Genomic DNA, 144,179 nt, shown 5'->3' with positions numbered 1-144,179 from the left:
GAAATCTAACATAAGTTTTTCTTTGATAATATTGTTGCTTTCTAATTCTAAAACAACATAAAAAATTACTAAGTCCTTACCTTTCCTGTGGGACAACAAAATTAGCGCCAAACACACGACGAAGTGCTCACCACGATTACTATAAACGCAACTTCAAGAGCTTCTAAACATTCCTTTTTTCCTTCCACTTGCAATGTCTCGAGGAGTTCTTGCCATCTGTTGTTCTTTCTTGGTACTCTCCACTCAAACCCAACAAGCTCTGTCAGTTCACAACACCAGTCAACACACACAGGAGAAATAATGTATGAGTGAAGAAAATGGGACCTGAAAGTCCCGACAGTCGGAAAAGGGTTAAACAAAGTTAAGTTTTTGCAAAGCAAAGGATCATGTCACAATGCTTTTTAATTGTCCATTTTTAAATATTGATGGTTTCAATCTTAATTTAAAACCAAGCACAGGGATGTAAAATATCTATAGCAGCGTTTCCCAAACGGTGTGCCGTGAATGGGCCTCTGGTGTGCCGCGAGTAAATCGAAACAAAATTATTAATTCTATAGCAATTAAATTGCAGGACATAGGGGAAAATGTATATTTGTATTTCACATTACTATGAATCTCTAATATGAATCTACAGTTTTAAGTTTCATACCGCGTTACTTTTCTATACATTTGTAATATTGAAAAAGGTATTTGTTATCATTTTTATGATGTTATGGCCATTATTGCTTTTTTATTGTTGTAGACTATTTCGTAACTTTAAATTTTAAAATATTCAATCCTTTCGACAAAACAAACATGTATATGAATTACCTACATTTGTGTTTTAAAACTAAAAGAGATTTGTTTGTTCGTTCGTTATTTAGTGATCTTCCTTGCTAGTGAAAGTTTGGATGCAGTTTTCGAAAAAGAAAGCGTATTTTTAAAACACTAAGTCCAATATTTCGTTGCAATTGTTTTCTATTTTTAAATTAGAATGAAAAATAAGCATAATGATTTACCACTGGGAAAAACCAGTGATAGAACTTTCTTCTCTGTGAGAAGATCAGTAATCACAGAAGAAGATACCATGGTATTTTATATTTAAATATAATAAAATCTAAGAGTGTGCCGCGAGAATTCAAGTTACACCCACAGTGTGCCGCAAGTTGAAAAAGGTTGGGAAACGCTGATCTATAGATTTGAAAAGTTATATACTGAGGAGCCAATAGTCATGGAATAGCGGTAGTTAATTAGTTGACGTCGCGAGAACATCGCGGAAAACCAGTTAAACGTCGCGAAGGAACGTCAGTGCTGTCAGTTAAACTTTCGTGAATTCAGTGAAACGTCGTGTAGGTGATTTTAATTAGACGGAAGTCATCAGCTTTTGAGCAATAGATGATAGCTGTGGCATTCCGTGGGAAATTCCATTTTGGAAGTCGTCAGAACATCGAATCTCTCGCTCCACAGTGTCAATGGTGGACAGAGTCTACCGCATTACAACCATTACGATCAATAGGTCAACGCACAATGGCTGCCTAAGTATTGTGATTTACCTGTAACAAACATTGGTAGAGTTTGCAACACTGCTTAAAATAACGATTTTGTAAGGAATGTTTAAATTGATCATTGCTTTCTTTTCTATTAATGTATAACATTACAACGATAGTATTTGGTAGTAGCAATTATAACACTTTTAAGCAGTGTTGCTAGTACTACCTACGTTCATCACATCGCAGGAACAGTTTGAAATATCAAATTGCTGTAAACGGCATTTTTTATTAGTTTGTCAGTTGGAAACCATGTAACTCCTTAGGTACGATACTTATCTGAGCCTGTATAAAAAATTAAATTTTCCATTCCTTGTGGCTTTGTTCGTCTTTGTCCAAAATGCATCATATCATGGTCTTAGTATTCCACACTAAGTTACTTTAGATATGCACCGTCTCGTTTATCCCAGTAGCTTTATTACTGTTGTAGAGCCCTCCGAAATTTGGATATTTTTGATATTGTAGCATACTCAGTTCGCAACACTGAATAAAAATTTGTGGCACTTTAGAGTTTTGTTTTACATATAGGTTTGAAATATGTAATAATCTTATGTAGTAGCATTTGAAAAGATAGAACTTTATATTGAGACGGCAATTTTTTAGTCTGGTGATATTGCCGTGTGTGTGAAACTTTTCCCCCTTTCCGATATTTGGTTGGTACAAAATTTCAGCTGCTTCTGTCAATTAGTTTAGAAGTTACAAGAAGGGGCCATTTTAAGTGGTTCATTCTGTATATATGAAAAGCTCATGATAGCGCCTCACGTGTTTCTAGATTAAAGTTATTATAAACTATAAAAAAGCACTATACAGCTAACTTTAGAACCTTAAAGTAGAACAGTCTTGTAGGAAGTTCCAGAAACCATTTAAAGGTACAGGGTGTCCCACAAAAATGTACTCACATTTTAACTGCCTATTACACGCATATTTAACTTTGATTAAGATATTGACATGTTTACAAGTCTAGTAGAATAAATTAACAAAAGATAATAACATTATGGAGTAGATTGATCTTTTCCGCAATTTACACTTTTTGTAACAAAACAAAAAAGTATGTGAGTGATAGGTCAACACAGACTGAGCACATTTTTATGGGACACCCCCAAGTGGCTATGTTGGTCAATGCAATTCTGATCTAGTATTTGCTGTCGCTATCGTGATTACTCATTTTTTTTTTCAGAATTGGGAATATTATCAGTGAATGATGAATTCGATCTCTAGATAACATTTGCAAATGTAGTTAAAACCTGGCTTAAGTCGCGTGCTTAATGCAGTTTATGTTCTCAGAGTTCAGACAACGCACTTCCGACCTTCAATACTTTTTGGATCTGAAATTCTCTGTTTGGAAATGTAGTGAAATCAATAGGCCTCTGGACTTGTAATTTTTCAACTCAAGTTCGAACCTTATTCAAGATTATCGTATTCTTTTCTCTTTCTCTCAGTCTCTGTTTGCAAATGTAGTAAAATCAATAGGCCTCTGAACTTGTAATTTATCAACTCAAGTTCAAACCTTATTCAAGATTATCGTATTCTTTTCTCTTTCTCTCAGTCTCTGTTTGGAAATGTAGTAAAATCAATAGGCCTCTGGACTTGTAATTTATCAACTCAAGTTCAAACCTTATTCAAGATTATCGTATTCTTTTCTCTTTCTCTCAGTCTCTGTTTGGAAATGTAGTGAAATCAATAGGACCTTGGACTTGTAATTTATCAACTTAAGTTCAAACCTTATTCAAGATTATCGTATTCTTTTCTCTTTCTCTCAGTCTCTGTTTGTAAATGTAGTAAAATCAATAGGCCTCTGGACTTGTAATTTATCAACTCAAGTTCAAACCTTATTCAAGATTATCGTATTCTTTTCTCTTTCTCTCAGTCTCTGTTTGGAAATGTAGTAAAATCAATAGGCCTCTGGACTTGTAATTTATCAACTCAAGTTCAAACCTTATTCAAGATTATCGTATTCTTTTCTCTTTCTCTCAGTTTCTGTTTGGAAATGTAGTAAAATCAATAGGCCTCTGGACTTGTAATTTATCAACTCAAGTTCAAACCTTATTCAAGATTATCGTATTCTTTTCTCTTTCTCTCAGTCTCTGTTTGGAAATGTAGTAAAATCAATAGGCCTCTGGACTTGTAATTTATCAACTCAAGTTCAAACCTTATTCAAGATTATCGTATTCCTTTCTCTTTCTCTCAGTCTCTGTTTGGAAATGTAGTAAAATCAATAGGCCTCTGGACTTGTAATTTATCAACTTAAGTTCAAACCTTATTCAAGATTATCGTATTCTTTTCTCTTTCTCTCAGTCTCTGTTTGGAAATGTAGTAAAATCAATAGGCCTCTGGACTTGTAATTTATCAACTCAAGTTCAAACCTTATTCAAGATTATCGTATTCTTTTCTCTTTCTCTCAGTCTCTGTTTGGAAATGTAGTAAAATCAATAGGCCTCTGAACTTGTAATTTATCAACTCAAGTTCAAACCTTATTCAAGATTATCGTATTCTTTTCTCTTTCTCTCAGTCTCTGTTTGGAAATGTATTAAAATCAATAGGACCTTGGACTTGTAATTTATCAACTCAAGTTCAAACCTTATTCAAGATTATCGTATTCTTTTCTCTTTCTCTCAGTAATTTTGAAAACTAAATGGTGGCTGTATTTTACTAGCCAAGTTACCAGAAATGCCCAGAAAGCAATGGTTGCTTTGCATTTTACAGGCAAGTTTTAGAAGATTTTTAAGAGTGGTGTCCTGTACCAACCATGCAGTATCTACTTTCATGACCTACGAATTTACTTGCCAGTGCGTTTCGCGGGATTCTATTTAGAAAATTAAGAATCCTAGGACTTTTCATCATTAACCCACTTTTGAGTACTTTGCGACCCATCGTCCAAAACCCAACAGAACTGAGCACAACAGTATGTTCATATATTTCCGTGCAGAACAATTTTCAGTGAAAACTGTAGGATACCAATTGCAAAATCAAATTGGGTCCCTATGGAGCCATGCAAAGCATTATTCATTTTGATTGACTCACCCATCTGATACTTTTCTTGATTTTCTGCAAGTTTCGTATTTATTCCACCGTTACGGAAATGTTCACACCTCTCATCGTGATACAGTTTCCGGCTCTGTAGGGAGTGGGACTAGCTTTGATCAGTACATATTCTGATTTAGTTTCTTCCATAGATACCGAATTTAGAATTAAAATGGGAACCTCATTAAAAATATCTCTGATTTAGTTGACCCCTTCCTCAATATCTCCACCTTGCCGCGTTGGGGGCCTTGCGTGTTCTAATGATCCCAAGAGCTATGCCGGAGATAGCTTTGCTATCAAAGGAGTTCCCATGCCGGACAGGTCTTTAGGTGTAGGAGAAAAACGAAGAGATATATTATGACAGTGGGCAGCAGCTCTACCATTACCACAAGGAGTCTGAAGATGATTGACATCGGCAAGGCTGAGATGTGGACAGAAACAGGCAGAGATAGGATGTCCTCTATGGCTGTTTTACTACAAGGTGGAAGGACCTGGGACATCACAACTTTACTCAGTCCCTAGAAAACAACATGGAAAGAGAAAGAAGAAAATGTAATACTAGGAAATGCAACACTATTGTTTCACAGAGGGTCGTCCCCGACAGTGGAGGGAAACAAAGCAGGGCTTCCTTGAACGTCATCAAACGAAACCCCTGCAGGATAGGAACCTGGAATGTGTGATCGCTGTTACAGGGTGGAAAACTGGAAAACGTGAATAAAGAAATCGAACGCATGAAGATAGATAACCTGGGAATCAGCGAAGTTAGGTGGTCTAATGGAGGAGACATGTGGAGCGAGGTCTTCAGAATGATTTACTTAGGAGCTGCTAACGTACAGCGGAAGTCGTTTTTGTCTTGGATAAGAAGATAAAACAGAAAATTATAGGTAGCTGGAAATACAATGAAAGGATAGTAATGTTGAAGATAGCAACCGAACCAAGGAATATGAGAATAATTCAAGTATATATCCCTTCATCAGGCAACACAGATGAGGAAGTAGAAGAAACTATTAACAAATTCAAGTATTGATGAAAGTTCAAGACCAGAACAATTTAATCATCATGGGTGGCTGGAACGCAGTAATCGGCGAAGGCAAAGAAATGAATGTAACTGGAAATTTCGGCATAGGAGAAAGGAATGCGAGAGGCCCACAACTAGTCGAGTTCTGCAAAAGCCATAATCTGACTGTAACAAACATTCTCTTCGAACAACCAATAAGAAGAAGATACACATGGACAAGACCAGTAGACAAAGAAAGATACCAAATAGACTATATACTGATCCCACAATCATTTAGAAATCAAGTGAAGAACAGTAAAAGTTACCCAGGTGCAGACGTTGACTCAGACCATAATTTAGTTTTGATGAAGAGCGAACTTCGACCAAAGAAGAAAAGAGTGGTAACACTAAATAAATGATGGAACACAATCAAGTTAAGAAGAGATGAAAACACAAAAAGGAAATTTGCAACTGCGACAGACAATGAGATGTCTAAGGTAGCTTCAGCGGGTGATGACATCAACTCAAAATGGGAAGCCATGAAAGCAGGAATTACAAAAGCAGCCGACAAGCATATAGGAAGAGAAACAAGAACCCAATATAAGCCTGGATAACAGCAGAAATATTGGAAATGATGTAGAAAAGAAGACAGTTCAAGATAACAAACAACGAAGAGGAAGATAGAAGGTGCAGAAATCACATCAACAGAGAAGTAAAGAAGGCCAGAGAAAATTGGATAAACAATTTATGCAAAGAAATTAAGGAAAATATAGTCAAAGGCAATAGAGAAATGACATATACAAAGGTTAGAAAACAGTTCGGTGAGAAAAAGAAACTCACAGACATTATCATAGATAAGGACGGGACAGCACTAATAGAAGAGGAGCAGATAACAAGAAGATGGAAGGAGTACATTGAAGGACTCTATAAAGGAGACAGAGTGAACGAAGTAGAGATAGAGAAGGGAGAAGACGTCGATGAAAATGAATTAGGACTATCAATTTTACAGTGCGAATTTGACAATGCTTTAAAGAAAATGCAACATGGTAAAGCCCCAGAAATAGACCAAATACCAACGGAAGTGATTAAGAATCTCGGAATAGCAACAAAGAAGAAACTATTTAATCTTATTAACGAAATGTAAATTTAGGGAAAAATACCAAGAGACTTCGAGAAAAGCATATTGGTTCCTATCCGGAAGAGAAAAGGAGTATGGAAATGCGAAGAACATAGAACGTTATGTTTACTTTCCCCTGCATCAAAAATACTGTGCAAAATTATCACACAACGAATAGAAGGGAAAATCGAAGAACGGCTATCGGAGGACCAGTTTGGACTCAGGAGAAAAAGGGGAACAAGGGAAACAATACTGTGAGCCTGCAATATATCGTGGAACTGCACATTAGAATAAACAAACCAATTGTGATAGCATTTGTAGATATAGAAAAAAACTTGGACAGTGTAGATTGGAATATAATGTTCAAACCAACTTTACAGGAACCAGACAGCCATGGGCGTCCCTGGCGGGGGGACAAGGGGGACGCGTACCCCCAATATTTTGAAGTACAAAATATTCAATATTCTCTTCTACTTTAATTTATTTACTAACGACAGAATGACATGTAAATAGTAGTCTAATAATTGAGGAGTTCGATGTAATAAGGGCGTAAGCGAGTTTACGCCTTTTTTTTTTTTTTGCATCAAACGCATTTGTGGCTTTTGCATGCTTGTTTAGCCTCCTGGCAACATTTCAATTCAATATCGGAATAAAATGCTGCATATTACATTGTTTTATGTAAGAAAAAACACTACTTAAATTTTCAAGATAATTTTTTCCCCAACTGCATGTTTCAGAGTTACTCCCTTATTGCATCGAACTCCTCAATTATATTTATTTGTAATATAACATTCAGGCTATGAAACGATTATAACAAAGTTCCTGATATGCCTTAGGGAGTCTGTGAAGGTAAGCAGAAAAGTAACAAATGGAATCGAAGATAATAAACAGATTGGGCTAGGTAGTACCATTTAAATCACTTTCTCTTATGCCCCCCCCACCCTCAAATTTTACATGCCAGAGACGCCAGTGCAGACAGATGTTATAGGAAGAGGTCATAAGGAAGCAAGAATAAGTAAAGGAGTGAGGCAAGGATGTGGACTTTCACCTCTCCTGTTCAACGTCTATATAGAAGAGGCTATGAAAGAATTCTCTGATAAAAACGAGAAAGACGTAAAAGTAAATGGCCAGATTTTCAGCACAATAAGGTTTGATCATGATATAGCACTGATAGCAGAGAACGAAAAGGACTTGCAGGCAACAGTTTCAAAATTGAACGACCAACTGGAAAAAAACATGCAAAATGAACATAAATAAGAAAACCAAAGTGATAAAGTGCACAAGAGCAGGACAGGAAGGGACAAACGTATGGCTAGATGGAGAGAAAATCGAAGATGTTAAGATGTACCCCTATTTAAGAAATCTAATATCCTCGGACGAAAGAAGTGAAAAAGACGTAAGTTCAAGAATAGCACAGGCTAAACAAGCATTCAATAGGAAAAGAGGACTGGTAACATCAAGAAATGTGTCGTTGGACGTTCGTAAACGATTTATTAAGACCCTGGTATGGAGTGTCGCGTTACGGATCAGAAACATGGACATTGAGAAAAGCTGAAATATCTCAGCTAGAAGCATTTGAAAAATGGTGTTGCGCAGAATGCTGCACATATCACGGACAGAAAGGAAAATGAATGAAGACGTACTAAAGGAAGCTAATGACGAACGACAGATTATGTTGATAATAGGAAAAAGAAGAAACAGCATGCTTGGTCATCTTATTCGGCACTCTGATTGGATCACTGTTCTGATAGAGGGAAAAGACAGAAGGAAAACCAGGAAGAGGAAGACCAAGGATAGAATAATTAGATGGAATTACGAAGAAGAGACCTTATCAAAGTATAAAACAGCTCTCCCAACGGAGAGAAAAGTTTTAAAATTTCCATATTGCCCACAAACCTATGGTTGAGGAGAACAAGAAGACATTTAAAAATCACAGTTGGGCCCCATGGGGCACACACAGGGCCGCACATATTTTTACAGATACGGACTTCCGATAGGTATGTTGGTATCCTGCAACTTTTGTATCTTTCACGTTTTCAGAAAAACACATTCTAATCGAGGTATTTAGCCGTTTCGGGCTTACCTTTATGGTCTTTCCGGCCCTGTAGGGCCTGGTACACACATCCTACAGCTTTGAGCAGTACATATTCTGATTTAGTTTGTTCGGTAGATACTGAATTTGGAATAAAATATGGGGGCTGTCATTTGAAAAATCACAGGGCTGCACACATTTTGAAAGGCACGGGTTTCCCATAGTTCTATTGATATACTGCACCTTTTGTATCTTTTAAATTTTCAGAAAAACGCATTCCAACGAAGATATTTAGTAGCCGTTCCGGAACGCTTGACAAGCACTATATATATATCAGGGTGTCCCTTATTTAGGGTAATTTCATTTTGTGATACGCACACCCGCTAAGTGTATTCTATGTGACCGTAAACACGCATTAGTGAAATAGCAACTCCCTATGAAAACGTTAACCTGTGCTGACTTGACGACAAAGTCATGAAATGACGTTTTCACATTATAATATAATTTAGAATGTCCAAAAATGATAACGGAGAAACCTAAAGAGACAGAGTAACGAAACTTTGCACGAAGCAACTAGAGAAATCAGGACATCTACTTGTGTATTGTCGAACATCACCGGATGAACAGTATTACCGACCCAAGAGAAAGTTATGTTTTTGTAAATCGAATGATCTAAATAAATTTGATAATTGATTGATAAATAAATAAATTTGTACAATAAATTGGAAGCAACAATGAAAATAAAGACAAAAGGGATGGTAAACGCAGATCAGTGTTACAAACGTTTCGAGAAATAAGGTGAAAGATGCGTTAAATGCAAACGTCGTTGAAGTACGCAGCGTTTCCATCTTTTAGAAACCGTACAACAGCTTCTCAGCTTCAGCAAGATATCGAATATCTCGGTCAGTACGTGACTTATCGATCTCACATAACCACGGTACTACTCCTCACGCTCTACCGCCTTGCATTATAGGTTTTAAACTATACTGCACTAGTGACATTTTCCGAGTTATTGTGCCTTTTCCAAACTCAACTTTTCTCTTTTGTTGATGGCAACGCTGTTCAATTGATCCTTCTATTATAGATTGGAGTCAATGTAAATAGTTCTTGTCAATTTTTAATTAAAGATGTACAAAACGTTAATACCTCACTCCCTGTGTGCGATACTGATCTGCGTTTACCATCTTTTAACCTTTGTTTTCATTGTTGTTTCCAATTATGATATCCAATTTACATCATTAGATTTACAAAAACATAATTTTCTCTTGGGTTGGCAACACTGTTCATCTGGTGATGTTCGTCAATACACGGGCAGATGTCCTCCTTTCTCTAGTTGCTTCGTGCAAAGTTTCGTTTCTCTGTATCTTTTTGTTTCTCCGTTATCACAGTTGGACGTTCTAAATTATGTTATAATGTGGAAACGTCATTTTATGACTTTGTCGTCAAGTCGGTACGGGTTAACATTCTCGTAGGGAGCTGATATTTCATTAATGTGTGTTTACGGTCACATAGAATACATTTAGCGGGTGTGCGTATCGCAACACGAAATCACTCTAAATAAATAAGGGACACCCTAATATATATACTATTTGGATGGTCCTTAAATTTCGATATATATACAGGGTGTATCTTTAATGATGGGTCAAACTTCAAACTTCAAGGGATGATGCAGAATGACAAAAGAAGTGGTCCACATATACGGTGGTCCTCAGCTAGTCTCTTCGTTTTGACGTAGCAATTTTCTGTTTTAATACCTTCCTTCAACTACAGTCTCCTTTGCCCCCTCCCTCTCCTTCCTTCCACCACATTCTCTAGCATGTCCCTCATAATAAAGTCCCTCCTCAGGCAATGTCCCTACTAGTTAACTTTCCTTCTCTTAATTACATCTAAAAAAATTCTCCTCTACTGCTACTATTTCTAACACCTTCTCATTCGTTTTCCCTTCAACCCAGCTAATTCTCTCCTTTTATCGAAAGCCTCCAATATTTTTTTCATCGCTTTTGCGTAATGTCCACGTTTCTGTTCCATAGAGTATATATTGGAATAAGTAAAATAAATTCTCAATATTTAATTAGAAGTTTGTTCAATTCAAAGATTAGCTAATCTTGGTTGAAAATTAAAAGAAAAAAATCTCTGACGCCTTTAGAGTGTAAAAATAATTTAGCAATTTATTGTATTTCAGTAACATGTGCCGTTTTGATTTTCTTTCGTATGTTTCCCCAATTTGGGAACCAGTAGAGTACTGAATCTGTTAAAACATATAAAAAGATTACGAAACGTTGTAATTTATCTTATAAGTAGTGAAGCTTGGGGACCCATTAAAAAATGGCTATCACCTATGTTGTATAATATCATCATCTTACACGAAGGTAAACTATATTTCATTTAGAAACATACATTGTATTTTCGGTGTAAAATTTACGTACGAAAGTTATAATAAGATTTCTTAAAAGCAAGACTTCCAAGACCCTTGCAGCAAGACCAAGATTGGGTGTGCAAGACCGAGACCAAGATCAAGACTAAAGGTTCCAGTTCAAGACCAAGACCAAGATTGGGTCTGCAAAACCAAGACCAAGACCAAGACCAAAGATTCCAGTTCAAGACCAAGACCAAGACTGGATGTGCAAAACCAAGACCAAGATCAAGACCAAGACCAAAAGTTCCAGTTCAAGACCAAGACAAAGATTGGGTATGCAAGAACAAGACCAAGACCAAGACCAAAGGTTCCAGTTCAATACCAAGACCAAGACTGGATGTGCAAAACTAAGACCAAGACCAAGACCAAGATCAAAAGTTCCAGTTCAATACCAAGACCAAGATTGGGTGTGCAAGACCAAGACCAAGACCAAGACTGGATGTGCAAAACCAAGACCAGGACCAAGACCAAAGGTTCCAGTTCAAGACCAAGACCAAGACTGGATGTGCAAAACCAAGACCAAGACCAAAGGTTCCAGTTCAAGACCAAGACCAAGACTGGATGTGCAAAACCAAGACCAAAGGTTCCAGTTCAAGACCAAGACCAAGACTGAATGTGCAATACCAAGACCAAGACCAAGACCAAAGGTTTCAGTTCAAGACCAGAACCAAGACTGGATGTGCAATACCAAGACCAAGACCAAAACCAAAGGTTTCAGTTCAAGACCAAGACCAAGACCGGATGTGCAAAACCAAGACCAAGACCAAGACCAAGACCAAAAGTTCCAGTTCAAGACCAAGACCAAGATTGTGTATGCAAGACCAAGACCAAGACCAAGACCAGAGGTTCCAGTTCAAGACCAAGGCCAAGACTGCATATGCAAAACTAAGACCAAGACCAAGACCAAAGGTTTCAGTTCAAGACCAAGACTGGATGTGCAAGATCAAGACCAAGACCATGACCAAAGGTTCCAGTTCAAGACCAAAACCAAGACTGGATATGCAAACCCAAGATCAAGACCAAAGGTTCCAGTTCAAGACCAAGATTGGGTGTGCAAGATCAAGACCAAAGGTTCCAGTTCAAGACCAAGACCAAGATTGGGTGTGCAAAACCAAGACCAAGACCAAGACAAAATATTCCAGTTCAAGACCAAGACCAAGACTGGATGTGCAAAACCAAGACCAAGACCAAGACCAAAGGTTTCAGTTCAAGACCAAGACCAAGATTAGGTGTGCAAGACCAAGACCAAATGTTCCAGTTCAAGTCCAAGACCAAGACTGCATATGCAAAACCAAGACCAAGACCAAAGGTTCCAGTTCAAGACCAAGACCAAGACTGGATGAGCAAGACCAAGACCAAGATCAAGTCGAAAGGTTCCAGTTCAAGATCAAGATCAAGACTGGATGTGCAAAACCAAGACCTAGACCAAGACCAAAAGTTCCAGTTCAAGACCAAGACCAAGATTGGGTGTGCAAGACCAAGCCGAAGACCAACGATTCCTGTTCAAGACTAAGACCAAGACTGGATGTACAAAACCAAGACCAAGATCAAAAGTTCTAGTTCAAGACCAAGACCAAGACGGGATGTGCAAAACCAAGACCAAGACCAAAGGTTCCAGTTCAAGACCAAGACCAAGATTGGGTGTGCAAAACCAAGACCAAGACCAAGACCAAACATTCCAGTTCAAGACCAAGACCAAGACTTCATGTGTAAAACCAAGACCAAAGGCTCCAGTTCAAGACCAAGACCAAGACTGGATGTGCAAAACCAAGACCAAGACCAAAGGTTCCAGTTCAAGACCAAGACCAAGACTGGATGTGCAAGACCAAGACCAAGACCAAGACCAAAGGTTCCAGTTCAAGACCAAGACCAATATTGGGTGTGCAAGTCCAAGACCAAAGGTTCCAGTTCAAGACCAAGACCAAGACTGGATATGCAAAACCAAGATCAAGACCAAAGGTTCCAGTTCAAGACCAAGACCAAGATTGGATGTGCAAGACCAAGACCAAGATCAAGACGAAAGGTTCCAGTTCAAGATCAAGATCAAGACTGGATGTGCAAAACCAAGACCAAGACCAAGACCAAAAGTTCCAGTTCAAGACCAAGACCAAGATGGGTATGCAAGACCAAGACGAAGAAAAAAAGTTTCCAGTTCAAGACCAAGACCAAGACTGGATGTGCAAAACCAAGACCAAGACCAAGACCAAAGGTTTCAGTTCAAGACCAAGACCAAGACTGGATGTGCAAGACCAAGACCAAAGGTTCCAATTCAAGACCAAGATCAAGATTGGGTGTACAATACCAAGACCAAGACCAAAGGTTCCAGTTCAAGACCAAGACCAAGACTGGATGTGCAAGACCAAGACCAAGACCAAAGGTTCCAATTCAAGACCAAGACCAAGACTGGATGTACAAAACCAAGACCAAAGGTTTCAGTTCAAGACGAAGACTAAGACTGGATGTGCAAGACCAAGACCAAGACCAAGACCAAAGGTTCCAGTTCAAGACCAAGACCAAGACCAAAGGTTCCAGTTCAAGACCAAGACCAAAGGTTCCAGTTCAAGACCAAGACCAAGACTGGATGTGCAAGACCAAGACCAAGACCAAAGGTTCCAGTTCAAGACCAAGACCAAGATTGGGTGTGCAAGACCAAGACCAAGACCAAAGGTTCCAGTTCAAGACCAAGACCAAGACTGGATATGCAAAACCAAGACCAAGACCAAAGGTTCCAGTTCAAGACCAAGACCAAGACTGAATGAGCAAGACCAAGACTAAGATCAAGACGAAAGGTTCCAGTTCAAGATCAAGATCAAGACTGGATGTGCAAAACCAAGACCAAGACCAAGACCAAAATTTGCAGTTCAAGACCAAGACCAAGATTGGGTATGCAAGACCAAGACCAAGAAAAAAGGTTCCAGTTCAAAACCAAGACCAAGACCAAAGGTTTCAGTTCAAGGCCAAGACCAAGACTCCATATGCAAGACCAAGACCAAGACCAAGACTGGATGTGCAAGACCAAGACCAAGACCAAAGGTTCAGTTCAAGACCAAGACCAAGATTGGGTGTGCAAAACCAAGACCAAGACCAAGACCAAACATTCCAGTTCAAGACCAAGACCAAGACTTCATGTGTAAAACCAAGACCAAAGGCTCCAGTTCAAGACCAAGACCAAGACTGGATGTGCAAAACCAAGACCAAGACCTAAGGTTCCAGTTCAAGACCAAGACCAAGACTGGATGTGCAAGACCAAGACCAAGACCAAGACCAAAGGTTCCAGTTCAAGACCAAGACCAATATTGGGTGTGCAAGTCCAAGACCAAAGGTTCCAGTTCAAGACCAAGACCAAGATTGTATGTGCAAGACCAAGACCAAGATCAAGACGAAAGGTTCCAGTTCAAGATCAAGATCAAGACTGGATGTGCAAAACCAAGACCAAGACCAAGACCAAATGTTCCAGTTTAAGACAAAGACCAAGACTGGATGTGCAAAACCAAGACCAAGACCAAGCCCAAAGGTTTCAGTTCAAGACCAATACCAAGACTGGATGTGCAAGACCAAGACCAAGACCAAGACCAAAGGTTCCAGTTCAAGACCAAGACCAAGACCAAAGGTTCCAGTTCAAGACCAAGACCAAGACTGGATGTGCAAGACCAAGACCAAGACCAAAGGTTCCAATTCAAGACCAAGACCAAGACTGGATGTACAAAACCAAGACCAAAGGTTTCAGTTCAAGACGAAGACTAAGACTGGATGTGCAAGACCAAGACCACGACCAAGACCAAAGGTTCCAGTTCAAGACCAAGACCAAGACTGGATGTGCAAAACCAAGACCAAGACCAAAAGTTCCAGTTCAAGACCAAGACCAAGATTGGGTATGCAAGACCAAGACCAAGACCAAGATCAAAGGTTCCAGTTCAAGACCAAGACCAAGATTGGATGTGCAAAACCAAGACCAAGACCAAGCCCAAAGGTTTCAGTTCAAGACCAATACCAAGACTGGATGTGCAAGACCAAGACCAAGACCAAGACCAAAGGTTCCAGTTCAAGACCAAGACCAAGACCAAAGGTTCCAGTTCAAGACCAAGACCAAGACTGGATGTGCAAGACCAAGACCAAGACCAAAGGTTCCAATTCAAGACCAAGACCAAGACTGGATGTACAAAACCAAGACCAAAGGTTTCAGTTCAAGACGAAGACTAAGACTGGATGTGCAAGACCAAGACCACGACCAAGACCAAAGGTTCCAGTTCAAGACCAAGACCAAGACTGGATGTGCAAAACCAAGACCAAGACCAAAAGTTCCAGTTCAAGACCAAGACCAAGATTGGGTATGCAAGACCAAGACCAAGACCAAGATCAAAGGTTCCAGTTCAAGACCAAGACCAAGATTGGGTATGCAAGACCAAGACCAAGACCAAGACCAAAGGTTCCACTTCAAGACCAATACCAAGATTGGGTGTACAAAACCAAGACCAAAGGTTCCAGTTGAAGACCAAGACCAAGACCAAAGGTTTCGGTTCAAGACCAAGACCAAGATTGGATGTGCAAAACCAAGACCAAGACCACCCAGGTTTTGATCTTGGTCTTGCATTTGCTCATCACTAGTTTCGACTATAGCTCAGGATTTCTGCATTTCCGAAATAGGGATTCGTCTCTCGAATTCTTTCTGTGTCATTTCTATACTCCCGGGAATTTTTACCCAATGTTTCCGAACCCAACCAGTGGTGTCATATGAGGCTCCCTTTGCGCCGCCATTGTTTCTCGTTAATTTGTACATGAATGGATCTCCAGGTCAAATAATGCACTATTTCCCTTGACCCGCCTTTCTCCGACAATTCGTTCTCTAGTTCTATTAATCTTAGTGATATTTTGGTACATTTTCGGCGGCTATAGGTCACTAGGGAAGTACATGAGGTGAATGGTGTCTGTAGGGGGCGTGGCGACCATTGAAGATCAGAATAAGGCATGCTCTGAAACACCAGAAAACATGGACAAAATAAGAAGCTATGCCGGAATTGTTTTGAAACGCGGTATGTATAGGTTTAAAAGGTAGCTGAATACGAATATGACATCAAATGTTTACAAATCAAAATGGCGTATCCAAAATGGCGGACACATATTACAAAGAAACATGCTATGGATCTGATATTAGGTATATAGAGGTATTCGACGTCACTATGTATGAATTGGATACCAAAAAGGTAAAATTCAAAATGGCGGACAAAATGGAAAACGCTGCTATGGATCTGGAAGCCAGTAGGTAGAGCTTTTCGCGGTCTCTGAAAACGAATTCAATATGACGGATAAAATGTGGCGGACAAAAAATGCAAAAAAAAATGTACATAACGGGAATATGTTATTCTTACACATGTAGTAGAAAAATACCAATAGTACATAAGGAGGCAAGTAGAAGCAGGTGATGTTTTACGATAAACAAGGAACGTGTTTTACTATACAATCTTGCCAAAATTGAGGCACAGAATGCAGGGCAGGTTTTGTAGTGCACATAAAAGGTTTATGATACGAACAGATTGCAATCATAGACAATAATTATTTTACTACCAACTTTCTATCCTGCCCCCGAACAGATACGCGGGAATCGGCATGTGTTACTTGTCGCTGAAAAGCTCCATCGACTACACTTTACATCTGTAATATCTCGCTTGAATTGCGTCTGTAGAATAAGTTGCTATTATTTGCAGATACTATCTGAAGACCCGAACAATGACAGTGAAAAGTGCGCGTTTAAAACATTGTTATGCTTCCATAATTGTCTTTCCGGTTTCACAATATATCGTGTAAACTTGTGAGCAATATGTCCACTCTCCGTAGTAGGGATGGTGTTTCGATCCTGTTTCGGTCTAGTCCCTAATGTGCTTTTCCAAATCGAGACGAGATCAAGACGGAGAACAGGCTCGTCTCGATACACATACGTCCATTATGTACTTTTGCACCTTTTGTTCACCATATTGGATGCGTCATCTTGTATTTTGCACTTTTATATTGAATTCGTACACCTCGACCACGAAATCTCTACCTACCTGCTTTCAGTTCCTGCAGTGTTTTGCATTTTATCCGCTATATTGGATCCGCCATTTTCAATTTAACAGTTTGGTATCCGATTCATACATAGAAACGTCGAGTGTCTCTATTTATCCAATTTCAGATCCATAGCTTTTTTTTTTTGTAATTTGTGTCGGCCATGTTGGATCCACCATTTTGATTTGTAAATATTTGATGTCAGATTCGTACCTTTTAAACCTATGTATACTACGTCTCAAAACAATTTCATCATAGCTTCTTATTTTGACCACGTTTTCTGGTGTTTCCGAGCATGCTTTGTTCTGCTCTTAAATTGGTCGCCACGCCCCCTACAGGTCCCATTCAAGCGAGATGTTTCACATGTGAGATATACAAGGTGTGACCTTTCCAATGATATATAACACATGCCGAGATCTGGGAGACCATCAAGTGCTACCACCACGGAAAACATTGGCCTGGTACTTGATATGATCATGGAAGATCGCAGATAGCAGATCAACTCACAGATAGCAGATAGGCTGGCATATCGCAGGAGTAAGCAGATCATATTCTGAAGAATGAGCTTGGTGTATCAAATGTTTCTGCTCGATGGGTCCCACGTCTTCTGACTTCAGGACAAAAGCGCATTCGGTACCTCTTATCCGTGGACAATTTGAAACTGTTAGAACGTGATGCGGACGATTTTCTAAGTCGATTCGTCATTATGAACGAGTGTTGGGTACACCATTACCAGCCAGAAACAAAACAACAATACAAACAGTTCAAGCACCCCACCTCACCTATTCGAAAGAAGGCAAAGATGATCCCCTCCGCCGGCAAAGTCAGGGCCTCTGTTTTTTGGGATTCCCAAGCTGTGATATTCATTGATTACCTGCAAAGAGGTCATACCATCCCAGGACAATAGTATAATGATTTTAAAAAAAAAAATCGAGTGTAAATTGAAGAGAAAAGGCCACAAATGATGTCTAGAGACGTTCTATACCATCTAGACAATGCTCCCGGGCACACATCAGCAGTTGTCATGGCTACTATAAACGGATGAGGCTCTGAACTCGTTCCACATCCACCCTATTCTTCAGATGTAGCACCTCAAATTTCCACTTGTTTCCTAATCTAAAAGGTCTCTAGCAGGACGACGTTTTGCAAGCAATAATGACGTCATGACAGCTGTGGAGAAGTTTCTGTGGTCACAACCTAAGGAATTTTCTCTACTGGGATAAGAGCATTGCAGCACTGTTGAAGCAACTGTGTTGCTGTCCAAGGGAATTATCTTGAAAAACAAAGTAATTACAAAATCTTTATTTTTTATAGTTTCCTCAAGAATCAAAACTTTTCAGTCACTCCTCGGATATATATATATATATATATATATATATATATATATATATATATATATATATATATATATATATATATATATATATATAAATATATATATATATATATATATATATATATATATATATATATATATATATATATATATATATATATATATATATATATATATATATATATATATATAAAGAGAGAGAGAAAGAGAGAGAGTATGTATTAATAATATATCAAAGAATAAAACAAATTTTCAAAATAAAACGAAATGTACAACTCTCTGCTTCATTTATTAATGAGCCAAATGTAAATATACAACGAATTACGACCATGGACCTTTGTTCGAAGTAGCTTCCAACCATAATAATCCATTTGAGTAGACATCGAAGAAAACTCAATTGGTACTCGCTTAAATGTTTTAACCATGCGAGCAAATTTTCAAGTCGATCCAGCTAATTGTTGTTTCTTTACGTAAAGAATCCGAGAGAAATGTTTAGTCGCACATTATCCAAAGCGACCATGTTATTTTGTTCCAAGCAGCTTCTAAACATAATAATCCATTTGAGTAGACATCGAAGAAAACTCAATTGGTACTCGCTTAAATGTCTTATCCATGCGAGCAAATTTTCAAGTCCATTCAGCTATAAGTTATTTCTTTACGTAAAGAATCCGAGAGAACTGTTTAGTCGCACATTATCCAAAGCGACCATGTTATTTTGTTCCAAGCAGCTTCCAACCATAATAATCCATTTGAGTAGACATCGAAGAAAACTCAATTGGTACTCGCTTAAATGTCTTATCCATGCGAGCAAATTTTGAAGTCGATCCAGCTAATTGTTATTTCTTTACGTAAAGAATCCGAGAGAAATGTTTAGTCGCACATTATCCAAAGCGACCATGTTATTTTGTTCCAAGCAGCTTCCAACCATAATAATCCATTTGAGTAGACATCGAAGAAAACTCAATTGGTACTCGCTTAAATGTCTTATCCATGCGAGCAAATTTTCAAGTCGATTCAGCTATAAGTTATTTCTTTACGTAAAGAATCCGAGAGAAATGTTTAGTCGCACATTATCCAAAGCGACCATGTTATTTTGTTCCAAGCAGCTTCTAAACATAATAATCCATTTGAGTAGACATCGAAGAAAACTCAATTGGTACTCGCTTAAATGTCTTATCCATGCGAGCAAATTTTCAAGTCGATTCAGCTATAAGTTATTTCTTTACGTAAAGAATCCGAGAGAAATGTTTAGTCGCACATTATCCAAAGCGACCATGTTATTTTGTTCCAAGCAGCTTCTAAACATAATAATCCATTTGAGTAGACATCGAAGAAAACTCAATTGGTACTCGCTTAAATGTCTTATCCATGCGAGCAAATTTTCAAGTCGATTCAGATATAAGTTATTTCTTTACGTAAAGAATCCGAGAGAAATGTTTAGTCGCACATTATCCAAAGCGACCATGTTATTTTGTTCCAAGCAGCTTCTAAACATAATAATCCATTTGAGTAGACATCGAAGAAAACTCAATTGGTACTCGCTTAAATGTCTTATCCATGCGAGCAAATTTTCAAGTCGATTCAGATATAAGTTATTTCTTTACGTAAAGAATCCGAGAGAAATGTTTAGTCGCACATTATCCAAAGCGACCATGTTATTTTGTTCCAAGCAGCTTCTAAACATAATAATCCATTTAAGTAGACATCGAAGAAAACTCAATTGGCACTCGCTTAAATGTTTTAACCATGCGAGCAAATTTTCAAGTCGATCCAGCTAATTGTTATTTCTTTACGTAAAGAATCCGAGAGAAATGTTTAGTCGCACATTATCCAAAGCGACCATGTTATTTTGTTCCAAGCAGCTTCCAACCATAATAATCCATTTGAGTAGACATCGAAGAAAACTCAATTGGTACTCGCTTAAATGTCTTATCCATGCGAGCAAATTTTCAAGTCGATTCAGCTATAAGTTATTTCTTTACGTAAAGAATCCGAGAGAAATGTTTAGTCGCACATTATCCAAAGCGACCATGTTATTTTGTTCCAAGCAGCTTCTAAACATAATAATCCATTTGAGTAGACATCGAAGAAAACTCAATTGGTACTCGCTTAAATGTCTTATCCATGCGAGCAAATTTTCAAGTCGATTCAGCTATAAGTTATTTCTTTACGTAAAGAATCCGAGAGAAATGTTTAGTCGCACATTATCCAAAGCGACCATGTTATTTTGTTCCAAGCAGCTTCCAACCATAATAATCCATTTGAGTAGACATCGAAGAAAACTCAATTGGTACTCGCTTAAATGTCTTATCCATGCGAGCAAATTTTCAAGTCGATTCAGCTATAAGTTATTTCTTTACGTAAAGAATCCGAGAGAAATGTTTAGTCGCACATTATCCAAAGCGACCATGTTATTTTGTTCCAAGCAGCTTCTAAACATAATAATCCATTTGAGTAGACATCGAAGAAAACTCAATTGGTACTCGCTTAAATGTCTTATCCATGCGAGCAAATTTTCAAGTCGATTCAGCTATAAGTTATTTCTTTACGTAAAGAATCCGAGAGAAATGTTTAGTCGCACATTATCCAAAGCGACCATGTTATTTTGTTCCAAGCAGCTTCTAAACATAATAATCCATTTAAGCAGACATCGAAGAAAACTCAATTGGCACTCGCTTAAATGTTTTAACCATGCGAGCAAATTTTCAAGTCGATCCAGCTAATTGTTATTTCTTTACGTAAAGAATCCGAGAGAAATGTTTAGTCACACATTATCTAAAGCGACCATGTTATTTTGTTCCAAGCAGCTTCCAACCATAATAATCCATTTGAGTAGACATCGAAGAAAACTCAATTGGTACTCGCTTAAATTTCTTATCCATGCGAGCAAATTTTCAAGTCGATTCAGCTATAAGTTATTTCTTTACGTAAAGAATCCGAGAGAAATGTTTAGTCGCACATTATCCAAAGCGACCATGTTATTTTGTTCCAAGCAGCTTCTAAACATAATAATCCATTTGAGTAGACATCGAAGAAAACTCAATTGGTACTCGCTTAAATGTCTTATCCATGCGAGCAAATTTTCAAGTCGATTCAGCTATAAGTTATTTCTTTACGTAAAGAATCCGAGAGAAATGTTTAGTCGCACATTATCCAAAGCGACCATGTTATTTTGTTCCAAGCAGCTTCTAAACATAATAATCCATTTGAGTAGACATCGAAGAAAACTCAATTGGTACTCGCTTAAATGTCTTATCCATGCGAGCAAATTTTCAAGTCGATTCAGATATAAGTTATTTCTTTACGTAAAGAATCCGAGAGAAATGTTTAGTCGCACATTATCCAAAGCGACCATGTTATTTTGTTCCAAGCAGCTTCTAAACATAATAATCCATTTAAGTAGACATCGAAGAAAACTCAATTGGCACTCGCTTAAATGTTTTAACCATGCGAGCAAATTTTCAAGTCGATCCAGCTAATTGTTATTTCTTTACGTAAAGAATCCGAGAGAAATGTTTAGTCGCACATTATCCAAAGCGACCATGTTATTTTGTTCCAAGCAGCTTCCAACCATAATAATCCATTTGAGTAGACATCGAAGAAAACTCAATTGGTACTCGCTTAAATGTCTTATCCATGCGAGCAAATTTTCAAGTCGATTCAGCTATAAGTTATTTCTTTACGTAAAGAATCCGAGAGAAATGTTTAGTCGCACATTATCCAAAGCGACCATGTTATTTTGTTCCAAGCAGCTTCTAAACATAATAATCCATTTGAGTAGACATCGAAGAAAACTCAATTGGTACTCGCTTAAATGTCTTATCCATGCGAGCAAATTTTCAAGTCGATTCAGCTATAAGTTATTTCTTTACGTAAAGAATCCGAGAGAAATGTTTAGTCGCACATTATCCAAAGCGACCATGTTATTTTGTTCCAAGCAGCTTCCAACCATAATAATCCATTTGAGTAGACATCGAAGAAAACTCAATTGGTACTCGCTTAAATGTCTTATCCATGCGAGCAAATTTTCAAGTCGATTCAGCTATAAGTTATTTCTTTACGTAAAGAATCCGAGAGAAATGTTTAGTCGCACATTATCCAAAGCGACCATGTTATTTTGTTCCAAGCAGCTTCTAAACATAATAATCCATTTGAGTAGACATCGAAGAAAACTCAATTGGTACTCGCTTAAATGTCTTATCCATGCGAGCAAATTTTCAAGTCGATTCAGCTATAAGTTATTTCTTTACGTAAAGAATCCGAGAGAAATGTTTAGTCGCACATTATCCAAAGCGACCATGTTATTTTGTTCCAAGCAGCTTCTAAACATAATAATCCATTTAAGCAGACATCGAAGAAAACTCAATTGGCACTCGCTTAAATGTTTTAACCATGCGAGCAAATTTTCAAGTCGATCCAGCTAATTGTTATTTCTTTACGTAAAGAATCCGAGAGAAATGTTTAGTCACACATTATCTAAAGCGACCATGTTATTTTGTTCCAAGCAGCTTCCAACCATAATAATCCATTTGAGTAGACATCGAAGAAAACTCAATTGGTACTCGCTTAAATTTCTTATCCATGCGAGCAAATTTTCAAGTCGATTCAGCTATAAGTTATTTCTTTACGTAAAGAATCCGAGAGAAATGTTTAGTCGCACATTATCCAAAGCGACCATGTTATTTTGTTCCAAGCAGCTTCTAAACATAATAATCCATTTGAGTAGACATCGAAGAAAACTCAATTGGTACTCGCTTAAATGTCTTATCCATGCGAGCAAATTTTCAAGTCGATTCAGCTATAAGTTATTTCTTTACGTAAAGAATCCGAGAGAAATGTTTAGTCGCACATTATCCAAAGCGACCATGTTATTTTGTTCCAAGCAGCTTCTAAACATAATAATCCATTTGAGTAGACATCGAAGAAAACTCAATTGGTACTCGCTTAAATGTCTTATCCATGCGAGCAAATTTTCAAGTCGATTCAGCTATAAGTTATTTCTTTACGTAAAGAATCCGAGAGAAATGTTTAGTCGCACATTATCCAAAGCGACCATGTTATTTTGTTCCAAGCAGCTTCCAACCATAATAATCCATTTGAGTAGACATCGAAGAAAACTCAATTGGTACTCGCTTAAATGTCTTATCCATGCGAGCAAATTTTCAAGTCGATTCAGCTATAAGTTATTTCTTTACGTAAAGAATCCGAGAGAAATGTTTAGTCGCACATTATCCAAAGCGACCATGTTATTTTGTTCCAAGCAGCTTCTAAACATAATAATCCATTTGAGTAGACATCGAAGAAAACTCAATTGGTACTCGCTTAAATTTCTTATCCATGCGAGCAAATTTTCAAGTCGATTCAGCTATAAGTTATTTCTTTACGTAAAGAATCCGAGAGAAATGTTTAGTCGCACATTATCCAAAGCGACCATGTTATTTTGTTCCAAGCAGCTTCCAACCATAATAATCCACTTGAGTAGACTTCGAAGGAAACTCAATTGGTACTCACTTAAATGAATTTTCTGTGGAAACAAGTTGGAATTCCGTTAATTATTTTTAAAAAGAAAGTTTTTTATTATACGTAATTTGGAAATTTGTCTACATAGAAGCTGAATTTTATGTTTCACGTAAGGAGTATTGTTCATTCTGAGTGTTTCGATGAATAATACATAGAAGTTGGAAATTACATGTGTGGTTTGTCTGTGTTATCTGCTGAAGCAATTTGTCGACTGAAATTTTACCTTTTGTAAGAATTATCTGTGAAATGGAATGTGATTTATTTGAAGATCTGTTGTATTTGATATAGGTCAAGTTACAGCTTTCCAAGATGAACCTCCTCTCGGTAAACACTAGTCATTTGTGTCAGATGATTATCACTAAGACCTTTTATCAGTTAGTCTTCCATATCGAAAATTTCAGAGTAGTTCATTGAGGAATTGCGTTTAGCATGAATCTTATGACAGTCTTTTTTTTTAATTTTGGTCATTTATTACCGCATTACAGATATTATTTTATTTATTTGTATGAGTCCCTCAGATTACTCATGATTCAACATACTCATGGTACGTATAGAGATTACTCATGGTTCAACATCGTTATTCTAATAGAAAATTTTTAATGACTTCTGAGTGTTAATAAATGGTACATACATTGGCGAAGGGTCGTAAGAGGCTCTGAGGCCCGGCCTACCCATTTACTTTCAGAAATTAAAATTTATAATTAATTTATTTTCCTTACACAAAATGTATGATAGTTTTATAAGTTGAACAAAAAATATTTTTCGATAAAGAAATCGTGGTTAGCACCACTGCTGGGCGGGCTCACCGAGCAGTGTTTCAGGCGGCAGTTCTTCTGCCGCCAAGCTACTTAGAAATTCCCGCGAGAGAACGTGTTGGTAATAACTTGCGAAAGAGACTGGCCTCAGCGCTTATCGACTTTCGTTTCTACATAAAGCGTTTCTCTCTAGACCTTCGATTTCGATTCGATATGTTAAACAAATAAAGAGCAAGACAACGTGGGGCCCTATTCCGTACCAATTTTGCTTAATTTTGCGGACTCTAACGCAAAGGAAAAGCTGGAACAAGGAATTCTAAAGGTGCTACGCCTATTATCGCAAATTCCGTTACGTTGACGCAAACCTGTACGAAATAAGACTTATTGAGTTCATTAGAATTGAGTAGTGTGTGTGTGTTTTTGAGATACTGCGAGTGACTTTTTTTCTTACATTTGCAAAAATGAATGATAGAAAATTCCGGTAAGTGGAGATTATGAACATAATATAATCAGTGTTGAATTCAGACATTTTTACCCGAGGGGGAATGTGAACTCCTCGGGGGGGAGGGTTGTTTTTCTGTATTTTTGCAAGAAAGCAGCATATTTAACAATTCCATTCACATGCACATCTCAGCTAATATTGAGACTAATTGCTTTTAAATACTCAATGTGAGATTATGATTTTTAAAAAATCGTTTAATTTTATCTAAAACATTAAATAAAGACTGGCAAAAATATTTTACACTAAACTTTAACTGCTATTTACAGTAGTAATTCTAGTTATTTTTTCCTATATTCAGTAGTTACTGTTTGTTACTAATGTAGAAGTTTTTTAAAATATTTAAATTAACTCAAATATTTTTTTGGCCTAAAACAAACATACATAGGAATATCTTAACAAAAAGTAATCATTCTTTCTCACACTTCTGATTCTAAATCAAGTATATTAGCCTTGGTTTCTTTACTGCATACACATCAATAGTTTAGTTTACGAAATCTTCAGTAGGATTAGTGGCGAGTCGTGGAAAATCAGCGCTTGGGGCGAGTATACGACGGCACCCCCGTACATATTAGTGAAGTCGACAGACCAGCTGCGAAAGGTGAGAAAATTTTAAAAAGTAAACCCTGCTTTTCCTTGATTTTGAGCATTTTTTAGTACTTTTTCCTTTCAATTTATATATGTGCACATGCCCACATGTGCACATGTGTTTCATTTTTCTCTTTTTCTTTCATTCTTTTCTTTTCTTTTTCCCTCCCGATTCGTGCGTCTCTTACTTCGGTGCCCGGGGCCGTCGCCCCGTTTGCCCCTCCTTCGTCACCTTCAGTAGCGATCTTTCACTTATATACTACTATTATATTGATAAATTCTATATAAATCTCTAACCCAGGAGGGATAACTGTTCCTCCCTGATCCCTCTAAATGACGCCCTCTGAATCTCACCCTTTAATTGACATATTTTTAGTTAAAGAAAGATGTGTTTACTTCAACAATCGTAAAACACATTTACGTCTGTTACTTCCGATGTGAGAAATGAGATTTAGGCGCTCTATTTCAAATAATGCATGAACTATATATTTTCAAAAACTGAAGTCTGCTGACATCAGAGATCATATGGAATGATCGAAAGATCTTCCCTATCTTTCCTTTCCTACCTCAATCTGTGCTAGTGCTACGTACTAATATATAATATAGAGCGAGAGTATAGTATCTATTAAAATACAAACCTTTCTTCAACAGTTGACAATTTCATGTTCTGCCAAACTCGGTCATAGCATTAAGAAATACAGGTTTTATTGACTATTTTGGTATTCTATCTTAGATGTTACATGTTTAATATTTATATAAAATGGGTCTGCGTCATTTATATGTATATTGAGAGATCGGATTTCGTCTGCACGTGCACGGAAAGAAAAACAAATAATTGGGTGAAGTAATTTATGCATTTTGTGATTGAAATTTTGGGAGCTTCTCCGGGGGGGAATGAATTTTCTTCGGGAGGAGATTCCCCCGGGCTACCCCCTGAATTCATCCCTGAATATAATTCCTATTAGAGAATCCTTTATGTCAGTGGTCTTTTGAAAATTAATGGATTATTAAGGAACGAAGATCAACACCTGTGTTGAAAATAGAACAAACAGAGGTGTTGACATAAAGAGCAGCGTATGAAAAAAATATTTAAGTCTTATTCTGTTTTAAAGGAGAATTAAGTGAAATACAAAGTGACTTGATTGGATGCTTATTGTGTTTCGAACAATATAATTAAAGACGAAATTTTACAAACAGAGTTTGTTTTAGTACAAGTAGACAAAACAGCATATATTTCTTGTGAAGCACAGAGAATGCGATAGTCCATCGTTCCCGCCCGATCACGCCCAATTAAAACAATTAATTGCATTGCGGCGAATTAGATCAGATCAGATTGAATAAGTGCTGTCGATAGTCTACAATTACGTGAAATTCATGTGAATTTGTCTTCTTGTGTTTCTGTAGTAAAATATTTATGTTCAGTGGCATATTTACGATTTTGTTTCGGGGGAATCTTGGCTAACTTGGTACCTCGAAATGTGAAAATTTTGCAAGATATTTCATTTACTTTAATATATTAAATACAATTTCGGAGGTCTTAAGCCCAGGATCCCCCCTTAAATACGCTTATGTTTATGTCTATCGATAATTTGCTTATTATTATTATTATTATTATTATTATTATTATTATTATTATTATTATTATTATTATTATTTTATTACATTGGGCCTACCCTATTTATACTATTACCCTTCACCACTGGATACATAGTGGTTTATAATACACAGTACAGCTCCATATATCTTATAATTAGTTAGCTCGAAAATTGACTTTTTACTAGATATTTGGTGAAAGTGCAGGGCCTTTCGTGTGGGGCCTATTTTAAGACAAAATTTTCTTACTCCATATAGAAATACGATACAAACATAAAATTATAAATGAAGCATCAAACAGGTTCACTACTTTACATAAACAAAACAGAAAAGAAAAGATAAATTAAAAAAAAAATGAGTCGTGGGCCCATTTCAGTAAGAAATGTCTACTATTAGAGACCCTAGAAACAGGGGTGGATCCACGATTGACCTCTGGGGAGGTCATACTGCTACTTTTAAGGGCTCCAAACTTTGGGATGGGTTTTATTTATATATTTATATAATAAGAAAGTTTCCTCTTCTGGGGAGACGATCGCCCTGATCGCCCTCCCTGGATCCGCCTCTGCCTAGAAATAATATTATTCATATGGCTTTGAGATTTGTCAATAATGTTCCCTTAATTAATTTGTTATTTATGGAACGGGCACAGGGGCGTAACTAACGGCCCCTGAGACCTTGTCGTGCGGGAGGGCCCACAGGCTCTAGGGGGCCATAAAAAGTAAGAAAAAGATGGAAAGAATGGGCCCAAGAATTAGAAAAACAACTTTTTCTAGGGGGCCCAAATACGCATATTAATGCTTGCCTGCCCAGAAAAAAGTCTATTTCTAAGTGTTGGCCCTGTGAAAGTGTATATGCACTGTGACATTTTTTAAGTATATACAGTAAATCGTAGAGCAAGGAAATACGATGGGAAAAGATAGAACCGGATTAAAACCAGTTGTTCACTGAAATGTTTGGGTTGTTTGCGATGATGCCAACTTGGAACCTTTTAAAATCCCATTTTGAAAGGCAGAAATTCCCGTTTTGCTCTTAAATTTCCCACGTGCTATACTAGTTACAAAAGTTATAAAATAAGAACATACGTGACTTACTTTTTCGATATTTCAGTTAATTATTTGTAAATTCCGATCTTCTAAATCCCTAATAAGTATTTTCCTTAATTAAAAGAGACTATTGAATTTGTTGATGGAAACAAGCACATTTTGTTGTCAGAATTTAGTATCTTCATCACGCTTTTGTGGCAAATATTCTATTGAAGTAATGAAATTAGGCAAACTTCATTCTGCAGTTCTGTCGTGTGGGACATTTTAGAAGTTGGTTGTTTCTCATGTAGTAATTTACTTTCTTCCGTTCATGATTTGTTATTATTATTATTTTTTTAAATTTAACTCCAGGGTACAATTTACGTTTCTTGTCGATTGGTTTATGAGATTCAGAAGTTTCTGTATAAATCACTTTCACACTAACATGCACTTTCAAATAACAATATTTAACAATTAACACTAATTTCACATTTATTCGAGCGTCGTTAGCCCACTTCCTGCTCATACAGAATTTTGTTGGCGTTGATGAAATAAACATGAGATAAATCCCAATTTTGACAAAAAAAATCCCTATATCCCTATTCGAAAAATTAATGTCAAAAAATTCTATAAAATGGGATTTTTTACATGGGTTGGTATCACTGCTCACCTGCAAATTGCCGGCACGCTAGCGACATCTCTTGATGAAATAGGAAACAGCCCAACTGTGACATCTATTACCCTGACTGCGAACTGTTGTTAATTAGCCAGATACACTGATGGACAATTTTGCAAGAGATGAAACACATTTTCAGCCATAATGGTTTGTAACATAGAGTGCAGTAAGTACAGGCCCAGGTGGCTAGGGGGCGATCGCCGCCCAGGCAGGGGCCAAATCAAAACGGGGGCCAAATGAAAATTTTAATAAAGAGGTCAGAAGGAAGAGGGCAAAATGGGGAAAACGTGTACGACAACTAATATTCTTGTGAACAGTCTCGGCGGTAATCTGCATACATTGTCTTTGAGCGTTTCATTAAAATTTTGTTGCGACTCACGTTCCCTTAAAGTAAGAATGGGCCATGTCAGCTTCAGTCATGTTTGTGCAAGCAAAATTAATAGTGAAATCTAACACCCTTCCTATCGAGAAATTTAAAAGGAGGCCGAAGGTGTAGTAGCCTGACAATACAATTCTTGAGGGTTTAGTTTCCTAGCCCAGGAAAAATAACAACTTGAAACCCAACCGAAGGAGTTCTGAGATCACTTTCATGATTTATACTACGGCGTAGCGCCCATAGACATGCGCAACGTGGGTACCATGGGTGCCTTGGCACCCCCATTAGACAAACTTTTTTTTATGTAGAATTATTACAAACTGAGAAGAGATTACCTGTAAATTATTTCCCGTCTGCATGTGTGCCGTGCGACGCCGATGCAGCGTCGGGTGCAATGACGCTATCTTTTTTAGGGGAAAGGGGAGGGGGAGGACGATATTCTATATGGTGGTACTTTAGATCTGGCACCCACATTCCCAATGCCCTGTGCACGCTAGTGGTAGCGCCGTCCCCTCTCTAACAAAATTCCATGATTTTGGCATTGTTGAGTCACTCATGAGTGGGGTTTCATCTTTCAGTAGCTGCCAATTTCTTCAGCCAAGTCGAGCCAGTTATTCAAAATTAAACTTTAAGGTAGTGTATGTCCTTATCGTGTCGTTTTGAGAACGACTGTGGGGACTGAGGTTAGTGCTTTTGTAACGTGTGGATTATAAATTTGGACTTCTTGAATCTACAGCATTGATAAGTGAAAAATTAGCGAATTCTTTGTACGTAGGTGTTTCTTTGAAATAAAACTGTGGCTACTGTTGAATCTGGCTTCACGGTTGTCGTTGCTTATTCATACCGGTATACTACAATTGCTATTACAGAAAGAACCCGATATATACATAAAGGAATAAAATTAAGTAAATCGAAATGAAAATTCATTATACCATCTTCTGGTAGCAATATTAAGATTTACAATTGATAATTTCTTTCCTGATCTTTGTCACTTCGCAACCATAGTAGGTAATTCCATTACGACCAACCTGTAGGCCTATATGTGAGCACGATTTGCATAAATACACCCAATCTAGTTACTTGACATAGTTCGTGGACCACAAGTGCTGATATTCATATACTTAAGAGAAGATTTTGTCGTACTTGCTCCGGAAGGTATACCCCCCCCCCCAATTTTTTTTTTTTTTTTTTTTTTTTTGGCTACGTGCAGCGGGCGCTGTTTTGCAGCTTATCGTATCTCTTGTTCAGGAATACTGAAACCGCCAGAGTTGACTTTAAATTAATTTGTCCGTGTAACTTGGGTTCCTGTCACCACGGCATGGCGCGTCCTCAGATTGCGGATCGAGGAGAAGGCCTCTAGATATAGAGGTTAGCTGCGAATATACAGAATAACCAGTCGCGGACAGGCAACAAGGAATGGTCCTCCATCTTGGGGGTTTGGGTAAGGCTAAGAACCTCATCCTGTAAAGAAGGCACTTGTTCAGAAAAATTCACAGAAGCCTCGGAAAAGGACTGATAACTTGGCACGACCTCCGCAAAAGAAAATGTGGAACATGGAATATTAGAAGTCTCTATAGGGCAGGCACGTTAAAAATCCGTAACGAGTGAGTTAGAGAAATTCAGGATGGACCTAGTTGGAGTTCAGGAACTTAGGTGGGAACGAAATAGAACTGTGAATTCCGAAAATCTTACGTTTTTTTTTTTACGGGGAAGGAAATAAAAATCACCAATTAGGAACAGGGTTTTCGTTCACAAACGAATATCAGCAGTTAAGCGGGTTGAATTTGTTACTGACAGACTTTCTTTTATTACTCTTAAGGGACGGTGGTGTGATATTATTGTTTTAAATGTACGTGCCCCAACAGAAGATAATGATGACGATGTAAAAGACAGTTTTTACGAAGAAGTGGAACAAATATTTGACCAACTCCCACGGTACCATATGAAAATTCTATTAGGGGATTTCAATGCGAAGGTAGGACGAGAGAATATTTTCAAACCGATTATAGGGAACGAAAATCTGCATAAGGAAAGTAATAACCAAAGTGTTAGACTCGTGACGAGTACAAAATTCCCACATCGCAACGTTCATAAATACACTTGGACCTCACCAAACGGAAAAACACATAATCAAATTGATCACAATTTAGTAGATAGAAGAAGACAATCTAGCATAATTGATGTTCGGTCGTTTAGAGGGGCTGATTCTGGTATTGATCATTAACTGGTAGCAGGGATAATAAGAGAGAGGAAATATTCAATGTTTGAAAACGGAGAGATTTAATTTAAAGAAATTAGAAGAGAGCCAGGTAAGAGAGGAATACCAGATTGAAGTTTCGAATAGATTTTCGGCTTTAGAAGATACGGAGTGCACTAGTATTGAGAATACTTGGGTTGAAATTAGAGATATCATTAAAATTTCAGCAAAAGAAAAATTGGGACAAGTGGAAATATGTAGGAACAAATCATGGTTCGACCAGGAATGCATTAAACTAGCAGAGAAGATAAAACATGCAAAATTACGTTGACTAAAAAATCCGAATGAAATAACTAAACAAAATTTCATAGATATCAGGCGAGTCACTTTCAAAACTTTTAGAACAAAGAAAGTTAAAATTAAGGAACTTGAAGATAATAGTAAAAATAAAAACATTCGGGACATGTATAAAGGGATCAACGAATTCAAAAAAGGCTATCAACCTTGTGTTTATATATTAAAGAAAGCTGACGGAACAGTTCTCACTGATACAGATAGCACCTTAAATAGCTGGAAAGATTTTTTTGACGATTTGCTTAACGCACAGCCAGAAACTAATGTGTGTGGAGAAAGGGAAATACACACCGCAGAACCGTATATTCCAGAACTCATATAAAGAAATTAAAGAAACACACATCTCCGGGTGTAGACGAACTTCCGGTTGAGTTAATTTTAGCGGGAGGCGAAAAGTTGTGGAACAAGACACACAAACTCATTCTTCTTTATCTTCAACAAGGAAGAATTGCCACAAGAGAGGAAATAATTAATAATTGTTCCAATTCATAAGAAAGGTGGCAAAATTGATTCTAATGATTATTGAGGCACTTCTCTTCTGCCAACATCATATAAAGTTCTTTCAAACATTCTATTAGCAAGATTTACCCCATACGCAGATGAAATTATTGGAGATTATCAGTGTGCATTTAGACGAAATAGGTCAACTATTGACCAAATATTTACCATTCGGCAAATATTCGAAAAGAAGTTGGAATACAATACCCCGGTACATCAACTATTTATTGATTTTAGACAGGCTTACGACTCGGTTAGGAAAGAAACATTGTACAACGTACTTACAGATTTTGGAATACCGAAAAAGCTAATTAGATTAATTAAGGATGTTAAAAAGTCCCAAAGTAAAGTCCGACTGAGAACATTTTTGTCCACGAGCTTTCACGAGGAGAATGGCCTGAAACAAGAAGATGCGTTGTCGCCATTATTATTCAACTTTGTCCTGGGATACGCTATAAGAAAATTTAAATATAGCAACCAGGGCGTAGAGTTGAACGGTGTTGACCAGGTTATGGCGTATGCTGATGATATAAGTTTTATAGGGAATGATAGGAGAACTATAAAAAGAAATGCAGAGGCCTTATTAAACATTTGCAGCGACATTGTTTTAGAAGTAAATGCAGAGAAAACTAAATACATGGAAGTGCTTCGGGACCGTAATACGGTAAATTATGGATGCGTTAAAATATTAAGTAATGCTTTTGATAAAGTGGATACTTTAAAATATTTAAGATCAATATTAACACACGAAAAGCGTATTGAGAAGAAATTAAATGAGTAAAAGCACGGAATTCGTGTTATTATTCAGTTCAAAATCTCTTGTCGTCGCGAATTCTGTCAAGGAATTTGAAGCTTAAAATATGTAAAACGATAATCATGCCTGTTGTTTTGTATGGTTGCGAAACAGGGTCGCTTACTCTGAGGGAAGAACATAGACTGAAAGTATTTGAGAACAAAATCCTGAGACGAATATTCGGAACAAAGAGGAACAAGAATGAGTTATGGCGGAAACTTCATAACGAGGAACTACATAAATTATACGGTTTACCCAACATTGTTAGGGTCGTGAAGTCTAGGAGGCTTAGGTGGGCGGGTCATGTAGCTAGAATGGAAGAAAGTAGAAACGCTTTCAAAGTCTTAACTGGAAGACCAATCGGAAAACGACCATTAGGAAGACCTAGGCGCAGATGGGAGGACAATATTAAGATGGATTCCGCAGAAATAGGAATACAAAGTAGAAACTGGATCCAATTGGCTAATAATGGAAGTCAGTGGAGAGCTTTTGTGAACGTGGCATTGAACCTCCGGGTTCCATAGGCCATAGAGTTAGTTAGGTAGTTGTCTAGTTCTTTATCAACGAATTACAAATCTCAGCCATCCCTAGTCAAGATGAAAATATATGCCAATGATTATTGTCTGTGTTGTTCTCATAAATATTTTTACATAACATATACCCTGATTCTATAGTATAATCTTTATGGTATCATGTACGGTGTAGCTAGAAAAGAAATGTGTGCTTTACCTAAGATAATAGTGTATTTTTATCGTGGTAAAACAGTGGGTAATTGGAGTAGTGGTGGATGGGGGGATTGAGAATTCGGGACCAAACCAATATGTCAGCCGCCGGGGCCAACTGGTAGCCAGTCCGGGCCTGAGTAAGTAACCCATATATGAGTGCAGATATTGTGTAAGGTTTATTACCAAAATATGCCAGGAATTTCTCTATCATGAAAAGGAACAGAATGTGAAAAACCAAACACATGGAGAGCGCTATGGGATAATGTCAGGTGTCATGAATAGAAAGGAGTTCGGAGCAAATTAGTAAGGCGTATGAATACCTCGGACACCAATGCATACTGTATATCTGTTTGCCATGTTGTTTACGAGAGAGTTCATGAGTTCTACGGATATGTTGTTCTACTTTTCCTTTCGAATATTTTTCTTGTCCTAAAGAGACAAAGGTGGTGGATTCCTCTATGTAACTCGTAGTCGAAGGGCATGCCAAGCATGCTTAATGGAATTGAAATCAGGAGGATACGGTGGCCAGTCCATGCGGTAGATATTCTCATGCTCCAAAGCCTCTTCAACTTGGGAAGTTCTGTGTAGACGTGCGTTGTCATCCATGAACACGAACTCTGGACCAACTGCACCACGAAAAAGACAAACATATCATATCAGTATCTCATTACAATACCATTCCTCAGTTACGGATCATCCTGCACAATTATACAGTTGAGTTCATCCATTTTTCATGATGCCCACTCATACCATAATATCAGTGGCACGATATATGCACCATTCAAGGATGTTCAGTGAATGGTAAAGTGTTTCTCGTTCTTGCTACACCAATTCATGGCCAGAATCACTCATCTGAAATTATGAGTTACCTCAGTCTCATCAGGTAACTCATCTCAGAACATAACATTTGCCCAGTTCCCTTAGTCCCAATCAAGATATGCCATACACCTGGCACGACGGTGGGTAGGGGATTTTGGAACACGCTTAATGGGCTTCCGCGCATACAACGCGACACCATTGTTCGGGAGGACACATGAACATCTGATACCCCGGCAAACTCACCAGCAAGTTCCGCAGGAGCGGCACGTCTATTCCAGGTCAATTGGCCAATGCAGCGAACCTGTCGAGCTATTGTACTCTTCCTACAATCTCCACCATGAACGCATACAGTCGTTCTTCTGGTCACAACATATTTCTTCAGTCATGAAATAACGCATTGTGCTACTCCCATCACACGTGCAACCTCTGTAACACTTTGACCTGTCTCAAGACGACCAACAGCTCTTCCACAATCATAATCAGAGATGAACCTTCTGCGCCATTTTCCAACAGACAAATTACCTTGCCCTACAGTAATGTTCTCATAACAGCGCTGTCTTTTCCTTGTAACCTTCTGACTCAGTCTGACGTTTGTTCGTGAGCAGAAACCTCGCATAGGCCTGTTGCCTCTCCTCTTAGATGCAATGGCTCACTAGTACCCTCTACTGATATATCTATGCCACTACATAGCCACGAATCTGCCTTCTCAAACCTTATGACAGAAAGTGTGTTTCATCCCTTATTTCCGTATATATATATATATATACCGAACGTACGACTAAGGAAACAGAGGAACATTGTGACCGAAAGGGAAGTGTACAGCAGTAACTGCAACATGAAGGCGCGTATTACTCTGCTGGAATGTAGTCCCCGGCAGGCCACTAAAGAAATTACAATCGAGTCCCTTTAGTACAGGTAATGCCGAGGACTAAATTCCAGCAGAATAACGCGAGCTCAATTGTTGCATGTACTGTCCTACATTTCCTGCCTGAGCAGAATGTTTCTTTTTCTTTTTCGGCTGCGCAATAACCCGATCTCTTGCCGATTGAATACGTGTGGTTGCAAACGTTTCGCATAGCTGCACGGCTTATCATTCTCTAACAGGACATCCAAGGGCTCATCTCGAAGCTGTGTCATGTTGCAGTCATCCTGATCGCCATGGTGGGACCACAGGCTACTGACCATCGCTTGTTTTATTCCGCTGTCGTGAATTGTCACGAGTCGTACAGAGCGTTAAGTCTAATAATTTGGTACTTGTACGACAAGTCTCTGCTTCCAACGTTGGCGATGTTATCTCCTTGATGTTTTATTTTTAATGGCAAGCAGTGTATATAAATCTTACCAAAGTAAATGTTCATGTTCCATAATATCTCGAACAAAAAAAGAATTATATTCCAAAACCCCTCCTTGCATATGGCATGATCTGCTTGTATCATATTGCCTACTTTTTACTTAAAGTATATTCAATTGCCGTACGTTTTAAGGTTATATTGAGATAAAAATGTAGAAAGTTATGCCAGATTTAAAAACTAGACAACCGGGATATACTCCGAAAGAAACACGAAGTATATTAGGTGACTATAACGTGTTGCTCTTATGATTGTCGTGGATTAAGGCTTGGGCGGTAAACCAATTTCATTTCTCAGTGATTTCCGTTTTGCGCTATCCCCGTTTATGTGTACCCGCCTTCACTGAAGCGCCTTCTCCCTACAGACGCATCGGGGCGCGGTGGCTCAGTGGTAGAGCGTTCACCTTCAGTGCTTGGGGTCCCTGGTTCGATCCCAGCACGCGCCGTGTGGACTTTGTGGTGAATAAACACCGTGCTTGTGGGTTTACTCGGGGTTCTCCCGTTTCCTCCCACTGTCCTCATTCCACCATTTCACTCATTTCTCATTATCACAGTCTCCTTTAGTCTAACCGGCATAACTGTGGGACGTTAAACTTAAAGGGCCTTACACGGAGCTCTTTTGAAGTCTGATTAACGTCATACTATGGGGTTGACTAACGGATGATTATGAAAATTGTATTCAGAGTCTCCGATTAGGACGTAGTATTTGATTAAGTTAATCACATGTGACTAATTAATCTAGAGCAAAGCCTAACCTTTTACCCACGGTTTAGCGTGAGACACAACATTTCGTATTTCATATATTTTCATTTTTACAGACTATGCGTGCGCTCATCTACTTTTCCGTAGTTGCCACATTTATTTTTCTCGCCCGATGCATTGCGGTTATATAAGTTAATCATACCCAAATCAACTTTTTAGTTGTACTCAAAGTACACTCTGAATACCAAAAAGGTAACCTTCCTCAGTAAAGAGCTAGTACGCCACTGACTTGTCTGTGACGAACCTTCGATTAATGAATTCTCTCTGAATACCGCCCAAAGATTTCACTGCCGCTAGCCGCCACCTGTTATGCTCCTGCCCTGACTTGGTTAGATAGCATTTGTGGTTTTTAGTGGTCATGTAGCGGAATTTAGTGTCTTTTGCAAAATAGTTCTTATAATGTACACTCAGTGGTGGATCTAGCCTGGGGCCGGTGGTGTTTAGGCCTCTGCCAGTTTTTTGAGTACTTAATGTAATTTAAGGCATAGTATATACTTTCAAAGTTTATAGTAAACTCTTGGTACACCTATCACAGTCTGGGTTCTGGCTGCCCCCCCCCCCAGTATTTATCTTCTAGATCTGCCTCTGCGTACACTGAAGCAATCCTAAAGCGAATCTGTACAAAGGAATGCAAGTCACCCCCCCCCAAATATGATTGCTTAAGATACAGAGATTCGATTTACTGAGAAAGAAGTACGTATGCAATGAATTTATGTATGGATGCGTACAATAAATCTGCACCAAACTTAAAGCCATCGTGTTTTGAGGAGAGTTGGATATTTTTTAACATTGTTTTAGTAGAAATCAGTGATACTATTGGTGAAAGATGAATTGGTACTATTAATTTTATTTCTAACACCTACATGGAATACCAGATTAATTCAAACAGGTTTCAAATGTTATGGCAATACAAAGAATGCTCAGAGACCATTAATACTGAGTAGCCTAAATAAAAATTTGCTGTGGTTAGTTTTTTCCGGTCTGGAGGTTGTTCACAAGCGTGTGTATTTATGGAATTTAAACTTGTGGTTTATAAACAGATTAATCAGTCAGTATTATCATTGAGATTAACGATTTAGAAACGTCTCTTTTGATGTGGTATTGCATTTGATTCAGAATAACCCGTCATTAAGATTGTAATTTCACGGTTAAAATGAGTGAGTGCATATCAAAGAGGATTGTGTAGAATATTACATACATTCCAGTGACGAAGGTATTTTCCATAATGTAAGAAACTAGTATTTCATGTTTATAAGTATAATGTTACAAGTGTGAAAGTATTACAAAGGCTATCCTAGGATTAAAACGAATAAGTGTGTATCAAAGACGACTGTGTAACACACTCACTAATTTGTACCGTGGATTATTTCTGTACGATGCAGGAAAATATAAATTTAATGTTTATAAATAGGGTATAGAGTTACAGGTGTGAAACCATTAGAAGGTTTAGATGAGAGTTTATACGGTATTAATTGTTTCTGGCACTATCCTCGTTTTTGCGCACATCCTATGTCGCTGACACGTTTGGTCAATGTGGACGCAACACCGTGCCCTGACTCGGTGTTCCTGGCTATCTACCAAAAATTGGTTTGTGTGTTTTGCAAAATTATTTATAAGGCGTACGTTCGAACGCGTATTTATGCCCTTAAGGGGAAGTCTTCGTAAAGTGAGTCTGCAGTCATAAATACAAACTCCTATTCTAAGAAATAACTCCCAAGACACTGAAAGTGAATTTCCTGATTAAATAATTGGATATAATAGGATAGCAGGTACACTCGAAGAAATATATACATTTTCCCTTTGGCTCAAGCATATCTCCTCAGAACAGTAAATCTATTGATAACATCGGTTGGCCGGAACTGGTCTTTCTTTCCCTTCGAACTCTTGCCCATCACATGAACTATGTACAACCTCCGAAAGTAGACAAACAAAACGTGAAGAAGTAAAAAATGTCTTAAACCACAGACTATGTTTAAGACAGTCACAGCCTGAGAAGGTAACTTGAAAGTGGTAGGCAAGGTGAAGTGCGAAGGGAAGAAAAGACAGCTTTTGTTATTTTTAAAGAACGATTTAAGCGGCATCAGAAGTGTCACTCTTTATCTAAGCAACCCCGAAAACTATGGATGTGACACTAATATCGGTCGTTTTCAATATATATCCCCCTTTTTTTCCTCCAAATTGAATGTTTAAAGTGAAATGATAAAAACAATCACAGACTCGAACCTCATCTATGTTTGAAAATTTTATCGAGATCGCTCTGTTGGTTCAAGAGTTGTTAAGTTACAAACATAATCACTTTCATTTTTATGTAATTTGTCGCACTAGAAAACAGGTATTTGCCTACATACAAAATGTCGTACATAAAGTTTATATAAAAGCCTATATTAGAATATTAAATAATAGTAATTATATGTTTTAGTGCATGAGTATTAGTGAAATTTACCTACTGATCTCTCTCTTAAGAAGTAATTTAATTAAAGTTAACAAAATTTCACGAGATCAGAGAGCACATTAAGAACTCAGTTTCATTCAAGAGCCCTATTTTTTGAAAAAGAAACGTTTTATGATGATAGATGTGTATGCAATTGTAAAAGTTCTGTAAATACGAGGGTCACTACGAAAAGTTTTGAGATGTGAAATAACTTACATACTTAAAATCAATTTAACACTTACATTTTCTCAAAGTATTCACCATTACACTGTACACACTTTTGCATCCTCGAAAACCACTTTTGCAAGCATTGTTGCTAGTATTTTTCTTCCAGTGTTGAAAGTTCATTCTCGTAAGCCACTACAGCTTCTTCAGGGCTGCTAAATCTCTTCCCACGCATGCGATCCTTGATCCTGGGAACAGAAAAAAAATCACACGGGGCCAGGTCAGGGCTATACGGCGAATGAGTCATAAGTTTGACCTCCGTAGATTCTAAAAACTGAATTGTGATGTTGGCCGTGTGTGCGGATGATGAAGCAGGTTCCACGCAATCCAGTTCTTGGACACCGTTCCCGAAGCTTCTCAAACACTTTTGTTAGGCAAACAGTGGTGTGCCACTGAACAGTAACAGTCCTTTGTTCTTCAAGTGGAACAGTTGCAATATGGCCCGATTTGGAGAAGAAAGTTGCGATCATCTTCTTCCCCACACTTCGCGGTCGCTTCACTTTTGTGGGTGGATTTTCGTCTGGAAAGATCCAAACTGTAGATTGGCATTTATTTTCAGGGTCAAATTGATAGATCCAAGTCTCATCACCAGTAACAATGTCAGAGACACGTCTAGAATTGCCTCCATCAAATCTTGCAAGCATTTCTTCACACCATTCCACACGCATGCGCTTCTGTTGATCAGTCAAAGTGTGAGGCACCAAACGAAATGAAACCTTCCTGAGCCGAAGATGATCACGAAGACTTTTTGTTACCGCTGGCGATCCAATGTACACTGTAGATTCAATGTCCTTGAAAGTTGTTCGAGGATTTTCTCGAATCATTTGTTCTACAGCGGCAATGTTTTCATCTGACACAGCTGTTGCCGGACGTCCAGCTCTCTCTTCATCTTTAAGCGGCCTCTTCTGAATTCACCAAACCACCGAAAAATTGTAGCACGGGAAGGAGCAAGATTGCCAAATGCTCCCTGCAAATGGTCAAGGCTTTGTGTCTCGTTCAAACCACTTTTGAAATCGTAAAGGATCATTGCCCGAAAATGTTCCCTTTCGAGCTCCATTTTAGACACCTGAATACTACTCACATCAACAAACAAGTGAAGGCGATACGGCCACGCCCGTAAGCGAGGCTTCTCTCTGGATACCACTACTGAACGCAATTGTTGGAATTCAAATACTGTGCCACAACAATGCGTCTCAAAACTTTCGTAGTGAGCCTCGTAATGCACAACCACGAATAAACGACTAAAAATCACATAAAGGTAATGAGTGCAGACTATTAATTTTCAAGAATAATTACAAGTTTTATTTTCGAATGCTTCTTTTTTAAATATTCGCAATATTTAAATTTTTACATTTTTCACGCGTTCGAAAAAAAAACAGTAAAATTAACCTAATACAAATATTTTTGTTATTTTCCCAAATTTTCCGAAAAGAAACAGGAAAAAACGATTTTTTACCAACAGGTTTAAAATTTCCAGAAATTTTACAACACTAGGTTAGAAGTGTAATATTTTTTAAATTGCATTACTTGTAATCTTAATTAAACAAAATACAGAATCGAAATTAAAAAGAAAAGAAGGAGACAATAAATAAATAAGAAAGAAAGCAAGGAAAAGAACTTACGTGAAGCAGAGTGTAGTCATAAAGACCTGTGTGGTCATGAAGACCTGAAAACAAAGCAAATAAATTAGAATTTTCCAGGAAGTAGGTTTAACATTGTGGAGTACAACTATTGTACTGAATGTAAATATAAAATAATGTTATACCTTTCGAACATTTTTACTAAAATGAAAAATTACAATTTTTGGTAAATTTCCGTATAGTTTCAACAGCAAATTCTGAAGTATTGTCAAGCTTCTTATTTGAAATTTCTGGATAAAGTTAGGAAAACCATAGGCGTCTATCCCTGAGGGCCGAGTCCCTCCCCCTTATTGCCTGAAGTTTATTTAGACATATAGATTTCCATTAAAATACTCATTTTTTCTGTCAAAACTGAATGACTCCACCCAAGAAAAAAGTTATACAGAAATCGGGTCCACTACTGAAGGTGAAGAAGATAAAAACTACTGCTTTTGTAGTTTTAGGAATAGAAAACATGATACATTTACCTATATCTAATGTGACCCGTACGAGACGAAACGAGACAATTTTGGTATCGAGATACGATACGAGGCGAGATAGAACTTTTCCAATAGAAAAATACATCCTTTTCGAGAAGAGACTGCACTTTCAAAATACTTTTTTTTTTCGAGACAAGACAGTAGTAATAGCTTCTTAATAGATCATACAGCATACACAGATAAAAATATGTTCTCCGGACAGCGGTATATTGTACAAATATACGGTATCCTCTTGCTTACTATAGAAATCAGTACGGAGCATACGTTATCCGTATGCTACATAGGCACTGCCCTTAGATAATACATCATGCCGTTGCAGGATGACTGACATCTAACAGTTTTCCGTATATCACATGCATATACTTATGTTACCTTCGTCAGCTATATGTTATATACGTCCATTTGTATATGAGATACTGACCGCCTACATTGTTTCATACGGAAAGAAAGTATAGATGGAACACTTATACAGAAAGTATTATAAAACATGCGTTTTCAGTTATACGTCTGCTGTACGTTAAGTCTAAAAACTGCAGGAATTACGCATGTAACCTATCTTTTTAAGTACGCCACCTACAATTTTTTTCTCAGTGTACATCTTATAATGCACAGGGATGAAAGTAGATTTGAAAAGGTAGGAGAACGCATGACGTCACAAAGTCTCCCCTTCCTATCCTTGTCCATTGTAAACTATCGGCACTTTGCATACTACTATGTTAAACGACATAATTTTACCTGAATTTCGTCTTGTTCATTTCACGCAAATGTCAAACTAAGATATAGAAGAGACCCGTAAAGAAGTTCCATGCGAGTAAAAACTACTACTACTACTACTACTATTATTATTATTATTATTATATTACGAGCACAGTGGCTCAGAGGTATGAGGGATTCCTGGTTCGATTCTCCCCCAGGGGACCTTGTGATGGGCGGCATGAAACTCGTGAGGTTTTGTCGTTTCCTTTCTCTTTCCACCAATTATTTCGTAAGCACTTACTTCCATTAATCTCCATCTCCTTTAGCCTAAATGACATAAACGTGGAACACATAATTAGAAATGTCATTTCATTTTGGATTTTTGTCGCTTTGCTCTTTAACCGATTTGAATTCCAGCCAATGAAATTAATTTTTAATTCTCAAAGAACACATACATTTAAACTAATTCATTTTGTTTAGTGAATGTTATACTGAAAGATTTGCTTGAAGTCAGGCTTAACTCTAGTAGCAAGGAAGCGTTCGGCCACTCATCGCGTGCTTACCTTTTTGGCCTTCTACGCTTGCACTTGAAAAGCATGCTTTCATAGAATCTGCAAACAATGCTTTAGATCCTTCGCAGAGCATCATAGCATCACTGGCCGTTCATTGGTATTGACTTAACTTGTAAAACGCTTGCGTCAAGCTTGAATGGAACACTGAATGCAAGCTTGCCCCCATGTAACTTCGTTACTGGAATCCAACTTGCGGCATGCTTGCACATTTTCCAATCAAGCTACATGCAAGCTTAGCTGACTTGCAATTCAAGCTTACAGCAAGTTGTTTGCGACTTGTCTCTGCTACTAGGAAATCTTTAAGTTTGGTTGTAAGCAACAGATCCCGTTGGAAATTTACCAAAGAAAGAGAAGTATATGTTTCGTGGGAATTTTTAAAAAGAAAATTTATTGTTAAATATGATTTTAAGATGGATTAATTCTTCCCTTACTGATTTCAATCCCCATTGGGAAGCTTCAAGAAACACTTAGAGATTTATCTTTCAGTTTAACGTTCCACGATTATATCCATTAGGCTAAGGGAGACGATGATTAAAGCAAGTGAATGATTATGGAAGAATTAGTGGAATGAGAAAGTGGGAGGAAACGGGAGTACCCTGAGAAAGTCCACGGACACGATGTTGTACGCCAGAAACTTACTTAGCCGGGGATCGAATCAGGGAACCCTTAGCACGAGAGGTAAGCGCTCAACCACTGAGCCACCGTCCCACCCACACTCACATATTTAGTAAAAATATTCTCAATATATTTTTTGTCAACTAAAGATGAATGTGCTTCCCTACTCTCATTAATCTCAACTTCATACACGTTTTGTTTCACGAAAGTCAAATTTGTTTTATAAAATTACATAGAACTTGTTTTAAAATCGGAAAAAAAATCATCCCTTATTCTTGTCAGATTCGAACTTTAAGTAATGGGTTTCATTTTATTGCATTAAAATTGAAGAAAATGAGTTATTTTGGATTTTTTTAATGCACTATGTATACGGGTAAACTTTCCAAAGTCTTTCGTGGCTAAACGATTAGCGTACGCGCTTTTGGCGTGGGAGACCAGGATTCAATTCCCGGCAGCTTCTCATGTGATTCGGATTCCACGTTAAGCTATAGGACCACGTCTCATATTGCCTCGCTGCTGAAAGAGACGCTAAACTGAAAATCAAAGCAAATCAAATCAATTTACAATTGATTGATTCACCCTCTTTCACTCTTCTAAACTTGCAGATTTCAGCTCCAAGCAATTACTAATACTAATACTAATAAATCCTTCGACTATTGTTACAATAACTCACCTGAGGCGCCTCTTCTTTATGTGAGAGAAGGTTCCAAGTGTCTGCAAGGTTAAAAGATAAAAAATAAATAATACCTATGAATTCATAATTATAATAAAGGTAAGATGAACGAAGCTGTTTACAACACGTGATTAAGAAACTGATTAAACTAAAAGCTATTTCATGATAGATATTATCATAGGAGTCTATGGCATGTTAAAAGATTAGAAGACAGATGCTTATAGGCTCCAACAAAATTTATATGAAAATCGTGAGGTAATTGGGGAGCTACTTCAATTAAAACCTAGTGGGTTCCGGTTTCCATTTCTACCATTGAAATTCATCATAAATGTATTTCATCGCTCTTATATCAATTCATATTAATTGACTCATTAGATAACTTCATCACTAAGTTGGAATTATACTTTTTTTCTACTCCAATTAATTTATTCTTTTTCTGCCTTCCTTGTTTCCTCCATAAAGGCGCGTAGTTTATCCAAATACTCAGGAAAGGATTGTGTTTCCAGGGCCGGATTTAACACTAACTCCACTACAGGATCTAGGGGGGCAAACAGAGGCGAATCTATCGCTGGGCCGGGGCGCTAGCCCCCTCCCAGTATTTTGAGTGACGAAAATAATTCAAGCTATTATTTATATATTTTTCAGAGTTTATAGTAAACTCATGATATAGCGTCGATGCATAAAACAAGAATCTGAAAAAAACCAGAGCGGTCAGATGCATCGTTCCTGCGTTATCCCGTTCCAAAGTGTGGGATGCCACGAGATGGCGCCAGTATCGAGGCGCAGCTAGGAGATCACCTCTTAACGCCTCGAAGATATTTGTATAAACTGTAAAGCTGTCATGTTATAATGGTCACAGATATAACTCCGTATCGTATTAAAGTCGTCGACCAGCTCGTTCTTGCGACTCTGGAGCACGTACAGTAGGATGTTGTTCACACATGGCCACCATTATTTGATACTTCTCTTACGGCCACAACTATGACTTTGTTGTACCCGGTCATCGATTGTCCAACGTTTCTCTTCGCATTGAAATAACTTCCGATGATGAGGATTTTTCTGATTGAGTTTCATAAACTAAAGTGCCACCATCTGATGGCATCCCACACTTTTGAAACGTGATATCTGAAGAACGGTGCATCTGTCAACTCTGGTTCCTTCACATCACAGTCGAGTTCTACGCATCCGAAGCTATCGGTTGCAATCACATTCGGGCAAATCCATGCGGAGACGAATTGGGGCTAAAACTGAACGCACTCTTTAAGTAATCAAAACGACTATTCTATTCGCTTTAGTGATATTTCCGGTGTTTGAATATTCATACTATTAGAGACAAAAATTCGTAACGAATTTCTTCTATTAACGTGCGAGTGCATATTTCAAAAATAAAACTAGTCATTCTCCGCAACTTTATTTGTAAATATTTAAATCTTTCTTTATCCCTTGCGTTCCAGTTACATCCAGGTGGATGCCATAAAATAGTCTGTTGCAAAATACCAGTGGCAATCTTAAGGATGTCATGAAAACGTATCCTATATTAAGGAGTATTAATCCTGGAGATGATGAATTTTTTTAGTGGCGACAAGGCGTAAGTTAGTTCTACTGTTTCTCCTTGGGTTAAGTGCTGTATCGCTGGACCAATTGTAGGAAATTTACCGGGTCAATTGGAGAATTTATTTAAGTTTGTGAGAAAGAATAAGTGAAAGTCAGGTAAGGGAAATAGTAATAGTTAAGAAAGAGGTTGTATTTGTTGGTTGTTTTTGATGTTGTAAGCGGCACTGTGTATGGAGGCGGATGGACTATTACGCGGAGGTACACTTGTTATTATAGTGGCGCGAAAGACAGCGTCGAAATACAGAAAAATTTGGGCAAGTCTTTAATTGCACATTTCATTTCGAGAACAGAATCAAACCAACCCCTGCGGGGCTTCTAACCCGTTCCTAATACTACTACTACTATTTATAGTATGGATCCATATAGTAAAACTGCACGCCTAATGGAACGTAATCTAATGTAACTTAATCTAGTACAACCAAATATAATCGAATGCAGTACATTTTTATAGTTTTTTTTCTATTTTTAAATTGTTCCGGCGATACACCACTAATGCCTTCTTCTTAGATGGCAGCACCTTACTCATCTCCGGTCAGTGTTGCCAACATGAAGTAGCATAAAATCCCTTCAGAACATCAAAATTTCCCTTGTTTCAGCCCATATGTTGAACAATGCAAATATTTTTTTTAAAATCACTATTCTGAATGCTCTCCTCGCGCATGCATATATATATATATATATATATATATATATATATATATATGGGGAGGTTGTATTTGTATGTGTGTGTGCGAGCGCGTGCGATTGTATATATATTCACTGAACTTTATACAGTAATTCTGCCTTATATAACGGTGTAGACCGTCTTTTAACAGTAAATGAAAACCTGGTATTACAGCACGCACATAGGAAAATCACATCTGGAACTCTAGGAATTACAGCAGATTCAAGATGAGAATTCATTAAAATTTATACTAAAATTTTGAAACAAAGATACGACTAAATAAGTTTATTTTATATTTTCTATTGTGTTACAATATTGTAAGTCGGTGTAAGGGACAACTTTCAGCCTAGGGGCAACGATACATTAAATCCGGCCCTGTCTGTTTCTCTTTATGTTGACATGCAATCGCAAAGGGGTAGAAAATATTTATTTCATTCATTTTTTTTCTGGATAATGATACTGTTCCAAATATTCTTGTATATCGAGAGTCGTCGTTAGCTTGAAGATAACGTGGAAAAAAGTTATTTTCAAATGATATTAGAAATTGAAGAGAACAATGCAGCATGGTAAGAAGATAACTTACTTTCTTGTAAATACTAGTGAGCCTATGAACTACTGCTCCTTAATATTTTAAAGTCTTGTCACTATGTAGGCTATAGCTCAGTTCTTAGGGGAACATGTGCCCCTGAACCCAGTTCTTTCGTAAACGACGTAGATTATAGCTCAGTTCTTAGGGGAACATGTGCCCCTGAACCCAGTTCTTTCGTAAACGACGTAGATTATAGCTCAGTTCTTAGGGAAACACGTGCCCCTGGACCCAGTTCTTTCGTAAACGACGTAGATTATAGCTCAGTTCTTAGGGAAACACGTGCCCCTGGACCCAGTTCTTTCGTAAACGACGTAGATTATAGCTCAGTTCTTAGGGAAACATGTGCCCGTGGACCCAGTTCTTTCGTAAACGACGTAGATTATTATACGAGGGTCACCGAGAAAGTAAAGGACGTTTTGGCATGGTTAAATAAAAACAAAAGATATCAGCACTAAACTATATTTACACGTCCACAGGACGTTACTCTACTTTTCTATGTAATCGTCATAGTTGTCAAGACATTTGTTATAACGTGGGGTCAGTTTTTCAATGCCGATATTATACTCATCTCATAAAGTAAAGATTTGAGCCAGGCGGTCACTGCTTGCTTGACTTCCTTATCGTTTGCTAATTGTTTTCCACGAGAGTAAGTGAAAATCAGTTGATTCCAAGTCGGTTTTCCTGAATTTTTCTTCGACTTTTTCCTTTAGTTCTTCCGTAACAAGTGATGGCCTCCCATTCATATCTTCATCATGCAAACTGGTCCTTCCTTGACTAAACATAATGCGCCATTTCCTGACTCATGACCCGTTCATTGCACTGTCACCAGAAACATTCTTTATTTGCCTATAAATTTCAACAGCCATTCAGCAAACGAATGGCACTCCGTACTCTACATTTGGCGGGATTATCGATTGGCGCCACCATTTTGAATCACCGCAAAAACAAGTAGCGTGACCGCGCAACATTGAAACTCGGCTCACACTGAGGTGAAGGAAGGAACTAGCTGCCCCGCAGGCGATCTCAGTGGTGGGGGTCGGCAACACGCGCAATACGCAATAGTTCTTTACTTTCTGGGTGTCCCTCATATATTAATTGTTGATTGGTTGTAGTAATTCTATTCGGGTCAAACTAATGGGATTATGAGTGTGTAACGTTAGTACGTACTCCCCACACGATAACCCTTGAACGAAAGTTAATGTTTGAATTGTGTATATTTATTTTTTATTTATTATTTTGATTTTATTTTTTCAATAGAAAACTAGAGCTATTATCTCAGTAGAGTTTCTTAACCTTTTGTGTATCAGTGCTATCCATGTGGATGTCATAAAAAACTTTATTATAAAATACCAGTGACATCTGTGTGGATGTCATGAGAATGTATCCTATATTAAGCGTTGTATTAATCCTGGAGATGATGAAATTTCTTAGTGGATGCGAGGCACGAGTTAGTTCTACTATTTCTCCCTAGGTGACAGCACCTTACTTACAGAAAAGATAAAAGATGTTTTGTCTCAGTAGATGGCAGGCCTAAAGGAGCATTCAATTACGACACACATGTATTTGTTTTAACGATAAACAACTAGCAAATTCGAAAAAGCTTTCAAAGAAAGAAAATAAATCTTACAGTTTTACGTCCCATGCTTATGCCGGTTAGACAAAAGGAGACGGTGATTATGAGAAATGAATGAAACGGTAGAATGAAGAAAGTGGGAGGAAACGGGAGAACCTCGAGGAAACCCACGAGCACGGTGTTTGTCCACTACAAAGTCCACACGGCGCGAGCTGGAATCGAACCAGGGACCCCCAAGCACCGAAGGTGAAGGCTCTACCACTGAGCCACCGCGGCCCCTTAGCAACCCACCCAACACAAGTACATACTGATCATGTGTAAAGAATGTTCCTCGAGGTACATTGGAATGTACATGATAGGTACGTGAATAGAGCAATCATGTGAAATACACATGTAAGGAATAAGGTTACTTCCGCCCAAAAGTACGTGCATGACACATACCGAGGAATGTATCTATTATGTGTATATCACGTACCGTGTATGTACTTGACACATTTACTTGGCATTGGCATGTGCGAGGAATGTACTAGGCATGTCCGTAATGTTCCTTAGGGCAGTGCTATGCAACTGGGGGTGCGAGTACTTAAATACTAAAACCTTAACGCTTCATTTTTACGTTCGAATTTAGAAGCTTGTACTTTTAAAAAAAGCCAAGCAACTAACTCTGAAAATATATGCCCTCCTCCGGCATCTGTGTGGCAATTTAACTATCTATGAAAATACTACAGTAACATTTACGAGCGACCGAGCTCTAACCTATAATCTTAGCATTCAAACCTGTGATTTACGGTTATTTGTGATTTCACGTTTATAACAAAGACAAATATTTTTAAAAGAGTGTAGTTTAAATAAATTACTGAAATAAATATTTTTCACAAAGTTTATCCTTTTAAATTATTGTTCAAAGGCCTTTGCCTTTAGTAAGCCTTCTCCGAAATACATGCAAATGAATTGTGCTGCCATCTTTGGAGCTCTTTTAAAATACACATATATGTTTCTCGACAATGAGATCTCAGAAACTACAGGCTCTAGAAAGATGACGTTTTCACTGATCGATTGCAAATTTCATGTAGATTGTCCAGTTCTAATTGAATATTTAAAAAACATGGGCACTATTTCTTTAGTACATTTTTACGGGTACATTGGAAGTGTTGAACTTTCAAAAAAATAAAATAAAACATCTCATCCTAATCATTACACATTCCAACACCACACTGTTGTATATAGCGGTTGTATATGTCTCCGGCATTTGTTTCATAGCCAAATAATAATGGAAAAGGAAGGATAACCATTTCTCCAGTCTAAGATGAACTTTTTTGGGGAGTGTTTTTCCCAATAAGCACCATATATAACTGACAATATATTAATTTTGTATGTAATGTATTTGCTTATTACATACTGCATGCAAGAAGAAAGAAAACACTGCAGAAAATTGCAAAATGACACACACAATATATTACAATGTGGCTAAACTCAGAAAGTGGCTATAGAAGTGAAAAGCATATGGCTAAAAAGCCACTATTGGCTCTTTGGAAATTATGTGACTAACGACGTTCTCAAAATGGCCAGATCTCGTCACAAAGTGGCTAAATTGGCAACCCTAGTCGCAATACGAAGCAACTTACGCACAACCATGCCATGGTACATGGGGTATGTGCCATTCACATTCCTCACATTCCAGTGAAGCATGTAAAAGTACCTTTCAAGTGTCAGAAATTCCTCGAAAGGCACGTACCTAGCGACACGTGCTATGCATATGAAATGTACATTTTTCAAGTACCAGGTACGTAAACGGTACATATGGAACTTAAATGGCACGTTCCTAGAATGTACCTGGTTGGGTGGGAAATTCGAGATTGGAAAGAAGAAAAAAGGAAGAAAAAACTTTGTATTTGATCTTCGGTCACTGTTGCCAACCCGAAACAGCATAAAATCCCTTCAGAACATCAAAATTTCCCTTTTTCAGTCAAAATGTTCCACAACTCATATACCTGTATATATATATATATATATATATATAGGGTGTTACAACTCTTGAGATGTGACTCCTGCCACTGAGACAAGAAAAAAAGTTCTCTTGAACTTTCGGTTATCGGACATAGTTTCGAATCTACAAGGTGCCGAAAGCGTGGGAAATGACATTCGGACTCCAATAGTTCAGAAACTATCCAACGTAAGGAGGGCGGGTATAAAATGCACTGAAGAAGTCATACCTGCTGTATTGAATTTTGCATGTTTCACAATCCTACCATGCACGCGCGAGGGATTCCCCAAAGGAACATAGGGAGTCCCGGATAATGTGCCAAATGAAAATTAGTCTAAATGGATATGAATTGATATGGTTTCTACCAGGTAACAATAATTCTTTTGTATTAAGTCGATATCTAGAACAAATACAAAATGGCGGACACCTTCATGCCCGTTGTGTGTGGTTGCATAATCGCCAGTTGAGTTGAGTTGATTACCGACTGATTAACGTGGAATCCGAACTACATGAGCCCCCGCCGGGAATCGAACCCGGGTCTCCCACGCCAAAAACGCATATGCTAACCGCTTAGTCACGGACGACCTCTGCATAATCGCCAGGTACGGATGCTGGCCAACAGCGACGTTCTGAGTATTCATTGTAGCGAATTTGTACTCAAATGCTCTAGAAAGACATCTGGAGTGTCGGTAGAGCACAACAGATGAAACAGGGTGATTCACATGTGTGGAAACACGTAACGCAAAATGCCCAGAAATGAACTCATAATAAGTAAACGTGAGTTCAAAGCGTCGGAAATGTAAGGAATAGCATCAAGAACATAAAAGCCATTGCCGATTCACCAATAATATTCCATCAACCCGATGCAATATGATGTACACGGTTGCATACCAATAAGGATGCAACAACTGAGGCCAAGTTGAAATTGTGCATTGGGACTCATTAATTAACTGGCTAAACTAAATGAATGTCACTAGTGGGATCGCATGATTGATATTGAAATATGGCCAGTGGCGGAACTAGGTCTGGGCCGGGAGGCCTAGGCCCCCAGTTTTTTCAGTGACAAAATAATTTAAGCTATTATATATTTTAGAAAGTTTATATATACCTATAATAGTCTGGGTGATGGCTCCCCCCCCCCTCAGTTTTTACCTTCTAGATCCGCCATTGCACGTTGTGTTTTTCGTGAGATGCTGTATTTACTAGAAATATAAATTTATAGGCAATAAACATATATATACTGTATATTAGCTCACAGTAGGATTTAGACACGGTACAGTAACTCAGAACCTTAAGTTTGGCGGCCACTGACTTAAATACATATTTAAATAATTTTTTGTTAACGAACTTATACAAAATTCGCTAGAAGTTACTCTACATGAGAAAAAAACATATTCTTACCTCAACAGTAACACCTCAATCTCCCAGATGTTGTTGGGAAAAGCTTAAAGATTTCGTAGACTTTTTACTTGTTTTTCTTTTTCTTTCTTAAACAACAGAAACATAGTAAATTTAGCAACTTCGATCTTCTAGGTGTTCTGTTACTTCCACGAGATGATGGGACGGTGGATGTACTGTTCAATGAAAAGAGAGCTTATGTTAGTGTGATACTATTCCTTACTGAAACGTGGCGTTGGCAAATCTAAAGAAGCATTAGAAATGGATTTACAGAAAAGTACGAGAAGTAAAGGGAAGGTACGTACATTTATTCTAATGATAGAAAATTGAAACATACATTATTTTTCTACATTATCTTCCTGCACGTTAACACTTTTTTCCCAACGTTTCATAAGTTTTATTTTTCATTCCGTTGGTAAAAGCGTTTTTCGATGGCACCTGTAACCAATTTTTGCATCGCATTAAAGGCTTCTGCATCGGTTGCAAATGTTCTTCCCCAGAGCACTTCCTTCAATGGAATACGCTGAACCATGACTGATACGTAAAATATTTGTGATTTCGTCCACTGTGATTCGTCGGTATTCCATCACCATACTCTCAACGACTTTCAAATTGTTCTCAGTCATTGACGTCGATGACCTGTATGATCTTTCCTTGTCACATAAAGTAGTTCTTTCCTGTTTGAGACGCTCTATCCATTCGTATTTCTTGCTTCGCGATAAACAGCTGTCACCATACTGCGCTTGCATTCGACGGATAATTTCTTCCTTGGTGCAGATCGACAATGAAGCTGCCATGTTGAACAGTCTGCTGCACTCCAACTACTAACACGGGAATAAGAGTAACACGTTACATAGAAGTGTTGCAGACGACACTAATTCAGCGCTGGATACTAGCAGTGTTACCAAACCCTAGTGAAAGAAATTGCAAAAGTTCCTTTCTGTTTAACTTCCCCTCGTACTTGTGCTAAAGCCAATGTCACCATCTAAACTATAGCATCTTTATATCAACATAGGCGTATATAAGAACTAAAAATGTACTATTCGCACTTGCATCTACAAAATTAACATTAATAAAACGCGTTCTAGTTCTTTCTATATTCAAAGCATAAGTGTTGTGGACAGTGGTGCACGCAGAAGTTAGTCAAGAGACATTCAAGCTTGTAACTTTATATACGAGGGGCGTTCAATAAGTTATCTACCTAGACAGGAAGGGAGGGTGGAGCATAATAACGCCTGACACGCATTTATGATCCATTTATGATTATCCCCAGTAAACAGTTTTCAATGTTGCCAGCCTAATTTTACAAGTTGTGAAGAAAGAATAATATCGGCATATTTTATGTCCCCTGTAGGGGACGCCGGGACCGACATGGTTAAAAACATAAGTTATTATAACATTGGTGCTGCTTTGAAACTTATTAGAGTGAAAAGTATGTGAAGAGGAATATCACTGACATAAGTTTCTCATTTAAAAAAATGATTCGGTCGCTAAGCACATTAGAGGCAAACAAGTTTGAGAAGAGGAAAATTTATTTTCTTCACTTATCTCATTGGTAAAAGATAGAACTGATAATACAATTCGTCGGAAATCACACGGTCACTTCTTACGTAAACCAATTCATGAAGAAGAGGGATGCTAATTTTAAATACCTAACTGCAGCCTAGTTTAAATAGGAAAAATAAAAGAATAAAAGTGACGCATTTCCCTGCAACCATATGTAGGATATTCTAATACAGTACTTTAACTTAGATAAAGATCATAAGAGGTTAAAAAAAGACGTGCCATTGAATTAATTCCACCTATGGGTAAGAATACAGGTCTTCTCAAAGAAAGGCGAGTGGGCATAACTTTGTTTTTTTTTTAACAATGGTATGGACCTGGTAAGTTCAAGCTTCAGATACTTCATGTTATCTGGCTAAACTTATATCTTCCAAGTCGTTAATGGTAAAGTGTTTGGAAACATATTCAATAGAATAGCATGCTAGTTTTATTTATCCAGAAAGACGGTTACAAAAATGACACCAGGCTTGCTCACACTGTGCAACCCTAGGGATTAGAATGTTTTTTTGTCACCGGAGTGCTAGAACCAGAGATAAATTCTGAGAGGCTTATGTAGAGTCGTTTTCACCTATTATTAGCGTCATATTAAAGGCCTGACTAGTGCAGGAAACAAATGTTAGTCGAACTCTTTAGTATGGTACTAATAACTCTAAATGAAATCCTGACAGTCCAGGGGGATTCCTTGTAAGTTTTGGGTTTATTAAGTGCTGAGAAAATAATATTTACACTAAATTATTCATATTTTATTAACTTATGTACTTTTGTTGCAGCTCTACAAAAGGACTCCAGAAGTATTTAATGAGTCGAGGTAAAAGATTTCTTATAATGAAATGTTAACAACAATCCTGAAATGCAAACTATTCAATATCATAATTCTTTGAAAAAGGCAGGAAGAAGTTCTTTTTCTTGCCCTGGAGGGTTCTCATTCCTGGAGTAAACTCTTCTAACTTCTCCCCTGACTGAAATTTGATAAAATCGTTCATGTGCCAATCGATAAACATATATTTAGAACAAACTTTAAACGCAATCGCCATAAAGTTTGTTGATCTTTAAACAACTCACTTTAACCTTAGCTTGATTTAAACTTAAACTTACAAAATATGAAACACTCTAAACTATCGATTCCAAATTCTTAGTCATTGATATCGCCATTCCATCCTTTACAGGTTGCTTCTGTTTTATAGCACTTAATAAAACCTAATAAAAAATGATACATTTCTATATAAGCTGGTTTATGCATAATACAGTCTCAGTGAATTCCTATGTTGTTCGTACGTTGGTGGTTTCCACGTACATTGAATCACAACTACTGTATATAAGTGGCTCATTCAGGAAGCAACTTTCCCATGCGTCCCATAGCTAGGAAACCGTATGTGGCGCGAAGTGACTGCGTGCACGTGAGAGAGAGTAAGCTCCTAGCATGGCGCATGCTCCAGCGGAACATCCTTAGTGCTCTCAGTAGCGTTGTGGCAGTGCAGTGGTTGAAAATGGGCATTCCTATTCCAGCTCCCGCCGCTTGTGAAGTGCGAGCAGTAATAAAGTTTTTGAATGCACAGGGCATAGCGCCGATTGAAATCCATTCTCAGCTGTGCCAGGTCTATGGGTCTACCATCATGAGCAAGCAGATGGTATGTTGCTGGTGTAGACAATTTGCAGCAAGATGCCAAAATATCCCACGTTTCATCCCCTCTGATGACCCGGTCCAGAAACTCCTCTCACTCATCGTGGTATCGTTGCAAAAATGTCAATACTGATCCTATGCGCCTCGCTTTGCATTCAGAAGTCAGTTGCTTCGGCACTTTATTACTGCTTGTATAGGAACGTCCATCTTCAACCATTGCCTCGACGCTACTGAGAGCACTAAGGATGTTCCGCTGGAGCATGCGGCATGCTAGGAGCTTACTCTCTCACGTGCACACAGTCGCTTCGTGCAACATACGGTTTCCTAGCTATGGGACAGGTGGAAAAGTTGCTTTCTCGATACGCCTCGTAATTTATTAAGTGCAAACGAACTACTTCTAATAACTGAAAAAATGCTCGATTCACAGCACCAGTGAGACTCTTCACTTCCTTGTCACACCCTGCTCACCCAGTATCTTCTCTAAACAGAACACTGACACCCCAAGTCAAAGACGGTACGCTTATGTTGGTCGCGTAATAGGAAACACAATTATCAACATATTATTAAAGAATAACGTTTCGATGGTAACTTACTTATCCTGACTAATGTCTCTGTTGTTATTATCTGTTTCGTTGATCAAAACAGACTGATCAGTGGAGGATGGCGTTGGAGGATGGCGTTGATTTCTGGAAACTGAAATAAAACAAAAGATTACTCTTATATGCGTGAAATATTTTTATTTATTGACCTATTTTCTATTTAATTGTATTGTCGAACTCTAAGGTAAGCAATATCACACAACTAACTCTATGGCCTATGGAATACGAAGGTTCAATGTTGCATTGACAAAAAAAATCTCTATTGACTTCTGTTCTTAGTTTACTAAATCAATTTTTTTCCGTTGTATGAGGTGTGTTCAAAGAAAACCAAAGTTTTTAATTAGCAGGTCAAAGACTTTAGATGGCGTGCTTCGGCAGTTGTATACCATACGCACCTAGCGACATATCTTGGTAAAAGATCATCTTTTACTTACTTTCGGTCTGTGTGTTAGTTGTCGAATAATAATTATTAATTGGGTGCCGTGGTGCACTAACTGGTGAAAAAGTAACCGTGAAGGAGTTGGATGAATTTTCGTGAATTTTTGAATAAAACTGAGAAAAACTTTCATAGGAACATTCCAAATGTTTAACCAAAGTGTACAAGGTGATAACATGAGTCAAATTCAGTTAAGCATTTGAGAGAGAGCAGATATTCGGTGGACGACCTTTCATGTCTCCAGAAGAGCAACATATTGAAATTGTGCGTGTTGTAATTAATTAAAATATTCATTTAACTGTCTGTAAGATTGTTGAAGACGTTGGACGTCGCGTCATTTCCAGCCTATAGAGAAAATACAGGAAAATGAGACCCAAATTCCGCACGCTATCCACAAAAGTTATTTCCAACAGGTGTTCCAAAGTTGGAAGAATCTATGCCAACGGTGTGTTGATAGTAGAAGGGAGTACTTTGAAGGCAATAGTAGTTCAAAGTTTGTGTAATGGGGAAGAAACTAAGACAGCAAATGGTCAAGCTTTTCTTGTACTATGGTGTAAATGACAGTGTAGGAAACAAGTTACACATTTTAAAAAAAATAATTTTCTGATACACGTTAAAGAACCTGAGATTTCTTTCTTGATGTTCTTTGAGTTAGAAGAGACCAGAGGTTTTCAACTAACAGTATAATTCTAAATATCATTTTCTATAATAGGTGAGTGAGTCATAGCAGAAACAGGTTAAAAGGAATTTAACAACAGTTACACGATACACATAAAAAGACTGCCGTAGATTTAACTTCGGGATCAATTCGGAGGAGAAGCAAGGCAGGCAGATCGTCTTAATTGGAATCTGTATTATACATCTTCTAAAGTCTCCGTCATTAGGAGTTCTGATATGGATCTCTCCTGCTTATCAAAGGTTAAATCTTTTGATCTCTTCCGCCGAATATTAACGTAATTAACAATCTCTCTCTTATCCTAGAATATGGGTAAGTGTCTATTTGTGATGTTCAGGATTCTTAACATGTAATTCGAAATGTCTCCCATTAAGATATCACTTTTGTAATGAAGTGTCCAAATCAAGTATTTTGAATTAATTAACATTTTATACTGAGTTTTATATATATTCAATAAATTATTTTAGTAATTTAATTATCCTAGTATTTTTATCTTGCATCATTTATACTTACGCTCCTTGAAGTTTCTTATAATCAAGGCTAAAGATGTAAATTATGAAATAGTGACAGCATTTTGGAAAACCTATATTCTTTCCAACGAAATTTCCTTACATTTATTTATTTATTTATTAACGGCATTAGTAATAGTAGAATTCTTTAATTGCATCAGTTTTTAAGTACACCTCGTATACCTATTTCTACAAGATTCATCTTAATATTGTTCTCCGACATCGCCTACGTCTTCCTAGTGGTCTTTTTATGATTGGATTTCCAGTTCCAATTTTGAAAGCTTGTAAACAAAGGTACATAGAAGAATTTATACAGTGGTGCTATTCACTGGAGCGGTTCGCACCGGTTCGATAGTACCCGTTGTTAAAATATTTCGAGTTCGCATAACCGTTTGTTATACCCAAATATAACAGTAAATTTTACCTAGTTATACCCAGGGACAGTAAATTTTAGTTTAACTATCTTTGTTTCCAGAAGTTCTTCCAGCTACAGGGTTAAACACATGATCTCTCAGAATAACGTATAAGCGTTAATTTCTTAATCTCAAATGCTCAGATATCAAGAATGAGAACTTGGATTACATGAGTGTAGTGATGAGGGTTATTTATATCTGAAACGCACACATACCATTATCAACAATTGCCAATCGATAACTAGATTAAGATCTTCTCAATAATTTTTGACAACCATCTATCTTGGGTAATTCGTTTCCAAGATATTCGCAGTGCTAAATAATTTTGTCGCATCACCTTGTATTGGAATGCTGTGTAGGGCCCTATTTTACTTGGCCTATGTTTAGCAGAAGGGGTCCAGCTATTTTCTCTAAAAAATGTTACAATTTTGGTAATTTCTGTTCACATTCGGTTAGTTTAGGATAGGTTAGGTTAGTTTAGGTTAGTTTATGCTATATTAGTGTAGGGGTCCCGCATAATTTTCCAAAAAATGATAGAATTTCGGAAAAATGATAGAATGATATAACTGCAATATTTCTGTTAATATTAGGTTAGTTCAGGTTATCTTAGGTTAGTTTATGTTAGGTTAGGTTAGATTTGGTTATGTTATGTTATGTTACGTCTAAGTACTTGCATCATTCATTTCTCCCGTAAATTTTGTGTTTTTTACGTGCTTCTGGACCCCTTGTACTAAACATACTCTCTTTACTTGTCACTTGTGGTATTCAGTAAAAAGTTTGCTTTTGGCTGTCTTGTATAGTTTGTTTCCTAAGAGAGTTGTATCTATCCATTTACTATTTGTCTGTCTGTCTGTCTGTCTGTCTCTTTCTCTCTCTCTCTCCTATATATATATTATAATGGTATATTATAACGGCTATATATATATTGTAACGGTAAGTTCGTTATATATTATTCTCCCAAGTGTACTATTTTATAACACTAAACGTGATAACACAATTTGAGATTTAACTAATGAATTTTTTAATATTCCACTTCTAAATACATGTAAATTGAATTAATAATTTAGATATTATACTTGTTTTTATATATCATTCAATTTCAATAATTAAATTCTATTTATACAGAATATTTTTGTTCATCTTCTAATTACATAAATTACATGGCGCTTATATACGGGTACTTGTAGCCAACGGGCACCACTTATCGTTATAATATATATAGGGTAACTTCGGCAAATAACGCCAGTCGGGTAATAACGCCATTTAAATCTTTCCACAGTGCTAACATAAATACGTGGTTCGCAAGGTTTCCGCTATAAACAGTGATGGCTGTTGTCTTTGTAGACACAAAGACTAGAGGTCAGCCAGGCATCAGTAAAGAGAAACTGGTGAGCAAATGTTGACGTGACAACCGCGGAGCAGAGAAAACAGCTCGAAAATTTTTTAGTGTGTCAAATGAGGTAGGCGAATTGTTTGGGTAAAAGTGAGATTTTACTATTACTAAAGGTATGCGTTGATAGGGCCGTACTTACATAATATTATGATATAGATAAAATATGCAGGACCGCTATTCTTGGTATAGAAATAATGGCCAAAACAAAATCTATTGTTTCTGAAAATAACGCCACTCCATCTAATCGCTAATCGAAACTAATACTGGTGTTGAAAGTTTGTTTTTCTTTGTCGTAGTGGTAGAGCCGGAAAAATCTAGTTTTATGTTTTCATGGCAAGACATTCGAATATCGTGTGCAGAAAGACGGAGAATTTGAGCTATGGTAAACTCATGCGATTCAACAGAACTATATGAACGAATTGTATACACTATTGGGAAATACACTTGATGATATGAACCTTTTGTGACAATCCTGAACTTATTTACAATGCAGATTAAATGAAGGACTATAACTAACGTACAACAGTAGCCTAAAAATTTTGGCAAAGAAAGGAAGCAAGTGAGTACTTAATGCCACACATGGCGTAAAAGGTGAAACTGTAAATGTTATTGCGTGCACTAATGTATCAGGTTCAAATTAGATCCCTTCGATGGTGTTATACAAGAAAAAGTATTTAAAAAAATAGTTTGGTGATGATCTTCCTCCAAGTAACACCTATGCAATGACGCCTAAAGGCTATGTTACAAAGGGAGAATTCCGTACATTTCTGGAACATTTCAACAGACATCGGATCCCTGGCCGAGCACTGCTTATTGTATATTGCCATCGCAGTCATCTTGATATTACTATTTTAAATGCTGCTGAGACCATGTATATTAAGCTGCTGTGCTTGCCTGCACATAGCATCCATGAACTTCAACCGCTCCACAAGAGCTTCTTCAAATCGTTAAAATTGTAGTGCTCTCAAGTGGTTGACACTTATCGACGAACGCATCCCGGATTAACACTTGGGAAGCTACAGTTTCGAAAACTGTTTTCACAGGCATGGTTCCGTTCAGCAACACCTCAGACCACAGTTTCAGGCTTCAGCGCTACAGGGCATCCTTTTAACAAAAATGCTATACCCGATGTTGCTTTTTCCCCAAATGATGTCTCAGAGCAACAGCAACCTCCACCAACACCTCCAAGCACATGACCACCCTCCATCTCTCCTTCAACACCACCGAGTGCCCACTCCATCCACGAGCTCCTGCCTACAGTTAAAATACTAGGAGCAAATCTCATCCCAGGGGGATTTCTCTTACTGCCAGAGGAGTATTGGTAAAACTAGACCTATTCGCGTATAACTGTAACGAGGAACTACATAATTTATATGGTTTACCCAACATTGTTAGGGTCGTCAAGTCTAGGAGGCTTAGATGGGCGGGTCATGTAGCTAGAATGGAAGAAAGTAGAGACGCTTTCAAAGTCTTGACTGGAAGACCAATCGGAAAACGACCATTAGGAAGACCTAGGCGCAGATGGGAGGACAATATTAAGATGGATCTCGCGAAGATTGGAATACAGAGTAGAAACTGGATGCAGTTAGCTAAGGATAGAAGTCAGTGGATAGCTTTTGTGAACGCGGCATTGAACCTCCGGGTTCCATAGGCCATAGAGTTAGTTAGTTAGTTAGTTAGACCTATTCGCAAGAGCTGGCTCTTTCCCTTCTTTCTGCACGAAGAAACAAGCATCCTCTGGAAAGATGAAGGATGGAAATATGCTCCGCCGGGACTGTGGAGGATATTACTATGTTCTCAGGGGGTCTTAAAACGTGGATTCAATGTATTGAATGCAAAATTTGGTTTCATGATTTATGTAATTCTGACAGCATTGTTAAATGTGGCTTCTGAAAATTTTGTGATGCTGGTTGTGCATTGTTGTCTGGCTCCGACGAGTAGTGTTCCATATGACTGCAGCTGTTATGATAAGAGTTTCGCAATCATCACAAAAGTTACCGGTTAACGATATGTACGATGACTGAATTTTGTATACCAGCAAAGCAGGTAGCACATTGCGAAGAACATTGTTTAGTTGCGTTCAAAATGTATTTCGTTACGATTCCAACACCTTTCCGTTGTTGTAAAAGAAGTGGCGTTATTTGCCGACACGTCTGGTAATAACGCCATCTCATACGCACTCCGATTCTCAGTGCATTGTGGTCGACATTGTATGTGTACGATCTTTGTTTTCTCATTGCATTAAAGCGGACGGTTCACTCCATCTTCCATGTAATTTGCACGGTTCTAGATATAAAAACACTTGAATACCAGAACAATATGTTGAATTGGTGGCGTTATTTGCCGAAGTTACCCTATATATATATATATATATATATATATATATATATATATATATATATATATATATATATATATATATATATATAAAGTTTGTTTAAGTTTGTTTGTCTGTCTGTATGTATGTATGTAGCTTGGGGACCAGGCAAGTGAACCGAGATTTACCAAAGTTTGGTCATGGTACCTTAGTCCAGGCCCCAGATCAAGACGAAGCGTTTTTTTTTTCAAAATTCCAATCAAGTGGGTTTCAGGGAAGGGTGTTTACTGGGACATGTAAAAATAGTAGAAAATGACCGACATTAGTGTTGAATGCATAGTTTTCGCGGTTGCTGAGATCAATTGTCAAACTCCGATCGCATTAACTTCCAAATTCACCTCATTCGGCTGCGGGCCGGGGGTCACCGGGGAGGGGAGATATCGAGACATGTAAAAATAATCCAAAATGACCGATATTAGTGTCAAATTCATAGTTTTTGCGGTCGTTGAGATCAATGGTGACACTGCCATTAGCGATGACTTGCCAGTTCAGCTACCAATGTATCACCTGCGCCATGTTAGGACCTTACTCTCTCACGTACAAGCAGTCGCTTCCCGCAACATACGGTTTCCTAGCTATGGGACGCGTGGGAAACTTACTTTCTGGATGCACCTCGTACGTTCTAATCCATTAATCGGATTGATTCTCAAATTCTCTTTTCGTGGGAAAAGTAAAGCTGGATTGTCACTTTAGGAGAATCTTGTACCTATCATAAAAAAATCTTGTAACTCTACAATATTTCTCCATGTAAACATAGTCTTGAAAGGGACATACAACAATTTTTTTCATCTTACAAGGAGTCAAACCATGTGCAACTTTCTGGGACGTCTTGCTTGCTACCTGCTATCGCCCTCCCGCTGACATAAAGGAAAAACCAGTTTCGCCGCTTCCGAAACAACGGATTATTTTGAACAGGGAGGGAAAGAGCGCTAAAATACACGTTTTTAATGAGGAGGGTCACTGTTTGTCCACTAGAGTGAAGTGCTAGATGGGTGGAGATATATTTCTTGCTTTCAGAAAGTTGTAATGTGTAAACACTAAATAGAAAGATCGGATTACAAGATTTTTTTTAATGACAGCTACAAGATTCTTGTAAAGTGACAACCCAGCTTAAGACAAAGAAAATCAATTGTGCTAAAAGAAGACAATTAGCCCATAATGACATTGACGTGTGTTTTACAATGTGCTGCTGTTATTAAATTATAATAGTGCTTCTAATCGGCCTAGTATTGAATGGTATAATTTATAAAGTTTTAAGTAATTAATTTTATCAGAAATTAATGGTAAATAGGAGTGGATTAAAAGTGTTTTGAAAGCCCCATCTGTCCATTCGAATAATTCAGTAATTCGATCCTATATGCATGTACGAGTATTAAATAATAATAATAATAATAATAATAATAATAATAATAATAATAATAATAATAATAAAATTTAATACACAGCAAGACTTGAAGTATATAGTATTACTACTTACTAATTAGAAACATATGTAATACAATGGTTAGGACCAATACAGAAAAAGGCTTACCTGTTCGCTGGGCAGTTGTTCCACCCCACGATCTTTCAGTATAACTGAAGTCTTTTCGGCCAGTTCCAGAAAATCCACCTGAGCTACTTTGATTACCTGAAGCAGTGGAGCCACCTTTAGACCACGAACAGTTGTTCATGTTGGATCCAGAGAATGTACCAGATGTTTTAGCTGCCGAATGTACGCTTTTACCTTTGCCTTTCCCTTTGCCTTTAAATCCATTCGCCCAGGAGTTTTTGCTCTGATGAAAATGAGCGTTATTGGGCTCACTACGGAAAGGTCTAAGCGATGATTCTCCTAGATATTTAAATAATAATAAATCAGTGGAAAGAACAGGAAAATACATTTCAGATAATAGTAGGCCTACTACTTACTAAGCAGAAAGAAACATTGCCTCTGACGAGGGAGGCTTTGACGTGGAGAAAATTAAAAGGGTGTATCCGGATAAGGTGGTGAAAAGTGACCTTACACGGATTGCTGTGATACTTACACCAAAGGTATCTCATATCCAAAGATAACGTTAGCCAGAGATTCAACTTCAAATTCCTTCGAATTTCGTAGTTATTGTTAAAAATTTGTAAATAAAAAATTCTTTATATCTCGGAAACGAATTAAGTTACGAGGGTGAAACAAAATATAAATATACTTGGCATGAAGGGCTTTATCGAAAACTAGAAACAATGTATTTCGCCCTTCAAATTTCTAGCAAAAAGCGTTGAAAAAATTTAAATTTAAATATTTTTGCTTTATGTTTGAGGGACCACCTTTTATTTCCCACCATAGAAGCAGCACCAACTCACTTATAATATATTTTGATCATGGTTTGATACTCGTGGTGCAACATGGTGTAAAAAAAGGAAAATCAAAGTCGGACATGCCTAGAAGATGTGCAATCCATGTTACGCCATAAATGTTTTGGCCAGCACGAATACTGTCAGAAGTCAAAGATGGTCTAAAGTGAAGTTCTACGTGGGAATATAACTCTCATAATTGTACCTCTTCCAGAAACAGGATGAAAGCACGAGTGCCACTGATTTTCAATCTGCTTTAGTAGAATACCAATATTTTAAATCATGATTTACAGGAAACAACGTTTTTGATTATCCCTACATACATAATGTACAAAATATTATAGTGCACAAGATGATGATAATACTAAAATATTCAAAGTGTTTCTGCAATGTCTTTCCTGTATTAGAAAACATTACAAGGAAAACGAAGGACACAGTATGTGGAACCTTCAATCTTAATCACTATGTGCGTTTATTACTGGAATGACAAGACCAGTAACTCACAATTTACTTAAAATTTCTGTAGGCCGAACAATCGTAGTAAAGTATTGAGCACGTGAAAGGCAATAAATTTTTTAACAACATATGAACAACAACAAACTGTTCGATTTCCATATGCACATTCACAATTATACGGCTTTAGACCCGAATACCCTATTGTAATGGGAACAAAATCAATATAACATCTGTATGTCTTCCTACTAATATGTCGAGGTCATACCTCGAAACTCAGGAAATGGAGGTTGATGCTTCATCTTCATTTATCATTGCATGAGTTGAGTTAATTTTGAGTTTAACGTCTCTTTCAGCAGCGAGGCTATATGAGACGTTCACCTGCTGATTAACGTGGGATCCTAGTCACATGAACTCCCGCCTGGAATCGAATTCAGATCTCTCACGCCAAAGAGGCGTACGCTAACCGCTTAGCCACGAAAGAAGCTCTCGTTCATCATTTCGGCCAAGTAGGAAATTGCCTGAGACAACTGATAGGAACCTGTAAAAAGACTTTTTTAGGTCTCTTTCTGTCAACTCCGGGAAATCCAGGATGTCTACAGATGTGATTCTTGCGAAAAAGAGTGTACAGCTGTCCCAACTGTGCTCTTCTGCTTCTAATCCTAATGTGTTCTCTACGATGCGCTGTCGTTCCATTTGTTGAACTTCCTCGTCGAGGCAATCGTCAGGATTAAGACAATAACCAAATAAGAAGCTATCCGACATAACAATCCAACTTCAGGAAAGAACTTGTTGTTCAGTTGGTGACGTAGAAGACTACTTGTTCAAAAATACTATGAATGGCCTCAACAACCCAGCGAATGTTTGTAATATAACGGGAAGAGTTTGGTCTCACAAGGTATCCCCTCGGGATTCGTGTAAAATTGATTCAAATGTAAAGTCCTCCGCACCCCAATGTGTATTGTACTAATTTTAGCGGCACATACGGGTTATTTGCATATTTATGGGCATTCATATATTTGGAATTCAATCACACACTACTATAACGATCGGACACAAAATTGCTTTTAGTTTCTTTAGATGTAACTGGACATGAATGTGGGTATATGCAAAACAAATTGGATCAAGTACTGCTTCCCTGACACGTGTTACTCACCCAAGTCGCCATCTTGGATCCACCATTTTGGATTCCAGTTTCGTTTTTTTAAATGGGAATAAGTGCAAGTGATACATCAAATTCATGTACAATTTTCTAGGAAATTCATTCATGTAGATAATTTTACCGTAGCTTTTTAAGAGTATATACAGCATGTGTGTGTTACAGTTTCGGCTGTGTAACACAGATATATAATCTTAAAATATACATACTACTTTGGTCAGTTGGAGTTTTATTAGCAATAAAATATTAAAATATAATCGGTTTTATGATATAGACGGAGAGACTTACACACAGGTGCCCATTGAGTGGAATGGAAAAAGGTCACTGCTCTCACTTCAATTATTCGTATAGTCCTGTCCAAGGGCTCATGTTGTGATTTCCAGGGGGGGCAAATATAAGCGAGGTTTCAAATATAGTTTCAAATTTTGCTACAACTAATGTAAAAATTCTATTGGGTTTTCGATATTCCCAAGTACGATTTTCTCTTAGGGGAGGGGGGCGAGCGCCCTACCTTGCCCCCCTGATGGGCGCCCTTGGTCCGGTCACCTATCGTATGTGATACGCATTCACTTGAATTTTATTTATTTTTGAATTAATGTTCAATCTAAGAGGAAGGCTCGAGGACCCAGTTTATGAAACACTAATGTAATATTTAAGAACCAGAATTACCTGATCTATGCTGTACGTTCGACATCTCTGGCAGATCGCGAGAGCAGCACGGCTTTTGGTCGTCATCAACGACTGAAGATGCTGAAAAGAAGAAAGAAGATAAACTTTTAGTTTATATTAAAATTGTAGATAACTTAATTAAGCAGGCTATCGGTAAGTAAGGGTATAAGACCTGGCAACTGTTCTTGGCTTATCGCCATTTTAAAGAGTCTTTCAAGATTAAAATACGTTGATAGCAACTATGAGAACATCGAAAACAAATATTAGCACTTAAGATATTGTTAATTGTATAAAGATAACCAACAAAGTTATGTCCGTTTTGTGGAGGTCTATGTTCCATTGACCCACCGTGAGTTAAATGCGAATGGAGATAAGACGAAGGTCAGTTGTTGGTGTGGGTATATCCAACATACTACCTGGTTGTGGCAGTTCAATTACACCGTGAACTTGCGTAAGGACAGAGTAAACTTGGGATCTCCACAGAGCGTCATAAGGGCAAACTGGGGTCAAACGCCACTGAAACGGGGCGTAAGATATGCCAGGCCTTTCGTGAGGGTGTCGTGACCACGCAGACAGTGCAGCAGTGGTTTAACAAGTTTAAGAACCGTGACGAAACACTCGAAGACGCACCACGTGCCAGAAGATCAACACATGTAGAAAATAATCTTCAGGCAGCAACTGAGGCGAACAGTAGACAAACATGTGAGGAACTGGGACTACAATTCAGTGTGAGTGGAGAAACCATTCGGCAGCACCTCCATCAACATGGGAAGCACTACAAGTTGGGTCAATGGGTCCCACATGATTTGACACCGGGTCAGAAGGCAACGCGAGCAAACATCTGTGTTTCTTTGTTGTTTCGTCTGAGAAAGGAGCCATTTATGGACAGGGTGTTGACATGTGATGAGACGTGGGTCCTGTATGAAGCTCCACGGCGCCGTCATGATTGATTAGCATCCCATGAACCTGTTCCAAAACAACTAAAACCAGCACTACACCAGAAGGTCCTCCTGTATGTTTGGTGGACTGCTCGTGGCATCGTACATCGGGAACTGCTACCAGCTGGTCAGAGCATGAATGCAATTGTGTACTGTCAGCAGTTGAGCCGTGTTCAAGAAAAACTCACAACTCTGGAGCCAGCACTTCTCAATCGCAAAGTTGTCCTTCTGTTACAGGAGAACGTTAAGCCCCACATGGCTAGGATGACCCGGGACACCATCGTACGCCTTTGATAAGAAACACTATTATATCCGCCATACTCCCCGAACATTACACCGTCCGATTATCACTTGTTCCATTCCTTGGATAATTATATTAAAAGACGCCAGTTCAAATCCCTAGTAGAGGTGCCAAAATGCACTTGATACCTTCTTCGCTTCACGTCAAGCGAAGCTCTACGGCGATGGAATCCATGGGCTTCCAGAACGTTAGCAGAAAGTCGTCGATGATGATGGGGACTATTTTTGATCTTCTAGGTACGTCTTAGGTGACATATCGATGTTCGAAGTTGGTGGATGAAAAAGCGATAGAACTTTCTTGGTTACCTTGATAGCAAAAATTTAACACGCTCAGAAAACTACTTTTGTGAAATATTACAGAAAATGCACATTATTCGTTGCTTGGTATAAATGTCAAATAAATATATTGAGTAAAGCTTTGCTCATAGCAGAAAACAAAACTAATACGTACAATTCTCAATGTTAGTTACTTATAGGATTGCCCAGGAGACGAGACAGAGATTTCTTCACGAGTTTCGAAATGAGGCATAGTTCTTTCAAAAGAATATATTCATTTTTCGAGACAAGGCATTAGTTTCAATAAATGAAATGAAATCTTTCATTTTTACGTTCCACGGTTATGCCGCGTAGGCTAAAGGAGACGATGATGATGAGAATAAATAAAATGATGGAATGGAAAAGTGGGAGGAAACTGGAGAACCTCGTGCTCATCCCTAGCTTGCTTAGAAATTTATCATATCCTTGCAAGATAAGGTACACACTGACCTTTATCTGTTTGACTCTCAGGTGATTTTGGCTTATCACTGACCAATAATACAGCTGTCAATATTAGCTCCTCAATAGCTTATGTTCATCATGCTAGATGGGGTATCACCAACAACACAAGGAATATATTGAAAGAAAACCGTGGCGTTGCTCCTATTTCTATGTTCCTTCATTCATTGACCTCGTCCGTCAACACTGCCGCGGTGTTATCGCATTATCGCTTCACTCGGTCTCAAACCGGTAACATTAAGCCTGTGTTAACCATAACACCGGAAGTTCTTGATGTTGAAGTAACACGCTAAAGGGGTAGTCATGCTGGAACCAATGGCCTGGGAAGAATTGAGTTGTATTAACGCTATCCCTTTTTGCTGTGTATGATGTACTAAATACAAAGATAATATGAAATGAATATATCTATTTGTCTCACACCTGAGCGATAACGTACACAATTTAATTTGATTTTAGCGTTCCATTCAGCAGCGAAACTATATTAGGCATAAACTTACAGCTTAGCCTGGAACCGCATGAGCTCCTGCCGGGATCCAACCCGGGTCTCCCACGTCAAAGGCGTGTCTACTAACCGCCTAGTCACGAGTGAGGTCTGATAATGTACTCATGCACCACCATGATTCCATAATAACAAATCAGTGCTGCTAATACAATCAGTTATCCCAGGTTTCAAAACTCTTGAGCCTGAGATGTATGTACAAATGTTTTCCTTGATGTATAAGATGGTTATAAAATAAGGATTTGCCAAATGCGGCCCCTGAGGGGAGAAAGGAGGTTAAACTATCTTCACCGTTTACCAGATCTTCGAAACTTTTGGAAGTCCGAGCTTTGTTCAAATGTTTTCATAGACTCTAGACTGACGGTGAGATATTTGGGAGTTCCAATTTTACGTCAGATCAAAGGAGAGAGATGATTGATGAAAATGAATTATTACAACATGAAATAGAGGTGAATGAAAATGTGGGAGGAAACAGGGGAACCCCGAGAATACCTACGGAAACAATGTTATCCAACACAAACTAATCCAATACTCCCAAACTTTTCTGTAATTTTAGAGGTGATTTTACTAATTTTAATATGATTTATCCTCTTACTGAATCTGTACACCCCCCGCAAAAGCTTTAGACCACATTTATATATTAATTAATTTAAAATAATCTAACTTTCTGTTGAGTTGGCAACATTGTTAACGGGTGGTATTGCAAAGTACATAAAACAATGCTTCCTATGGATGGTTTACATAATTTCATTGAATTTTACGTACTAGTTCAAAAGTGACAGGGATGTCTCAAGATAAATGATCCAATCTGTATAAATGATAATGCTGCAACCCGTAAGCAATTCTAGACACGTGATCTTCGTAATTTAATACCGCCATTATTTCTATATTTCTTGGTGATAGTTGTCAACTATACAAGATAATCCTCACTTATCTTCAAACCACTACAGCAGAGGTCGAAGTGAGACGGTATGCGGTGGTATGCCGTACCGCCTCTGGTTTTTCAGTAATGAGGACATACCGTATCTGTTTTTTTTAATGATCAAGACAATATTTAAATAGCCGGTATGTTGAGTCAAAATCATAATAAAACATACCACCTCTGCTTTTTGTTTTCATTTCGAACATTGCATTACAGTAACAATAAAAATTCTTAAGCATTCATCGAACTGTGTGGATCTCAGTTTTCGAGAAAAGAAATCTTCTGAAAAAGATGTCTGGCATTGACTGAAACATTCATGTCATCACTTCCTTTCCGTAACCATGGTACTTGCCATTTTCTTTAAATAAGACTGTACATAATGTGTGTTTTTTTTTTAATTTAACCGCTTAACGGTTGAATTTATTTTAGAGAAACGTCCCACAGAGGTCATATTATTTTATTTCATATTTTAAATCTATCATAAATGCGTGCTAACAAGATCTATTTTAATTGTCATTCAGAACCAAATTTCGAAAGTTATAACCCCTCAAAATATTACTTCTGGATTATCCAGAGTTTTTTCGGGCACAATTGAAAATAAAATAATTGTAAGATTAAATGAATTTGCGTGCTGAAAAAAATATGTTTTATTTAAACAAAAGCTTTATCTGCTAAGTCATAAACAGAATCATGGCAAAATGTCTATCGTCTTATAAGTTGAGGCTATTTAAAACATGGAAACATTCAATCGGGATTATCCCGAAATATTTCGGGCACTGCAGGAGTAATACACTGCCGCCTGGTGTAAAAGTCAATAAACCAAAACAAAAGACGGTTAATTTGCTTGTTAAGATTTGCTGCCTGCACCTTTTCTTCTCAAAACGAAACATTTCGCTTAAATACAGATTCGAACGGAAAAATATAGTTTCAGCGCAATAACTCGGGATAATCAAGATTTACATATTACCCTTGAACGTAATAATTCGGGTAAAACCGTTAAGCGGTTAAAAAAAAAAATAACTTTCACTCGCTTCTGCAAGGGCGAATTTGTCCATGTCCTCGACCGATTTTAGCCACAAGCAGTGAGGAATCGAGAAGCCTTAAAGAAAATGTATCACATTACGCAAAAATCGAATCAAGTTTGCTAGATGGGGTTGCATTTACTCCTTGATTCTTGAGGAATTTCAGCGCCAAATAATAGACAGATATGCTAAAGTTGGAGAAAGGGTCCTGGTTTAGTTTCATTAAAATCAGATAAATTTATTTGATTGTTGTCGAGTAGAGACAAACGGAAGGACAGGCACACAAATGTCTGTTGAATCGAATGTAATTTTTATCTACATGGAAAACCCGCCCAGATACAAATTATACGCTACCATACAAATTAAAGGGTCCGAAACGAGGACATTACCGGGAAAGCCATTACGTATGGTAGCCCTAACATATTATAATGTTCTTAGATTCCTAACCTAACTGTATCACAACTAACTTATTTAACCTAAAATTAACTGCAGTTGTCTACTTATGAAGAGAACTTTGGTAGTTTTTGCAAGTGAAACCATTGACATTAGTGACACACTCATTCAAAATGTGAGGGGCCTCGGTGGCTCAGTGGTAGAGCGTTCACCTCTGGTGCTTGGGGTCCTGGGTTCAAACCCTGCTCCCGCCAAGTGAACTTTGTGGTGGACACCGTGTGCGTGGGTTTTCTCGGGGTTCTCCCGTTTCCTCCCACTTTCTTCATTCCACCATTTCATTCATCTCTCATCATCACCGTCTCCTTTAGCCTAACCGGCATAACCGTGGGACGTAAAACTCAGAAATTTCATTTCATTTCATTTTTCATTCAAAATGTGCAAAGATCAACATTGTGAACACCTGAAGCTTATGCCGCCAGTAAATTTCCCATCAAGAGTGCCAAAATCAGTGACGTCAGCAAACTTCTGCTTTATGTTCCCGATGAGCACAAACACTTCTACGAAGAGATCATGAATTGGCCTCCAGTTGAGCAGATCGACCCAGAAGTCCAAGACGATTGATGCTGTTTTCTTTTTAATTTGGGAAGAATAATCCTTGCACCCTGTGTTTAGTAAATTAATGTGGTCAATAAACGTATCATTATTTCCATTTGGAGTTACGTTTTGTATGCTTACTATAGATTTTTAACTGGGCAAAAAATGTCTTAACACAATTTTGTGTTAACAAAGACATAAAATTATAAACATATAGGGCTTCGTCTATAATTTACGTGCAAGGAGGGCTTCAGTCCATTGCGAAAAACAATTTTCTACCATGGTAACTAAAACCTTTTTGCAAAGTGGTTCAGGTAAGGAGCACTATAAAATATATAAAGACGAGAAGTAATTATCTACTTACGCCTTCGTCTTCTTCCCTCGGGAGGAAGAAAATGCCTTGGTTGATACGGTACTAAAGCCGACCTGTAATTTAACAAATTACAAGTAGTAATTAACATTTATTTGCAGTCACTGAAAACATAATATAATCTATATTGTATTTGCTAGTCTTTTATTTTATAATCAAAAATGGAGAAGAACAAGTTGCATCATTTTGTTTTCAAGGACATAGTTTCTTTCTTTTTTTTCTCTCTGTAGTTTTTAGTTTGTAATCATAGCATTTGTTGTCATCAGAGCCATAGCTATAAGTGGGGTGGGGCTAGTGGGATCGTCGCCCCGGACGCTAATAGCAAAAGGGCGTCGATCGAGCATGAAGTGTTGGAAATCAGGCGTCGTCGCCTAGAAAAAGTATTGGAGCCCTATTACATCAATATTGTTATCGGTTTGCAAAGAAATAGATTTCTTAAAAATTTTCTTTCCCACTCCGCTCGCAAACCAAACGTTTCAATAAGTGTCACAACAAATTTTTACTTATTACTTAAACAAAGTTGTTGCATATGATTTGTTAATGATGATGTGATATACAAAATGCCGAGTAATGACTTACAGTGTACGCAGGAGCGTTTTCAAAATCAGAAACAGTCAAAGTCTGAAATATGTATTCAGCGTTTTGATGGTGATGAATTTGCTTAGTTAATCACGCTGTTCTACACAATCGGGTTAATCACAACAATGAAAATGAAGGTATGAAAATGAGAGAAGTGAAGAGACAGACGCAAGCTGATATTTGCGCGGGAATATTAAAAATGAATATAAACAAGGGGAATAATAACATTTTCGAACTTGAAGCAGTTGTAGAATAGGGGATTAAGGGGTCAGAACTTAACCCAACGAATTTTATCTTTTTCAAAGATTGTTTACTATCCGTGTTATTATTATTATTATTATTATTATTATTATTCCATTGACATGAAATGCTTCCAGTTTGAAGGAATTCATTGGGATCATTTCTCCATCAACTGCTCCTATTTGTGTGGTCACATCTAATCTAATATAAATAAAATAGTTTGTTTGTGTGTTTGTCTGTCTGTCTGTGTGTGGCCTGGGGACCAGACGAGTGGACCGAGAGTTACCAAATTTTGGCCAGGGGTACCTTGGCCCAGGCCCCAGATCAAGACGAAGCCCTTTTTTTCAAATTTCGAACCAGAGGGTCTCAGGGGGAGCGTTTACCAGAGCCGGCTTGGGAACCAGACAAATTGACCGAGAGTTACCAAATTTTAGTCATAAATACCTTGGTCCAGGCTCCAGACTAGAGTTAAATGTTTTTGTCAAAATTCGAACCAGGGGGGTCTCAGGAGAGCGTTTACCGGGACTCGAACCCGGGACCGCTCATACAGAAGGCGAGAGCGTTAGCGACTACGCTACGCGGGGCCACACGTTTTCAAAAGGTCGATGCAGCAAACCCCATTTTCACCTAAGCCAAAACCATGGAGCTATAACGTGGATGCATTTTCCCCACTTATCTACTGACTAGCCTCTGGTATACGATATCCTGGGATCGATTCCCGATAGGAGAGCAATGATGGATTGATCTCACTTTACCTATAGGCATATGTTCAGCCTTGCTGCCAACAAAGGATTAAATACGAAATCACTCAACATGGATAAAGCCAGAGATGTTTGAAATATATACCCGGCATTCTTCAAGAGGAAAGTATCAAGGATAACGTGCCACAACAATGTCTCACAAATGGAGCTGCAAAATATGCAATCAATCAGATGCGGAGCTTTACCTCATCCACAATATTCACAAGACCTCTCATCCACTGACCTACATGTTTTCTGCATCTAAACAGCTTCTTGCAGGGATATTCTTTTCCGATCTTTTTGAAAGATGATATATAGGGTGCGGCATAAGTAACGCCCTTTATAACTTTAATTGCTCTCAACTTACCAAGGGTTATAGCTTGGGCTGCCATTTCTTCAATGGGAATAATAGGACCGATATTCTTTGATGGCACTGTTAATCAAGATAATTATTTACGTATGCTACAAACTGAATTCTAGCTCCGAGTTCAAAATCAGGATGGCATTTACTTTCAGCAGCATGCATTAAACATTCGAGAATGGTTAAATGTTCATTTTGAGGGCAGATGGATAGGACGACGTGGAGCAATTGAATGGCCATCAAGTTCACCAGACCTAACACCACCAGACTTTTTCGTGTGGGGTGTATTAAAATATCTTGTTTACAGCCTGAAACCAAAAACAATTCCTGAGTTAAAACAAGCAATTTCCGACAAATTTTCTGAAATTAACTTGGAAATGTGTCAAAAGGTTTCTAGAGATTTTGCTTGGTAGGGTTCAACATTGTACTGAAGAAGAAGGTGGACATTTTGAAAATGTCATTTAATCTCAATGAGTGACGTTGTTTTGTTGTTTTCATGGAGCAATACTTAATTTCTTAGAAACTACTGTACTTTATGTTATGCATCTAACTAGTGCAATTAATTTGAGTAATTAAAAAAGGGCGTACTTATGCCGCACCCTGAATTCTAAGGCAACTAATGGGATATTTATTTATGAAACATGAACGAAAGCTCTTGAGGCGTTTTCGAGGAAAGGCTATAAAAGTAACTTATTCCCAAGAGTAAATACCCGTTCTGGATTCTTGCGAAAGGTGACTTATAATATGGTTCTTAATAATATATTATTTATTTAATGATGAAATGTCATTAGAAACAGTTTTCAAAAAAATTGCATGTTTTTTTTTTAAAAAATGTCATCATTCAGTAAACTACTCTCCAATAAAAATGTATTTATGTATAAATTCATACCTGTCTACGGTCTCAGTAATAAACTCAAGTATTTCAGATAACGGCGAGCCACGAACAAACCTCAGCCGAATGATCAGTCTTGTTGTTTGTACATTCAGGTTCGTCTGAAAAAAGATATTAATAAATAACGACTAATACTCTGTTAAAAATTATTTAAACTACACTAGCTCTTTTCTTGGTAAAAAGAGAAAGAAGAATCAAAATACTTCTAAATTGTTCATCAGTATTTTCTCACAATTAAAAGCAAAAACAACTACTGCTGCTACTACTACTAGTTCCACTACACATAATAATAATAATAATAATAATAATAATAATAATAATAATAATAATAATAATAATAATAATAATAATAATAATAATAATAATAATAATAATATTCATTTCTGTACCTTGAACCAAAGTTGTGAAAAACGAGCCCAGTGAGTTTTATTGGGTAATATTAGGTTTTATTTGGTAAAATTGGATGTTATTGAACAAAATTAGGTTTTATTAAATTTTGTACGTACATTTAAAGCCATATATCTTATTTAAAATACCACTTAAACATTCATAATCTATTGCACACATTTGGAATGAAACTATGGAATTCCCCTGTCGCACAAAGAAAATCCATGCAAACCCACCCGCACTTTGCACTCGTTTATATTTCGATTTCTCGAAAGGTGGAAATAGACCCTATTACACTCAGGATTTCAAGGCCAGCCGTCTTGACAGAAGATTTTTTTTCTTTCATTCAAAACAAGCCAGGTAAACACTATGATAGTACCTCAAGTCAGGAGTCAGAGACAAAAGAAAGTGGCTTTGTAACCCTTTTGGCACAAACGCTGTGTCATGCACACATGAAACGTTATCACCAATTATCATGGCCTAGAACAGGGTCGTACTGCAACCCAGGGGCCCACCAGGAAGGTGCTTTCTTGGGGACCCATTCACGTGTACGTACTGCTCCCCTCCCCTGACAATTAAAAGGAGTCCGGGAGTGTCACTCGGATCAAGCATCCTGAAAAGTCTTATAAAATGCAGATTTAAAACTTTTTAGATAACAATTTCTTCCCTGACACTAACTGATCTGACGTAATGCTCAATCCCCCATTCTTCTCTTGCAACTCTACATCCTCCATTAATTCATATCTCTCTCTAAAAATAACAATGGCATACCTGTGTCCATGGGCGGCGATTAGAAGAGGTAAAGTGGGCAGTTTCCCCCCACTTTTTTGAAATGACCCGTTAAAGTATATAGTTTCATTTGGAAATATAAAGTTTTTGTATGTACTAATGGTTCATAGGATAAAAATGGTGTCATAAAATATTTGCCGTCCCGTGATTACGTATTGGTTGTCTTCCCGTTCAGTTAAGAAAGCTACAGGAATTGCGTTTTAATTGCCACGAAAAATGGCCCAAAAATTAACCTCTTGGAGCGTCACAATTCGAGTGTACTTTCATTCTTCTTACAAGGGCTCAATAGGTTAGTCAGCCGCTTTGGTACTAATTGAGATAACATTTCGTTAAAAAAAAAAAAAGTCCTTCTCAACTTGTGATTCACGTTCTTTAATTGCACAAAAATCGAAAGTTCCTAAAATGTATTTTCATCTTTCTAATAGTAAGGAATATTTTGATTTGATTTTTTTAAAGTTTAACACCCTGTTCAGCAGTGAGGCTATATGAGACGTGGATCTACTGATTAACGTGGAATACGAACCTCATGAGCTCACGCCAGGAATCGAACCCGGGTTTCCCACGTCAAAGGCAGTTAATATACGAGTTTAGGGATGTACATATACAATTTTGTATATACAATTAAATTTAGTGAATTCAACATAATTCTATGTTTTAGGATTATTTTGTATAACTGGAGGGATTCTAAGTATTGTTCAGTTTTGATGTATTCCAAGAAAGTGAAAACTGCACCTAATGGCAACGAACATGTTTCGGGAAGCTGCAAAAGTTAGTATTTCTTTGAATGTTGTAGCATATGCTTGTAGTATTTACTGTCTTTCTAAGAGTAATAACATACATTTAATAGCATGTGTGGAATTAAAAATATAAGTTGTTCATTAATTCCCGGTTTCAATGTAACTTTTGTAAAACAAGCCTCATTTTTCATTACTATTCGATTAATATTATCCTTTCTGTTTATTTGTTTTGCAAATTTGTTATTAAATAATCTGATCACACAATTTTCCAGACAGAATTTTAAGATGTTCTTGAGCAAGGAGTCAAATATCTTCTTACACCTTCGTTGTTTAAGATTAAAAAGCGCTAGTATCTACTTGCGTTGCTCTTGCCAATTTACTTAATAAAATATGAAACACGATATACGGTATTTTAACTGGAAAAGACAGTATCCTAATAGTTATACAACCTTTCGTCAAACTAAATGTTAGAAGCAACCAGGAAAACTAACATTGATATACAAATATTGAGATCATGTCTTGCCCAACCAACTTTTAACGTCCAACCGCCGCCACTGCCTGTGTCATGAACCCTTTATAGGTGCCGCTGGTGCATATACAAACACATATATGAATAATCAGAAGCAATTTGTAATTTATACCAATGAAACACTAGTGACCAAGAGCTCCCAAATTTTTTAAAAATTACTGAAAACATTTTCACCATTAAAGTTTAAAAAACGTTACATGAGTCACTCCTATATAATTTATGGACCCTTTTGAACTTGTTGAGAGAGGACCCATCATAAAAGTTTTAATGGGCCCCCTTGTATTTTCCAGCTCCAGGGCCCCCAATGGTCTTAATCGGGCCCTGTATATTTTCTCTACGGAAAACAATGGTGCTGTAAAATGTAAATTAGTATTTAGTTTCAAGTTATGGCATCATTTGAAATTTCAATTTAGCTGAATACTTCAATATTAGCAAAATTATAAAGCAGAGTGGGAAATCAGGAATCTTTCAAAGGTTGAATTACGAAAAATGTGAAAGGCTATTTTCGCAACATCATGGGCTGGCAACACTGGTCTGGGATTAGCTGATTGTATTACCTAAGGATGTTATAAATAGAGGATCTGGCCATATGTATCTTCATCCTATTAAATCGGTGAAGCCAAAAAGCAACCGAGCATCGGCTCGTCCGATTGGCTACTCTCGTTTCTACCATCGTCTGATTGGCTACTTTCGTTTCCACCATGATTGTTGGCTCAAAACATTGCGATCCTATTGGGCAGAGTGGGCAGATTAGGGGTGGCGAAACTGTGACGTATGGCTTCAAGATTTTGTTGTAAGGGCAGATCCTGTATTTTATAAGATCCTTGGTATTACCGGTATCCGTTCCGTTACTCCCATATGCTAGGAGTACGTGACGTATGTCATTTTGTGCATATACCGCTACGTACGATACGAGGCAGAGAGCCTAATAAAAAAAATCACCGTTCAGGGCCCACCGGGAAATTTTCCGGTTTCCCGCCTGGCCAGTACGACCCTGACCTAGAACTTACATGCTTGCTTCAAAAGTGATTTTTTTTTCTTATCTTCAGAGGATATAATATTATACGTTTTCCATTCTTTGCGTTTGACGATATAAGATGATGGTGTCCCTTCAAATTTGGGCTTGAAATGAAACCACGTGTTCTGGGATAGCGTAAAAATATGGAAGGGAAAGAAATTTTATCACTTATTTTCGTGAGCGGAGCGATGGGGGACGTGGGGGGGCACTGTCCCCCAACTTTTTGACAAAAAAAAATGAGTCACTCATATTAAATCTACACTCGTCAAGGAAGTATTCCACAGATCCGAGACCGACCAAAAAGTCTTCCCCCCCCCTTAGTAGACAATTCCTAACTCCGCCCATGCTTACTTTACGATACTTTAGGTCCACAGTTCATGCGTATATATTAACACATGATCATTATAGTGTTTCCCTCCTTTCTCTCTCCTCATTTCCTTACCTACATCCAGAAAATTTTATATGATATAAAGCGTTTCTCACAGTCCTTTGCACCTTTCAAAAACAAACCGCGTAACTTAGTGTTGTATCACTGCGCGCACGACCATTTGCTGATTGGTGAAGAGGAAATTGTTTCGTCTGTTTCCCGCAATATTTCTGCTCCAGCACGTGCATGTATTTCTGCTACTGCAATGTGCATTACTCGTCATACTCTCACACCATTGCCGTGATATAGGGCCAAATATCCAATACTATATAATCCCCCCCTCCTTTAAGAGCAACTGAACATTGTTCTTTTTCTCCAAACTGTAATTATAGATGAAATTACAATGAGTTATGTCAAATTATCAACTGAACGATAAAGAGATGGCGATGGTATGTAACAGCAAGCATATTTATCATTATGGGAGATTATTTCTTTTTCATCTATTACCTAAATCATTAAGCATATCCATGAAAAACAGATGGTACTTTCCCCCCTTTAGTTCAATTTATTGATGTGCTTCCTTAGCATGCGAATATACAAATACTAACTTCAGTACTACAAAGTAAGTAAATAAATATTCTATGAGAACATGAAAATTAGCTATTATAGGTCTTAATTTTCTTCAAGTGAATTGAACAACGTTGATATCGTTTTATAAAGTATTTGCTTTTCTTCTGCACTTACGGGTTTGCCTTGTTTATGTTTAACAGAATAACTCGGAGCAGCAAGTAACCTGCTGGCTTCTTTGGGCGACATCTTTAAATTGTGACGCGCACTTCTTGTGTTTTGCCATTTGTTGTAACAATTTTCCCTTACAAATTCGATTTTGGTTCAAGATTTCGATCCCATATAGATACATACTTTGAGTCGAAACCTAAATGTCCTTACTGTGCCTTAAGAATACATGAATTACCATAATACATTGCATTTGTTGTGTACTATTTGCTCATGAAAGAATAAACAGTTATTAGTTTCATTTTCAATGTTGCTAACTCATAGTTATTTTTCAGTTTTTCACAAAGAATGGTTGTCAAACAGTTGTCATTTCATGAAAATGAACTAAGAAAGTGAAAAAGAGAAATCAAGTGAACTCGCTGTTCTTATTGCAGATAATAAGTTCCTTATAATATTTCAGATCTTTGTTTGACCTTTCATTAGAGATGAGGAAATAGTCAATTAAAAAAAAAAAAAAGAGAGAGAGAGAGAGAGAGAGAGTGTATGTGTGTGTGTGTGTGTATGAGGGGGATAGAGAGAAGTTAACAAGGATAAAACCTGTTTTAGTGATTCACTACGAAGTAATATGAGGCTAATTTTTTCAGTTATAACTTGTATATCATCTTTTTAAAATGCGATCAGAATAAATGACCATTTAAAAGACCGAATATTCGGTGCCAGAAATGAAATAATGTACAAAGGAATCTTCAACATTTAAGAATTTTTATAATATTGGATAGGAATGTTCATAACTTTTGAGTCTTATTTTTTTCTGTCTTCAGTGAAATTAAGAGGAGGTACTATGTGCATGTTAAATAATGTGTCTTTGTTCCTATGTAGAATCTAAAAAGTTTCTTGGAATTTGTTGAATAAGATGTCGATAGAGTCTTCATACTCTCATGACTGATATTAGTTTATGGCGTAACTTTTCTGTTAGATATCAAATGAAAGGATGTCACGAGGATTCAAAATATATTTTATAGGTATTTTATTACATATAACAAAAGAAATAAAATAATAAATTCTCTATTCAATAAATAAGTAAACTCAGTAGTTTTCAAGTTCTTGCAGAATGAACAATTGCTTGTTCCAAACACTCGCTCGCCTATAATGGAAACGTACAAGGAGCTCAATTTTGAAATGAAATGAAATGAAATTTTTCGAGTTTTACGTTCCACGATTATGCAGGCGAGGCTAAAGGAGACGGTGATGATGAAAACATGAATTAAATGTTGGAATGAAGAAAGTGGGAGGAAACTGAAGGACCCAGAGGAAACCCACGCACACGGTGTTTGTCTACCACAAGGTTCACTTGGCGCTAACTGGGATCGAACCAGGAACCCCATGTGCCAGAAGTGAACGCTTTACCACTGAGCCACCGCGGCCCTCCAAGAGCTCAATTTTGAATAGAAGTCGTGAGTACAACTGCACATGTTTCTAGATCTGATAATTAGAAACATGTGCAGTTCCTATATGATCCGCGTACTCGTCGTCGGGCGGGAGACCCGCGTTCGATTTACGGAGGAAGTTCATGTAGTTCGGATCACTCGTTCGGCTGTAGGTCCAAATCTTATAGAACCTTGTTGTTGAAGGGAACTATAAACTTTAATCCATCCATCCAACCATAGATCTGCTAGTGGAATAGTAAGTCATCATGTAATAGTGGCTCTGAATCCTAACATTTTAGGTAGATTCTCAACTAGAGAAAACGTTAGGAGTGGGGATAGTAAGTTTTAGTTGTAATTTACACTGGTAGAAGAAATTCAACGTTCTGCCCTTCTTTCTCCTGATGCGTGTATGCGTTTATATAGTAGTTCAAATATTCAGGAGAGCAATGCGTACGTCACTACAAAAGAGAGAAAATGGTTCCTGATTCTCTTATCACAAGCCCATGCCATTTTATTTTTGATCTCATTGTTTCTCCCCCTTCAGTTTGTTTATTTATTTCTTAGCAGAAAATTGCATATAACATTTTTTGTTTAATTAGTTGGCAACATTTGTGCACTGCAGTCTGCATTGTTTACAAGGGAGCAAAGCTTCGTGAAAATCAGATTAGTTCTGTGGCAATCAAAGGGCTTATATTGTAATCACGCTCGACTCTAGCCATAGGAGCTAAATACACGGTTCTGATCGGTTGAAGTTATCCGTTTCTCGACACGTAGCATGCATATAGCACAAATCAAACCTCAACGCCTGTCGATCCTCGTGGCCGAGCATGCTAAGGTATATAAATATATAATACTTTTTCATATTTATATAAATATATGATATTTGGTATTATCAAACAGGATTGAGAAATATCTTTTCCTCGCAACTATTCTAGAAATAGCAATGAAACATGGCACACGCATTACATATAGAGTAGTTTTTCCAAAGTAGATTATGTTAGGGAAACTGTAGTCGGGGTCGCTCCAGAAGGGTACCAAATTTCAAAAAAAGTTATTTTTTGAAGCATTTCCCTATTTTACCTCAAATTTCCCTTTTCTTGTACATCATGCACATATGCGCATAATACCATTTAAAAGCTTATTTCATTGTAAAGCTAATGACGTATTAGCCATTACATTCGGATGAATAGTACTGAACCAATACCTATGTACTTGTAAGTCAACTTTGGTTGCGATCTTGACAATTAAAGCGGATACCAATTTTGTTTTTAAAACAACTTTACTATTTAACAATTCCAGAATAATAGTCGACATGGCTAATGGCCACGGCATTTCTATTATAAAGCCGCCATTGTGGTTATAGAACAAGCACAAGTAGTTTCGATAACGGACAATTCGAAATTAAGTATTTTAGAATAATCATTCGAATTCAATTCTGTTTAAGTTATTGTAGTATCCAACGATATTCATACTTTATGTAAATAATTGTGGGGTTAACTTTACAACGCCCGCTCCAACTGGTATACTCACTCAGAACAGAGAAATCAGACTCTATTAATTTTATGAAAATGGGTCAAAACTTCAATAACCTTAAACTAATCAGTTCCTGCCCCTACCCTACTTATCCCTATCGGCAGGAGTTTACTTTGTGCCGACCAGTGACTGCAACCGATTCACCTGACCTGGTTCCCGGAGGAACAGTTCAAGAAGAACAAAACCCAACCAACTCTTGCGGGGCTTAAAAGCCTTTCCTACTACTACTACTACTTATACTATGGAGTTACTGGTCGGCACAAAATAAACTCTTACCTCCCTATCTTATTCTACTCTACCCTACCCTACTCTACTACACCCTTTTAAAGCGATTCTAATATTGATGTACAGGTGGAGCGTGTAAAGTTTATCCTAATTGAGTGCGTATATATACAGGTAACCAAGAAAGTTCTGTCTCTTTTTCACCCAACATCTTCGAACATCGATATGTCACCTAAGACGTAACTGGAAGATCAAAAAGGTCCTCATCAGCATCAATGTCCTTCTGGCAACGCTCCATGCCAGGCCATGCATTCCATCGCGGTATAACTTGGTGGGTTCTGGAGCGAAGAAAGTATCAAGTGCATTTTGGCACCTCTACTAGGGACTTGAACTGGCGTCCTTTAAAGTGATTTTTCAATGAATGGAACAGGTGATAATTGGACGGTGCAATGTCCGGGGCAGTATAGTGGATGCAATAGTGTTTCCTATCCAAGGCATAGAATGGTATCCCGTGTCATCCTAGCCACTTAGGGCTTAGCGTTGTCCTGCAACAGGAGGACTCTTTTGCAATTCAGAAGTGCTGGCTCTAGAGCTTTGAGTTTTTCTTGAACACGGCTCAACTGCTGACAGTACACAGTTGCATTGATGCTCTGATCAGCTGGTAGCAGTTCCCGATGCACGATGCCGCGAGCAGTCCACCAAACACACCGAGGCACCTTCTACTGGTGCAGTGCTGTTTCGGAACCGCTTCACGAGATGCTAAACCAATGATGACGGTGCCGTGAAGCTTCGTACTAGACCCACTCCCCCTCAATGTCAATACTCTGTCCAGAAATGGTTCCTTCCTCAGACGAGACAGCAGAGAAACACAGATGTCTGGTCGCGTTGCCTTCTGGCCCTGAGTCAAATCATGTGGGACCCATCGACCCAACTTGTAGTGCTTCCCAAGTTGATGTAGGTGTTACCGAATGGTTTCTCCACTCACATTGAATTGTAGTCCCAGTTGCTCACATGTCTGGCCACTGTTCGCCTCAATTGCTGCCTGAAGATCTTTATTTTGTACATGTGTTGGTCTTCCGGCACGTGATGCGTCTTCGAGTGTTTCGTCACGACTCTTAAGCTTGTTAAACCACTGCTGCACCGTCCGCGTAGTCACGACACGCTCTCCAAAGGCCTGGCATATCTTCCGCCTCGCTGAAGTGGCCTTTGACCTCAGTTTGAACTCATACAGCATTCACGTCCTTATTACTCCCTGTGGAGGTTCCATGTTCACTTTGCCCTTACGTAAGTTCGCAGTGTAACTAAACTGCCATAACCAGATAGTATGTTGGATATACCCACAGCAACAACTGATCTTATCTCCATTCGCATTCAACTCACGGTGTGAGAGCCAATTGAACACAGACCTCCATAAAAGGCGACAGAACTTTCTTTATAGTAGTGTTGTTCAAGAGGAGAGAGCATGAATATGTCGTACTAGTTTGAATCCGTGAGAATTTCGTAATTGGATTATCTTTTATCTTGTTTAAATAATGGCTTTCATGTCAGGAAAAATAAAGTATGTTACTAAGTTCATGACAAAGGACCCAACAGATGTCATTCAATAACATACTTGTTTAATAGCTAAGTTTATGAAGTTTTCCATACCGCGTAATTCGTTTGCCTTCTGTAACTAAATGATCATTCTTTTGTTACTGTACAACAAAACTATTAAAATGTAGTTGTATTTGTGATGATATGATGCGAAAGAACTGTTTCGGAAGGAGAAAAGGCTTATTTTGTGGTTCTCTGAATAAAGGACTAAATAATTGTCTTATATACATTGCTGGCGTAAAGTTTCCGGACTAATTTCATAGTGAAAGGTATTATCTGCAGGAAAGTGATGGCTCTTCTGTTTCAATGTAGTCATGTCCTCTCTTGATGTACAACTTTGATTGTTGATGCAGCTACTGGAAGCCATTGAAAAAGCCCTTGTCGATTGTGTTGATGACAATCATGTTCTAAAAAATTTTTGCCTTTGAAGAGGACTTTTACCTTTGAGAACATGGACTGTGGCAAAAGATGGCAGAGTCCATTTCTTGAACAAAAAATGTGGAGAAGATTCGAATTGCCGAAGCTTATTAATTGTGTCCTAACAGGCCCATAGCCAGCCCAAAAATGTAGGGGGAGAGCGATCCAACCATATTATAGTTCATCACCATATTATAGTTAATTTGCAAGCCGTGAAATTTTAGGGGGGCAGCTAAAATTATGGGGGCGGCCCCCCAGACCCCCCCTGGATACAGGCCTGTATCTTAATATGGTTCATTCAGTAGCAGAGTTGTTTTATGACCTCTAGCTAGAAGCTGGGATTGATGGTCTCACCTTCTGTAACGAATGAGACAATTGGCATCGAAATCAGACAATGAACAAAATGTTGACTCGTGACTTCAGTACACGAAACTCAGGGGATCTTGGTACTCGTAGACTGATCCATGCTTTCGACTGTCGTTCCTGCAACGTTATGTAGAAGGCCAGCGTTCTCCACGATTGGAGAAGACCAACCGATGCGAGAAGAAGAATAAGCCAATCATAGATCATCTTCAGAAGTATGAAATACTAGAATGGGAAGTAAAAGTTTGTGCTTTTCACTACGTGTTAATTGGCAAAATCCTGAAGAAAACATTTTTATAAGTACATTTTTTTTCCAGCGAAACAGGCATGCGTAAAACATCACAAGGAAGCCACCGTTTCTTCCTTGGTTCTATTATGCCATATTGTCCATAGCAAGTAGCTGGTATCTGAAATCCAATGATTTTAACGTTTGCTTCGCATTAAGGCTAGAGGCTAGGTTAACTCAACATTAGATTATTGCTATAAAAATTGAAAACTAAATTTCTTACGATGGGACAATTTGATTAAAAAGAAGAAAAGATAATTTCTACTGTGTACTTACCACAATCCTTTCAGCCAAAAGGAAGTCAATGTGTTGTAATCCAGCAATAATGGTCATTGCTCTAGCACCTTGTAAGCAATTGCTGAGGGCTGCAGTTCCTGGCCTTAACATCCTCCATGTCCGCTGATATGTTCTCCAAATGCCTCTCCAGTGTTCCTCGTTGTCCATAATTAACAACTGTTTTTTACATTTAAATAAATATATTCAAATTAATGAACAGATTTTAAAAACACAAAAACATTGTGTGGCTATTTTAAGAGTTAGTGTAAACTCAGAGCTTAACGGATTTTCATGGTACCATACAGGGTGAGTCAGAAATACGAATCTACACAATTGATGTCACAGTATTCCCTACTGATACTTTTATTAGAAACGCAAAGCGTTATTTAAAATTTAGATGTTGAAAGTAGATAGTAGTAGAGAAGATTTTGCTAATAGGAGAATTACTATCTACTAATACGCAGTTTTTTCTTTTCTTCTATCTTTTAAAATAAATTACTACTAAACCTTTTCTTCTTCCGCAATAGAGGCAGTGCCGTGCCATGGTGGGGACGAGGGGGGGGCGATGACTCTGGACGCCGAAGTAAGGGGACGCAAAATTCGGTAAGAAAAAAGCGTGCCTTCACTGTTCGCTTTTTCCCGTTTTGCCTTATGATTCTTATCGCAAGAAAAGTCAATCATAAATTGGTACTTGATGACTTGTTATCGTAAGGCAAAACGGGAATTCCCCTTTCGCCTTCAAATAATTTTCAAATATTAGTAGCCCTACTTTAGCAAATATAAATGTAATTAAAATGTTCAACAGAAGGATTCTGAGAAACTGGAAAGAAGGAAGTTTCATTGAAAAAGAAGGTAACAATGTAATGAATTGGAATTAATGATCACAGGGCAGGGGTGGACTGGCGAACTTTGACCCACCGTCGAAATTTTGACCCACGAATCCGACCATCAAGGCTCACGAATTCGGATTTTCGACGACCTACTGCCATTCACGGCAACAGTTATACATAATCACAAAAAATAAAGAAAGAAAGAAAAAATAGAAAAATGCCATAAACATAGTTCTTGTGCATAATGTCTGGTTTTCTACGTAAAACAGTAGAATCACTTTTAACACTATCCACTTTACATGTATTTTATTTCTTTTAACCTCAATGACAATCGTTTATTCTGTCTACAGAAATAGAATTTAACTTCTCGAAAATAACTTAACTCGAATCAGGAGTGCAAAAAAGTTTTGAAGGGTTAAGAAAGAAAAAACGCCGACGCTCATTACTTATGTGTAAAGAAAAAGGACAGATTAAAATGATAGTTCTCATAATCATGTTTCATTTATTACGTAATGAAAACATTTTTGCACAAATTCCGATTCACAAAACTTCCCAGACATCAAACAGTCTGAATCCAACGTTCATTAGTGTGCAAAAAATGTCAAGCAAAAAGTGTACGACTATACTTACATAGGGGAAAAAAAAAGAAATAAACTGTTCCCAACCTAAAATGAAATGAAATCTTTGAGTTTTGCGTCCCACGGTTATGCCGGTGAGGCTAAAGGAGACGGTGATGATGGGTAATGAATGAAATGGTGGAATAAAGAAAGTGGGAGAGCCCCGAGGAAACCCACGCACACGGTGTTTGTCCACCACAAAAGTTCACTTGACGTGGGCTTGGATCGAACACGGAACCCCAAGCACCAGAGATGAACGCTGTACCACTTCGCCACCGCGGTCCCTTCTTCTACAACCTAAAGGAAGGATAAGTTTATTTGGTAAAGTTAACATTAAAAAAAATAGTGAGAGCAACAAGGAACTTACAATAGCGATATATATACAGGAGTAACCAGAGAGAGGAAAGGGAAGCTGGACCTCCAAACCATATCCTGTCACTTGTTATATGTTAATTAAACTTATTTAATACTTACAACCAGGGACGTGAGCAGGAATTCATTTCGGAAGAGAGGTTTCCATATTCAATATGAGGGCAAATTGTATTAAAATTTGTAATATCGCCTCTAAAATTAGACAAAATTTACAGAAAAGTCGGGATTTCGAGAAGGGGGATTCGGACCGCCAAGACCCACCCCCTGCCTGCAGCAAATGAAGAATGTAATATAAAATAAAGTTTTTTTTTTTTTTAAAAAAAAAAGAAGTGAACGTTACTTTAAAATGATTTTTAAAAATGAAATTAATAATTCACTGCGATACTCTGATTTGCCTAACTGGATACACAGTTGCGAATTTATTGCTAAACTACATATTCTATAATGGAGTCTGAGTTTAATATATTTTCTTCGAGCTTTTTTTCTTTCATTCATATCAGATAAAATCAAATAAATTGACTTTCATAAATGATTTTTGCTTCCTTTTAATAGTTTATAGGTACATTTTGTACAACCTACTATTGTAAGTCCACGTACAGTGAAGACCAAAGCCTCAATAAGAACGCATACCCAACACATAATAATAAACGCATATGAATCATAAATATTTCCAATAATCATTGACAATACCGGTACTGAACTAATTATTCTGATACATTTTAACCATATTTTATACATTATGATCAAAGCAAACCTTCTTTGATTTTTAAAAACATTGTGCATGGAAAAAAAAATTAAAACAATCTAGCACTAGAAGCTGTTGAAAGCATCTATCTAGCATACAGACTAAGATTAAATTTTCAAACAAAATATTTTTTCTAGAAATATACTTTCTTCTTTATCATGTTGGCAATTGCCAGGTAGCCAGGTAAGCAAGTCCGCTCTTGTCAGTGGGATAAATTATTAAAAAGGCATAAGAATTACCTATACATGTAATTAATATTATTTCTATGCATTTGTAAGGATAGAGCAGGGGGAAGAAATTTTGGAATTTTTGTGTAATTTCTTTCTCTGTAAGATGATTGATCGTTAGGAATGAATCAGGGATCAGATTTCCGATTAGAAGTCTCATTTAAAGATCTTGTATTTTGCTCAAGTATTTTCATACTGAGTCTGATGAGTAAAAATTCCTTATCAGTACTGAGTTTGTCACTCGAAAGTACGTAAGTGCAAGTGTGTTTAAGTGTGTAAAATGGCTGTATCTTTCATTGCAATGAAACGAAGGAGAAGGTTATTGTGTTGGAAAGAACATATACAGGATTTTCATAAAGTATGGACGGATTTAATTCGCTTATAATTTACATAAAAATGCTCATATTGAAATCAAATAAAGTGCAAACGGTAGCGGAAGGATTAAAGTTTTACCTGTAATCTGCACCAGCTCAGTTCATTCACCGCTACACATGGAATTCCGAGTTCCATGGACCGTCTAGGAATCGACTTCTGTGGGCTGTTGATGATGCTTTCCCTTACCCTGCTCACTGTTACAGGCGATGTTGGCGGCCTCCCACTTCGAGGACGGTCCAGGACGCTTCCTGTCTCCAAGAACTTAGCATGCCACTTTCGGATTGCACTCTCAGTCGGTGTCGGCTTTTTGAACTCTTTGGTGAACTTTCGACACACCAGAATTGGTGATTTTAGCTCTGCATACCACAGAACACATTGCGCTTTCTCTTTCACCGACGCCATCTTTGATACGGTAAAAAAATAGTCTTCTCAGAGGAGTTTTTCATTTATTTATTTCTTTAAAAGACACACACACCAATACAGCTTACAACTTACTTTTAACAGTCAACATTGAAACAACAATGAAAACAACAATGGATGGAATTTCGTAAGAAACTGACCCTTGCCCTCCCTCTCCCTCTCCCTCTCTCAACGTGTTCAGAGTTGTCGCTTATCTAACAGTGTTGCCAACTAAAAATTTAATCCTTCCGCTACCGTTTGCACTTTATTTGATTTCATTATGAGCATTTTTATGAAAATTATAAGCAAATTAAATCCGTCCCGTCCAGACTTTATGAAAACCCTGTATATCGGATAAACTATCGTTGCGAGTCAAAATAATATTGCAATTATAGTGAAGGGGTGTAAGGTCACTATTGTTCTAATTTGTGATGAATTTCAATCTTAATCTGGTGAATATACGCACCCTCCAAGAAATGAGCAGCTCGAAAGTTCTATCATACGAAACGAAATGAAATCTTGAAGTTTTACGTCTCACGGTTATGCCGGCTAGGCTAAAAGAGATGGTGATGATGAGAAATGAATGAAATAGTGTAATGAAGAAAGTGGATGGAAACAGGAAAACCCATAGAAATCCAAGCACACGGTGTTTGCTCACCACAAAGTTCACTTGGCCCAAGCTGGGATCGAACCAGGGATTCCGTACACCAGAGGTGAACGCTCTACCACTGAGCCATCGCGGCCCCCGAACACTGGCCGAATAGCAGTAAATAAAAGAGAAGCAGTTATATACTAGAAGTCTTTGGGGTCCCTGAGAAAGGATAAGGTACAAAAGTCTTGATTTTTTTATATGTTATTGTCAATTTATTTATTTACAAAGCTGTGATGTTTAATAAATCTAAGAAATGAGATATTTAAGTTTTACATCCCATGGTTATGGCGAGTAGGCTAAAAGATACATCAAATATAGACTTGTGATAAGGGTGGGAGACTCGTTACAAGTCTGGAGCTCTGCCTTGCAAGCTTGGGTCAAATTTATTATGCTGTTATGTTGTTAGGGAGTTAATACACACTGCTTCACATTCTTAGAAAGCAGCTTCTGATTGTTTGAAAGACCTTATAGTATGACAAGGTGCTTCTAATTATCAAATTCAATTTACAATGGTCTTTATTACATAAGCTCGTTATGTTTATAAATCAATTACAACGTATTCTATTGTTAATACTTTATTGAGAAACTTTCAAGGGAATTTTTACTTCATTTCTGGAATCATTTTGATAACAATTTATTTGGAACCATTTTGATAATGAAGGGGACAGGTCTACAAATCGAGCAGACCGTTGGCACTCAAAGTGAAATAAGAGTGCTGGGAATCCTCACCTCAATATATATACCTAGTTAGGCTAATTGAGTTACTGAAGCAGGAGCAATCAGAAAATGAAGCTTCAATGACCATGCTTATAGCAGGGCATGCTACAGACACCAGAAATATAAGTGGAGACAATTAAACATTCGCCTGCGTACTTTGAAATGTAGAATGAGTGGCAAACAGATTTCTCTAAAGCAATATGTAGATGCTGTTGCTCATTGTATACACATGGAAGATAAATAGCATCTTGTATCTATGTTCTGTATTTCTTGTAGTTACTGCACTTTATTTGTTATATCTATGAATGCATTTGCAAGCCTACCAACATAAAGTTGCCGAAACGAAATGGGAAATGCACATCGAGATTTCCCGTTCCGCCTTACATCAAGATGGAAGTGAAAACAGGTCTTACATGTAAATTCCATTGCTAGAGGTCATAAGACGAAACGGGAAAAGGCGAACAGTGTAGGAATCGAAAAAAGTAAAGGTGTAGGATAGAAGGGGGGATTGGGAGGTAAGTTTGTGTCAAACTTTTTTTCCCTCACAGATTATAGATGTTTTTCTAGTTTTAAGAACTGAGTGTATGTCGCAGGTTCTTCTGCACCTACTATGATAATGGTAAGCTTTCGGGATCTTTACTTTTGATGCTGCAACATTTTTAAGGTTGTTGGTCTGATTTCCACCCAATTACACCAAGGAAGTAATTGGGTGCAAAATGATTAAAGCCATCACTGGTTCATATATGGGGAGGGGGGGGGGGTTGGGTGTAAATGAAGAAACCTCAAGCTTTCATTTGGTGTACATAACTTGCATTCCACTTAAAACCTGGTAGTTTTATGTGGCCTAGAAAAAAACTACCTTTGTTTACGTAAAATAAGGAGTAACTTATTTCTAAATCTCAAAGATATTTAAATGCCTTTTCAAGCCTTGAAGTTATTGTTTATAACACAATATATTGTCCGGTGAACTTACTACAAAATGTTCCATACACACGAAAAAAAAAAACTATAAGCGGTCAAAACTTTGGCCGAAAACGTAAAAAAAAAAGAAAAAGAAAAGAAAAGAAAGGAAAAGAAAAGAAAAACCAAGAGAAGAGGCCCTGATATTCAAACAAATATAGGAGAAGGTAATAAGTCTAACGTTAAATAGCTATAAATTATTACAATAGAACATGTGTTGAAATTCTGGATTGATAAACAGGTCCTATTTATAGCATCAGGACTATTGGCATACGCCACGGCCACTGGAGGCCTAAGTTGAATGAAATGGAAATGAAAATGAAATGAAATCTGTGAGTTTTACGTCCCACGGTTATGCCGGTTAGGCTAAAGGAGACGGTGATGATGGGGAATGAATAAAATGGTGGAATGAAGAAAGTGGGAGGAAACGGGAGAACCCCGGGGAAACCCACGCACATGGTTGAATGAAATGGCTTAATAAGCAGAATGCACTATGAAACAAAAGTGTACACCACAAAAGACAATGGTAGCACAGCATTGAAATGAATTCTAAGCAAAAAATGTTCACTTAAGGCATTCCACCCATTTATCCCCGCACCATGCGCCCAATTACATACCGGAGGTACATGTACAAGTTTTAACAAAAGTTTAACTGTCTCACAGTGAGAATTCAAGATTGCTGCTCTTCACGGCAGCATCCTTATGATGATTTTAAGCAGTAGTAAAAAATCTGATTGAAAACATGAACAGACGCGCGATTTGTTGTGACTCAAACCAAAACACACACAAACATGGAACTCGGTTTCAAATATGTTATTTGTCAACCAAATCAGTTTTTGGTTTTTTGTCATTATTACAGCCTCTCAAAATTCATCTAAGCTTTTTTTTTATCAACATCTACCCACCCAAAGTTCTGGTGCAATTAAATTCCATAAAAATATACTGAAATGCAAAATATAATTTTTTAAAAGTATCAATTATCCCCAAAACCCAATTCTTCCCCTCTACCCTATATAAAATGGAAAGAAAAAGTAATAAAAAGTGCTGAAAATGAAGGAAAAGCAGAGTTTACTTTCGAAAACTTTCTTACGCTTTGCGCCAATCATGGTGGCGCTTTGCAGTTGGTCTGTTGACCTCGCTCATACGTACAGGGGCGCCGTCGTATTCTCGCGCCCCGGGCGATGATTTTCCGCCGCACGACACTGAATAGAGGTATTATTGCTATTTAGTAAGATACTTTGAAATGAAAGATGCTTTCGAGTACCATTTGTGCACAGATTTTTCGCATGTTTAAGTTTTCGGTAACAATTTCAAAAACTTCCACCTCCTCTGCAATCCCCTGGAGACTTTAACGCTTGTCTTTCTCTAAAAGAGCTTTCATACGAGCCACTTTGAACGCCGTATACCAGATGCAAACTTGCGTGCGGAACATCACTGCCTCGCCATAAGTTTTCCGTAGCAAGGTTAAAGTCTCCGAAAAGTTTCGCTCAATTTAATACAGAATTTTACGGCGTTACTCTGTTCCAAAGTGCACTTCATTGTCACTAAATCTAGCAAATACAAATTCTCGACGACATTGTTTCGGTACACAACACGATGATAGCATCTCAACCACTGCTCGCAGGCAACTGAGCGAGACTTGGTTTTGAAGGTTAAGGTCTCCATTAGCACCTGTCGGCGCTTATCCGCAGTCGGGCCGCGGTGGCTCAGTCGAAGAGCGTTCACCTCTGGTGCATGGGGTCCCTGGTTCGATTCCTGCTCGCGCCAAGTGAACTTTGTGGTGGACAAACACCGTGTGCGTGGGTTTTCTCGGGGTTCTCCCATTTACTCCCACTTTCATCATTCCACCATTTCATTCATTACTCATCATCACCGTCTCCTTTAGCCTAGCCGGCATAAGCGTGGGGCGTAAAACTAAAACATTTTATTTTCCGCAGTCTCGACCGATTCTCGAGCCTCGTTGCGGACAGTTCGGATCCTTTCCAAAGTGGACCCTGTATGTGGAGTAGGCCGCGCCGAGCACCAGATGAGGTATTTCGTTTATGAAAGCACTGATTTCTACTACCTCGAACTTTCCATTCTTGTTTGTAATATACTTTCAAAATATCAGGAAGTTGTGTCGTATTGTATTGAAATAAATGAAGTATCTATCACTTCTCACTTGTAATTGGCATTGTATTCTTTCCGATTAAAAAATAAATAAAGATTTTAATTAAATATAAACTAATTACTTGCAGAGCAAAAGTATACAAACATTCCATAAGCAGCTAAAGAATAATTTATACGATAGAAAAAAGTTAAAGTACAGAAGATGGGAGAACAAAAATGGAGAAAGAGAAGAAAGAACAATGTGGTGGGGGATGGAAAGTTTGGGAGAAGAAACAGAAATTATTAAAAGAATGTTGAAGAAGATGGGAGGCATATCAACATACAGAAAAGGAAGCAAGAGACTACTGGAAGTAATAAAGGAAAAAAGAAGGAAGAAGAGAGAAGAAGAGCAAGAGGTATTGATGGGGAAAAAATGAGTGATATACAAAGTTCAGTGCAGCGAGTGTGATATGTGTTATATTGGAGAAACTCGAAAGAAACTAGAGAACGTATAAAACAACATAGAGATGACGTTAGGTTAGAGAGGAACAAAAATGCGGTCTACAAACACATAAGGGACACGGGACATGCAGTAAATTGGAAAGAAGTGAAAATTCTAGGACATGAAGATAGAAGCATAGTCAGAAAATGGAAGGAGGCACGTTGTATTGAAATGGAGAGTAATAAAGTAATGAACTGGAACTCAGAACTTCCATATATATATATATATATATATATATATATATATATATATATATATATATATATATATATATATATATATATATATATATATATATATATATATGTGTGTGTGTGTGTGTGTGTGTGTGTAATTCTTTACTTAATTGTTTAAGTTAATTAATTGTTAGTTTAAATTAGTTAAGATCGTCATTTTGTGTAATTAGCAACAATAGAATGCATCTATATAGAAATTTTCAAATAAGTATAATTGAAAGGGATTTGCTGCTGCCAGTAGCCAATCAGAAGAAAGATATCTTAGCTGTTGTATGTATATACGATTGTACAGTTATCCTGTATCACATAGTGTCTGATGAAGCCAAAGAGTTAGTTAGCGAAACTGTAACACGTGTTGAATTTTAATGAAAATATATAGTTTTGCTCAGCAAATAATTAGTTTATATTTAATTGTTATAACAAAGCAAAGCTTCTACTTATGGAAAAGATTTTAAAAGAAAATCAGCGTAGCGATTAAAAACGTGGTACTTTTAATGCTTATAATAATAATAATAATAATAATAATAATAATAATAATAATAATAATAATAATAATAATAATAATAATAATAATAATAATAATAATATGATTCAGTTAAAGAGCGCTCATATCTGATACAAAGTGTCTGTCGTCAATCCCAAGTCATATGAGTTTATGGTGGACTCCATCGTGTCTGAGTTTTCTCAAGATTCTTCCGTTTCCTTCCATGTTATCACCGTTTCCTCCCATGTTACCATTCCACCAATTATTTCATAATTGTTTATTTGTTTTCTTCAAAGTCCCTCCTCCTTTAGCCTGCAGGTCGTATTCATAAGACGCTAAATTAAAAACTTCATTTTCCATTTCCCTTTCTACTACTACCACTACTACTACTACTGCTACCTACTATTACTACTACTACTACTACTACTGCTACCTACTACTACTACTACTACTACTACTACTACTACTAATAATAATAATAATAATAATAATAATAATAATAAAGAAATCTAATGTATAGCCTGTTACCTATAACATTATACAGTCAATTAAAAATATTTATTGATACATATAGTGGAAACTTCTTTGTTTCCGAATGATTAACACCAGCAAGAGAAGCTAAACTGCAATTCCGCCTACCAACATCACAACACGTAATAAAAAAATTACTATATTTATATTAATAAATTATATTAACTTGTAATTTAATACTATGTAGTATATAAAAATGTTATTTATGTACTTACAATCGATTAGAAATTGACACTTCGCAAAATCTCTTCGAAAAAACACTTTATCTTGTAGAGCAGCGCAAATACACGTCTACGAAATACTTTAAGAGCCACTGCTCTGATTAATAATTGTATCTATAGAAATAAAAAAGAATAACCAACAATGCATACACTCAAATAATAAAATATTTTTTAAATTAAAATAATGTGTACACAGAGTAAGGCATTATTGTTAATATTTTATTCTCCATTAATAATTAATTAAATTGAAGTAATATTTCGCAACCATCTGATCATGGAAATAATTTACTTTTCGCAGCCCTAACATTTCTAGTATTCATATTTCTTTATAGGCAATATGTATACTTATGTCCAAAATTATTGTCGCATGTCTATAAATATGTTGTTCTAGGAATATCATTTGATAACGAATTCACCCGGAATTTCTTATACTTTTAGTATGTGTATAATCGGCAAAGGCATGTATGTGGAAAATTTCATATAAAAAAAAGCAGTAAATAAGAACGATAAAACGAAAATAAAACTTACTTGTCCATTTAGCAACATTTTTGTTTTATACCTTCTAATTTTTGTACTTATAATTCTTTTCCTATGAAATTTAATACAAATATACATTTTCCGATTATACGCATAATATAACTATTAAAAGTACTCTGCAAAATTATTATCAAATTATATTCTTACAAGAAGACACTTATAGATATGCGACAATCATTTTGGACATGAGTGTACATCAATCGATTCAGAACAAGGAAAGAAATCTAATCTTGGCTACTTCCGGAAAGTAATTTCCACTTTAGTGTCACAATTTATTTTAAGGGACCTAAGAATTTCTAGTGAACCCTTTATATAAGGCGATTCACACCAATCTTCCGGACAGACACTTCCGATTTTTAAGATTACAATATACAGGGTGATTATAAATGATTCATTAGGATTGAAGGGGGTTGTATTAAAAATGTGTAACACACACACTGTAATGAATGGTACCAAAACTCTCTAAGTTTCAGACATACTGTTACACATGTTATACAATCCTTCCTCTCGTTGCACAATGCGTACGAAGGGTGATCAGAAAATAAGGTTACTAAACCTGCAGTGAAACGTATATATATCATACAATCAATACAGCCAACAGATACTATATACATTAGATTATTATTCGACATACTCTCCATGTCACTTGATACACTTATCGCATCATTGAATGAGTTTGAAGATCTCCTATTTATAGACATGCGACAATAATTTTGGACATGAGTGTATATTAACATATCATTTTTACCAGTGTTTTATTGTGAACGTAATTTTGTAAAGAGAAATAAGGCAAGAGTATTAATTCAAAACACTCCTTCTTGTCACAAACCCACCAGGAAAAAGAACAAAAAGTTAGTTGCTAAAGTGACATGAAAACATTTTTTTTTAATAACAGACGACTCTACCGATTAAAATAAGTTTATGGACTTACACCCCGAAGAAAACATTAAATTGCAATAAGTGTATCATAAGTGTAAACAAGAACAAATTGAACAAAGCTAAAACTGGTGAGACAAATCATAGCTCGGCATACTAACACACAATCTTTGATAACACTAGCCTGCGAAGATTTTATTGCATAAGTGCAATATATTTCTGTGATGTGGTGATTGCCACCTAAGCCTAAAAGTAAGGTTAGTTTTGTCTCATCACTTCACATTTTGTGACAAAATCGAGATGATCGTTTTACCTATTCATTCATATGCGTCTCAAGCCAGGAGGACTAAACGTCCTGATTGCTTGAAATGCTATTACTTTCATGGCGTGAAATGTTGTAACGGTAGCTGAACGACAGCTTATTGTGTCTGCTTAGCGGTATGGTACGGTAGTGACGCCTACCGGCATTGTTTTGTTTCCTATATTGCTTTTCCTGCCAATGAATTCAAACAGTTTCGTTGTAAGTTACCTAATTGTGTTCAGTACTTTGAAGCCCCTAATATCGTGGTGTATGCTTAGTATTCAGTGACGAAAGTGAAGTGCTTGTTCGCAGACTTTTTGGAATGCAGCATCGAGGTTGTAAGAATAATCCAGATATATTCTGTTATATATGTGGGACATTTGTGTCCATGAAACAACGGCGCAATATAACTTGCTTTGTGCGAAAGGCTTATCTTGTGTATTTTAGTATATTATTGGGAGATCAGGGCAAGTCGTGGGCACCACATAAGGTTTGTCGAACATGCATCGAACAATGCGGCAATGGATGAAAGGCGAAAGACAAGAATTGCCGTTTGGAATCCCCACTGTGTGGCGTGAGCCTACTAACCACATCACAAATTGCTACTTTTGTTCTGTGAATATGAAAGGTTCCAACAGTAAGAACAGGGCTAAAATTACTTACCCAACTACAATTCCATCCGTCAATTTACCAGTATCCCATGGTCCTGACATACCTGTCCCACAACCACCAGACCAATAAGCGAAGCCTCTTCCGAATCTCCTAGTGACAACAATGACGATTCAGACTTTGGCCCACAAGAATCAACAGAGCCTATACTTTCCGAACAGAATGGTTTAAATGATTTAGTTCGTGACCTTGGTCTCACAAAGGAATCTGCCGAACTATTGAGATCACGACTAAAGGAGGGAAACCTGTTGATAGCAGAGACGACGTACTATTGGTACAGGCATCGTGAGCAAGAATTTGTTGCTTTCTTTTCTGCAGAACAACATTCCGGAGTTAATACTACAATTAGGATCGCCTGACTATGATCGATACCAATGGAGACTTTTCATCGATGCTTTCAAGCGGAGTTTGAAGTGTGTACTCCCACATAGCGGAAACAAGCTAGCATCCATTCCAGTTGCTTATTCTGTTGTCATGAGGGGAAGCTACGGCAACCTTGATTTGATGTTGAACTAGATAAAGTACCACGAAAATCAATGACAAATATGTGAGGATTTTAAGGTCATCGGTCTTCTGTTGGGTCAACAGTCAGGCTATACCAAATCCCCATGCTTTCTGTGTGAGTGGGACAGTCAGGCAAGGGCAGTCTACTGTACTCAAAAGGAATGGCCAGATAGGCAGTGGAATGTTGGTTCGAAAAACTTAAAACGTGCAGGTCTTGTTAATGCACATGATATACTGTTACCTCCCCTTCACATTAAGCTTGGCTTAATGAAGCAATTTGTAAAGCAATTTGTAATACTAAAGGTGAGTGCTTCAAATATCTGTGTCAAAAATTTCCTGGCATTAGTAATACAAAAATTAAAGAGGGCATCTTCGATGGGCCAGATATTAGGAAACCTCTTAGTGACGCAAATTTTGAAAATGTCATGGACCAGAACGAGCGATCAGCATGGCAAGCTTTCTGAGATGCAGGGAAAACTTTCTTGACAACACAAAGGATCCAAACTATAAATACTTGGTGGAAAGAATGCTACTGTCTTTTAAAGAATTGGGTTTTAACATGAGTTTGAAAGTGCATATGCTGTTTTCCCATTTGGACTATTTTCCAGACAATCTTGGAGTCGTGAGTGAGGAACAAGGAGAGAAATTTCATCAGGACCTCAAGGAACTCGAACGTAGTTACCAAGGAAAGTGGAATTGCAACATGCTTGCAGACTACTGCTGGTTGTTGCAGAGAGAAGATTCTACCACTAGTCACAAGTGAGTCGCGACAAGACGCAGTTTCTCAGGGAAGATGCGTAAAATTTTTTTGTGTGGTATGTCATGGCCTATGGGTGCGTTATTTCCTCCTTTAAAATGGTGCAGATGAGGGCACAAATTTCAAAACTATGTAGTTTACGTTTGCTTGGTTTAAGAGTCTTACTGTTTTATAGTGAACGTTTATCCATAAACATCGCTCTTTTTTCCCGTTTTCTTGCCTTGTTTGTTTCTAATATCGTGATTACGAGTTAACTTACTGTCGCATACAGCACTGGAAATACAAATATAAAATATTAATATTGTTTATATTAGTAAGTAACCTAGTATTTGTAGCAGTGTTATGAATAGCAATAAACCATTAGATATATTGATATTAGCAATGTTAATATTCAATTTGCAAGAAAATCTGATGTGCAATAACTAAACCGATTTTTGTTCTGAATTCTGTACACCCGAAATATGAAAGGTGGCATACTATACTCCATGCAATGATCCAAAAGTTAAAATTCGCAGGCTAGTTAACGCTAAATCGATTATAAGACACTTCTTGTTATCCGTTAACGTTTTTGCTAGGTTGATCAAAATTTAAATAAGAAGTTATGGCACACGTACATTACTTCAGCTTTTAGTATTGTAAAACTCTGTCCCATATAGGTTGTAGGTAGAGCGTTAATAAAAGGAGCGTCCGGAATCAACTCCCATTACTGGCTTTTATCATAAAAATTCCACTATAAAAAGTATTTTACAAAATGCTATACAGATAATTTCTCTAAGTTTGCAGGGTTAGATATAGGTAGTCTTTGACCAAGATGTCAAAGACAGGATCTCTACAGAGCCCCGAAGTGGCGTTAGGGACCCAAAGCTCCGAAGCAAGCAATGGGTTGGTTAGGTGGCCACTGAGCCCCGAAGCAGGGTAAGCGCCTGAGGTTGGGATTCCAGACAAAGCCCTGAAACAGGCTAGGGCAGGAGATAGGAAACTCCAAGAGTCCCGAAGCAGACTAGATGCCTGGGATTAGGTTACTCCTAAAGTTCCGATGCGAACAATAGGAGGGGCACCAGAGAACTTGTACAGGTTTGCCATCGTCCATCAAATTTATAGAGGTTCTCAGACGGTGGTCGCATTGCTGCTCCGTCGTCTTCTTCGAGGGAGAAGCCAGAAGACCGTCATCTGCAGGTGATAGTGGATCCATCTGGTGTGTAGAATCCTCTTGCAAAACCATGTGGTGGTGTTTGTAAACATTAGCGTGAAGAGTTGTTTTTACACAACACCACGTGGGACATTACAATATAGAGCTAAGGTTGGAGATGGAACTTATTCCTCGAATGCTTAATTGATTGTAGAATACAGTTTCTTGCTATCTATTACCGTTTTTGCTTCATAGTGATCAACGTTAAAACCGGAAATGGTTGATTATTATCATTTCCGGTTTAAATAACACTCCTATCAGCGAACTCGGCTAACGTTCTACATTTTGGTCAGAATTGATGTTGATCCATCAAGTATTTCTTGAGAGTGCTTGTTTTCCGGTGCGAAGGAACATGCATTAGGATTAGCTACTAGGATTTCTGGATTTTCGGCACCTATGGCCATTTAGCCCGTAACGTATGAGAGATGACGTACCTCAGCGATCACATCTCCCGGGTAACTGGTGAAGAAGAAAAGATTAGGGAAAAAGGAAGGGTCCATTATTAGATACAATGTCGACATTTACCTGCTGGGAATTAGGGAATATCAGGTAAACCGGACTTAAGACGGTTGGCCTGGAAACCTTTTACGCCTTTTCCAAAAAGTGACCCTATCGGAAATCGAACGCGGGACTGCTTGCACCAAAATCAAGTGCGTTAGCGACTATGGTATAGATGAACACATGGGCGGACGGGTCTATGATCTGAACACCTATGAAAAAACCTTACAGTTAAGACCGAATGTATATCTAATTTCGGTGTAAACTAAATTGTTCAGAGTTCTTCATTTTTATTTGCAGTAGTGCATATCACACCAGTAACGGATAGTTATGGATATTGGATAATATTATAAATATACATTATATAAATGTACTTCATTCAAAAAAATGTCTATTATCTATATATATAAAAGAGAACGTACAAAATCCTTTGTTCCCTCATCACGCTAATACGGCTGAACCAATTTCTTTTATTTTTGGGGGGTTATTAGGATTTGGACCCTAGATGGTTTTTATCATATCACTTTAATTTTTAATTACCAGTGTCTTGAGATAATTGACCATTCAGGTGTCCACAAATCCTTTGTTAGTTCATCATAGGTAAAAATAAACGTATTTATATGCAACCCGCATGACCGTGTCACTCGGCGGGTTAACATAAATGACAGGCGCTATAATGTTAACATTTACTGCAATCACTTGAAAGCGAAAAAGTAAAAATTATCTAAGTAACAAAGTTTATTGCGTTCCGGGGTGACCGCAGCGAAGCGGGGTGAACGCTGCTAGTAATTTTAATAAGTTAGACTTGAGTAGATACCTGAACTGCAAAACATTTTATCGCTTTATACATACTGAAAGATTGCAATATTTAGGGAATATAGAGTTTTACTAGTCATTAACAAATCATTTGAGTAAATTGCATGCATCTTTTGTTAGTTTTTCGGGGACAGTTATGCAAACTCATTAGTAGTAAATTGTTACCCTGTACATTCCCCCTTTTTCCCTAGGGTCTATAACAGTTTAATGTTACCTTTCGTTGTACCATACCGGGTTAATCAAGACTTAAGGGTTATGGAATAATTCCTTTATGAGGGTAAATAGAACAAAATGGAAAAGGATAAAAATTGGTAGAAATAGCTGAATTACAATCTAAAATCAAGGATTTCTTTTTAATCACACCAGTCGTTTGGTATCCATAGCTATGAGGTGCTTTAAGTTAAGTGAATAAACAATGCTTCCAATTGGAAACATCTCTGAACGGAATGAAAGGGATTTCAAAACGTATTGTGTGAGGAACGTAGAACACTTCCAATGCATTTTACAAGAATGCTGTGTTGTTGGTATAGTGAGGGTTGAAACATTGCAACATTGCTTTTTCATTTATCATAGGGTGTGAAGTTCAAATGGCAGTTGTGAATAAAGAAAATCTAACATTTCACATTGGAAACAACTTTTTCCAATACTTATTCTCTGTTTCAATTTCTTCGTATTCTCACTCATAACGAACTTAGCTTCTAACCTTGGACTTTTTATACATCCTGGACAATTAGTAAAAAGAAACAAAAAGTGGATTGTAATATAACTAACAGGTAGACAGTTATTTCTCATGAAGCGTCAAGTAACAGATCCAATTGCATACAGAATTTTTGTGTAAGGGATGTATAAACGCCGAACTTATTTTGTCAATGAGAGCGAGAAGTAGAGTGTATAGTATATCAAAAAATAACAGGCCTGAGTAAAGTAATAGAGTCAAATACTTCTCTGACCACATTTAAAGAACAACGTTCTCCCCACACTCTCGGAAATTTGGACCACTATAGGCTAAAAGCGCAAATAGATTTTTCTGTTTTGCGCACCATCCAACTTCTGATTGTATAAACATTAATGCTCAGATCTGAATATTACTATAGTCTTTGTCATTGCAGTTTTTAAATATTTGGGCATTTGCTGGTATTTGCTGTTTCGAAGAGTAAAACTCAATGCTATCACCTCATTTAAACTTGTCAATGTCGCAAGATACATAATAAATGTAAGGTTGTGTAGCACATCATCTTAACATTCTGCTAGGGGGAGATACCTTTCGAATGTTTGACACACAAAACAATCAAATTTGTAAAGAATCGTTCTTCAAACTCAAAGGCATGTTAAAACACGTTAGCAGTTTACAGACTGGCAGTAAATAGTCATTTAAAATAATTTAGAAAACAATTCTGTTTCTGATAGAAATATAATTTAAGATGTACTAGATTGACAACCATGTCATAGACAGAGTGAAGAACTCTTTTGAGAGGTTTTACACAGCGAATGTATGAGCTATCATTTACTACGTGACTGTTGGGCCCAGGCTTCTATAGGTTGATGGAAGGAATATAGATTCAACAAAGGAAAACTGGTCAAGGTTCCTCAAGAAGCTGACCAATCTGTCTACTTACATAGATAGAAAGTTCTACAAAAGTATCCACTTTCATTGTGTAAAAATTCTGAGAACAGTTTGGAATTTTAACACTAGAAGGACCAAAATTTTTACCTCCCCAGAAGTACCGAGCCGTCATTTTGACGGCTATTTAATTCTAAGAGATGTATATCATTTTTCTTTATATTTCTCTTATTTTAGGTTGAATTTAATCCGTTTAATGGACTAGCTGATGTTTTATATAAGTTTTGCTCGTGATATAATACAGGGTGATCCACTAAACCCCGTCAATATATTAAATATAATATTAATATCGGAAGTTCACCCACATGACAGTGACAAGAAAAATTAAAATAACGGAATAATACTTGCATTCCTACGTATGAAATCCTTTTTATACTAGTCACCTGATCACCCTACCTGCCTTTGTAAACATTGGCTGGGCTACTTTTCTTTAGCACAGACCCTGTGTATAATGCACCAAAATAATTAGCTTTATATTGAACTTTTTATTACATGGAAGTGAATTTACATTTTCATTATATTTTTATTTCAACTTGTATGCACTAAACTCAAGACAGCAACACTTTTCTTGCGCTTACACTTGTGTACAGTGAGTGGATTTCCTGATTGATCTTCATATATGTTTGTAGTGAACATATCCTTTTCTTTCTCATTCAATCACATTTTGGGAAGTTCTTGTGTTTGAACGCAGACTACCAATCAGGGTAATCTGTTTCTTTTTCAAAAATTCCTCTCATTTTTAACCTATAAGAAAAGTTATCGCAGTAACATTCAGACCTCTGATGATAAAAGGATCCATCGTTTTCAGAACAATATATTCGCCTAATTGTAAGTCCCGACGTCGTTCTTAGTAGTTTTCCGGGTAGGGAAATACTTTTAGTTCATACCGTGATTTTACAACTGGAAGCAATCAAATTTGAATCCAAATTTTTCAGGCTTGTTAGGCATACATTACATGAATTTGCATCTCATCTTAGTAGAGAATCCACACAAACACTGTCGTGGGTTTTATAGTGCCTGATACAATTCTCAATGAATAAGTTCTATACAGATGCCAAAGCAAACTTGTTTGCTTTTAGCCTTGAAGAGCTAGGGCATTTTTCACCAAATCGAAGATACTTCGTTCAAGAAATGCATTTCTTTCCATAATCTTTCTGTAAAACACTGGTACATAGCTTACCTTTTATAGTTCCTTTACGTATATATCTGAAGCTACACGAAATATCAAAATTACTAGAAATGAAACGGGTTCTGTAATTGACAGTAGCCAAAGAGAATCTTGACGCTCTCTGAGCTTCAACAACGGTACATTTCAGAATGATACTCAACATTGTTTCGTCTATTTACAAGCGAAAAGCACTACCAAAATCATCATCTTCAATATGATGTAACGCATAATATAACAAACTTGTTTTTCGCGAAGGATGTCGTGTGAGACAGTATGCCCAGCATTGTTCTGTTTGTCCATTTTACTCCAACGCGTCCCGTGAGCTCCTATAAAAATATTTGATCGATTACTTCTGGAAACTTCTGTATCTGTTTCCTTCCTCTTATCCGAAGAAGTAGCTTCAGACACTGCATTCTCGCTGTCTTCATCGAAGCAGTCTACCTTCTCTTTTTCCAAACGAAATTGATTTTCACTCAAATCTTTGAAAGTACGTGACATTTTATTAGGTCTCATGTTGCTTTTGTAATTATTCATATTTACCTTCAAGACAACTTTTATTTCTACAGGGAACAATGTTACCAACGAGATACGAACATTATTGAAGAAGAAAATATATTCAGAGAAGTGCCATATATCTTTTTCCTTACAGCAATGAAAAGCAGAAATAAAATATTTCAAATAGCAAACTCGTTGGAAAAAATAATGTAAAGTATTTCAAAATTTATTATTTCCAACAGAGGTACTACCATATAGCGTACAACCTATAAAGCAGTCCACATCAACAGCAAAATATAGAATATTAAAAGAGGCAGTCAAATTGACGGTCTGGTCCTTCTAGGGGTATACAAGAAAAATATGTATTTATTTAAAATAGGCAAACAATGTTTATATGCTATATCAAACCTCTCTTTGAAATAATAAAAGTCCTAAAGTATGGTTGCGTCAGTCAAAGAAATGTATGAGATATAGAAAATTGTTTTACGTGATGCCGTCAAAATGACGGCTTGGTCCTTCTAGTGTTAAGTTAGAAAAAGGCCTACACTTAGTACATATAAAATTCTAATGGGTAGACTCTATCTGTCCTGTGAGTCCTCAACCCTCGCCACTGTACATAAGTATGAATTTACGTAAGTTGAGGAATAGCTGAAGCCGCGCCGCCAAGTTCTGAATAAGTTTGAGGTGCCTTGTCTAGGAAAATATATTTCGATCTCAAATACTCAAATAAAAATATAGGGTTACTGGAATGTCTATGCAAACAACCAATATAATTTGTCGCACAATATCTGTATAAAAATGACTATGTATAAGACATTATTATAGGTACGAAATAAGAAGTGCTGTGAGCCAGGGTGAATACCATTTTATTTTCTCTGAAAATCAGAGAAAGATTCGAGAAATATTTATAAGTTGAATTTACACAAACAGAAATAACATTATATGGTATATTGTCATTAAATAGTGTTATATATAAATGTGCTGTTACAATAAATGCATTTCACAGTTCGTAAGTTTAAAAGAAATTTACAAGGGCAACAATTTACTATGCCCTTGAAACCATGTTATGTTGTAGACATTGTAATCCTGAGAAAAAGTCTCAACAGGCACAGCAGCAAAGAATGACGTTTGGCCACTACAGGAGCACTTTTTAAAAAAGAACAAACCTAAATGGTAATCTGGATTTCCGTGGGATCGCTTGAAGCCGCGATATGTTGTACATATTGTGATCCTGAGAAAAAGCATCATGAGGCACAACCAACAATCACTGACTGTTTGTCCACTACGAAGCCACTTTTTTTGAAAGCACTAGAAGGTATCGTATTCTGGATTTCGGTTTAATTGCTTGAAGCCATATGTTGTTAATACTGTGATCCTGAGAAAACGTCTCAGTGGACATAAGTATACCTACCTATCGCTGACAGTTTGGCCACTTCAGGATCACGTTTTCTGACAACAACAGAAGGTAGGTATTCTTGGTTTCGGTGGAATTGCTTTAAACCGTAATATGTTCTAGCTATTGAAATCTTGAAAATAAATCTGAATGGGCATAACTTTTAATCACTGACCATTTGGCAACTATGGGGCCACATTTTTAAAAATAGCTGAAGGTAAGGATATTCTTAAACTTTCGTTGAATTGTATGAAGCCCTGACACGTCCTATTCCACAACCCGAAAAAAGGATAGGCAAAGTAGCGGCTAACATCATTTAAGCATAGACAACATTCCGATGTTTATCTTGTGCACAAAGGAAAACCCTGCAAAGTCCTAGACAATTTTTCTCAGGATTACATCTACAACATCACAGTTTCATTCATTTACGCCAAAATCAAAAATAACGTTATACCCGGCTATTTTCAAAAATATGGACCTGTAATGGCCAAACGGTCAATAATTGATTGTTTTGTCCATTAAGACTTTTTCTCACGATGAGAAGATCTACAACATATCACACTTTCACTCATTCTTACTGAAATCCAGAAGATCGTAGTACATGGCTGTTTTCAAGAAAGTAGCCCTGTAGTGACCAAACGATTAGTGATTTGTGCTTGCGTTCATTGAGACTTTTCCTCAGGATAACAATATCTACAGCAGCTTCAAGCAATTCCTCCGAAATCCAGAATACCATTAGCTTCTGATCTTTTTAAAAAAGTGGCCCTATAGTGTCCAAATGGTCAGTGGTGGATGGTTATACAAATTGAGACTTTTTCTCACACAATATCTACAACATATCAGTTTCAGTCATTTTTAGCGAAATCCAGAATATCGTTATCTTTGGCTATTTTCAAAAAAGTGGCCCTGTAGTAGCCAAACGGTTAGTGATTTGTGTTTGTGCCCATTGAGACTTTTTTTCTCAGTAACACAATATCTACAACATATCACGGTTTCAAGCAATTCCACTGAAATCAAATTTCCGTAAGGATTGTACGGGATCATTTTCATTTCGAAGGGATCCATTGCGCCCTGAAAACCCTTTTCTCGCAAAAACGACAAAACACGTATTTCCTAGTTTGAAGTCATCTTTCCATCGATAGAGTTTCATTTCTTTAATATGGCACTTTTAATCAAGAGGACCCTTTTTCGAAAGGTGGATCCATAGCCCTCTTAATCTATTTTCCGAGAGAAACAAAAAAATTGTCGATTTATTTTCGGTCTAGTATATGTATGTGCTAAGTTTGAAGAAAATCGGATGACGAGTAACCCTTGTGAAGCCATCTCCTTTACACTTTCACTTTCTGGACTTGACGGGTTTTTGCCCCAACGTCTTCATATATTCTTGGAAACTTAATTCTTGAACAGAACGAGTATATCGTTCCTACATTATTACCCTTTTCCTTATATATGAAGAGAGATGGTTGTTCAGTGGTACAGCCTTACCTCTGATGCGAAGGGTTCCTGGTTGGCTCCCCGACCAAATAAGTTTGTGTTGGAGAAAATAGTGTCCATGGATTTTTTCGGGGTACTCTCATTTCCTCCACATTTTCATTCCACCAGTATATTATTTACTTCCCTTATCATCGTGCAGGAATGAATATTGTAACCAGCAGTGACAATAGATTTCTACAACTTTCGTTTACAATTGAGGAATAAAGTATTGGGTGAAAGTTTTCACGTGCTACTGAGTTAAGATAAAGAAAACTGCTTCTCTATATCTGCTACCGACTTTTACAATAGTGATCAAAATTGAAACTGGAAATTATAGATATTTACAACTTCCGGTTAGAATAAGGGATAAAGGTCCAGAAAAATATCCTTAGGATGCTAAATCCATATCAAAAAGAATACTAGTCATATCTTATCGTTTCTACTCGATGGAAATCAATACTCCAACCAGAACTAGTAGTAAAATGGTATTACCTGTGATTTTAGTAGAAAGAAGGGGTGTAGTGGGAACTATAACACTGAATCAATTTCGAAAAGCAATTTCTCGGTAACTATTAGCATCTACTATTCTATGATGATCAACTTTTAAACCAGATATGGTTAATTTCCACCATTTTAGATTTAAAAATATGGTTAATGGAAGCTATAGCACTTCTTCGGCTTTGTTGAACAGTTTTCATAAAACGCTTCTCGCGATTTTATACCAATTGTGCTACAATATATCTGCCGACCAGGCCTGCTCTGCAAAACTTTTGTTGTTAGTAATCCAAATTTTGGGGCGCGTCCCACACTATAAGATTCTACGTTTATGTAGTATTCAATCGGTGTTATTCTACACGCGATAATACGATGAGTAATTGTAACTATATTGTAACTATACATATTAGAAAAAGCAATAAAATAGATTGCTTTTTTAACGAAAGAAAGAGTATAGATGAAGTGTAACATCAAATCTGTATGCAACATCAATAATTTCTCTGCTAAATAAGTATAGATTTATTTACGAGGTGTACAAACGTAAGTCAAGATACAAAGTTGGAGGTGGGAGATCCGGATGCTGTTGACCACTGCTTGGATGCGCCTCTGATGTCAACAGAGGAATATGGCGTCGTTTGGAAGTCTAAACAAAGAAGATAAATACTTATTTTTCGATAAGTAAGGTAAACGCGCCGGATTTCGACAGGTTAAGGACCTTTTTCAAAATCAATTGCCTATTGTGACCATAATATTGGTCGGTGTTGGCCCATTTTTTTCCTTGAAATGTCCAGTCTCTACTAATACTAAAAGTCACTTCAAGGCTCAAATGCTAATGTTAATTTTTTTTTATGAAACTGGAACTCGCCAATGGAACCCGAATTCGACACACTTCACCTGGTTTCGACAGTTGTGGTATCTGAATTCGACACCTTCAATTATATCCATGTAAAATAATTAGTCGGCATTATTAGTAGTAGTAATCTCTTCTCAGCTTCAAATATTGTTTTATTATTATGAAGAAATAATCAGACGGACAAAAGAACACAACTTAAATTTTCTGAACTGAGTAGTTATTTCGATGATCCTCAATTCGACATGCTGGAACCTGATTTCGACATTCCATGTCGAACTGAGGTTACAACTATCGGAGAATTATGCAACAAATAGCTTTATGAAAGACTTTGAACATACTTGTACGTTTAGATATTCAGTTAAAATTATATTTGCACTACTGAGCATGAATTCGACAACCTTGTCGAAATCTGGTTCACGTTACAAATAAAGGCTCGTGTTTTCGACAACCCCCCGTTCATGTTACATCACAACCTTTGTCCTTACAGAAGAAAACAAAACGCACTGATTGAAACTCCTTTACAACATTAAAGTACCACTATTTGCTTGAAGCAAACCTAACTTTAATAAAAGTCTTACGAAAATAACCTGTCGTCTTATGATTTTCTTAAGATTATGTGTTTTTTCTCGAAGAGTGTATCACACACACAACAATGTACTTCTTTTCTCCATGCGTATGACTCATCTACTGTAACCGTGCTTTTGACACGAGAAAAGACACTCCCATAATGTTGCCACTTCTATGAACAATCGCAGGGATGACATCTTACGCTTATTTCAGAACATTTAAGCACAGGTATGTCGAATTCGGGTGCCTGTCGAATTCAGGCGCGTTTACCTTATATAAACCTGATTTTATGCAGAAACTAATTCGTTATAGATTGTAATCAGTCGCCTGTACTCCTTCTCTATCATGGATTATTCTCTTTAAAAAAAATCCTTACCTTTACACTCTTATGTTGAAGTATTATCTTCTCTCTTTGTACTATTATATATAAGTTACAGATATCCAATGCTGTTGAGACCACAAAAGATTTAAAACTTAAAATTGAAAATTTCACAAACGTAAAGCACATAGTTTTTTCTCATAAATTTCATTATTTTCACTATAATACTCCGAAAAAGAAACGTGTGCCAAGAATCTTGATAAAAGTGACCGTAGAAACGTCCATCTATCCCTTGTATTTTTCTATAGCGAGACTAGAATAAAACTGGTCCTAAGAGGCAGTTCTAGGAGATATACTACAATGGCTGCCTGGAGTGAGAAGGGAGGGTGGGCATTTGCCTCCTTAAATTTTTCAGATGTTTCATTTCTTGGAAGTACATTCTAACAGATTTTTTTAAAAATTCATACTACAGTACCCGGTACTTCATATATTAATTTTGAATAAAGTAATATGCTGTGTTTGATTTATATGATTATTATGTGCACGCATATTTCAAAGCGTGTGTATTCGCGATTGCACTTGTGTATTGGTCTTTTGCCTCCTCGATGCAATCGGTTTTTTGCCTTTCCTTCGAAAACTCCTGCGGGCTTTCCTGTATACAACAATAAAATTTCGCTTTGCCCAGACAATAACTGTTCTGAGTCGCAATGTAAAAATACAGGTGACTTTCAAACTATGGATTTCAATATTGAAACCTGAAGAAGTAAATTTATGACTTCCTTTTGCAGCTTATTGATAAACTCGGAGATGGAACTTATCCACTGTATGCTAAATCCTTATCAAAAGCTGTTTCGTGTGACCTCTTACAATTAGTACTATATTTAAATCAAGATTGGAAGTTGGACCGGTTCTTCTGCTTTCAGCATAATTACAGCTCAGATTAAATATATTGTTGGAATCTTAAATAGTTAACAGAACAAGTATATCATTCCTACATTGTTACCGTTTTCCTTATATATGAAGAGAGATGGTTGCTCAGTGGTACAGCCTTAACTCTGATGCGAAGGGTTCCTGTTCGATCCCCGACCAAATAAGCTTGTGTTAGAGAAAATGATGTCCATGGATTTTCTCAGGGTACTCCCGTTTCCTCCCACATTTAAATTCCACCAGTTCTTCCATCATTATTCCCTTGATTTAATCATCGTATAGGAATCAATATTGCAACCAGAACTGAGAGTAGATTTGTACAACTTTCATTTACAATAGAGGAATGACGTATTGGATGTAATTGTCCTTCCGGAACTGAATGCATATGAGGAAAAGTGGTTCTTGTTATCTATGGTGTTGGTATCTGTGGTTCTGGCTATCTACGATTCTATGGTAATTAACTTTGAAACCAGATATGGTTAATTTCAGCCACTTGACGTTTGTAAAGATGGTTAATGGAAGAGATAGTCATTCTTTTTGTCTTCTACAACCCTTTCCATAAAACGCTTCTAGCCATTGTACACTAATTTTGCACTAATATATCTGTGGGTGGGGTGAGGTGCGTATTCAGTCACTCTTCTTGGGAGAAGTTGCATTTTTAGGGGTGAGGGATCCAATAATAAAGAAGATACTACGTTTATGTAACATTTAGCTGCTGTTATTCCACCCGCGACAAGACTAGCAGTTGTAAATGTTGCTACCTATATTTCTAGAAAAATATATAGAAACAGATTGATTTTGTAAGGAATGAAAAAGTATGGACGAAGAATAACATCAAATCTCTATGCAATATCAATGATTCCTAAATGAGTATAGATTTATTGAGGAGGTATACAAATGCAAGTCGAGATCCGAAGTTGGAGGGTGGAGTTCTTGACCCTTTTGACCTCTGCCTACGTTAGATGCGTCCCTGCTGTCAACAGATGGATATGGCATCGTTTGGAAGTCTAAACGAAGATAAATACTTAGATTTGGATAAGTATATAAACCTGATTTTATACAGAAACAAATACTATTAACAATACTGAAGGTAAAGAGTTTCGTTATTGTATCTAATACTAAATAACTTCTTATAATTCTTTCAATTACTCGCTACTATCCTCCCTGTGTATCAACAATCCATCTGATACTGCATGAATGAATAATTAGTGTGTACATATAAAATCTGTATATTAACTTTTATTCTTGATTCATTATACATGTGTTACAGATATCCAATGCTGTTGAGACCACAAAAAATATAAGAAAGAACACTGAAAATTTCACAAGCGTAAAGTACATAGTTTTTTCTCATAAATTTCATTATTTAGACTATAATACTCCGAAAAAGAAACGTGTACCAGAATCTTGATAAAAGTGACGGCAGAAACTACCATCTATCTCTTACATTTTTGTATAGTAAGACTAGAATAAAACAACAAATCTAGAAGAGGTAGGCATAGGAGATATACTACAATGGCCACCAAAAGAGAGAGTGGGCAGTTGTCCCCTTAATTTTGTCAGATGTATCATTACTTGGAAGTACATTCCGTTAGAAATTTATTTAATTTCATACCACAGTACTTCATGTATTAATATTAATTATTGTAGTACTGAACTATATTTTATTTACTGTGGCTAGTAAGCATTATGTGCGTTTCTTTTATATGATTAGGCTATAATGTGCACACATATTTCAAAGTGTGTTTATTCGGGATTGCACTTGTGTGAAAGGGCGCCGATTTCTCTATGAATTTCGGGGTGGGCATTCAGATGCAGAAGGCATATATGAGGATTTTAAGACAAATTCCATTCAAATTATGCCAAATATCGTATATTCTTAAATGCAATAAGAGGGCCCACATGAGCTTTGGGATGGCCAGGGGCCCCCTCGGCCCCCCAGGATCGGCGCCCATGCTTGTGTGTTGGCTTTTGCTCCCCCATGGAATCAGTCTTTTGCTCTCCCTTGGAAAGAACCTGAGGGTGTCCCTCATACAACACCAATATTTCGCTTTGCATTTTGTAGCTGCGGATTCTTTGAAAATTTCCATTATATTTATTTATGAATGTTATTGTAAAATTTAACCTACAACAAGTAACTTCATTTTCAATAGGAATGTTTTATTATTATTTGAATACAGGGATGCAAATGGACAAAAATTTAGATGCATTTTTCCCACTAATTCGTGTAATCATATTACCTGCAGTCAGGGGTAAAAGTGGATCTGAAAAGGTAGTGGGACATTAGGTAGCTGCATGACGTCACGCCGTCCCCTTGCCTATCTTTGCCTATTGTAATTTCTTAGAAACTGGGGGGGGGCGCAGTAGATAAGTTTTGGAGGTGGAAGGACGGCGTTCCCGCTCGTTACCCCTCATTTTTACCCTTTCATGTAGTGAGAATGACTCTATTGACAATAGAAGCCGACTACACAAATGTCATCTCCGGGGCTCAAGCACAAATGGTAATGGGAGATTTTAAATTGGTGCTGAGCACCAATTCTACTCTTCTATTTCCTTTGGCCAGTATCCTTTGCGAAATATTTGAAAAGTTCAAGCTTAAGTTTGAGTTTTGTTCAATACAATGTTTAAGTAATTGTGCTCTTTTTTTAAAAAAAAAAAAAAGAAAAAAAGAAAACTGCACCTTTGCGGTTTAAAAATAATTTTAGTGTTCATTTTAATACAGTAGCCCTGCCAGAGGAAGATTCCCAGTTGTTGTGTTCATTTCTTACTCTTTTTTTTTTATAGTTACCATTCCAACAGACTAAGAGAGACGGTGACGAAGGTAATGAATGAAATGGCGGATTAAATAAAGTGGGAGGAAACATGTAGACCCACACAGTCAGTGTTTGGTCTACAAAGTCCACTTATCAACAACCGAAAACGAACCTGAAACCTCATGGACCAGAGTTGAGCCCTCTACCACTAAGTCACCACCCGTATACATGTTATGATTTTATTGTAAGTACTGAAGCATGAGCTCACACTGAAATAAGTAGCAATATCAATTAGGAGTATGCCATGTGAAGAAATTTCACTTCTATTGCGTCTTATATTTTCTTTGTTAATATTGAAACCGGAACAGGCAGGAAATTTCTACCACTTCCGGTGTTATCAGAGAAAGATTACGGAGGAGATAGAATCTATTCCTGGGGTGCTTTCATGGCGTAAAAAACATCTGGGAAACAAAATTTTAAGTCAGGAAAAGAAGTACATTTAATATATGTAAAATTCTGTTTCGTTACTTTAAAATAAAGAGATTTGTTTACTAATTTGAATAAATAATTGTAGGATATTGTTTATTATTTGCTATATTCGAATGTGCATAGTTCATGAGAATCCCTGAATAATTGAAATGGTTTTACGGTCCTCGGTAAAAAAATAATACTAATTCAGATGCATCTTAATTATTATTATAACAAGTTAGATAGAATTGAAAGAAGGTTACAGAAATTATGAATTAAAGCAATTAAGCCTGTCCTGGAGAAAGATCTCCATGCACGGAGCTTCTTGTGTATCGCTTCTTAGCATAATTAAATGAAAGTTAGTTACATGATAATTTGATGGTGTAAGCTGGGGTTCATCCTGACAAGGTTTTTCCAAATCTAATGGTCAACTAACTATGCCCGTTCTGACTTACCGCCTGTTTACTTATTGTTTAGTTTAAATACCTCTGGTTTTTGGCTTTTCACCTGTATACGTTCTTTGTTTTGTTTTTGCATTTTTCTCATTTTCACTTTCATCTTTTGACTTCACTTCCTTGAAACTTAATTTGTTTATGGAAATTCAGCTTGTATATTTTTTATTTTTAATTTAAAAAGCTTTTTATATACATTGATGTGTTTGAAAATTACATTACAATTCGAAAGGGTAGACCTCGTCTACTCACTCTACCCTCAACTCTCGCCACTATATTTAAGTATGAAATTACGTAACGAGATCTAACTGCTGCGGCGCCGATTTGTGGATAACTTTGAGGGGCCCCGTCGAGGGAAATGTATTTCGTTCTCACATGCTCAAATAAAGATACAGAGGTACTAGATGTCCAAGCAAGCTTCACCAGTAAAATTTGTCGCACAAAGTCTCTTTAAAAATGACTATCTGTATAAAAGATTATTTAAATTACGAAATAACAAATTGTGTGAGCCAGAATAAACAACGAGATAATCAGTTAGAGAATTATTTATGAGATGAATTTACACAAAAAGATATAGCGGTATACTACGATATATTATCGTTAGATAGTAAAAACGAAATGTGCTGTAAAAACAAAAGTATTTTAAGGCTTTATTTTTAAAAAGGAATTCACAATGGCAACACAATAGTTCTGGCAATCAACTAAGACTTTTCTGCAACGATAGCTATATTGGTTGTCGTGGAAACCACAAATGTAATCAAAGTAATAAGTACTTATTTATCAAGTGTGATTACTGGAGATATGGCAAGCACTCTTCTGAGTCACAATTTAACACTATAATTGACTTTCAAACTAAGAAGTTTAAATACTCAAACCGGAAACAGTGTTGCCAGACCGATCAGTTAGAAAAGCAGAAGACTCGAAGATAAAAAAGAGGAGAAAGCAGTACCCATAAAGTTGCGGAATTTGAGTGCAAATCCAGGAGGAACAAAAAAAAAATGTCATTCTTAAGGGGAAAGTGGACAAACAAGCAGTTCAGAATTCGTTATTACTTTCATTTCAAAATAAAACAATACATACAAAACATAAATTTGAATTTTAATTACTTCATGATAAGTTTCATAAAGAAAATGTTATCCGATAATTAGGTAATCTTTTGGGGGTAGAAAGACCCTCATGCCCCCTTTACATTAATGATGTTTGATACATACGTGTGTGAAGTAAGACGTAGGGAAAGAGCAAAGTGGGGTGGGAAAATGTCTTATCATGCACCTAGCGATAGTGTAGCTATATGATACCGGTACACTCGAAGGTGATCGTGACGTAAGACGATTTTTCGCTAACGATCGTGGAGAGGTGATCTAAGTTACTCTTCCAACCCAAGTCCCAATCTAAAACAACATATACTCGTAAATCTTACAGTAAGTCATAAAGATCGCCAACCATCATGCATATACAAAATGACGCATAGTTGTATTCTTGTATTCTATTATATACAGCAATTCTCTATAACTATATGCTCTACGAAGCTTTGTGTATGCATACAGAAAAAATTCCTTTTCTTATGCAAGGAAAAATATGAAAATTCAATATTAATAATAATATATTTCTTTATCTTCTCGGAGTAGAGAAAAAGCAGGAGGTTGTTCACTTTTCATTTTCTTCCGCAGTAGATCAGTAGAACGTAGAAAAAGCAGACATCTCCTTCAAAATCAGTAGCTCTGGCAACACTGACCGGAAGTATTAGTAGTAAACTGTTACTACTTCCGGTTTTAGTATAAAATTGAGGGTGTGATATAAACTATAACACTGAATCAATTTCGAAAAGCCACTTGTCAGTAACTATTAGCGTCTTGTGTTCTGTGGTTATTAACTTTGAAACCGGGTATGGTTAATTTCTGCCACTTCAAGTTTGAAAAGAGGGTTAATGAAAGAGATACTACTTTTTCATTTTTCTTGTTGTATTGTTTTCATAAATCACTTTTGCTATTTTATATCATTCTTGTTCTGATATAACTGTGGACTAGTAGCACACCCAGAAATTTTCGTTCGGAAAAGTAAAATACTGCAAGACTAGAGACATATGCAAGGGGTGCGTCCTGGGGGTCCTGACCCCCGAATTTTCGACTTTTCTGTAAACTTAGCCTAATTTTAGGGGCAATTTTAGGGATTTTTAATATAAAATACCCTCATATTGAGTTTGGACCCCTCCCGAAATAAGTTCCAGCGTACGCTACTGTACAAGACTCTACGTTTATGTAATATTGAACCAATGTTATTCTACACGCGACAAGGCAATGCGCAATTGTAACTATTGCTACCTTATTTGTAGAAAAAAACAAATAGAAATAGATTGCTTTGTAGTACTAAATGTGTATGCTACATCATTTATTTCTTTGCTAAATAAGCACATATTTATGAAGGAAGTGTATGTCGCATTACATTTGACTTGAAGTTGGACTTCTCAGAAGCAAAGATCAACATATATGCCGGGCCGACAGTTTTCCTAATTATACTATTGAAACATCTGATGCGTTCTGTAGACTAAGGAGGAGGTTTTCAAATAGTGGTACATTTGTTCCAATGTAGTCAGTAAGAGGGGAAATAATAGAGGGGAAAAGGGAAATTTTCCGAATTTTCCACCTAAAACGGGAAATTATTATTATTTGGCTGGAAACACTGTCATCAGGTAGCCACAAACAATTTAAAAATATACCTTGGTACATCAATAATATATCCGGCAAGTATCATGTCGATATCTAACAAAGTAAGCATGAAATTTAAAAATATATATATTTCCTTCTACCTCAGAAATTCACTATTTTCTTACTATTTACAGAACATGGCTTATTATATATGTCAACTGTACTTCCCCTAATTATTCTACTGAAACATTTTATGGTGCGTTGTTTTGGACAGGGACGAGGCTTTCAGACAGTGGTACGTTTGTTCGAATGTAGGTAACAAGAGGGAAATAATGGAGACAAAACGACTTTTTTTTCAAAATTTTCCCCTAAAATCTTATGTTTTCTGTAGCTGGCAACACTGCTATCAGACAGACGAAAACAATCTTAAAATAAACATTGTTACACTACTAATATATCCTACACGTATCATGGCAATATTTAAGAAACAAAGCTTCTAATTACCAAAAAAAAAAATAATAATAATTTACTGTAAACATAAAAGTAGGGAAAAACTAGAAAGATCAAAGATTAGAAGCTAAATACTAATTTTTGTGCTCCCTTTAATTATGCATTGTAGCTGTCTGTATCTTTTTTTGTTCAATAAGGACCAACATTCTGCTGGTGTAAGTTGATTTGCGCTCGAACTTACAGGTACGGACTTATAAAAAAAATCAAAAATTTAAATTTTTTGCCCAAAATTTAGGGAAATTTTTTGAACAAAATTTAGGGAAATTTTATTTTCCGTAGTTGGCAACATTGTGCTCGGTCGGTCTAATTGATGTCAACAATTGGTATTTGTTGGATGTCAACAATTGGTATTTGTTGGATGTCTACCTGACAAGTCTTAAGGAGATCTCTTTACAACTAATGAAGCTACGAAAAGTGAATTCGAAATTCGAAAATTCTCTAATTTTTTATTTTGGACTGAGAGGGAAGATTTCAGTTGTGTTTTTTTTCTTTTAATAGTTTACCTTCCCACATTTATGCTCCGAGGCTGAAAGAGACGGTGATGATGATGGTAATGGAAATAACGTGGATTAAAGAAACCAGGAATAAAAAGGAAACTCCAGAGAAAACATACCCACATAGTGTTTGCCCATCACGAAGTCCACTTGGCAAGAACCAGAATCGAACCTGAGACCTCAAGTACCAAAGATGAGAGCTCCCATTAAAGCCACCCCGATAGACGTTATGATTTACCTTATAACCACTGAAGCGTGAACACACATTGGCAGAAGTAGTAATATTACATGTATACCACGTGAAGGATTTTGACTTGAATGACGTCACATTTTCTCAATTAATATTGAATCCGGAACTGGCATTAAATTCCTGCCACTTCCGGTTTTAGCAGACAAGAATTAGAGTTGAAATAGAATCTATTCTTGGGATGCATAATTGACTCCAAGTAACTGCTTCTCGCTATCTATTACCATGAGGAGCTTGCTTCCAAAATGTGCTATATCACACTTGGGATTTTTTTCCCAGGAAACTGAAAAAAACAAATATGATCATTAAATTTTGCTGTAGGATAGTGATTCAATTTTATTTAGGTAAAATATTTTATAATTTATTTTACTGATACATAATTCGGTGCATACATGTACTTAGTAATTTTTAATAAAATATTTAAAATTTTAGAAATTATGGATATAGTACCTTTTGGGTTTATATGTGGATATAGTATATTTTGATACTAAATAGAATGGATATATTATGTTTTGATGCTAAATAGAGTGGATATAGTATGTTTTTAAACTAAAATTATAGAAGAGGGTAGTGCAAGATTATATTTTTAAAATACTTTCTTACAAGATAGTACATTAAAACCATACACTCTGATATTTTTTATTACACGAGACAAATGCATATAAGTTCGCAATCTATTTGTGTCGTTTCCATGGATGTTCTGGAGGTGTTTCAGCACAATAATCCCACTCGTCTTGATCACTATATTCTTCTTCTTCACTCGATAACCCTAATAGCAAAGACAGCTTGCACACCGCTTGCTATAAGCTTGAATTGCAAGTTGGTCATGCTTGCATCCAGCTTCATTGGAAAACGTACAAGCATACCGCAAGCTGGATTCCAGTAGTGAAACTACATGGGGGCAACCTTGCATTCAATGTTCCATTCAAGCTTAACGCAAGCATTTTGAAAGTCAGGTCAAGTCAATAACCAATGAACAGCCAGTGATGCTATAACGCTCTTCGAAGGGTCTAAAGCATCGCTTGCAAGTATAACAAAAGGCAGATTTTATGAAAGCATGCATTTCAAGTGCAAGCGTAGAAACCCAGAAGCCACGCACGCGCCAACTGGTCGAAAACTTTCTTGCTACAAGGGAACATTATGATATTTATTAAACTAAAACAAAAGCAAACTATTTGCTGAGCAAAACAATATATTCACATAAAAAACTACATACGTGTTAGTTGGCGAAACTGTAACACGTATGTAGTTTTTTATGTGAATATATTGTTTTGCTCAGCAAATAATTTGTTTGTGTTTAAGTATATACAAAGCAAAGCTTCTACTTATGGAAAATAATATTAAACTAGCTTCAAACAACAAACATATTGCAGAAACAACTCGAAATGTGTAATGTTTGACTTACACTAACGTGCAAAACTAGTTAAAAGCGAGCACTCCCAGCAATATGAGTGGCATCAATCATAATACTAACAATAATGTTTAATATGTGTTGTAACGACTTTACTAAATGCAACGTTGTCAAGTGAAAGCATGAATCCTTTCAGTACAATTTACAAATGAAAAACTGTCACATTTCCTACGCAGAATACTTAAAAAGGAGCCTAAAAGAACCGTTTGGCTATTTTTGTTGGATATAGTACATTTTGCCATGAAAAGGAAGTCATAGGATTGAGACAATACAGGATACAGTACAGTATGGAATGAAGAAAGGATATAGTATGTTTTAAAAAATGCAATTGCTGGATATACAGGTGTTTCTAAAGTTTGTTTTTAACATGGTTTCACAGCGTTCTGGCATAAATTATCATCATATCTATGCAGAAGTACCAGTAATCTTTCTTTTCCCAATAAAATTTCAAATTCTGAAAGAAACCTTTTGGAAACAAGCTCCTCCATTTCTGCTCAGTGATTAATGTTAAAACTGGGAGTGGTTGAATTCTTCCGCTTTCTATTTGAATAGAGAGTTATGTGGGAAGATTTTATCTCACTGTTAGAACGCTAAATACATTAATATAACGATCTTCTTACTCTTATCATTCCGGTAGATCAATATTAAAACAGATGTAATAGTGGACTTATATTACTTCCGGTTTTAATAAAGAGCTAAGGCTGGAGATGGAACTTTTTCCTCTTATGCTTAATTCATTACTGAAAACTACTTTTTTGCTATTTTCTACCGTTTCTTTTTCATGGTGATCAGCTATAAAACAGTAAATTTCTCAACAATTTTTCAACAGTTGATATTTTTCATTTCCGGTATAAATAACACTTCCATTGACCAACTTCACCAACTTCCGGTTTTCGATATCCTGGTCAAAATTGATGGTGATCTATGAAGTAATTGTTGAAAATGATTGTGTTCCGGATTGATGATCAGGAATTAGGATTAGGAACTGGAATTTCCGCGTTTTCGCAATCTATGGTCATCTTGGCCTCAAATGTGAAGGATGATGTCCTTCAGAGATTTCATTACCCGGGAAGGTGGGTAGGAAAAATATTAAGAGGCCTCATCTCAGCGAAATTAAAATACCGCTAATTTTACAGTAATTATGTGATAGTAAGACTATTCATGGCTTTGGATTAATTGTTTTAACAAAAGAGACACTGACCAAAGCTTAAAACTTTACTTTATTTTAAATTATAATTTGTAACTGTTTCGGATATCTAGCATATCCTTCTTCAGACATGATCGAAATTAATGAAAATACAGACATATATATAAATGTTGTTATAACAGAGTTTAAATTCTTTAACCGTCATATATATATATTCATTGTTATAAAAAATTTTTAAATTCTTTTAACAGTCATATATAGAGTCATTGTTGTACTTTTTTATTTTTATTTATTTATTTATTTTTCTTATTTACCGAGGCCTTCAGCACATCGTATAAGTCTTCGTGTTCACTTTCCATTTAATCACTTCCTTTATTTTTGGTTCTTATAAGGGCCTTTTATTTTTATTATTTTTTTTATTTTTATTTATTTATTTTTTTTTCTCTATGTTATTCAAACTTCCTTGCCATGATTCATTAATTGGTAATCCCCCTGTCCAGTGTCTGAAGAAGGATATGCTAGATATCCGAAACAGTTACAAATTATAATTTAAAATAAAGTAAAGTTTTAAGCTTTGGTCAGTGTCTCTTTTGTTAAAATAATTATGTGATATCTTCAAATAGATAAAAGATAATCGAAATATGGAACAAGAGCGCCCTAGACAATATCATTTTACATAAGATACCGTTATCATGGCTCACTTCTCTGCTTTCGATTTCCAGCCATTTAGAAACGCGTAAATAAATGCCGATATTTTAAATGGCTGGAAATCGAAAGCAGATAAGCGAGTCGTGATAACGATATCTCATGTAAAATGATATTGTCAAAGGCGCTCTTGTTCCACATTTCGATTATCTTTTATCTATTTGAAGATAATTACTGTACAATTAGCGGTATTTTAATTTCTCCGGGATGAGGCCTCTTAAGAAGCAATGGAAATGGCCTGGGACTATTATGTTACGTCACTATTCCGACAAATTCCTGACAAAAATGAGGAAAACTAAGGTAAACCTCACTCAGAACGGCCGGCCTAAAAACCTTTTAGATTTTTTTAAACGAATGTGTTCCCATCGGGAGTAGAACAATGGACCGCTTGTATTAAGAGCAAGAACGTTACCGACTAGAGGACGGACAAACACACTGACAAACAGGATAAATAAATAAATAGTAATCTTGTTGGTAAGCAAGCGCCTATGCTGTGGATACCTATGAAGGAATCTTACAGCTGAGCCGCATTGTGTGGTGAAAGACTAATGATACAGAGTTATTCTTCTTGTTTACTTCAAAGCAGACAGTGGTGCAGAATACCTCAACACTAACGGATAGTTATAGACGTTCCATAATAATATACATGTACTTCATTGAAAAATTTTCTACTATAATTGAGTGGATATTGGAACTGCATAACGATTTATAGCTATGGCGCTTCATTTGTAGTAAACTTTTTGTTACCTGGTATATTTTGCTTCCTGTCGTCAATAATAGTTTTATGCTATCTTTCCTTGTAACACACCAAAGTTGAGGGCAAGCTCATTCGTGGTTAAGAGGTTAGTGTACGCGCCTTTGGCGTGTGAAGTCCGGGTTCGTTTTCCAACGGGAGCTCATGTAGTTCGAATTCCACCTTAAGGTGTTGGTCTATGTTTTATATAGCCTCAGTGCTCAAAGAGATGCTAAACTTCAAACCTTTGAGTAAAGATTCAAAAGAAACGGAAAGAGAAAAATGTTTGGATTTCAATTTAAAATGGTGAAATTTTTCAATCGCACCAGCCATTTGGTATCGATATTGGCGATGTATGTTATGTTAGCTGAATATGCAATGTTTGCAATTAAGAGCCTGCTTGAACGGAATGTGAGAGCTCTGAAAATATATTATGTGAGAAGCCATTTTCGAAAAATACTGTGCTCTTGACATGATGAAAGCTGAAAGGAGGAGTCTACCGAACTGGCAACATTGCTTTTGCAACTAATATATGGCGCGTTAGGAGTGTGGAGGCGAATTTGCAGGTGAGAAGAAAAAAGAACATCATTTTAGATTGGAAACACCTATTTCCAATAACTTTTCTTTCTTTGAATTTCTCCGTATCTTCACCCCTAAGTCCACTGACATTGGACTTTTTATACACCCTGTACAACTCAAAAGCGAAACAAAAAGTGGATAGCAACGTAACAACCAAATAGATAAACTTACTTAAAACGCAGATTACGAATTGTTCAATTGATCCAATTGCACAGTGATTTATTATAGGTGGAACAAACTTTATTTTTTGGGAAATTTGAATAAACATTAGTTGTATATAATCTGCCACTAGAGGGTTTCGCCCTCTCTCTTGGCCTGGGGTTTGAGATCATCAATTATTCTTTATTCAATTGTGTGTAAGTGATGTATAAGCAATAAACTTATATTGTCGATGAGAGTGGGAAGTAGAGTGTGTACTAAAACAAAATTTAACAGGCCCTAGTAAAGTAACAGAGTCTGATACTTCCCCGGTCATCTTTTAAGAACAACAGTTTCCCCTCACTCTCGAAAATTTGGCTCGCTACATGCTAGAAGCGCATCTAGATTTTTCTACTTTGCGTGTCATCTAATTCCCTTTTATATAAATACGTGGAACATACTGAAAGTCGTGAGCAACATTTTTCACAATCGTAATCTTTATTTGTAAGTGAAACCAAATATATAATCTCAATCTAGATACCTTTCTTTCACTCTTCCACGTTTTTCTGCACACATTTTCCCCATTATTTTGCAAGTTTCAAAATACGGTACCCCTGCGATAGAATTGCGTTCCAGCTGCCCGGGGATACTGACGCACTGGTTCCCGAATATCCTCCAGTGTCTCGTAGCGATGGTCTCGCATCTTCCTTAACCGAAAAGATGGTAGTGTGAGTGTGCCATGTCGGGGCTGTATTGAGGATGTGGAGGTTTTCCCACACAAATGTCCTGGTCTACTCCATAGTGGTACGTGCTATATGCGATGGCGCATTATCCTATTGAAGGATGATCTTCTTTCCAGGACGTTTATCACGCAAGGCACGACGGAGCTTTTGGTTTTACGTTCATAATGATGGAACCAGTTTTTATCTCCAGTCACAATACTCGTCAAAAAGTTATACCTTCATGTCGAAATCTCCGAAGAAGGGTTTGGGCAATGGTTAGTCTCCGGCGTTTGTGGTCCCCTTTTAATAAACGTGATACCCAACGAGCACAAACCAACGAGCACAAGTTAGGAAAAGGCCTACACTTAGTACATATAAAATTCTAATGGGTAGACTCTATCTGTCCTATGAGCCCTCAACCCTCGCCACTGTACATATGTATGAATTTACGTAAGTTGAGGAATGGCAAAAGTGGCGCCAAGTTTTGAATAAGTTTGAGGTGCCTTGTCTAGGAACATGTATTTCGTTTTCAAAAACTCAAATAAAGATATAGAGATAGTGGAATGTCCATGCAAACTTCACCAATGTAATTTGTCGCACAATATCTGTATAAAAATGATTGTGTATACAAAACAAAACATTATTAAAGTTACGATATAACAAGTGATGTGAGCCAGAATGAATACCACGCTATCTTTTTCTGAAAATCAGAAAAATGTTCGAGAAATATTTATAAGTTGAATTTACACAGATATAACATTATATGGCATACTGTCATTAGATAGCAAAAACGTACGTGTGCTGTTAAATTAAATGTATTTCACAGTAATTTTAAAAGAAATTTACAAGAGCGACCAAGTAGTTCTGGCAATCTACTAAGGTTGCTCTGCAACCATAACTATATTGACTGTTGTGGAAACCATTAATGTAATCAAAGTAATAGGCACCTGTTTAAGTGTAACTACTGGAGATATGACAAGAACTGCTCTGTGTCACACTGTCAAACTACAGTAGACTTTTAAGTTTTCAAATTTGTTGACCCCTTTGACCACTGCTTGGATGCGCCCCTATTGTCAACAGATGGATATGGCATCGTTTGGAAGTCTAAACGAAGATAAATACTAATTTTCAATAAGAACATAAAACCCTGATTTTATGCACAATTAACATCAACAATACAGATTCTATCTGATACTGAATAACTCCTGAGAATTAGTTCATCAGTCGCTAGTATTCACTCTCTGTATGAACGATTCGTTTACTTTATGAATAAATAGTTCGTGTGTGCTTGTAAATTGTGTTTAATAATTTCTCTCCTTGATTCATTATATATGGGTTACAGATATCTATTGCCGCTGAAATCACTACAGATTTAAAAAGGAAAGTTTAAAATTTAATAGTCGTAAAGCACATAATTTCTTATCATAAATTTTTGTTATTTTGACTATGACACTCAGAAAACAAAACGTTTGCGTGAAGCTTGATAAAAGTGACTGTAAAATACTACCATCTATCCATTCTATTTTTTAATAGCAATACTACAATAAAACATCGTAAGAAGTATAATATAATTATGGAGATGTACAATTATGTACTTCCGCAGTGAGGCGGAGAAAGCAGTTCCCCCAGGATTTTGTCTGTGTTTTCGTTTCATTTAAGCACATGTCAAGACAAATTTTCTTAATTACTTGCTAGAGTAAATACTATAGTATTATATTTTATTTACTAATTTAAGAATTTTGCGTAAATAGTATTGTTGTCCTATATGATATTATGTGCACGCATGTTTCAAAGTGTGCGTGTATTCGCGATTGTACTTGTTTGTTGGTGTTTTGTCTAACTATACAACAACAATATTTCGCTTTGGATTCTGTAGCAATGGATCCTTTGAAAAATTTCATTCTTTATTTAAGAATGTTATGGTTAATATTAGCCTACTACAAGTAGTACTTTCATTTTCGATGGAAACATTTTATTATTATTGAATACAAGGATGCACGTGGACACAATTGGATGAACATTTTCAACTAATTCGTCAAATCACACCAATATTGTAGTCAGAAGGTTACTGTCGATCATAGAAGCCGACGACACTAGTACTCTTTGGCTCAAGTATCAACTACAATCGAACATTTTTAATGGTGCTGAACACCAGTTGTATTTATTTTGTCCCTTTTCTTTCGTCTGTACATTTTACGAAATAAATTTGAAATTAAAAGTGATCCCAAACTTTACTTCGTGTTTTTTTTTAAATACAAAGTTTAAGTAATTGTGTGTGTGTTTTTAAAAGTACGTGTCTTTAGTGTTTAATATTAATTTTATTGTTCATTTTATTTCAGTAGTCTAGTTACATTGAAGCTCTTCCACAACTGAAAAAGGAAGATTGTCAGTTGGTGTGTTATTTTTAATTTTTCTTTTAATAGTTTCCCATCCAACGTATAAACTGAGAAGCTAAGGGAGAAGGTAATCGCGATAGTGAAAGAAATGATTGATAAAAAAAAGAAAGTGGGAGCAAACAGGAAAACCAATGCACACAGTATTTGATCAGTACAAAGTGCACTTAGCGACGCCCGAAATCGAACCTGAAACTTCCCGCACCAGAGCTGAGCGCTCTACCACTGAGCCACCACCCTCGTTCGAATATTCGATTTATCTTATAAGTACTGAAACGTGAGCACACATTGAAACAAGGAACAATATCACGTGTATACCACATGAAGGAATTTGACTTGTATTGCATGATATTTTCTTCATTAATATTGAATCCGGAACAGATAGTAAATTGCTGTCACTTCCGGTTTAAGCAAAGAGAGATTGAAATGAATGTAGACTATTCTCTTGGAACGCTCAATTGACTGCAAGACACGGCTTCTCCGTATCTATAACCACTTTTCTCCAAGGTGATCAACGATGAAACCGGAAGTGGTTGAATTCTTCCACTGTCAGTTTGAAAAGTTAGTTACAAGAGAAAGTGGTATTCATTCTTAGAACGCTAAATTGATTAACGAAACGCTTCTTTTTATCCCTTACGGTTTTCGCTATGTAGATCAATATTAAAACCGGAAGTTTAGTGGAATTATATTACTTCCGGTTTTAGTATAGAGCTATTCCTTGAGATCAAACCTATTCCTCGGACGTTTAATTGATTATTCTGGAAAACCACTCTTTGCTATCTACTATCGTTTTTCCTCTATAGTGATCAATGTTAAAACCGTAAATGGTTGATTTATGTCAATTCCGGTATAAATAACACAGGTCTGTAACCAAAATGCATAAGTTTAGCTGATTTTTACGCTTCTGGGCGCACCGAAGTAAAAAATGATTCCCGTTTCTTCCTGGGACGTCAAGTTGTTGCACAATCGAAATGTAACGTGGTTAAACAGGTAGCTGCAAATCGCTAAATTGCAAATGTATCACATGAAACTAAAAATGAACATGGAAGATTAAATGTTTTTGTCCTCCCCGAAACATGAAAATACATGTATATTGGTCCGGATGGATATCAGTAACACATATTGTAATGTGTCGTGAATGAGAGAACGAGATTACAAAGAAAAATCAAAATCAATAAATCTGTTCATAAAACAAATTTAGTAGGATTACATCTTAGATTTGTAAAACGTTGGTAAGTAGTTCTGGCAATACTCTTTGTTGCTCAAATACTACGAGTACGAGAGTACGCGGGTTTCTGTTGACCCCTGATATTAGAAAATCCATATCCGACAAAGACTTCATCAGTTTAATGACTCCAACTCAAAAAGAGGCTTGCCTTTACTGTGGTCATCAAAACATTTTTGGGAAGCCGAACGGACCTAAGGAAATGGCGGAAAAAATGTTGCACGCGTTCCGAAAGCTTGGTTAGTTCATGAGCTTAAAAGTCCATTTTCTCAACTCCCACCTTGACTACTTTCCTGACAATGTGGAAGCAGTGAGTGAAGAGCAGGAGGAGCGTTTCCATTAAGATATCAAAGAAATGGAACGACGGTATTAGGGGAACTGGAGTGTTACGATGATGACAAACTACTGCTGGATGTTGTTTAAGAATATTTCTGCAGCCACCTACAAAATGACAAGCTCCAATCAAATTGAGCTTTAAAAAAGACGATTTCACAAGCAATCTGATTGAGGGTGGTATTACTTTTTTGTTTTCACATGTGTGCGTGTTTCTATACATTAATTTGTGTTGTGCTGTTAATGTTGTTTCTGTAAATCGCATATTTGTGTTCATATTTTTGTCTTCAATGACCACCTGTTTGTTCGAAACCGAGACGTTCCAGGGCAAAACGCTTGCCATTTCTGGATTCAGCGCACCGCAACACATACGAATCAGTTAACTAAAACCGGAAAAGCTTAGCATTGTTAAATTTTTGCAGACCTGTGTAACACCTCTATCTATGAACTTGGCTAATTTTCGACCTTTTACATTCTGCTCAAAATTGATGGTGATCCATCAAAAGATTGCAAAGAATGCTTGTTTTCCGTACGGATGAACATTAATTAGGATTAAGAACTTTTGGAATTTCTGGGTTTTCGGCATCTATATCCATCTTAGCCATCACGTATGAAGGATGATGTCCCTCAGCGATTACACTATCCGGGAAAGTGGGGAGGAAAAATATTAGGGGGGAAGGAAGTGGACTGGAACTATTATGTTAGGTACTATCCCGACAAATTCCTCACAGAAATTAATAAACGTAAGGTAAACCTTACTCAGGACGGCTGGCCTAAAAACCTTTTACAATTTTCCCAACGACTGTGTTCCCATCGGGAGTAGAACACGGGACCCCTAGCATTAAGAGCAAGAACGTTAGCCACTATACGACGAACAAACACACTGACAAACATAATAAATAAATAAATAGTAAGCTTGTTGGTAAGAAAGCGACTATGCTGTGGACACCTATGAAAGAATCTTACAGCTGAGCCGCATGGTGTCGTTAAAAACTAATGATTGAGAGTTATTCTTCAAGATTACATCAAAACAGACAGTGTTGCGGCATATATCAACAATAACGCATAGTTATAGACATTCCATAATAATATACATGTACTTCATTCAAAAGTTTTCTATTATAATTGAGTTAGACTTGAAAATGAAATGAAATGAAATCTTTGAGTTTTACGTCCCACTATTATGCCGGTTAGGCTAAAGGAGACGGTGATGATGAGTAATGAAGAAAGGAGGAGGGAACGGGAGAACCCCGAGGAAACCCACGCACACGGTGTTTGTATACCACAAAGTTCACTTGGTGGGGGTTGGGATCGAACCCGGGACCCCAAGCACCAGAGGTGAACGCTCTAGCATTGAGCAACCACGGCCCTGAGTTAGATTTGAGTTGATATTTTAACTGCATTACGATTTATAGCTAAATGCACACTGAAAGTTTGAATTGTGTAGAGAACAGAGATCTTTACTAGTCATTAATAAATAATTTATGAAAGTTTCCAACGTTTTAATTATGCCGCTTCATTGGTAGAATCTTTTTCGTTTCTCCTACATGGAAGTTCATTGGGATCGTAGTACTTCAAATGATGGATGCGTCAAAATATCAAATAATACTTTTGATAAAGTGGATACTTTCAAATATCTAGGATCAATATTAACAGATGAAAACCATATTCACGAAGGAATCAAATGTTGACTAAAAGCAGGGAATCCGTGTCATTATTCCATTTAAAAGCTCTTTTCGTCGCGAATTCTGTCAAAGAATTTGAAGCTTAAAATATATAAAACTAATCATGTCTGGCGTTCTATATGGGTGCGAGTCAGGGTCGCTAACTCTGAGGGAAGAATGTAGCCTGAAAGTATTTGAGAACAAGATCCTGAGACGAATATTCGGACCCAAGAGGAATGGGAATGGGGAATGGCGGAAACTTCATAGCGTGGAACTAACGGTTTACCAAACATTGTTAGAGCCATCAAATCTGGGAGGCTCAGGTTGTTAGGACATGAAGCTAGAACGGAAGAAAGTAGGAACGCTTTCAAAGTCAACTGGAAGACCAATCGGAAAACGATCATTGGGAATACCTAGGCGAAGAAGGGAGGACAAAATTAAGACGGATCTCGCCGAAATAGTAATACAAAATGAAAACTGGATCCAGTTGTCTAAGGATAGAAATCAATGGAGTTTTTTTTTTGAACGCGGCATTGAACCTCCGGGTTCCATAGGCCATACAGTTAGTTAGTTAGTTCGGTATATTTTGCTTCCTGTCGCCTATGACAGTTTTATGTTGTCTTTCTTTCTAATACACCAAAGTTGAGGGCGAACTCCTTCGTGGCTAAGCAGTTAGTGTACGCGCCTTTGGAGTGAGAGATTCGCATTCGATTCCCAACCAGAACTCATGTAGTGTGGAATGCACCTTAAGCTGTAGGTGTATGTTTCATATAGTCTCAGTGCTGAAAGAAACGCTAAACTTTTAAAAAAAAGTTGAGTGCCTCGGGCCAATTCCTTTGAGTAAAGAAAAAAATGGGAAGAGAAAATAATATGTGGATTTCATTTTAAAATGGTGAAATTTTTCAATCACACCAGCCGTTTGGTATCGATAGTGGCGATGTATGTAGGTTAACTGAATATGCAGTTTCAGAGCCTGCTTGAACGGAATGTAAGGGCTCTGAAAATATATTATATAAGAAGCCTGCCACACGGAATGCATTTTCGAAAGGAAGTCATGATGATGAAGGCTGAAAGGAGGAGTCCACTGAACTGGCAACATTGAATTTGCAGGTGAGAATAAAAAAGAACATCATTTTAGATTGGAAACACCTATTTGGGAGAACTGCACTCATAACGAAGTTAGCTGATGACCTTGGAATTATTGCACCATGGACAATTCGAAAACTAAACAACTTGCGTACAGAAATTGTGTGTAACAGATGTATAAACGTTGAACAATATTGTCGATGAAAGCGGAAGCTAGAGTGTGTAGTAATGAAAAATGAATAAGCCCTAATAAAGTAATAGATTCGGATGCTTCTCCGGGCATTTTTTGTGAACAAGTGCTTCCCTCTACTCCCAAAACTTTGGCTCACTACAAGCAAGAAGCGCATCTAGAGTTTCACTAGTTTGTTTACCATCTAACTTCGGATTATGTAAATATTAATACTCGAATCTAAAATAATTCTGACTACAGCCCTTGTCTTATTTCTAACTAATTAAATTTTAACAACGCAAATTTTTAAGGTGTTAATTTTTAAATTGTAATATAATAGTTTAAACCAGAGACGATGCAATCATTAATTTCTTAAGGGACACAGACAGGAGAGCTTTTTGGGAGAGGTTTTTTTGTACACAGAAAATAGTTTTATATCACTTACATTCTTCCAGATATGTTTTCTGGATGCACTGTTCCTCAGAGTTGTGAGAGTACCCCCAATAGTAAGTATGCTTCTCGGAACATTTTTTCTGAGAGAAACACTGAATACAAGACATGTCTCGTACAGACTTTTCGGTCCTGGCAAGAGCGCCGATCCTGGGGGGCCGTGGGAGGCAAAGTTCATGTGGGCCCCTCCGCATTTTATCTACGAATATACAATATTTGAAATAATTAGAATGCGATTTGTCTTAAAATCATCATATATGCCTTCTGCTTCTGAATGGGCCCCCCAAATTTACAGAGAAATCGGCGCACTTGGCTCATGGGGAGGTACACGTGGGCGTGGTTCCTTAGAATTTAATGGTGCTCCTCAAGTGAAAGATCAATAATGTGTACATATTGCTTGATATGTTTTATATCAGGTTTATTAGTTTAGACAGGCTTCAGATAGAGACACAGTTGAGGTAATGGGAGCAGTGGGGAGCACAAGAGGACAAAAGCCTAAATAAGGAGGACTCCACGGGCGTCATTTAGGGGGGCAGTGAGAGGCAATTCCCCCCTTGAGTTTGATATATATATATATATATATATATATATATATATATATATATATATATATATATATATATATATATTTTAGAATAGTAGAATAGTAGAAAGTAAGTGAAAAACGCGAAATTTTGCTTATATGAAGGGATACCCGTAGCGCGTGTCGATTTTTTCAATTATCAAAATCCTAAAATGAGGGGTGCTAAAAAGTTGAGACCTGACATTGTATTTCGAAGCATATATTTACAAATTCGATATAATGTTGTTTTGCTAGGTAAATATCAGTCCATAGTTTTGTCATTTTCGTTCTTTTTTTTTACAAATTTACTTTTGTTGCTCATAGATGGCGCCAGCGTTGTATTTCATTTATTTAGCAGAAATACATGCTTGTTAAGATTAGTTTTATCTATTTGCACATTGCTGTATTACAGTTTTAATATTATGTCAAATTTATATTCTACAATCATTAAATTAGATACATTTTCAATTTTAAACGGGTGCTAAAGTTTTCACATTTATTATATAAGAACTCCAAGTGTATAAGATTGAGAGCTTCAAATTTGAGTGTGCAAACTTTTTCAACTAGTCCTTATATTAACATCGTGGTTCCTTGATGTTTCTTTGCAATGACTTCTAAGACAAAAACAAAACGTAATACATTTACACATAGGAGTAATTTGATAGGAACCGGCAGAGAATTGTTACTTTCTGAACTTCCCATCATTAAGCTATGTTGTAATGCAGAGCATTTGGTATGGTGTCGGCTTGCGTGCCATAGCTACCATATCTACTGCCTCCCTTATGGATGTTGGCTTGATAACCGACAAAGATCAAAGGATTGTGATTGATCACAATAAAGCGAAGAGAGCACAAGAAAAAAATAATGAAATCCGTGGACCAAGAATTTGATGCGTTCTGTCAGCAAGGTATAATAGACTGCATCTTCTTTGACGGCCGTGAAGATATTACGAACGTTATGTTGGTAGCAGAAAGTTCAAATCACCAGTTCCCTGGGATTATATGAGAACAACAATATTCTGTTTATAGCGAGCCAAGTGGACGCTATCTTCATCATTTCACTCCTCAGAAAAATTGTGACAATAAAAAGCAAGATGAATTTTTTGCTGATAATCTTTAAGATTTTAGAAGGGCATTGATAAAATCTTACAAGCAATTGGAGGTGATTCTGCTAGCGTCAACACTGGTGTGGAAGGTCGTACTATGTATTGGGTAGAAGTCAAACTCGGTTGTAAGCTAAATTGGTTAGTGTGTGCTTTTCACACCAGCGGGTTACCTTTGCGACACTTAATCACAACACTGCATGGCATAATTTTGACTAGCAATCAGTGGAAAGGTATTATTGGAGGTATGCTAGACTCAGTTACTGGACTTGAAATCGATCCGTCATAGCAAAATCTCACAATTGGAGAGCCTCTTATTGCGCTGAGTGAAAATATCGTAAAATATTTATCTACAGATCAAGCATACGGATATTAGATTACACATGTCATTCTCACTGGAAAACCTCCATGAGATCTGGCGCTTTTTGAAATTGGTCCAGTCAGTCATTCAAGATGGTTGACTACAGCAAATAGACTGCGTCGTTTGTGGGTTTTTAAACATGGACTTAACGTCAAATATCTCATAAATCTTAGGCGGATAGTGAAATATATTGTTAGTGTCTATTACCCTGATGGTTCAACACCAAAGTCAAGCATTGCTGGGAAAAAGGGAGACGCCACATCTTGTTTCAACTGCAGTGACTTAATATGCAGAAGAAGATTGTTGTGGATGCTGTACTTCAAAAAATACTTAAATTGAGAAGTGAGGCAGTACAAGGAAATCTTTCTATACGTCCGAGGGAAACACCTGCTATCGACCCCAAAGCCTCGTTCGTGCTAGAGGTTGATCGACTGGTCTAAAGGTGTTTATGACATGCAAACTTTCAACGGTAGTAGCAAAGAAATTTGTAGACGTTCCGATGAAAGTACCACAGTGGCCAAATCACGCTCAATCTATAGAAAGGTCACAAGTCACAGAGGCAGCAGCAAAAGTCTATACGCATGAGAAACGTGAGGGGTACATGATAGTTCAAGAAGCAAGTCCACAGATGATGTCTGAAAATGAATCAAAACAGGACATAATGAAACTTGTTTTGTGAATAACTTGTGTGTTAATAGTATTGCTTACTTGTTGGTGCTTCTTGAATACAACTGTATTAAGTAAAACAAGGACAGCTTTATCACAAAATGTAACGCAAATGTAGCATATATATAGTAATACTATACTAGTAGGCCTAAGTAAGAAGTGTATGAACTGTATGATGCAGCAGTTAAAAAATAATTCATTATAATTGAAAATTAGTAGTTTGTCAATGTGGTTGAGTAAGGTATTTTTAAAATCAATGAAAAGTGTGTTTCTCAAGATTTGTAACAGAAGCTACACACTTGAAACATGGAAAATGTTACATGTTTTTACTAAAACAATTATAAAGTATAATAATAGTAAGTAATAAAAATAATGCTTTCTGTTCTTAGTAACTGCAACGCAATAATATAAAGTCTAAATGTAGTATTTCAGTACGTACGTCTATGTATGCAGAAATTTTATTGAATGTTTTCTCAAAGTATAGGTTATATACTCTTTCTTACTGTACCTCTAGCTTTATTAATATGTTTGATGATTAATAAAATGTTTTACACGGAAAAATAATTTATTTTATAGCATTGCATGGCATTTTCGAAAGTATTTCAGTATAAAATTCCGAAAACTGCTCTTGTGCTATATTCCAATCTTGATTTACCTAGCTAGAATTTATTTAATCGCAAAACTAAGTACAGATTTGAATTTCTCATACCTAAAAACACACTTTTAAGACCCCTCATCATGAAAAATTGCAAAAAGTATGTTTCACCCTCAAAAATGACACGCCCTTTGAAGGGGTCTTGCCCCCCACATAAAATCTGACGCTCCTGGAGGACTCTTAAGCTAATCTTAACATTATCCACTGATATTTGCACTAGGCATGGTTTCACTAAAACAAAAAATACTTTTTAACAAACTCAAAGACCTATTTTATCACAACATTATGTATTCTAAATTAAATGTTAATTCAATAATATTTTGTTCAGCCGTCCTTCAAAATCTCACTAGGCTAAACTTTACATCTGAAACATATTGTCGGTGAGAGCGATCATACTAACATACAAAGTATAGCGTTTTACAACCAATCTTAAAACCGTACTTGCATTCATGCTTAAACTAGTGGCAGTTTTTCTTCTATTTTGAAATACATGCTGTATAGTTTTTCCTACATAGAGGTAATGTCATTAACATTTTGTTATAAATAGCTACTGTTAAATAGTTTTAACAGAATAATCTGAAATGACGCAGACCCAATTTAAACTTCGAATTCAAATGAACGGGTTTTTGAATCTTTCCAAAAAATCATAGTTTTGAATTAAGAAATATTACACAGAATACGATAGTGAATCAATGTATATACAAAGTTATTAATTAGGAACATAATAAGGTTATCTATAAATAGTTCTTTCAAATTCTGAAGGTATATTATTTTATTAAGTTTACATTGATCACTTAAAGTGTTAGTGACATTACAAGAAAACAAAATATTGTGAATTGTAAGTGGTGAAATTCCTTATAGACAACTTTTCAAGATAGTGTCAATAGAGTTTGTTATTCGTCAGCCTAAAGAACTAGTCGGGAAGATAGCAATGGTAAAATTCACTATACCGTACCACATGGTATAGACTTTTCTCCTTTGCTTTACATTATGAAATGGAATGTTTTCTTTCAAATTCCGATTAATGCCACCTTGGCAACCTTGGGCAATTTTCAATATTACGTCATATACGACGTCACTGTTTCCCACTTCTAATTTACGTAGTAAAAGCTGTTTAATGAGTAAATATCTCCGTAACACAGCAACCATACACCGTAAAAAGACATTTTTTGGCAGGATACATGTAATCAAACCTTTCCACAATATGGGATATTTTGGTGACCATTTCTGGTATGGGAATAAGACAGTGACGTCACAATTTTGGAAAATATATTCATTTAAAAATGCACCTTAATCATTCGCTATGAACAAAATATTTAAATCAAATTGGTCCAAATTAAACGAAATGGTGAAGATAAATATAAAATAAATATTTCTTACTCATGAAAGCACTACAGTAAAACTTGTATAAAGATAAATAGTGGGATAACGGTGTTTATGTTACGCTAATATGTAGTGTACAGGAATCATATATACCTGCTGACACGAGACAATCATATGGATTAGCAGTACCACGTCTGAAAATTTCATCTCTGCATAATCTCAAACTCAGTGACTTGCTACAAGTAACACCTATGGATTCCCGTGGTCTAAAGGAACCGTGCCCACACTTCGTGGCTATCAGGTAGGGGCCATCTCTCGATAATATCATCAAAACTTCAGAGAATATTTCTCATGCCCTAGAAATGGACATGCAGTGGTTGAAAATATTCTAACTGATGACGATATAGAATGGTCGGGGTACATGAACAGAATAACCAGACAAACAAACTATACATCAACTCCAACAAGCTATATGTTTGGGCCACTTTGATTTTATACCATCCCATCCAGATACTGTTCCTAAATATATATATATATATCACAGCAGACATGCAAATATACAAAATCATAACGAAAATCAAGTGGTCTGATATTGAGTGCTGGCATCACCTTGTTGCTAGACCAAGTATGAGGCAAACACTAATGTCATTCATTGGATCTATTGGATATCTTACGAGAGGAAGCAGTTTGAAGGATTTGCTACAGTCAATATTTGGAGGTGTGAGCAACATGCTTTGCAAAAGTAGTGCGAGAATTAGGTGAAAGTAGTGCGAGAATTGGGTATGGTGGCGTCCGTTCTTCTTGAGGACTTTATTCACTACGAGACTAACACAGTAGAAGAGCTACAGTGTAGACTTGACAAAGCAAGGGAAAACCCAACTAGTCGTTTGTGGGCTGGCATGTTAATCATCCCTGTGCCATTATTCACTCGTTTATTAGATCACAAAGAGAGGGAGATTAGTTAATTGAGCTGTTCTGTTTAAAGCATATGATTTTTTTTGTGTGTGTGTAAAGACACTCTCTTAAAAGGATATAGTATTTGCCACCATACAGCTGGACCTTGGATTGGTGTTCCTGTACATCAGTTTGGAGAACAATTTGTATTAGAAAGGGGAAGGCAAAAGGAAGTCTCATTGAGATGACTCTGTCTTCAGATCAAGTTTTCGGATGAATTCTTTCTCACTATATCTACAATGGATCTGATGGAAGAGGATTCCAAAGAGAATACTCATAAAGAGGAAGGAGCCAGCCGCATAGTTCCTGATCAAAATGACCGAGAGATAAGAGTGGTAGAGCGTTCACCTTTGATGCTTGGGGTCCCGGGTTCTATCCCAGCCCCCGCCAAGTGAACTTTGTGGTGGACAAACACTATGTGCGTGGGTTTCCTCCGGGTTCTCCCGTTTATTCCCACTTTCTTCATTCCACCTTTTCATTCATTATTCATCATTACCGCTCCTTTAGCCTAACCGGCATAACTGTGGGACGTAAAACTCAAAGATTTCATATCGTTTTTTCTCTTTTAAATCAATATTCCTTAATGTTATAAAAGTAACCAAGAAAGTTCTGTCACTATTTTCACCCACCACCTTCGAACAGCGATATGTCACCTAAGACGTACCTGGAAGATTAAAAATAGTCCCCATCAACATCGACGATATTTTGCCAACGTTCTGGAAGGCCATGGATTCTATCGCGGTAGAATTTGGTGGGCCGTGAAGCGAAGAAGGTATCAAGTGCATTTTGCACCTCTAATAGAGATGTGAACTGGCGTCCTCTAAGGTGATTGTACAAAGAATGGAACAGGTGATAAACGGACTGTGCAATGTCCGGAGAGTATGATGGAAGCAATAGTGATTCTCCTCCAAGGTGTAGAATAATGTTCCGGCTTATCCGGGGCTTAGCGTTGTCCTGTAACAAGACAACTTTGCGATTCAGAATTGCTGGCTTCAGAGTTTTGAGTTTCTCTTGAACACGGCTCAACTGCTGACAGTAGACAGTTGCATTGATGCTCTGACTTGCTGGTAGCAATTCCCGATGCACGATGCCCGAGCATTGTACCAAACACACAAGAGTACCTTCTTTAGGGACAATGCTCATTTCGGCTGTTTTGGAACCGGCCCATTCGATGCTAACCAATGATGACGGCACCGCGGACCTTCGTACAGGACCCACTTCTCATCACATGTTAACACTCTGTCCAGAAATGGCTCCTTCCTCAGAGGAAACAGCGAAGAAACACAGGTGTCTGCTCGCGTTGCCTTCTGGCCCGGAGTCAAATGATATGGGACCCATCGACCCAACTTGTAGTGCTCTCCAAGTTGATGGAGAAGCTACCGAGCGGTTTCTCCACTCACAGTGAATTGTAGTCCCATTCCATCTCATGTCTGGCCACTCTTCGTCTCAATTGCTCCCTGAAGATCTTCATTTTGTATGTGTTGATATACCGGCTCGTGGTGCGTCTTCGAGTGTTTCGTCACCGTCATTAAACTTGTTAAACCACTGCTACACTGTCCGCGTAGTCATAAAAGGCCTGTCATATCTTCCGCCCCACTGCAGCGGAGTTTGATCCGTTTGAACTCGTACAGCATACATACTCTTATGACACTCTGTGGAAGTCCCATGTTCACTCTGTCCTTGCGCAAGTTCACGGTGTAACTGAACTGCCACAACCAGGTAATATGTTGGATATACCCACACCATCAACTGAACTTCGCCTTATCTCCATTCGCACTCAGCTCACAGTGTAAGGACCAATTGAACACGGACCTCCTCAAAAAGCGACACAATTATCTTAGTTACCTTTAAAGAAAAAAGAAAATATATTTTAGTAACTGTCAATTTTTGTGTAATTAAAGAATTACTTGTGAAAGGCTTTCTTTTGCAAAATATTTTCTGAGTTAGTTTTCTGTAGTTTTCTTGACTCTACGGGAAGACAACCAATACTACTCACGCAACGGCAAATATTATATGGCACCATTTTTTCTATGAACCAGTAATACATACAAAAACTTTACATTTCCAAATGAAACTATATATAGTAATTTGTTACTTCAAAAAAGTGGGGAGGGCAATTGCCCCCTTTGTCCTCCCTAATCGTCACCCCTGTGTGAGAGGTTGACAACAGTTACTTGTATGCTTGAAAAATATTTTCACGAGTACGCCAGACATTGGGTACAATCATGTAAAAAAAATGGTGAAAGTTCAATACCAAGTTCCGAACTTGTTTTTTTACGAGAATCACCCTGTACAAATTCTTCGAAATATATTTTGGTCTATTCTGACGTTGCTAGCCCTAGCGACGCCCCTAATTGTCACAGAGATATGAGCCATAACTCGTTAGAAATATTATGGGACACAGATTTCAATAATGGAACTTTCGTGACCCCCGTGCCAAACTCAAAAATGAAGAAAAAAATAAAAATATATTCACCGAACATTCATTAATATAAATTCATCAAAAATACATACACACCCTGCGATGATTTATATAAAACAACATATTACCGATAAAACGGGTTAAGTTTAGAGTTACCCCTCCGCTTTTTATAAAAATCAGGAAAATTTACAGGAGAAATGAGGTAAGAAATGATAATTTGAAGTTTTTATTTGATGTTTAGGACTGTAAGTTCGACAGGAGAGTTATGTTTAATACAAGAAAAGATATGTGGAAGTTAGTACTATTTGCCGGATGCGGAAGCATTGTGGAAGGTTTCAGCAGCATGGTAGTTGTAAAATATGGCAAATATAGTGAACAGGTGTAACGGATGCGCAAAAACAATGAGGAAAACCTTTTGAATTTTTGTGAAGCACACGGACTACTGAAGTTGAGTGAAATGTAACAGTTTTTAATACTTTAAGCACTGTTTTTTTGTATGTTGCAAAGTCCAAGGGCAAATTCAGACTGGAGGGGCAACTCTAAACTTAAGCCGATAATACTATGGATATTGCTAAGTAAATAGGCGTATAATATACCCAAACTCAAAGTAGTTTAACAACAGCATATCAACACAATACAAAATAAGTGTTTATATTATTTTTATTCACATTCAGTTGCAAAATGAAAGATTTTTAACGTAAAAGTACATGTATTTTGTACATATTTACATGGCTTTATCTATTGGCAACATGTAAAACAACACTTTCATCTCTTAAATTAAGGAAAGTAATATAATGTAGTTTTCTGCAAAAACTGTACGTGATAGAAACAAACAGTCTTCATTTTCGGAATGAGCATGTCAAAATTATTAAGAAACAGCTATTACCTTGGAGACAACCGAACTCAGGCTGACTAATGTATTCAGAGATAAGTTTGTCAAGTGCAAAAGCTACAACCTCAAATTGCATTGGAAAAGCGACAGCTCTTGGGAATCAAAAGTCTTCAGCCTAGCCTACGTGAGTACCTCAAAACAAAGTTCGGTGACGCAACATACAGAACTCATCCGCTATTCACAGAACTTGACATGTTTCGAAGGTAGACCTTGAGTTTTTCAGTACGTATGTAAAATAATTTGACTTGCAGCTCTTAGTCACGTGATCTATTCAACTGCAGATCTGTGTCACGTGAACTATAAAACTTAAGATTTGGACTTATGATACGTAATCTACAGAGTACGTTCAAGCTTGCTCAAATTTGGCATAGAGAACAATCTTGATTTGCTTAGTCTATACGGAAAATATTTCCCTTTATATATGCCTTCCACCAAATTTGGGCTATGGACTTAGCCATTTTTTGGATCACTACTACATATTTACAATAAGAATTAGGGAGAAAATATGAAACATACTTGGTAAAACAATAAATGTGATGAATACTCACAACAAATATCTGTGAAAATAAATTAAGTACGATTTTTTCCGCAGTTCGAACATATTGCTTGATTACTACATATTTACCTATTCAGTCTATAGACTATTTAATCAGTTTAAAAGATATATAATCTTCTTTCTTAGTAAATCAGAATTCTAGGACCATTTTTAAGTCAAGAGACTACAAGAGACTGTTAATTCTTGCAGTCTCTAACAGAAGTAAAATTCAGCCAGTGTTCTAAAATGTTGCTGATTCCTAATGTTTCTTAAGATTGTTAGGTACTTCCGGTAAGCGTTTTGGTTATTTAAGACTGTCATGTAATTATTTTGATGTTTACTAAAATTTGGGTACATAATTCTGGCGCTGTTTTCACTTAAGTGTGTTCACTACAGCGAAATTAACCTACCGCTTATTTTAAAGCTTTTCTGTAATATCTTGAAAACAAATAAAAATATTTGAAAAACAGAAACGTAGTAAATTAGACAATACGATTTTGCACGTGATAGCGTTATCACAAGTCATCCATCTGTTTCCGATTTGCAACTCTAGATAGATTTAGCATTTTTTGCGGGTTCTGTAAATAGCGGCATACCAAAAAGAGATAGGTGAATTGTGTTAAAGGTACCACATACAAAATCGTATTGTCTAGTTCACTACGTTTCTGTTTTTCGAATATTTGTATTTGTTTTGAAGATATTAGAGAAAAACTCTAAAATTAGCGGCAATTTAATTTCGCTGTAGTGAAGACCCTTAAGAGCGGCAGCGAGCGAAAGATGTTAGAAGTTCCATAGGGCTCGTTTTGTTCCAACTTTACCCCCCATGATAATACCACGTGAGGACATTACGTCACACTCGGGTGGTCCAACTACGAATCCCACCTGCGTCCGTTTGACCAAAATGTATATTTTTTTAAGAGTAGCGCTTAAAAAATATGCTTCATATTCTTACGAAATGTAACACAAACATAATTGTATTTCCATTTTTATCAACACACAAAGTGACAATTTTCTTCTATTACTATAATACACAATACATGCACGTCCAGAAGGTTTGGACAGTTGCAAACTACAACCAATCAGAAACGTGTATGTAGTTTCTATGGCTACGATCGAGCATGAAAAAATGCCACTCAAACTCGCAAAGAACAAATGTTCGTCAAGTGTTTCTTCCAATCATAATTTCAATGGGTTTACCCTCCTAGAATTGAAGAACCAGCATCCAGAGCTAAGAAACATTAAATTGATGTTACTAATATACCAACATGCCAATATACTGCCAGTATCACATTGAAGACCTCTCATATTTTGACTTTGCCATTCACGACAAAATCTTCTGGAAGAAAGTTTGAGTGATTGTGCAAGAAATTGAATTTGAGGAGCACTGCAATATTAGGGCCTGCCATGCACAGGGACTCGCCGTGACTTGGTGATCCGGAGACTCGTGTTCTTTTCTGACTGGAAGAGGGCAGATTATTTTTACGATAGTCCTGAGCACGGACACCCGCAAGGCGAAGGACAATTTATCCTCTCTGTATTTCGAAAGGTTTGATTTATTCTACCGTATTATCCCCCCAAAACCTCATTAAAACTTTTCTGCAATCTTAAACGATCTCTACGGTCCGAGTTTCTTGGACAACGTATAACAATGTGACAAATATCCAGTGTGGAATGATAGTCTTCAGAACACGAAAGTTAGTGCCACGCTCTAAATAGTAGGAATGTGTAAAATGAGAGGCCCAATGCACATTTCAATACATCTTCATTTCTGCGACTGGTATGCGATGGTAACTGTCAATTACTGGAAATATGTTTTACTGAGTGAAGTTTATATTAGAATTTCTGCTCCCAATCCGCTTTTCAGTGAGAGCGCATCCATTGGAGGAAATAGCTACTGAGGTCCGAAAATGAAAAAGAGTGATAAAATGCAACTTTTGCTAATACGGGGTTCATAGCTGCTGTGTAGGTAAACTCATTTCACTGGTGCCAAGATATTTAGACACCCAGCAGACAACAAGGAAACAGTTCGGTTGCTGGAATCTCACAACAATATCTTGCACGAGTTAATCTCTGCAGGTTTATAATAACGTTTTGTAAGCTAGTGTGAATTAGTATCCGACTCACGAAATTTGAAGTACATTATCGACAACAACCTTAACTATTGTTATCTTGTCTCCCTAACAATAAGACTTTACCAGAAGGAAGTTTTCAGATTGCTTCACCCAAAACTTCTCAACAGTGCTTATTTAAGCGTTCATCTCGCAAAATCAGGACGTACGTTAAGAATAGTTAATTTCTGAATTGACATCAGACCCGAGAGCATTTTTGAGGGCAAGTTGAATTCATCTTATTTATATATAGATACTAAGAAAGAACTTGAAAGTTTCAGGGGACTGAAGGTGATTTGAAGGAATGTTTAGCTCCCTTGTCCAGGCACGTAAGGAGGCTTATACGGGAACATACAGCGTATATCAACCTAATAATTTAATAGTTCAGAGTATACGCTCATTTTATTTTTAGGAAAGAACGAGTTTATACCTACCAAAATTTCTACCCAGAGGAGGACCAAGGCAAAATTTTCACCCGGGTAAAGTGACTTTTTGGCGTTCCTCCCTAGTGCTAGCCTATATTTTATATTTTATTACACTCATTTTAATATTTTAAACCTATTTTTCAAAAAGAAAAATTTATACTCAAATACATGATATAGGTATATTTTACTTTAAAATATCACATGGTATCAATTACATTGTGTTTATTATTAAATATTATTATTATTATTATTATTATTATTATTATTATTATTATTATTATTATTATTATTATTATTATTATTATTATTATTATTATTATTATTATTTTATTTATGTACCGAAATGCATAAACAAAAACAATATCGAACAGCATTTATTTAATACTACTAATGACGTAATTCTTGCCTTAGTCATAATTTTATTTTTATACGAACTTTTCTGTCAAAAAGGATCATGTGAATTATTCGTGTAAATTTTATAGATATTTTTAGTTTTAATAATTTTTAAATATGAAGATTATCGAAATCTTAAGCTCGTTGGAAGTCGATACGGATAGCAATCAGAAATTTTTGTTGTTGAAAAGTATGGCAAATGTTCAAAATTAGTTGTCCTATAAAGTGTCTCCTCCACTACCATTTTAAAAAGGTAACACACACAAAATCCAATAACATTCATTGACTTGAAAAACTTTACAAAGAACATGGCACATAAATTATACCAACTCCCCCTCCACCCTTTCTTCTACATGCCATGTCTCCATTTGTCGATACAGCCTCCCTA

At 37.0% G+C, this 144,179-nt stretch overlaps 1 protein-coding gene across 1 annotated transcript; it reads right to left on the bottom strand.

Annotated features, from left to right (window-relative positions):
- Positions 1-52,194: 52,194 nt before the first annotated feature.
- LOC145671777 (uncharacterized) lies at positions 52,195-105,060 on the bottom strand. Its single transcript, XM_081740984.1, has 10 exons — positions 104,788-105,060; positions 99,515-99,528; positions 98,041-98,239; positions 85,656-85,832; positions 74,974-75,077; positions 72,159-72,220; positions 66,353-66,433; positions 63,281-63,577; positions 55,940-56,039; positions 52,195-52,338 (listed from the first exon to the last, which is right to left on the bottom strand). Exons 1-10 carry the CDS (start codon positions 105,058-105,060, stop codon positions 52,230-52,232), a joined length of 1,416 nt encoding a protein of 471 aa, XP_081597110.1. The 3' UTR covers positions 52,195-52,229.
- Positions 105,061-144,179: the final 39,119 nt, after the last annotated feature.

The sequence above is a fragment of the Thermobia domestica genome, chromosome 15, assembly GCF_964235325.1.
Source record: "Thermobia domestica chromosome 15, izTheDome1.hap1.1, whole genome shotgun sequence".
Lineage (NCBI taxonomy): Eukaryota > Metazoa > Arthropoda > Insecta > Zygentoma > Lepismatidae > Thermobia > Thermobia domestica.
The sequence above is the reverse complement of the archived record's forward strand: the minus strand, read 5'-3'. Positions and strand labels throughout refer to the sequence as shown.

Bases quoted from the DNA above. Each gene is read 5' to 3' on its own strand.
- LOC145671777 (XM_081740984.1), bottom strand. From the start codon at position 105,060: ATGAGACCTAATAAAATGTCACGTACTTTCAAAGATTTGAGTGAAAAT. The intron at 75,078-85,655 runs GTAAGTACACAG...ATCTTTTTTCAG, and splicing joins TTTTGGCTGAAAGGATTGTG to ACGAACCTGAATGTACAAAC. The intron at 63,578-66,352 runs GTAATTCTGGTT...TTAAATATCTAG, and splicing joins GAACGTACAGCATAGATCAG to GAGAATCATCGCTTAGACCT.